The 125,107-nt window shown below is 45.0% G+C and overlaps 3 protein-coding genes, 1 long non-coding RNA gene, 2 other non-coding genes and 1 pseudogene across 6 annotated transcripts; 4 read left to right on the forward strand and 3 right to left on the reverse strand.

Annotated features, from left to right (window-relative positions):
* Positions 1–3,216: 3,216 nt before the first annotated feature.
* On the reverse strand, positions 3,217–3,323 carry LOC139181862 (U6 spliceosomal RNA). Its single transcript, XR_011565591.1, has one exon. It is a non-coding gene; the product is annotated as a U6 spliceosomal RNA (small nuclear RNA).
* A 6,553-nt stretch (positions 3,324–9,876) lies between these two features.
* LOC109554971 (single-stranded DNA-binding protein, mitochondrial pseudogene) lies at positions 9,877–10,410 on the reverse strand (annotated as a pseudogene).
* An 8,011-nt stretch (positions 10,411–18,421) lies between these two features.
* On the forward strand, positions 18,422–18,494 carry TRNAE-UUC (transfer RNA glutamic acid (anticodon UUC)). Its single transcript has one exon. It is a non-coding gene; the product is annotated as a tRNA-Glu (tRNA).
* Positions 18,495–26,760: 8,266 nt separating this feature from the next.
* On the forward strand, positions 26,761–34,034 carry WAS (WASP actin nucleation promoting factor). Its single transcript, XM_070783903.1, has 12 exons — positions 26,761–26,942; positions 27,296–27,436; positions 28,558–28,644; positions 28,747–28,849; positions 28,954–28,995; positions 29,089–29,142; positions 29,940–30,114; positions 31,106–31,148; positions 31,351–31,504; positions 31,713–32,128; positions 32,388–32,502; positions 33,726–34,034. The coding sequence occupies exons 1-12, from the start codon at positions 26,811–26,813 to the stop codon at positions 33,779–33,781; spliced, it is 1,518 nt and encodes a 505-aa protein (XP_070640004.1). The 5' UTR covers positions 26,761–26,810; the 3' UTR covers positions 33,782–34,034.
* Positions 34,035–38,423: 4,389 nt separating this feature from the next.
* Positions 38,424–51,500, forward strand: SUV39H1 (SUV39H1 histone lysine methyltransferase). Its single transcript, XM_070783904.1, has 6 exons — positions 38,424–38,627; positions 40,687–40,832; positions 42,186–42,848; positions 48,742–48,888; positions 48,975–49,104; positions 49,835–51,500. Exons 1-6 carry the CDS (start codon positions 38,609–38,611, stop codon positions 49,966–49,968), a joined length of 1,239 nt encoding a protein of 412 aa, XP_070640005.1. The 5' UTR covers positions 38,424–38,608; the 3' UTR covers positions 49,969–51,500.
* Positions 51,501–68,492: 16,992 nt separating this feature from the next.
* Positions 68,493–79,853, reverse strand: LOC139181111 (uncharacterized). Its single transcript, XR_011565219.1, has 3 exons — positions 79,623–79,853; positions 69,619–69,679; positions 68,493–68,803 (listed from the first exon to the last, which is right to left on the reverse strand). It is a non-coding gene; the product is annotated as an uncharacterized lncRNA (long non-coding RNA).
* A 21,000-nt stretch (positions 79,854–100,853) lies between these two features.
* On the forward strand, positions 100,854–101,713 carry LOC109555068 (E3 ubiquitin-protein ligase SIAH1-like). Its single transcript, XM_070784185.1, is given in 2 exon segments — positions 100,854–101,183; positions 101,186–101,713. Coding segments are annotated over 2 exon segments (858 nt in total).
* The last annotated feature ends 23,394 nt before the right edge of the window (positions 101,714–125,107 follow it).

Here is a 125,107-nt window from a genome sequence, read left to right on the forward strand (position 1 = left end):
CCAATGAATATTATAAAATAAAAATAAACTTTTCTCAAAAAAAAGACAAACCATAGACTGGAAGAAAATATTTTCAAATCACACGTCTAATAAAGGACTTATATCTGAAAAATACAAAGAACTCTTCAAACTTAGTAAGAAGACAGGCCAATTTAAAAATTGGCAAAGGATTTGAGTACACATTTCACCAAAGAAGGTATAGAAATGGCTAATACGCAAATGAAAATGTAGATACTTAGCATCATTAGTCATTAAGGAAATGAAATGCAAATTAAAACCACAATAAGATGTCACTACATTCCAAATGGCTATTGAATGGCTATTACCAAAAAGGCAGATCTAAGTGTTGACACAAATGTGGAGAAACTAGAACCGTCATGCATGGCTGATGGGAATTTTAAATAGTACAGTCATTTGTAAAGGAGTTTGACAGGTTTCTTGAAAATTTATCAATAAACTAATCATGTTGTTGTTGTGCTTAGTGACTCTGTCATGTCCGACTCTTTGCAATCCCATGGACTGTAGCCCACAAGGCTCCTCTGTCCATGGGGATTCTCCAGGCAACAGTACTGGAGTGGGTTGCCATGTCCTTCTCCAGGGGAACTTCCCAACTCAGGAATCGAACCAGGGTCTCTTGCATTCCAGGCAGATTCTTTACCAGCTGAGCTACTCTCATACAACCCAGCAATTTCGCTCCTAGGAATCTACTCAAGAGAATAAAAATATGTTCACACAAAGACTTGTATGTTAATATTTTTTAACTTTTTTTTTTTTTTTTTTACTATTTATTTATTTTGTTGCTTGGAGTCTTAGTTTTATTGCTGCTCAAGGACTCTCTAGTCATGGCAAACAGCCCTATGGCACTCAGAATCTTCTTGGACCAGGGTTCAAACTTGTGTCCCTGTATTGGCAGGCAGATTCTTTACCACTGGACCACCCAGGAAGTCCATTATTTATAGCAGCATTATTCATAAATACACTTTTGAACTGTGGTGTTGGAGAGGATTCTTGAGAGTCCCTAAAGGAAATCAGTCCTGAATATTCATTGGAAGGACTGATGCTGAAGCTGAAACTCCAATACTCTGGCCATCCGATGCAAAGAACTGACTCATTGGAAAAGACCCTGATGCTGGGAAAGATTGAGGGCAGGAGGAAAAAGGGACGACGGAGGATAAAATGGCTGGATGGCATCACTGACTCGATGAACATGAGTTTGAGCACGCTCTGGGAGTTGGTGATGGACAGGGAAGCCTGGCATGCTGCAGTCCATGGGGTCGCAGAATCAGACACAACTGAGTGACTGAACTGAACTGAACTGATTCATAATAATGAAAGTCTAGGAAGTATCCATATGTCCAATATTGGTGAATGGATAAACAAAACATGGTATATCCAAGCAATGGATTACTGTCAGCAATAAAAAGGAACAAAATACTGATACATACTACAACATTGATGAACCTCAAAAGTCTTATACAGAGTGAAGGGAGCCAGACAGAAAGGCCTACACATTGTAAGATTCCATTTATGTGAAATGTCCAGAAAAAGTATCCACAGGGACTTGCCTAGGGCTGGGCATCAGGAGTGGAAAGTGACTACAGGTGGGCTTGAGGGAAATTTTAGATTTGATGAAAAACTTCTGAAACTGGTTCGTGATGATAGTTGTATGATTCTGTCAATTTATTTAAAAATCATTGAATTGTATACTTACAATAGGTGAATTTTATGATATATAAATTATACCTTGATGAAGCTATAAAATACATGTACAGACTCAGGAGAGACAGACGGGCTTTATTATCTTGCCCTGGCAGCCATAGCAACACCAACCACAGTGTGTGCTTGGAAGATAAACCAGATGAGAAACCAGGGCTGAGGGCATAGTGCAGCCACCACAGTTCTCTTGACCAAAACTGGTGACTTCCTCAAGGACCTGCTATTAGCATTGTGAGATGCTCTTCTAGGGTTCTTCACAAAAAAATATTTCATTTTCTTGACTTGAAATCAGACTTTTCCAGGCCATGGTTTCTGCGCTCTCGTTTCCCTCCAAATCATCACCAATAACTAGTAAGGTGCTGCTGCTGCTGCTGCTAAGTCGCTTCAGTCGTATCCGACTCTGTGCAACCACATAGATGGCAGCCCACCAGGCTCCCCCATCCCTGAGATTCTCTAGGCAAGAACACTGGAGTGGGTTGCCATTTCCTTCTCCAATGCATGAAAGTGAAAAGTGAAAGTGAAGTCGTTCAGTCGTGTCTGACTCTTAGCAACCCCATGGACTGCAGCCCACCAGGCTCCTCCGTCCATGGCATTTTCCAGGCAAGAGTACTGGAATGGGGTGCCATCGCTTTCTCTGATAGGAGGTGCAGCCGCAGCAATTTCTTAAACAAGAAGGGCATCAAACCTGGACTGGCATCTCTTTTCATACATGATATTTTACATGTTTCAATGCCATTTTCCCAAATCTTCCCACCCTCTCCCTCTGGATGGTATGGGGAGGGAGGAGGGAGGAGGGTTCAAGATGGGGAACACATGTATACCTGTGGTGGATTCATTTTGATATTTGGCAAAACTAATACAATTATGTAAAGTTTAAAAATAAAATAAAATAAAAATAAATAAATAAATAAAAAATAAATAAACAAGAAGGGATCACAGGTGCTGTTGGGCCTTACTACTATCCAGAAGACCTTTTGTTTGCCTTTGGGAAGAAATTCCCATTTCCCTCAAAAGATCTTCCAAAGTTTTATGACTACCCCCCAGGCTTATTTCCTTTATCTTTCTAGCAGATGATCTGGTACTCCAAGATCTGGAAAAATGGAATTTTCTTTACTTTTCTTCTCTCCTTCCTGCTCAGTCTTTGACATCTTTACCCCCATTCTCGCTTCCTTCTCTGGATTTCTGGAACTCCGGAGGATGACATGGCTAGATTCTGAGATTAGGTCATTTCTCCTTTTGTTTCTAATGTGAAATTTTTTTCTTTTTTCACAAAAAGATGGCAAGAATAGTTCGAAGTTGAGGCTCTGTTAGATTGCTAAGGTTCTAAAACCTTAGCAATTTTTTTGGTAAAAAAATTTTTTGTGTGAATATATCTTGTAGGATTTTATTTAGGCCAAGTTCTTAGTACACAGCAACAATAAATTCCAAATACAATTTCAAAATTAAAGAACGAGTGTTCCCCCATCTCATCCAGAGGTGGTTTAATGGCACATACAAAAAAAAAATATGGACTGCTTCATGAATTTGCATGTAATTCTTGAGCAGGGGCCATGCTAATCTTCTCTGCATTATTCCAGTTTTAGTATATGTGCTGCCAAAGCGAGCACTAACTTGGTAAATTGAAAGTTGGCCAACCTCTTCCCCTGTCACATGTGTACATACATGGCCATACCTGTTTTGGGGGGAGGGGAGGAGGAGATTCATTAGTCCATCAAAAATTTGACTAGAGTCCATGTTATATATTTAAATTATACTTTAAAATGTACATAAAATTTATCATAAATAAATTATAACATTTATTTTAAAAAGTCACCAATAGTCTCCATATTGTGTCTAAAAAATGGCAAATTTTGCAGAAGGCTGGATTCTGCTAAAAGACCAATAGGAAAAATAGTAATAATAGCTGAAAGTTTGGTTTTGTGCCATTGCTTAAATGAAATGACAAGAGGCAATCTTGGAAGAGTGAAGTGAAGAAGAAATGGGAAAAGAAGAAGAAATTGGGCCAGGAGGTACCCAGCGCCCTACCAAAGTGTCCTGGGGGCAGCAGCAACCTCCCTCCCAGGACTGAGGGGACTTCTAAGAAAGTGGAATTTATGTGTTCAATTTGTTTTCAGGTACTAGCCCAGGGTTATCCTTCTCCTGTGTCCCCACATAGAAAAAGGAACAATAATTCTGGATACAGAGGAATCAGAGCCAGGGGCAGCTACCAAGACATTATTTAGGTAGCAGCTGCCAAGAAGTAAATAACATGTAATATAAAAGTAAAAAAAAAAAATGATGATGATGATGACAGAAAAAACACAATGTAGGAAAACCTGGACTCTTGCCTAAGGGGGCCTTGTTTAGTAAACTACATGGGATTTCACCTCAACTGCTTCCATTAAATTTTGTTTTCTGATGGCCTCGTTCCTTGCTTTCTACCCTTTCTTCATCTTGTTTTCAAAATATATGTGTCTCTGGTCATAATATGTTAAAGGGAAATAACCTTGTACCTGTATCGGTTCACCTTGGTTCTGTCCTGTATCTTGTACCCCTGGGCCCTTTTCTCAATGAGAAATTTCTGGAGAAGAGAGGCCAGGCCTGTTTCATTATCCTTCTGCATTGCCTGGAAAACTGGCATGTGCAAAAAGGTATTTAATAAATATTTTGAAAAGCAACTTCTAATCTCTTCAGAATCATTGAAGAACTGAGAGGTTGAATGAAGTGTCTGATGAAGGCCTGAAATGGATGCTATTTCTACTGTGAAGATATCAAACAAAGGTTCAATGGTGAGTAAAGGAATTAATCAAAAGGATAAATCTTCAGCAAGATCCCAATTCGGTTTCCCCTTGAATTCCAATCAAACACTGACTTTGGTTATTCATTTTCCCAGAAAGTGGCAGCAGGAATCTCTTCTTAAGCCCAGGCATTGCCAAGAGGCACCTATTAGGAGGTCACTCTGAAAAAGGTAATGATAGTCACCAATTACAGAGCTTCAGCCTTGGCTCAGAGGCGCTCATTTCTTCTCTCTTATCGTAGTATGAAGGGCATAGGGCCTTGGCAAGCAGGAGGAGCAGTGAGACTTATCTGCAGCTGTCACACAAACGAGAAAGCCAGTGTCTCACCAGCAGGCTAGGGTCAGGTCTGGGGTAGTCTTCATGTCTCCTCTTTGCCCATACAAAGAACCAAAAGAGAAAAAAAAGAAAAAATGTTGAATGACAAGAATTACTTGTGTCAAACAAATACCATCAAAGACAATTTAAGAATTGCTCATCTGTGTGGGAGATAAGGGCTTCCCAGGTGGTGCTGCTGCTGCGTCACTTCAGTCGTGTCTGACTCTGTACAACCCCATAGACGGCAGCCCACCAGGCTTCCCGTCCCTGATATTCTCCAGGCAAGAACACTGGAGTGGGTTGCCATTTCCTTCTCCAATGCAGGAAAGTGAAAAGTGAAAGTGAAGTTGCTCAGTCGTGTCCGACTCTAGCGACCCCATGGACTGCAGCCTACCAGGCTCCTCTGTCCATGGGATTTTCTAGGCAAAAGTACTGGAGTGGCATGCCATTGCCTGGTAAAGAACCCACCTGCTGATGCAGGAGACTGAAGAGAAGTGGGTTTGATCCTTGGGTCAGGGAAGATCTCCTAGAGGAGGGCATGGCAACCCACTCCAGTATTCTTGCCTGGAGAATCCCATGAACAGAGGAGCCGGGTGGGCTACAGTCCATGGGGTTGCACAGAGTTGGACATGACTGAGCACACACACACCGTACAATAGATAATACATCACTCACAGGTAAGAGTGTATTTAGCCTATTCATCCACATCTGACTGTAAAGGTACATCTGACTATAAAGGCTTGATTGCCCAGTTCAGAATTTTTTAAAATATTTGTAAAAATTTTTATGTATTTGTGGCTGTGCAGGGTCTTTGTTGCTGTGAGGGCTTTTCTCTCATTTTGGAGAGTGGGGGCTACTCTAGTTGTGGTGTGTGGGCTTCTCATCGTGGTGGCTTCTCTTGTTGTGGAGCATGGGCTCTAGCGTGCATGGGCTTCAGTAGTTGCGACATGGGCTCGGTAGTTGCAGCTCCCAGGATGTAGAGTGTGGGTTCAATAGTTGTGGTGCATGGGCTTAGTTGCTCCATAACATGTGGGATCTTCCCAGACCAGGATTGAACCTGTGTCTCCTACATTGGCAGGAAAACTTTTTACCACTGAGTCACCAGGAAAACCCCACCCCCTAAGTTCATACTTTATATTCATGTGATTGTTTTCATATTTGGACTGAGAAATGAACTTGGATGAACCAGACTTCTATTTGCCTCTTTGCCAATGACATCAGTTGATTTTCCTGCCTCAGCTGGCCTCTATCCACTCCACCTCTAGCTCAGAGGACACTGCGTTACCAATTATTGTTTTCTGGATTGTCTCTCTAACTAGCAGTAAAGCCACAAAGGCAGAACTCATTCATCTCTGGACATTTCCCCCTACCCTAGAGGGTTCAGCACTGGGCTTACTGTGGCTTATGGGAGATGATGGGGTTTTGTGGAAACATGGGGATTGGCCTGCTTGTGCATTTGTTTATTTACTCATCCCACAGCTATTTCTCTCTCTTTTTTTTTCACATTCCTGTTTTTAAATTTTATTATTTTTTAAGACCAAAAACATTTTGTGTTGGGGTATAGCTGATTAACAATGTTATGATAGTTTTAGGTGAACAGGGAAGGGACTCAGCCATACACACACATGTATCCATTCTCCCCCAAGCCCCCTCCCATCCAGGTTGGCACATAACATTGAGCAGAGTTCTCTGTGCTATACAATAGGTCCTTGTTGGTCATCCATTTTAAATATGGCAATATACACATGACCTTCCCAAAGTCCTTAACTATCCCTTCCCCCTGGCAACCATGAGTTTGTTTTCCAAGTCCCTACAGCTATTTCTTGAACATCTCCTACATGCTTAAAACTGTAAAATCAAGCCACAAATCTCTTGGCCACTTAGGGATTACAGAGGAGGGATGATGGGGTAAGTCTGGGGGCCACGGGAGCCCACAGGAGAAGCTCAGAAACTGAACTCAGGGTGTCAAGGAAGGAAAGAGATGTTTCAGCTAAAATCCAAAGGATCAATAGGAGGTTGATAGACAAATGAGGTGAGGGGATAGGGGAACTGGGGACAACATTTTATAAGACACTGCTCAGCCTTATTTGCACTAGCTGTGTGACCTTTAGCAAACCGGTCCCCTAAATTCTCTGAATTTCAGTTTCCTCATTAGTAATATGTGGACAAAAGTAGCTACCTTGTGGGTTGGTTGTGAGGGTAAAATGAGAGAATGTATATAATGTATGAGGCAGAACACTTTGAACAACATGTTCAAGAGACATCTCGGGGAGTAGAGATGTCTGAGTAATTCATCAGCTCAATCCCCTGTATTAAAGCGGGGACAGAGCTGTTATATGGGGGCAAAGACTCAGTCTGAGATCCAGTTCACTTTGGCTCTGCAAACTTGAGTCAACTAAGGGTGAACCAAGACGGCATTGAGTGTTCAGCTATTGGTGACGACTGACCAAACCAATAGATGGTAACTATAGTTGCAGGCCATCGGATGTCAAATAATTTTGTCTCAGAAATGACCAAAAGGGAAGCTCATCCTGAAATTTCGAATTCATGGCTACAGGGACGCACTCCAGAAACCTCTACCATGAGACTTGGGAAAGTGAGGCTGATGGTGCTCTGGTTGGTTTAGTTACACCTCCCCTCACCGGCTGAAGATTCATGTTCTAATAAAAGGGCAGATTTGGTGTTTAAGGTCCTAAATTTCCCTGTGTGCAAGTGACCAGATCAGATCTACTCAAGCTGGGAAATGCTCAATTCAGTGCCTAAAATAGAATCAAGTTATTGAGATTCAGAAATCCCTCATTTTTGCTGAGTTAGCCGAGTTTAGGAAACATGTTAACTGGATTTTAGAACTTGCCTTCTTCTTTTTTGCCACACCACGTGGCATGTGGGATTTTAGTTCCCCGACCAGGGACTGAACCTGAGCCCCCTGCATTGGAAGCATGCAGTCTTAACCACTAGACCATCAGGGATGTCCCATTAACTGTATTTGAAAAGACACAATGCTGTAATGATGTTTTTAGAATGAGATAGTAGTTGCTAGGGGCTGGAGGGAGGGAAAGGGCCACTGAGAAAAATGGGGAGATGTTGGTCAAACGGTACAAATGTCCAATTATGAGATGAATAAGTTCTAGAGATCTAATGTACAGTGGTGTGGTGGCTATAGTAACGCTGTATTGTAATACTTGAAATTTACTAAGAGAGTAGATCTTAAATATTCTCACCACACACAGATACACACACACAGGGTAACTTCTATTAGGTGATGAGTGCGTTACCTAACTTGATTGTGATATAAAATAGAGGCATAGATCAATGAAACAGAATAGCGAGCCTGGAAATAAACCCACACATATACACTCAATTAATTCATGACAAAGGAACTAAGAATATAAAATGGGGAAAGGACAGTCTCTTCAGTAAATGGTGTTGGGAAAACTGGATATCTACAAGTAAAAGATGAAACTAGACCAATATCTTACACTACACACAAAAATTAACTCAAATGGATTGAAGACATGTAAGGCCTGAAACCATAAAACTCCTAGAAGAAAACAAAGGTAGTAAATCCTTGACATCAGTCTTGGAAATGATTTTTTGGATCTGACTCCAAAAGCAAAAATAAACAAGTGGGACTACATCAAACTAAAAAGCTTCTGCACAATAAAGGAAACCATTGACAAAATGAAAAAGTCAGCCTATGGAATGGGAGAAAATATTTGCAAAGTACATATCTGATAAAGGGTTAATACCCAAATATATAAAGAATTTATACAACTCAATAGCAAAACACCAAACAATCCAATTTAAAAATGGGAAGAGGATCTGAATAGACGTTTTTCTAAAGAAGAGATACAGATGGCCAACAGGTTCATGAAAGGATGCTCAACGTCACTAATCATCAGGGAAATGCAAATCAAAGCCATAATGAGATACTACCTCACTCACATCTGTCAGAATGCTTATCATCAAAAAAAAAAAAAACAAGAAATAGGGACTTCCCTGGCAGTCCAGTAGTTAAGACTCTGCCCTTCCACTGCAGGGGGTGGAAGGGAACTAAGATCCCTTCCCTTCCCTGATCAGGGAACTAAGATCCCACCAAAAAAAAAAAAAAAAATTAAAGACAAGAAAGAAAAGTGTTGGTGAGGATGTAGAAAAAAGGGAACTGTCGTGCTCTGTTGGTGGGAATGTAAATTGGTGCAGCCACTATGGAAAATCATATAGAAGTTTCTCAAAAAAATAGAACCAGTAATTCCTAAATGAGAACACTGATTTGAAAAGATATATACGTGCCTCTATTAACTGCAGCATTATTTGCAATAGCCAAGACATGGAAACAGTCTAGGTGTCTATTGATGGATGAATGGATACAGAAGATGTGGTAAATATATATACACAATGGACTACTACTCAGCCATGAAGAATGAAATCTTGCTATTTGCAACAACATGGATGGACCGTAAGGGTATTATGCTAAGTTAAAAAAGTCAGACAGAGAAAGACAAATACTATATGACTTCCCATATATATGGAGTCTGAAAAACAAAATGAACAAACTAAACCAGACTAAACTCACAGATACAGAGAATAGATAAGTGGTTGCCAGAGGGACTGGAGGTTGGAGGGTGGACGAAGGAGGCCAAGAGGTATAAACTTCGGTTATAAAATAAATAAGTCATGGGGATATAACGTACAGCATGGTGACTTATCGATAATATTGTATTGCATGTTTGAGAGTTGCTAAAAGTAAATCTTAGAAGTTCTCATCCCAAGAAAAAGCATTTCATAATTTTATATGGTGACAGATGGTAACTAGATTTATTGTGGTGATTATTTTTCAATGTATACAAATATCCAATCATTATATTGTATGCCTGAAAATAATATGTTATATGTCAATTATATCTTAATAAAAATGTTTCTTGAATAAATGAATTCTGATTGGACAGATCTAATACAGTCTATAAATTTTACAGGTGTTCCTCTCCTGCCTAAGATGGAATCTCAAACTCTTGTGTGAAATCCTCATTGAATTCTTTCTTTCTTTTTTTTTTTTTTACAACTAAGAGTATTTTAATTCTTGTCATTAGAAACTATAAACACTAGCATGATTTGGAAATGAGACTGTACCAAACACCAGCCAGAGAAGAATCATCCAGTCTACGGCTTCTCTTTCATGGTCACTCAGAAATATAATATTGTCAGCTATAATTGTTGTTGCTTGTCATCTGACATTATTTTTATCCGTATATTCACCATAGTCTACTTTCCCTTCCACATAAATTCGAGACCCCTTTTTCACATACTGATACGCCACATCTCTGAGGCCTGGTTGGAACACTGAAATTCTATGCCATGTTGTCTTCTGACTGACATCACCCATTTGGTAGGTTTCGTTTTCCCCTGATCGCCACATCTCATTTGTTGCTAGGGAAAATATCGTGACTGGGTTTTTTCCTTCTACCTGTCTCATGACAGGGTCCTGACCTACTCGACCAAGTAACTGCACGCGATTCAGAGATCTTTCGAGAACCAAACTGCTAGCTACTTCAGACTCATGCCTTACAAACTGACGAAGTACCTGTACTACAGGTCTTCAAAACATGGCTTCTACTCTCTCTTCTTCCAATCTAATCTTTAGTCTTTTCCTGAGACTCTGGTCCGCACAGCCTCCTGAATTATTTTAAAAGAATAATTTGGTATCGAGGATGGGGTGTCCAATCACTTTGATCAGTCCACAAAATTAGGCTTGAGGCCCCTGACCAATCTATGGTTCTACATTCACACAAATATACACACATCTATCTGTGTGAGTGTGCCTGTAAAGTATATACACACACACGTTTGTCTGAGAAGAGCCATATAAAGATCTCATAGCATTAGCTGAGTTTCTGGAGGTTTCTTATCCTTGTGGTTCAGCTTTTCCTCTGTCAAGTGGAAATGTGTTTCAGTTTCCTATTTCAGTGAAGGTTTTACAAGGATTACTATGATATCACTTTCCCAAATGAAAAATGTCACTTGACCACAGGGAATAAATTTGAGGAATCTAAAGCCTGGAAGCTGAGAGTTTATATCTCAAGACAGTATTGTTAGCATGTAAGCCTTTATGTTGATCAAAAACACACCTATTCACTGCTTAATCAAAATATGACATGGAAAATGCTAGCCTGAAATTCAGTGCTCATTTGGGCAGAGAGATAAAAGACCTTTTAAATAACATTCATTAGAGAATGTTTTTGAAAGTTCAGCAGAAGTCATACAAAGGGATTTCCTCTCACACAATGCCCACAAATTACTGATGGAGATTAACAATATGGATTTGGTTTAAAATCAAGTGAAAAATCTGACTACTCTTGGCAGTGGAAAGAATTCTGTAATAGCTTGGGCAAATATCTTAAAATACCCAGGAAATTTTTTGTGCATTTTTCATCACAGCTGATTGTGGCTTTTTGTTTTGTTTTTGGCCATGCTGCACAGCTTGTGGTATCTCAGTTCCCTGACCAGGGGTTGAACCCAGGCCCTATCAGTGAAAGCCCAGAATCCTAACCACAGGCACCAGGGAACTCCCTATTTGTGTGTTTTAAAATAATAATGAGTGACTATAATAATAAACAGTAAGTTGTTTGAGAGTTGTAGGATTATAAAGCGATTTTCTGTTAAAAACTTAATAAATGCATGATTGATTTTCATCATGAACCAAAATATTAAAAGATTATATACTTCAGTAATATGTAAAATGACCTTGATAATCAAAAACATTAAGAGACAGGGGTAGTGATAGACTATTGACTTTGGATCTGGGGAAAGCTCCCAGTCATGAGCCTGGAGTGTCTTCTCTGCCTGTGTGTGGGAGCTCCCTGGCCTAGGGACAAGAACTGGTCCTTTGGCTGCCCAAACAGAATTTGCCCTTTAGGAATATCGTCGGGTTCACTCAGCCCTAGCCAGGGAGAGAAGAATGCTGTGTCAGCTTGGTTACTAATTCAAAGCAAAGGACTGTAAAACATAGCAGCTTTGAATTACAACGGTGTATTTGCTCACAATCCTGTAGGTAGGCGATTTGAGCTGGGAATGGCTGGTGGTTCCACTCTTGGACTTTCCTCTGCTCAACCATGTTGCCGCAGTGAACTGGAGGATAGGCTGGGCTGGAAGTTTCAGTGGCCTTGATCACATGTCTGGCGTTGGTGCCAGCTGTCAGCAGGGGTGCTTTGGGTCTCTGTCCACTCCCTCTTATTCTCCAGACCAGCTTCCTCACATGGAGGGCTCAGTGCAGCATTGCACTGGGGCCCAGACAGATGCTGCAAGGTCACTTGAGGCCTAGGCTCTAGATTTCATGTGATGGCAGTTCTGTTGCATGCTGTTGGCCAAAGCACAGGCTCAAGGGGTGAGGAAATAGACTCTGCCTCTGGGTGGGGAGGTGCAAAGTCCCATTGCCAGAGGACATAACAACAGACAAGGGAGGAATGTTGGCAGCCATCTGTATTTATCTGCTTGGGCTATCATAATGGAGTACCATGGACTAGTTGGCTTAAACAGCAGAAATGTATTTTCTCAGTTTTGGAGGTTTGAAGTCCAAGATTAAGATGTTGGCAGGTTTGGTTCCTGAGGCCTCTCTCCTTGAAAGGCTGCCTCCTTTAACGATGGCTGCCTCTTTACCGTTCCCTCACGTGGCCTATTCTCCGTGTACATGCATCTCTAGTGTCTCTCCCTCTTCTTATAAAAACACCAGTTCTATTGGATTAGGGTTCCATTCCCGGAGAATGCAATGGCACCCCACTCCAGTACTCTTGCCTGGAAAATCCCATGGATGGAGGAGCCTGGTAGGAGGCAGTCCATGGGGTCACTGAGGGTCGGACACTATTGAGCGACTTCACTTTCACTTTTCAATTTCATGCACTGGAGAAGGAAATGGCAACCCACTCCAGTGTTCTTGCCTGGAGAATCCCAGGGACGGGGGAGCCTGGTGGGCTGCCGTCTCTGGGGTCACACAGAGTTGGACACGACTGAAGCGACTTAGCAGCAGCAAGATTACATTTAACCTTCAGTTCAGTTCAGTCGCTCAGTCGTATCCGACTGTTTGCGACCCCATGAATCACAGCACGCCAGGCCTCCCTGTCCATCACAAACTCCCGGAGTTCACTCAAACTCACGTCCATCGAGTCCGTGATGCCATCCAGCAATCTCATCCTCTGCCGTCCCCTTCTCCTCCTGTCCCCAATCCCTCCCAGCATCAGAGTCTTTTCCAATGAGTCAACTCTTCGCAGGACGTGGCCAAAGTACTGGAGTTACAGCTTCAGCATCATTCCTTCCAAAGAAATCCCAGGGCTGATCTCCTTTAGAATGGACTGGTTGGATCTCCTTGCAGTCCAAGGGACTCTCAAGAGTCCCAACACCACAGTTCAAAAGCATCAATTCTTCGGCGCTCAGCCTTCTTCACAGTCCAACTCTCACATCCATACATGACCACAGGAAAAACCATAGCCTTGACTAGACGGACCTTTGTTGGCAAAGTAATGTCTCTGCTTTTCAACATGCTATCTATGTTGGTCATAACTTTCCTTCCAAGGAGTAAGCTTCTTTTAATTTCATGGCTGCAGTCACCATCTGCAGTGATTTTGGAGCCCTAAAAAATAAAGTCTGACACTGTTTCCCCATCTATTTCCCATGAAGCGATGGGACCAGATGCCATGATCTTAGTTTTCTGAATGTTGAGCTTTAAGCCAACTTTTTCACTCTCCTCTTTCACTTTCATCAAGAGGCTTTTTAGTTCCTCTTCACTTTCTGCCATAAGGGTGGTGTCATCTGCATATCTGAGGTTATTGATATTTCTCCCGGCAATCTTGATTCCAGCTTGTGCTTCTTCCAGTGTTTCTCATGATGTACTCTGCATATAAGTTAATAAGCAGAGTGACAATATACAGCCTTGACGTACTCCTGCTCCTATTTGGAACCAGTGTGTTGTTCCATATCCAGTTCTAACTGTTGCTTCCTGACCTGCATACACATTTCTCAAGAGGCAGGTCAGGTGGTCTGGTATTCCCATCTCTTAATTACCTTCTTAAAGGCCCCATTTCCAAATACAGTCACACTAGGGGAAATCAGTCCTGAATATTTATTGGAAGGACTGATGTTGAAGCTGAAGGTCCAATACTTTGGTCACCTGATGGGAAGAACTGACTCATTGGAAAAGACCCTGATGCTGGGAAAGATTGAAGGTGGGAGAAGAAGGGGATGATAGAGGGTGAGATGGTTGGATGGCGTCACCGACTTGATGGACATGAGTTTGAGCAAGCTCTGGGAGTTGGTGATGGATAGGGAAGCCTGGTGTTCTGCAGTCCACGGGGCTTGCAAAGATTGGACACGACTGAGCGGCTAAAGTGAACTGAGAGGTTAGGACTTCAATATATGAATTTTGAAGAGTCACAATTGGGTCCATAACATCATCTTTGCAAACAGTCTACCCAATGCATTGAGTTACAAACCAATTACAAGATATTTTACTCCAATTATCTGTTTTTTTTTTCCTTCAAATCATTTTAATATGGCAGTAATTCAAAGTAGGAAAAAAGATTCAAACATCTTCCTTTTAAAGGGGATGCTTCCTTGACTGCCTCACAACAAGCATGACCAGAGGCAAAGATGAGACCAGATTCAAGGAGCAAGGGTCATAGGAAGGCTTCAAGGCTCAAGATTGAAGAGCTTGGTTTCAGAAAGTCTCTTTAGGGCTAGCAGGCAGTAGAAGAGACATGAAATTTCAAGAGATCCTTAGAGGATAGGACGCAGTTGCTGGGTCCTGACACCTTGAATACTCAAACTACCGCACAATTGCACTCATCTCACATGCTAGTAAAGTGATGCTCAAAATTCTCCAAGCCAGGCTTCAGCAATACATGAACCATGAACTTCCTGATATTCAAGCTGGTTTTAGAAAAGGCAGAGGAACCAGAGATCAAATAGCAAACATCCGCTGGATCATGGAAAAAGCAAGAGAGTTCCAGAAAAACATCTATTTCTGCTTTATTGACTACGCCAAAGCCTTTGACTGTGTGGATCACAATAAACTGTGGAAAATTCTGAAAGAGATGGGAATACCAGACCACCTGATCTGCCTCTTGAGAAATCTGTATGCAGGTCAGGAAGCAACAGTTAGAACTGGACATGGAACAACACACTGGTTCCAAATAGGAAAAGGAGTTCGTCAAGGCTGTATATTGTCACCCTGTTTATTTAACTTATATGCAGAGTACATCATGAGAAATGCTGGACTGGAAGAAACACAAGCTGGAATCAAGATTGCTGGGAGAAATAGCAATAACCTCAGATATGCAGATGACACCACCCTTGTGGAAGAAAGTGAAGAGGAACTAAAAAGCCTCTTGATGAAGGTGAAAGAGGAGAGTGAAAAAGTTGGCTTAAAGCTCAACATTCAGAAAACTAAGATCATGGCATCTGGTCCCATCACTTCATGGGAAATAGATGGGGAAACAGTGGAAACAGTGTCAGACTTTATTTTTCTGGGCTCCAAAATCACTGCAGATAGTGATTGCAGCCATGAAATTAAAAGATGCTTACTCCTTGGAAGGAAAGTTATGACCAACCCAGATAGCATATTCAAAAGCAGAGACGTTACTTTGCTAACAAAGGTCCGTCTAGTCAAGGCTATGGTTTTTCCTGTGGTCGTGTATGGATGTGAGAGTTGGACTGTGAAGAAGGCTGAGCACCAAAGAATTGATGCTTTTGAACTGTGGTGTTGGAGAAGACTCTTGAGAGTCCCTTGGACTGCAAGTAGATCCAACCAGTCCATTCTGAAGGAGATCAGCCCTGGGATTTCTTCAGAGGGAATGATGCTGAAGCTGAAACTCCAGTACTTTGGCCACGTCCTGCGAAGAGTTGACTCATTGGAAAAGACTCTGATGCTGGGAGGGATTGGGGGCAGGAGGAGAAGGGGACGGCAGAGGATAAGATGGCTTGATGGCATCACTGACTCGATGGACTTGAGTCTGAGTGAACTCCGGGAGTTTGTGATGGACAGGGAGGCCTGGCATGCTGTGATTCATGGGGTCGCAAAGAGTTGGACACGACTGAGCAACTGAACTGAACTGACACCTTGAAGCATTTGTTGATCATGATTCTGTGTCAAGAGTATTTGTTGTCTGGGAAAAGCTGAGCTGAGGGGGCTGAGCAGATCTGTTGTCCCACAGGGTCAAGATTTATCAGTTTGTAGACCCAGTCTCCCTGCTCATTGAAGTAATATTGGAGACACATGACTACCCCAAAGCATGAGCTTCCAATTTCACCCATAGCTGCCTCTAACTCTCCATTTACTTGTTTTGTTTCCTGACATGGTTTATTCCTTTTGGGAGAATAAATTTTGGGATGAGGCTCAGATGTTGTCTGGCCACTAATTGCACTGTAGCCTAGCATCTCTTTTTACTCTTTGTGAAATCTAAACCGCTAGGACTTTCAGGGAGGCTTCCCTTGGGGACCTTCCTTGTGGGCTTCCCTGGGGACTTCCCTGGTGGCTTAGATGGTAGAGAGTCTGCCTGCATTGTGGAAGACCTAGGTTCGATTCCTGGGTGGGGAAGATCCCCTGGAAGAGGGCATGGCAACCCACTCCAGTGTTCTTGCCTGGAGAATCCCATAGACAAGAGGAGCCTGGTGGGCTACAGTCCATGGGACTGCAAAGAGTCGGACATGACTGAAGTGACTTAGCATGCACATGTGCTTAGGAATAAAACATGACTGAGTAGCATATTAAAAAGCAGAGACATTGCTTTTCCAACAAAGGTCCGTCTTGTCAAGCCTATGGTTTTTCCAGTAGTCATGTATAGATGTGAGATTTGGACTATAAAGAAAGCTGAGCACCGAAGAATTGATGCTTTTGAACTGTAGTGTTGGAGAAGACTCTTGAGAGTCCCTTGGACTGCAAGGAGATCCAACCAGTCCAACCTAAAGGAGATCAGTCCTGACTGTTCATTGGTAGGACTGATGCTGAAGCTGAAATTCCAATACTTTGCCCACCTGAAGCAAAGAGCTGACTCACTTGAAAAGACCCTGATGCTGGGAAAAATTGAAGGCAGGAGGAGAAGGGGACGACAGAGGATAAGATGGTTGGATGGCATCACCAACTCAATGAAGATGAGTTTGAGTAGACTCTGGGAGTTGGTGATGGACAGGGAGGCCTGGTGTGCTGTGGTCCATGGGGTAGTGAAGAGTCAGACACCACTGAGCGTCTGAACTGAAGTGAACTGAACGCCAAAGCTCACAGGACCTTCAGGGGTATCACAGATAGAACTTTATGGAGGGAGGAGAGATTCTGTTAAGTAACTGGTCTCACTCATTGCCAAATATCTGGCACTGCTATAATTATTTTATAATTAAAAATTTACACAAGGAGTTCATCTATCTTTGATAAGACTATTACTAGATATTAGGAAAAAACTTTGAAAAGATTAGTGTTTTTCTCTCTTTTTAATCCCTGCCCCCACAGTGTCCTGGGCCTGCAACTTGCCACCACATTCCACTTGCCCCCACACCCAGCTGCCTAACTATTTTTAAACATTGACAAAGTACCTTGCAATCATAAATCAAAGAAGATAAAAAAGCTTTATTTCTTTAAAAGATTTAGAGGGGACTTCCCTGGCAGTCCAGTGGTTAAGACGCCATGCTTCCACTGTAGGGTGTGTGGGTTCAATCCCTGGTGGCAGAATTAAGATCCCACATGCCATGCACGGCAGCCAAAAAACAACAACAAAAAAAGATTTTGCTTTGATTTCAAAAGTCCATTGTTGGTAACGAATAACTTTTTAAAGCCTCCTGTCCAACTTCTAACACACAAGTTATGCTAACACTATGCATATGTGCATCTTTATCGCCCAGTTTTCTGAACGCTCTATTGATCATAAGATTGTAAACACACACATTGGGTTCTCCCGTAGTTGCCGAACTTAGCCAATTAAATAAAAAAACAAAAGCTTTTCTCTTCAAGTTGCCTGTAGTCAAGGCATAAACGAGTTGATAATGATGGAATTGGAAAAATTAAAGGGCTATAGACATAGTGCATGCTATATTTTTGGAGTTTTTTTAATAAAAAAGCACTTTATTTTATTCAAATAAGCTCATCCTTTTATTCATAAGCTAAAGACTTCTGTCTTCTTTAATTATATCATTTTGGGGTACATTTCTGTAATAGAGACTATATAGTTTATTACATGTTGGGTTATACTATTACTGCAAGATCCCAAACAAAGACAATGCACCCATCACTAACCTGAGTGGAGATACTAAATTGAAGTACATATATTGCAAATCCAGCCACTATCAGAAAGAAGCATTCAGGGATGACCAAGTGCCCATACTTCAACCAAGCTTTTCATTTGTTCTACCCAGCACCCCAAACACCCATACACACACTTAAAATAACAATCTTTCTAGGATCAGAACGGATACAAAGACCAGCTTGTGTTTTCAGCAGTGGAGGCAGTGCTGGACATAGACTTAGAGTTTCCAAGCAAATTAAGGGAAATTTTTCCTATTTGGTGAAAGCAGACGACTCAGAGCTCAGCCTTGCTAAAATTGGGAGCACTATGTAAAATTAGCAACAGTCTTCTCCTGGGAATTCCTCTGTGGTCCAGTGGTTAGGACTCTGCACTTTCACTGCTGAGGGCCCAGGTTCAATCCCTGCCAGGGAATCCTGCTAGCCACTAAGTGCAGCAAAACAATAAATTAATTAATAAAAACATAAAAACAGTCCCATCTCTTTAAGCATGTGACTGACCAAGAGCAGTGAACTGGGGCCTCACTACTCCATCTATATCATCCATATCTATACCCTTATGAACCATGTACTTATTTATAGATATCCTATATATTTATAATGTGTGTAACTTAGCGACTAAACCACCAATCTATATTTATATTTTAATTTATATGTGTGCATGCATGCTCAGTCATGTCTGATTCTTTGAGACCCCGTGGACTGTAGCTCACTAGGCTCTGCTGTCCATGGTATTTTCCAGGCAAGATATTGGAGTGGGTTGCCATTTCTTCCTCCAAAGGAATCTTGCCCACTCATGGATTGAACCCATGTGTCCTGCGTCTCCTGCACTGGCAGGTGGATTCTTTACCACTGTGCCACCTGGGAAGCCCTTAACTTACGTATATAATGTAAAAATTGCAGATTTTAAAGTAGGTAACTGGCTATACTGCCTATGATGTATATTAAATAACACATCAATCATTGCAATCCTGTCCCGTCTGAGAAGGCCTAATGCTCCAAAACCATCACTTTGCACGTTGAATACTGGATAAAGTGTATTCTCTTACATACCTTATGTTAGGGCTTGTAACTGCTGTAAACTTGTTGCTGAAACTCGGCCTCTGTTCACCGGTGCCAAATAGGAACAGGGAGACAGAGTTTTGGGTGAAGTAGGCATTCTGAAGGAGATCAGCCCTGGGATTTCTTTGGAGGGAATGATGCTAAAGCTGAAACTCCAGTACTTTGGCCACCTCATGCGAAGAGTTGACTCATTGGAAAAGACTCTGATGCTGGGAGGGATTGGGGGCAGGAGGAGAAGGGGACGACAGAGGATGAGATGGCTGGATGGCATCACGGACTCGATGGACGTGAGTCTGGGTGAACTCCGGGAGTTTGTGATGGACAGGGAGGCCTGGCGTGCTGTGATTCATGGGGTCGCAAAGAGTCGGATACGACTGAGCGACTGAACTGAACTGAACTGAGGAAAGAATAGTTTTTTTTTATTGCTTTGCCAGGCAAAGGGGGCCACAGTGGGCTAATGCCCTGAAGACCCTGTGACCCAGCCTGGAGAGGGTAGTAAGGAGTTCTATAGTGTTCAAGGAGCAGGGCATGATCAGCTCGTGGACAGTTCTTGGATTAGTTGGCATCAAGGTAACATTTCAAGCATTATCAACCTTCTGGTTTCAGCCAGTCTAGGGCCTGTGTTCTTGCAGTTAGCAGTTTCCATCTGGTTGGAGGGCGGGGGGGCGGGGGGGGGGCGGTGTCTGCTTTCTGTAAAAACAACTTAGGAATGTGTATCAGGCCTTTATCTATATCCTTCAGGGAACTGGGAGTTCGGGTGATTCTGTTATGTGGCAGAATTACAGTCTACATTGTTACCAGTTCCTTAGCCCAACAGCTATCCTTTGTTTCTAAATCTTCACATTTCCCAATCATTGCCTCAAGTCAGCATTTTACTTCAAAAGACAAGGCCATAGAGGCTTGAACACAGTTTCAAACTTTGTACCAGTTTTGTCAGGAGTAAAGTTAGTGATTTTAGTACATCACATTCAAAAACTACAAGATATTGCTCTGTAATTCATAGTCTTGGGAGAGCCAGACACTGTGGCAGAACTTAATTTTATTAAAGTAACTTCTGAGAGTTTTTCTAAACCCATAGAACGGTTTCTATTTTGAGTACACTAGAGAATAAAGGGAGAAGGCAATGGTAACCCACTCTAGTACTCTTGCCTGGCAAATCCCATGGATGGAGGAGCCTGGTAGGCTGCAGTCCATGGGGTCGCTAAGAGTCGGACACGACTAAGCGACTTCACTTTCACTTTTCACTTTCATGCATTGGAGAAGGAAATGGCAAACCACTCCATTGTTCTTGCCTGGAGAATCCCAGGGACGGGGGAGCCTGGTGGGCTGCCGTCTAAGGGGTCGCAGAGTCGGACACGACTGAAGCGACTTAGCAGCAGCAGAGAATAAAGGGATGCAGAACCACTTGGTACACGCACTGAAAACCCTGAAAGTGACAGTCACTCAGTCGTGTCTGTGTGATCCCATTGACTATACAGTTCACGGCATTCTCCAGGCCAGAATACTGAAGTGAGTAGCCCTTCCCTTCTCCAAGGGATCTTCCCAACCCAGGGATCGAACCCAGCTCTCCCACATTGCAGGCGGATTCTTTACCAGTTGAGCCACCAGGGAAGCCGAGGAATACTGGAGTGGGTAGCCTATCCCTTCTCCAGCGGATCTTTCCTACTCAGGAATCGAACTGCGGTCTCCTGCATCACAGGCAGGTTCTTTACCAACTGAGCTACTTAGGGAAGCCCATGGAAAACCCTAGTGGGTGAGCTACAGAATTTACGATTGTATCACCCAGTGCAGCAGGCGTCCTGATGCGTGATCTTACTAACCCTCCAGCAGTAAACACCACCTTCTACCCTTCTACACTTGAGCAATCTGAACCTCTGGGGCGGTATTCGAACCCATCATCCGAAATCCTCAAAGCCGGCTTAAGCGGCTCGGCACACTGCTCTGGCATCCACTGCGCATGTCACGGAACGATGACCAATGGGAGCCCCGAGCGCGGGAGCGGAGGTGGGGCCATGTTATTCGCTGAACCCTTGCAGCTTCAAAGAATAGCAAGGACGAGAATCCGGTCATCGACCAATCAGAGCCCGTAGCGGTCCTGCTCTCCCCACCCGTAGGCCAATTGCCAGCTCCGGTGCATTGCGAGCGGCTACGAAATTAAATGGAGCGGGGCGGCGGGTGGGGGGGGTGGTGGTGGTGGTGACAGTAGTTAAGATGGCTGATATGAGAGAGGCTGAGGGTGGGAACCCAGAGAGAGGCTCGCCCAAAGTGGGTGAGAATCAGGAAATCTTGGGACTAGCAGGATTGCGACACTCCATTCTCCGTTAGGGAACGAGGCAGCCATCGTATCCCTCCCCCACAAGCAAAATGGTATGTTGCAAGACGGCCACCCTCTCCACAGTGGTACGATCCTGGACGGACTGCTCCATTTTGCGTTCCTCCCCTTTCCCGCAGTCGTCCATTCCAGACTGCCTCGCTAACCCCCCTGGGCTCACACTGTTAAGGTGTGGGCGGCCCTTGGGACCCACTGACCAGAAGGTGGACTCTCTTGAGAGTCTCACACAGACTCGGTTGTGGACCCTTCTGGTGTTACAGAGCGGGAAATAGACAGTTGGGGTCACAGATCAGGGTAGGGGTTAGGAAGGACCCATTTAGGGAAAGTTGGTGGTGATTCTGAGGCTGTGATCAGTGTAGGGACTAGGAGGGGACCTTTGGCTGCCTGGCTGGTCCGAGATGAGTAGCGCAAACCTAGAAGGGATGGAGAGAGCTGGCTGGCACCGTGTTTTCCCATGCAGGTGAGAGGAGTAGGGCAGGAAACGTGGTGGGTGGGACCTCCGAGGTTGATGGGGAAGAGCCCTAGAATAGTGTGACTGGGCCCACACAATGGATCTCCGACATGGGCTTTGCAGCACGGAAAAGTAGGGAAAGGGCAGAGAGAAGGTGGCCATGTTCTGGGTCTCTAAATATCCACCAATGGTGGTGGGACTTAAATGTCTAATGGAGGAGGGTGAGAAAAGGATTGGAGCAGGAATGGGGAGAATGCTAGGCTGAGGGAAGGATAGTGCCTTTATCCAAGTTATTCAGCCATTTCATGAAAACAAACAATGCATAATTATAACATGTTAAGCTCTGTCCTCGTCACTTGACATGAATTATCTCATTTAAATCTTCACAACAGTCTTAACTGCTATTGTTATCCACTTTATGGATGAGAGAACTAAGGCACTGAGAGGTTACCAGACTTTAAACAGTTGATAAAAAAAAAGATTAAAAAAATAAATAAATAAACAGCTGATAAGTGCCAGAGCCAGGTTATAAGGCTCGAGAATTTGGCTCTATCCACTGAGCAGTTCTTATCCCTACAGGCATCTCTGCTTTTCTGTGCACGCCCTTTCCTCAATCAACCCCAACCAGGACTAGAAATCAGCCCCTCTCCTAAAACATCCCTTTGGCTGTAGCATCAGTGAACAGTGTAGACATCTCTTTGGGAGGGCCTGGTTCTTGCACACTCGAAGCTGTTTTTCTTCTCTCCCCCCAGGCAGGGAGGTGAAGAGAGGAGGTGGGGGCAGTGAGTAGAGAGCAATAGGTCACAGCATAGGTAACTAGACCATAGAGTGATTATTCAACAGATACTGATTGAGCTTCTGCATGCAGGGTCTTGTGCTAGGTGGTAAGGATATAGCAATGAACAAGACAGACAAGAGTCTGGTTCCTGCCTGCCCTAGGAGTGTGTTTTGGGAATTGCTGGTAGGCAGACTTTGGTTATCACAATGATGCGGATGTTTTGGCATTAAACAGGCAGGGGCCTGAGATGCTGGGGGATAGCCCCACACCACCAAGACTTGTAACATCCATGAATGTCATTCTAAGGTGGTAAAAAGAGGCTTCCCAAAATGTTTCTTATGGAAAGGGTGCATTGTATCCAAGGGTTGGGAACTGCTGTTTCCTTAAGCTAGTCCCAGGAAACACCCCTCAGTCAAGGGTAGGGAGGACCACAAGGGGCAGGAAGGAAAGGGGAGAATAAGGACCAGGGTGTGGAAGAAAACCCTCATGTCTTTTCACTGACAGTGTCTTATTACCTACTCAGGACTTAGGCATGGCAATGGGGATCTTTAAGCAATATTGGATCCCCCCGCTCCCCCTGCCTTGAGACTTCCCTGGCGGTTCAGTGGTTAAGACTTCACTTTCCAGTGCAGGGGGTGCAAGTTCAATCCTTGGTTGGGGAGCTAAGATTCCACATGCCTCTTGGCCAAAAAAACCAAAACGTAAAAAACAGAGGCAATATTGTAACAAATTCAAAAAGACTTAAAATGGTCCACATTAAAAAAAAAACTTTAGAAAAAAGCAATATCCCCTCAAAATAAAGTAAAATATGCACAAGATATAAACAGGAAATATCTCTTCATATGGTGATCCCTGGGAGTTTGACAGAGTTTGGGGTTGATGGGAGAGCATCAGGTGGGTGCAAGTCATTGGGCTTATCATGGTTCTTGGGGGTTCCTGGGTATTCACTGGATTACTGAGAAGTAAGTTAGAACGTCTGCTTCCTGCTGCAGTAGACTGACTTGTGTGGTAAGTATTCAATCCACTTTCCTGCTGGGAACAACTGGAAAAGCTTGATTAGGGTTTTTGGGGTTTTTTAAATCTATTTGAAGTCCCAGGTGAGCAAATTACCTTTGAGGTCATCACCTCACCAAATACTGTCATCCAGTGCAGAGAAGCAAGTGTCGAAGGGAACACATAACAGTAAACTAAACCAGCTCCAAATTATTAATGCAGGTCAACAGAGCAATTCAATAATCTGAAAAAGATTTAAAATGATCATAAAATGATTAATGAATCACTGTATTCCAGGCTGAGGAAACTCATTGTATCAGGGACAAAAATAATAAAAATAAATCTACTTAGGTTTTTTATTTGGAGAAAAATACAAATTTTAAACTTGTCTGCTCCTTAGAAGTAAGAACATGAAATATACAACTTTTACATGTTAATTTACAAAATCACCAGCAAATGTAGCAGAGGTTTAAAACCCCCTGAAATAGACGTAAAGGGGATAGATCTAGGAGCAGAGAAAGAAGGAAAACAAAAGACCAAAGTAGCAGAAGAATTTCATCCTAGGCCCCATGTGGCATTTTAGAGTTTAGGAACCATTTCTCACAAAACTGGCCTCAGCTTCAACTCTCACAAGCTGTGTGACCTCGGGCAACTTAGCAAAGCTACTCTGGGCCACTGCTTCCCTATCAGTAAAATGTAAACAGTTGAAGCTCTCACCTCCTTGGGTCGTCTGTGCATGTGAAATAAGTACATAAGTGTGAGGCACTTAGAAAAATATCAGAAAACACTAAATCAAATTAGATATGAATCCCTCACTCATTCCTTCAAGAAACATTTATTGAGTGTCTAGTTTGTGCCTGGCACACAGTGAGAGCTCAACAAACAATGTCAACATGAATGAATGCAGTGACTTTCTAAGGAAAAAACAGGTGCTTGCCCTAGTGAACAGGCTGGAAGGGACTCCAGACCAGGAGGTATGAAACTGCCCAGTGACTTGGAAGCACCATATGCTGGTTGGTGAGCAGAGAAAGGAGGGAGGGAGGTTGGAATTGCCACACCAGAAGTGGCTTTGATGGTGCTTCCCTGGCGGCTCAGACAGTAAAGAATCCACCTGCAATGCAGGAGACCCAGGTTTGATCCCTGGATTGGGAATATCCCCTGGAGAAGAGAATGGCTACCCACTCCAGTATTCTTGCCTGGAGAATTCCATGGATAGAGGAGCCTGGCGGGCTACACAGTCCATGGATGGGGTCGCAGAGTTGGACACGACTGAGCAACTAACACAAGTGGGTTTGAGCCTTGGCTTAGGAGAGAAGCTTGGCACCTGCAGGCATGGGAGCCATACAGGTTTCCAGGTAGGACTGTGGGTCCCAAGTTGACATGTGCTGTTTTCCTCCAGGTACATGGGAATGCCAGACACAACCCAGATATGCTCAGCTCCCCTCAAGCTGCTGTATGTGTACCTGAAAACTTCACATCTCCAAATGGGAAATAGGTCCAGGGAGGGGTGGGGACTGAGCTGCCATTCTCTTGGGGAAACAGTCTGTCAAAGTTCGAGCTATGCAAGCCCTACAATGCCCCAATTCCCCTCCTGAGAGTATGCTTGCCTATTTGGAACAGGAGATGCATATAGGAGCAAATAAGGCAGCATCGCTGCCAACCATGAAAGCCAGAAACAGCTCAGATATCTGTTAACAGGAGAATATGAATAAACAAATTGTCTAGTAACACAATGCAGGCTTCCCTGGTGGCTCAGCGATAAAGAATCTGCCTGCAATGTCTCCCGCAATGCAGGAGACACAGGAGATGCTAGTTTGATCCCTGCGGGAGTTGGGAAGATCCCCTGGAGGAGGGCATGGCAACCCACTCCAGTATTCTTGCCTGGAGAATCCCATGGACAGAGGAGCCTGGCAGGCTACAGTCCAAGTGGTCACAAAGAGTCAGACACAACTGAAGCGACTTAGCACGCACACGCACACATAGTAACACAATAGAATGCTATATAGCAGTAACAACTACTGCTACAGGCAAATATGAATCTTAGTAACAGAGCAGGCTGTGGAGCATCTTGATGAACAGTGCACACTAACCAACCTGCCTGGCATGCTAGCTCAGAGCTACTGGGGAAATCATTTAACCACTCTGGGCCTCAGTTTCCCTCCATCAAATGGTAAAAATAGTGAGTGTCCCCCAGGCCAATAGGAGGATTTATATGAGTCAATATTTTCAAAGAGGTCAGAAGAGTGCCTGGCACACATGTTCAGGCTACATGAATGTTTGTTAGATAAAAATAGAATGTTGAGGGACTTCCCTGGTGGTCCAGTGGTTAAGAATCTGCCTTCCAATGCAGGAGATGCGAGTTTGATCCCTGGTTGAGGAACTCAGATCTGACATGCCAAGGGGCAACTAAGCACTCGCATCACAAGAGAATCCCAAACACCACAAGGAGAAACCCTTGCACTGCAACAAGAGAAACCCTTGTACTGCAAAGAGCCTAAATAAGTAAATAAAACATAGAATATTGAGCGGGGGAAAAGACAAGACTCCAAAGATTACACACTTTCAAAAGTTCAGAAGCAAGAGCAACTAAATGAGATGGTGTGGTAGGGATGGGGAAGTTGAGCCAGGTGTGAGCAAGTTGGGGTCTCAGGAGACAGGTGGGGTCCCAGGTGCTTGCTGTGTAATTAAAGGACAATCTTTACTGCAATAACCCTTCAGCACCAGAGCCTTGGACCTTGGGCCCAGAGTAACTGGATGCTTTGGGGAGGAAGAAGGCCACTCAGCCCATGACTGCCCACCGTGGCACTGCAGAAATGCTGTAGTGGCCTATCCCTCTCTGCCAGCCAACCAGAGGGAGGAGGGTCCAAACAAGTCAGAGGGAGATGGGCCCCAGAGAGTAAGAAAGGAGGACAAAAGCTGGTCCAAAAGATGGATCTAACCAGTCAAATGGAGGAGGGCCCCAGTCTAAGGGAGGAGGCCAGGCCTACCGAGGGGCCCCTAGAGGACTTGTTTCCCTTGTGGTTTTTTGCACTTCCTGTTCCCCCGCTCACTGCGGAAGTTCCTCTTCTTACCCTGCACTCAGAGCCCAGCCGGAGAGGACAAGGGCAGGAGGCACCATGAGTGGGGGCCCTTCGGGAGGCAGGCCTGGGGGCCGCGGAGGACAAGGGGTTCAGCAGAACATCCCGTCCACCCTCCTCCAGGACCATGAGAACCAACAACTCTTTGAGATGCTCGGACGGAAGTGCTGGGTGAGCTGGGAATCTTCTGGCCCTTCCTGTCTCCCTCTCCTCCTCTTCTCCTCCTCTTCGTCCTCTTCATCTTCCCCATCCTCTCCCTCTCCTCCTTTCCTCCCCTTCCTCTCTCCTCATCTTTCCCATCTTCCTCTCCTTCTCCTCCTCTTCCTCTCCATCATCTCCTTTCAGAATCCACTTAACCCCATTCACCAATCCCAGGAAGAACTCAATGTTCATTCACTTTCCCTCTGGTTGTGGCTCTTCCTTTGGAGCCATGATGGCCATGGGCAAGAAAGGACCAGGTCTGGTTCCCAGACCCTCTGGCTGCCCCTGACCGGATTCCAACGAGTCCTACTCTCCCCTCCCAGACGCTGGCCACTGCGGTTGTTCAGCTGTACCTGGCGCTGCCCCCTGGAGCCGAGCACTGGACCAAGGGACACTGTGGGGCTGTGTGCTTCGTGAAGGATAACCCCAAGAAGTCTTACTTCATCCGCCTTTATGGCCTTCAGGTGATCCCTGCCCCCCCCCCCCCACTGGACAGACAACCCAGTTTTCAACCCATAAACCTAGATCTGTGTCCATAACCCTGAGCCCTCAGACAGATCAGTGAAGCCCCTGAGCCCTAGAACCAAAGACTTTATCCAGATGCCAGCCTCTGGTTTGTCTTTCTAAGCCTGTGATGACTGACCCCAGAGTCTTTGTGTCAAGGTCTATAACCCCCAATATTAGTATACCCCCTAAATCTAATCTGTTCCACAAACTCCATACACACACACACACACACACACACACTATATTTTTACCTGAACCTCATATCTATTTGAAACTCCACATTTTAGGTCTCAGAAACCTCCCATCAGTACTCCTGAACTCCAGAATTTTGCCTAGCTTTTAAGTCATAAATATATTCCACAAATCCCAAACCTAAGTATGCCATTGAATCTTCAACCCCAAATCTGTCCTTTTAAGCCCACAGCATTGGATCCCAGAATTCCTATATGAAAACTCCTAATCACCTAAATATTGAGGTAGCTCTTAAGTCAAAAACCTATTCCACAAACCCTTAACCTAAATTTTCCAAGCATAAACCCCAAAGTCATCCCACTAAACCGATAAAGATAGATCCAGTAGAACCACATCAAGATCCCAGGGTCATCAAATATTGACCAAACTCCTAATTCATAACTCTGCTCTACAAACCTGAAATTGGCTCAACTGCCTCCAAAAAAACCTTCCCAAGTCTGTGTGTCTGAACCTCAAATCTCAATCCCAACTCCTAATACTGGAACCCTACCTGCTCTAATGAAGGCCCCCATATAAGGGGGGGATTTGGGACAGATTCTCTGAATGGACTCAGTTTCCTAGAACTAGAGTCCAAAATCCTCAAATTCAAGTCCCCTTATTCCACATCTGGACCCCAAATCCAAGTTTCTCACTGAAGGGTCTGACTCCCATTCTGTACCCCAGTCCTCCACTTCTGACTTCTAGATTCCCAACTCTCCAGTTCTGAGCTGGAAATCTCCAAATCAAATTTTGGGGCCCCAGATTTGTATACCATGCTCCCTATCTGGAAAACAGAGGCCCTCCACCCAGGGCATGCCTCGGTGTCAGTGTGCTCCCCCCTCTCCAGGCTGGCCGGCTGCTGTGGGAACAGGAGCTGTACTCACAGCTGGTCTACTCTGCTCCCACCCCCTTTTTCCACACCTTTGCTGGAGATGTAAGTGACCACCTAAACCCTGGGCCTCAGTTGGGGTGCAAGGAGGAGTGGGGAAAGGTGTGGGGAGGTCTGGAAGGCAGCTGACCCCCCAGGCATGTGCAGGACTGCCAAGCGGGGCTGAACTTTGCAAACGAGGGCGAGGCCGAGGCCTTCCGGAACCTGGTGCAGGAGAAGATACAAAAACGGAATCAGAGGCAAAGCGGGGGTAAGGAGGCCTTGGGGAAGGGAAAGAGGTTGAGCAGAAGTGAGGGCAAGAGTGGGGAGCTGGAAAAGCCCCTCTCCTGATTCTGATTTCCTGTCTCTCCACAGACAGGCGCCAGCTCCCGCCTCCACCAGTGCCAGTCAGTGAAGGTGAGTCCTCTAGTGCAAGGAGGAGTAATAAGGGGCTAGCGCAGAAAACTGAGGCAGGGTTGTGATAGTTCTCTATTCATTCTATCTTCCCAGAGAGAAGAGGAGGACTCCCACCCCTGCCCCCTCACCCAGGTGGAGACCAAGGGGGTGAGTGCTGAATATTCCCTGTGTCTCTGGGTGGGCAGGTGTCACCAGCCCCAGAGACACTGGACTGGCTGCTGGGCCTGTGGGGAAAATGGGTGACTGGGCCATTGACCCATTTACCTACCAACCAGAGCATAAGAGTTAGAGACAGGAAGGTGGTTGGGAGAATCAGTGTGTTAGATGGTCATGGAAGGAGTGGGAGAGTGAATAGATACACAGGTGGGGCGTGGGTAGATAAATGAGTAGATGGGTGGGTGCAGTGATAAATAGGTGAATGAATAGGTGGATAGATGTGTGGGTGGATGGATTGGTGGTGGACAGATGGTTAAATGGGGGCATGAATTGATGGAAGGATGTAGATGTACAGGTGGGTGTATAGATGTAGGTGAATGGGTATGTGGGTGAATGGATGAATAGATGGATGGATGATTGAGTAAATTAATGAATGAGTGATGGAATGAATTCAACAGTGAATAAATGAATAAGTGACTAAATTTCAATCAATGGAGAAAGCAATGATTGAATGAGTGAATGAATAATTTAACAAATTAGTCAATGAGCCAGTGAATAGATAAGTCAATACTTAAGTGTGAGTAAATTAATTAATGAATCAGTGAATGTATGGATGGTGTGCAGGACCTACCCACCCACTTCTCCATAAAACCTACTTGGACCCCTCACCCACTCCTTCCATGACCATCTAACACACTGATTCCCCCAACCGTCTTCCTGTCTCTAACTCTTATGCTCTGGTTGGTAGGTAAATAGGTCAATGGCCCAGTCACCCATTTTCCCCACAGGCCCAGCAGCCAGCCCAGTGTCTCTGGGGCTGGTGACAGTGGACATCCAGAACCCAGACATCACGAATTCACGATACCGTTCGCTCCCAGCACCTGGGCCTAGCCCAAGTGATAAGAAACGCTCAGGGAAGAAAAAGATCAGCAAGTCTGATATTGGTGCACCCAGTGGATTCAAGTGAGAACCTCTCTCCAGTGGGCCCATGGATCCTGGGGGTGGGGGAGCAGAGATCAGGTGGATAGGAGGAGAGCTGAGTGAATGGAAGGATGGAAAAATGGATGGGTAGGTGAGAGATTAGGCAGATGAGTGGATGGGTGGGGGGGCGGGCGGGGGGAGTGCAAAGCCAGGACTAGGGAGAGATACCAAAGGCATCAAGATTGCAAATTTTACACAGGCAGTCACTCTCCACCACATCACCCAACTATAATCCAGGACTCCAAGAGTGAGTGCCTCTTTAAATTTTGCTCCCTAGGCATTCCACTCAACCTAGTCCCTCCCTGGTTAGGCTGGTGGGTGAATGGATGGATGGGTAGATATATAGATGGATGAATGAATGGTTGGGTTGGAGAACGAACGGATGGGTAAATGGGAAGTGGGTAGGTAGATGGGTGGGTGAGTGGATGAGTATGTGGACAGAATGATATACAGGCCAATGGGTTCATATACAAGGTGGATGGGGATGGACAGGTTGCCACATATGTGGATGAAGGACAATTCAGTGGCTACATAGAAGTGTGTGATTGAATGGGTAGTCAAGTGAGTGAATGAATGGAAAGATGGGCATATGGGTAGATGGATGGGTGGATGGATAAGTATGGGTTAAGACAGACTGGTGGACAGATGGGTAAATAAATGTGTGTGGACAGATAAATGGGGAGACAAATTTATATAGATCAGTGGTCTGACAGGTGAATGTGAACAGCTAGGTGGACAAATAGATGGGTGGATGGGTGGTGGAAAGAGGGATGGGCAGACAGATAGGCACCACAAACTGTGAACCCTCTTTAGTTCCATAACTACTATTCTCACTCATTTATTCACTTAAGACTCATTCATTAATTCTGGCTCCTGAGAGTCCCTCTGGGCAGGGGAGGGCAAGAGAGCTTCACTAGGAAGGGAGGGAAGGAACAGCCATGGCGATTCACTGGGGTCTCCTCACCTCCCTCAGACATGTCAGCCACGTGGGGTGGGACCCCCAGAATGGATTTGACGTGAGTAACTCCAGAGTCCCCTGGACTCCACTCAACTCCTGCCTACCCTTCCATAGTCCAGAGCTCCAGATCTACCCCCAGACCCCATCCTTCCCACCCTCCTCTCAGATCCCTCTCTGGGGTGGACCCCATGATAATCTGTGCCCCTCCCCTCCCCACCTTATTCCCCGACCCTTGCCGGGGCCTTTTTCCTCCTGGGAAGGTGAACAACCTGGACCCAGATCTGCGGAGCCTGTTCTCAAGGGCAGGAATCAGTGATGCCCAGCTCACCGATGCTGAGACCTCCAAATTTATCTATGACTTCATTGAGAACCAGGGTGGGATGGAAGCTGTACGGAAGGAGATGAGGCGCCAGGGTGAGCCCCCCGCTTTCTGGATCACCTCTTCTTCTCCAACCCTGGTAGCTGATTTCTAAGAGATACCTTGCAGGCTCTCAGTCCTCATAGAAACCCCTATACTGCTTGAATCAGGAGTTGGTCGGTTGGGGTACCCATTTTACAAGTGAGTAAAACTGAGGCTCTGAAGAAAACTATAATAATAGCTATGTGTTGTCTTTCCCCTCAGAGCCACTTCCACCGCCCCCACCGCCATCCCGAGGAGGGAACCAGCCCCCCCGGCCCCCAACTGTGGGGAGTAACAAGGGTCGCTCTGGCCCTCTGCCCCCTGTACCTTCGGGAGGTGCTCCTCCCCCACCAACTCCCCGGGGACCCCCACCCCCGGGCCGAGGGGGCCCTCCGCCACCACCCCCTCCAGCCACTGGACGCTCTGTGCCACCGCCCCCTCCACCCCCTGGAGCTGGGGGTGGACCACCCATGCCTCCGCCACCACCGCCGCCGCCGCCGCCGCCACCACCCAGCTCTGGGGATGGACCAATCCCTCCCCCAACCCCTCCTTCTCTGGGGCTTGTGGGGGGCCCCGCCCCTGGTGGGGGTCGGGGGGCACTTCTGGATCAAATCCGGCAGGGAATTCAGCTGAACAAGGTGAGGACCAGTGTGATGGAGGATTGAGGAACTGGGACTCTGGGGTGTGCTGTGCAAGTGAGGATGGTAGGGGGCTGGGGCTGAGAGTGATGGGGGTCCCACGATTTGGGGGTTCACTGATAGAGTTGGGAGGCTGGTGGGGAGAGGTGAGTTTCAAGGCAACTATAGTATGTGGAAGGAGAAAGAATGATGAAGGGGTGGGGAGAAGTGCTCCTCTCACAGGCCCTGAGCCCTCTGTGCTGGATCCTGCTTGCTGCAGACCCCTGGGGCCCCAGAGAGCTCAGCGCTGCAGCCACCACCTCAGAGCTCAGAGGGGCTGGTGGGTGCCCTGATGCACGTGATGCAGAAGAGAAGCAAAGCCATCCATTCCTCTGGTGAGAGTGCACCCTCCCCGTGAGCCTGCCATTCAGAGCCCATCCTGCCAGGACCTGTGGCTCTGGTTCCCAGCTAGTGTTGACCTAAAAACACCCCCAACAGCCTCCAGCAATTAGGCCCATCTGTTGATGTGAGAATGAACATGAATCTGTAGCAGTCTCTTTTTTGACAGTGTTAACTGTCATTATGTAACAGTAATATGATTAACTCTCTTTGACAGTGATATTAACATTAATCCCATATGTTCAATAGTATTAACATTAGCCCACTATGTGATGATAATATTACAAAGAACCCTTTCTTTGACACTAATATTAACTCTAATGTCATGTGTCAAAAGATTAACTCATTAAGTGACAATATTATAACTAATTCAATCTTTTACAATAGTGTTAAAGTTAGTCCCTTAATGTATCAACAACATTGTCATTAGGGCTTCCCAGGTGGCTCAGTGATAAAGAATCTGCCTGCCAATGCAGAAGATGCAGGGCACGTGGGTTCGATCCCTGGATCAGGAGGAGCCCCTGGAGGAGGAAATGGCAACCCACTCCAGTATTCTTGCCTGGGAAATCCTACGGACAGAGGAGCCTGGTGTGCTACAGTCCAAAGGGTCGCAAAGAGTTGGACACGACTGAGCAGAGCAGAGAAAGAGAGAGTATTAGCCTCAACCTACTGTGTGACAATAATATAATTAAAGTTCAGCTTTGACAATAATACTGACATCAACCCAGGAGTCTGTTCACAGATCAACAGGAATCCATTATATGACAGAATTATAACAAACCTCATCTTTTGACCATGACATCACTAACCCCATTCTGTGTCAACAATGTTAACATTAACACACTATGAAAAAACAACATTGTAACTTCCTCCACCTTTGCTAATATCTAAATCAGCTCCACTGAGTGACAAGCCTGTTAACAGTAACCCTTTGTGTGACAATAATATCCCAACTAACCACACATTTTTTATAATAATATTAACCTCGCCTGCAACTAGAACCTAGACCCCAGCTATAGTCCCTATCTTGCCCCTAACTCTCCTTCCTCTTAAGAGGTCTCTTTATCCAACACACAAACCTCAGATATAACTTCCAAGTGGGAGATCTCAGCCCCCAGGGTTTAGTAATCCCAACCTCCCAGACCCTAGTAACTCCTCTCTCCAGGGCCTTTGAACCCTCCTACCCATCCTGAGTTCCACTCTTTCTCTCTCCCTCCAGACGAAGGGGAGGACCAGGCCGGGGATGATGATGATGATGATGAATGGGACGACTGAATCACCACCACCTCTGCTGTTCTGTGCTGGGCTCCCCTGGCAGCCCTCCTCGCCACCCTCCACTTAACTTCCAGGCCCCCAAGCCCCTTTTCTTTCCCACCCACCCCTCCAATACTGTTATCTCTGACTGGCCTCCTCCCACACACACTCACCCTAGCAATAGCCAGGGACCTTTTTATATAAAATGTCTCAGTTCTCCTCATTCAAGGATTTTTAAACAAAAATAAAATAACTGTCTTTTTGTTTCTTTAAATCTCAGTTTCTTTACCTACCAAATGTGAGAATTTGGGGTCATTTTTCCCCCAAAGTCCCTTTTATTCCCATTTCATTTGTTTAGCCGTACATATGTATATTTACTCATTCATTTGTTCCCTTAGTCATTTAGTCTGTATTTCTTTGTTTCCTTCTGCCCTTCCTTCTTTCCACAGATATTTATTACCAGGCACTACTTTGGGGGCTAGGGATAAAGCAATGGGAAACAAACAACAAAAAGTCTTGGTCTTGTGAGGTCAACATTCTAGGGCAGGAGATAGACAAGAAACAAGGAATTAAATAAAAACAGAGTTACAGATCGTGGTAAGAGCTATGTTGTGCTGAGGGGAAGTGATGATAAGATGGAGAGTTCAGGGAAAGCTACTTGGAGGAGGTGACAGTTATGCTGGACCTAAAGAGAAAGGAATCAACCATGTGAATATTTAGAGGGAAGGGCCTTCCAGGCAGAGGGAACAGCCAATGCAAAGGCCCTGAGGTGGGCAAAAGCTTGGTGTGAGGCTGAATGTGGTGAATGAGTGAGAGAGTTATTTGTACACTTATTAAAAAAAAAGTGCAATCAACACAGTATTAGATCAAGAGAGCACTCAATGATCAGACTTCCCACTCTCCATGCACACAACACCCACACTAGGATCCTGCTGGGCAGGATCCCCCTCTCAATGCTAAAATTTGAGTCTGCCCAGTTCCCAGTGCAATCTAAGTCCTGGCCAATGGCAATGAAAGAGGCAAAGATTTAATAATCACATAGATCTGCTCTAGATCCCAGGCAAGATGCCTCACCTCTGAGCCTCAGTTTCCTCATCTATACAATGGGGGTTGTATAGATATGTAACCTATTTCCAACTGGGATCCTACTGGGTCACCCTCCTCCTCTAGAACTTGCTCTCCAGAGGGGGAAAAAGGCACAACTCAAAACTGTCCCTGGTGTTCAAACCTGTTTTCAAGGGGGTAATTAGAAACTCTTGTACATCAAAGCCTAGAATAGAGGGGCCTACCCCTTCCCATTTCTGAAACCTGGTGGATACAAGATCTCAGGTTTCCTACCTTCAGAGGAGGAAGAGAGCAGGGAGGAAAATAAAGGTGAGGGGGAATTCAAAGGGGGCAGACTTCTTCCATCTGCAAGATCAGTGCAAGAATTTCTGAACCATCCAAGGGCAGCTTAAGGGGTTAGAAGAGGGTGGAGGTGTAAGGAGTAGGAGCTGGCTTTGCCCCTTAAGAATTTCCCTGCAGCCATGGAAGCTGGAGGAGGAGGGAGTCCTGGGTTCCCTTTAATTCTTTCATTATTCTTCATCCTTTACTCCACTTCCCGCCCCACCCTGGTCGGGTTCCCATGGCAAGCACTGAGTCTAGGAAGGGCCTGTCATATCACTTCTACCCCCGCCAAACCCAGAATTCTATAACCCTTTGGGCAGGTTTGTCCTGGAAAAGACCTTACATCACACAACCTCTGAATCCCCAGGAGCATTGGCTAGAGCAAGCACAAATCTGGGGTAAAAGAGTTGACTATGGGGAAGTTGCTTGAGCTCCCTGGGCCTCAGTTTCTTCAGTCTTTAAAATGAAGATACAAATGCTTACCTCACGGGGTTGTGATAAGAATGAAAGTAGATAGTATGTGCAAAGTTCCTGGCTCCTTGTAGGCATTTATAAACATGAGATGCTGTTTCTGCTGTTGTTACTATTGTTATTATTGGGTATCGCTGATCCTGAGTCATCACTGATTATAAAATGCACCATTATTCTATATCACTTAAAAAGACCAAAAGAAAGTACTTCCAGTTAACTTATGACCCATCAGTGCTTTTAAGACAGTCTGATTTTGGATATGTTAAACAATTAAGTGCTTCTAGGGCCCTGGCTGACAATGTTGTTTCTTAACCTGGATTCCAATTCCACATGTATGTTCATTTGTGAAACTCATTACACGGGGTCACCACCCATGGTCTCCTTGTTTTTCTGTATGTGTGGCACACTCCATTGTGAGGTTTATATTAAAAGCCAGTCAAACTTGTGCAGTTTGGAAAGGATAAAATCTTGTATTGGCCCTGCACTGGGAGATGTAGTCTACAGTAGAGTATGCACTAAATTAATGCTGAGTGAACAGATGAACGGCTGGGTGTAGGACACAGTAATAATAGGGTCGTTTCTTACTTTGAGGTCTCCTAAAAAGGTGCTAGCCCAGAAAGATTCATTTTCCAGATGAGCAAGAGATACCTACCCCAAGGTCACTCAACCAAGGTTTTACAGATGAAGAAACTGCCTAAGGTCCCACACTTTAGTGAAGGGTTGAGCTTGGATTGTGCCCAGGTATTTGGGCTCTAAAATCCAAGCCTTTACCCACTATACTATCCTATTTGGGGAAGACTGAGGGATGGTCCCCAACACCTGTAAACCACTACATCTTCCCCAGATTCAGGCAGAAAGAGGTCATGCCAAAAAAAAAAAAAAGAAAAGAAAAAGAAAGAGCTCATGCCTTAAACTACTTTTGTGGGTTGGACAGGCCTCCTGGCTCCTAGGAGTGGGAAGGTCCTGCCTGCCTGGGGAGACTGAGGTCATGTGAGGACCAGCATTTGACTGTTCTAGAAGTAATAACGGAGAGAAGAATTCACGGTGAGACTTCCACTGTTAACTGTTCCACCCATGGCAAGCAGGGGCTAATGGAACTTCATCCTGACCAGTCATTTCTCCAGCTGGCTCACAGTTAGACTGGCAGGCACAGAATAACTATTTGGTTGACTACATAAAGCATGGAGCGACAGGGAGAGGGGCAATTTGAGGAACTGACAGTGTGGTTTATTGACACTGTGAGCTACTTAAAATCTAACTGAATTACAGCCTGCTTGGGACGGGCTGGGGCTGATGACCTGATGGTGCAAAAGAGAGGCAGCCTCCTGAAGGACTTACAGGTTGACTGACTGATGACCTGTGCTGTTGCTGCCTGCCTGGGTAGCCAGATGTTGTGAAGGGCTGACTATTGCTAGGAATCACACCTGGCCAGAGAGCGCGTTTGGATGTTACACTGTCTGGGGATGTGTAAAGGAGATCTGCTCAGTTGCTCAGTCGTGTCCTACTCTTTGTGACCCCATGAACTGCAGCCCACCAGACTCCTCTGTCCATGGAATTTTTCAGGCAAGAATACTAGAGTTGGTTGTCATTTCCTACTCCAGAGGATCTCCCCAACCCAGGGATCAAACCTGTATCTCCTGCCTTGGCAGGCAAATTCTTTACTACTGAGCCACCTGGGAAGCTCCTAAAGGAGGTCTACCCTGAGGGAATTTCAGGTTGACTGATGGACAGATCCGTGGCTGCCTGATAGGCAACTATATCTAGTGACTGACTGTCTACTGTGAACAAATCACAGCACGCTTGACAGACCGTGTGCTCAGTCAGATGTTGAGAATGGCTACCTGGTTGACTGATAGGAGAGGCAGACTGAGTCACAGGCCAGCTGGCCAACTGAAAAATCAGTGTAGGTGCCTGAAACCACGGCTGTCCACAGACAGAATCACATCCACCCTAAAGGGCCCTGGGGGTCAGAGAATGCTGACTGACCTACCAATGAAGGGTATGCCTTGCCTGAGAAATGACAGATTGCTGGCCACTGACAGGTGGCCTGAAGGCTTTAGCTGCTGTGAGTACGTTCTCTGGTGTAATAAACTGCCTGATCATGGCATGAATGAGGAGGAACCTGAGAGAATTATGGAGTGACCAGCTGACAGTGGAGAGTGTAGCCCACACGACAGGGCTACATTCGATGTTGACAATGACAGCCTGTCCTGACATAATCACAGCCAGCCAGAGGGCCCAAGCTGGCTTCCTGGGCGATGGTCAGATGATTTCCCCCAGGGGATTCGGAGCTGCTCCCAGGGCCAGGGTAGATGGAGAGCCTGGCTACTGGACAGACTGATGGTGTGATGAAGGGAATGGCAGGCTGGCTGACAGCAGCATAGCTGTTGTCAACGCCATTTGTCTGCCTCGGGGGCCTCGCAGCTGGCCCGAAATCAAGAATGGATGCTGCTACTGACAGACTGACAGCATGAATGGCGGGCGGGGGTCGGATGAGACAGTGGTAGTGGTAATGGATTTCAGTCGGGCGACTGCCCGAGCAGCTGTATGCGGCGGCAGTCCACCTGGGGAGTCACGGACTGCTTGGGGTTAAAATATGGTGACGGACTGACTGACGGCGGTAATTGGGGGTCTGACAGGACGGAGAATCCCCTCTTGAGGCTAGCTGACAACGTGATTGGCTGACAGCGTGACAGACAGACCGGCGTACGGGCAGGGCGACCGGCGTACGGGCACGGCCTCCGGCAACCTCAGCCGCCCTTGCTGCCGCTGCCGCCCCTCAGACGCATTCTCGCAAAGCACTGGCGAGCACCCGCCTTCGGGACCGAGCCGAGTGGCTGGGAGGGGTCCCGTCACGGCTCGCCGGTTGGTCCGCGCAGGCGCTGCTCGCTGCGCGGCGCGGCCAATAGGCTGCGCGTTCTCGGCCACGCCCGCGCGAGCTCTCTTCTCGCGAGGCCGGTTAGGCCCGAATGTCGTTAGCCGTGGGGAAAGATGGCGGAAAATTTAAAAGGTGAAGCAGTGGCGGCAGCGACGCGGGCCCGCTGGCAGGCTGGGTGGGCTGGAGGGGTGGCGTCGCGGACTCGGGGCCCCCGGCGTCCGAGGCCACCGGGCCGGGAGCCGGAAGGTCGGCGCCAAAAGGCTGGGGCTCGAGGCGCGCGGGCCTGGCGCGCGGGGCTGGGCGGGGCTGAGGGGAGGGGGCGCGTGCCTTGGAACACGGCGGGCGCGGGGCTAAGTGGGGACGCGAGAGGGGGGCGCGCGCCGCAGATTGCGGCCTGACGGTGCGCGCACGCGCGGGGGCTTGTTGGGGGAGGCCGCGCCCGCGCGCGGGAAAATTGGCCGCCGGTGACCGTTACCCTCTTGGTGTCCACGCGAGACGCCGGAAGGGGAGGGGAGGGAAGGGGACGGACCTCCTTTTCAGAGTTGGGGGACAGGGGATTCTTCAGGGGGAGGGTATCTGCTCGCAGCGTGACGGGGGAAGGATTTGAGGCAGAGAGAACTCTCCCAGGAAGAGGGGAAGAGGACTTCCCTAATGGGAGAGCTGGGCTCCCTCACGCGCAGGCAAAGACGGGTGACTCAGTGTGTTGGGGAAGGTGGGCCCCTCTGGATGAGGGAAGCTGCGGGGAGGATGGGTTCCACAGGTGTGAGGGGGAGCTCTGAGGGTAGGAGAGTCCACCTGTGGTCAGTGCAGAGACAGCAACATATGTGAGTTGGGATCACATTAGTTGGGGCTTCAAATGCAACTTTGCAAGGGAAGAGGCATCATAGGGAAAGGAAGGCGTGGGCACAGGCCGAGTCTCCACTAGGCCTGTCTTAAGAGGAGGGGTGGAAATGCACACGTAATAATTTTGCAGAGCTCTTGTACATTTGTAGGTTGACATCTAGAGTATTTAACCATGAGTTTCGGTTTTTGTAATGGAAGGTAGAAAATATTAAACATTTTTAAAAGATGAAACAGGATGAGGACTGACTGATTACATTTGGAACAAGGGTTTTGTGAAATGATTTGATAAAATGGCTTCTAAAGCACAGCAATTAAGAATATGCCTTGAACCAAAAGAAGCCTTTTAAATTAAAAAATCTGTCCTGAAAAATTTTGGTACCCCCCCCCAACCTATTTGTTCTGTCCTTGAATTCAGAGCACACTCCTTTGGGCGAGCTTTACCCCTCAGAGAAATATGAATGAGATAGAAAATCAAAATGCAGCCTGAAAAAATATATCTTACGGATTTAAGGCACCCACATGAATCATTTGGGGAAGCTTCCTGTAATCTAATATCACTTCACAGTCTCTTATTCTTAATTCCAAAATCCAAAAAGCCCTGAAACCTTAAATTTGGTGTCATTCAGTGGCAAAATTAGGCTATCACTGCCACTATCTTGCATCTTTCTCTTATTCAGTGTGAAAATTCACACTTTTTCTGCAGAACTGTTAATGTGTTTCATTATGGGTTGATGCCCTTGACCACACTAGGGCTGTATTAGGGAATGTAGGGGATATACCTAGAACTTCACTTGTAAAATACCCCAAAAGGAATTTGGATTCTAAAACATCTGGCACCAGGAGTTACAGATGAGATTATGGACCAGTCTTTCCAGTTAATGCCTTTGTCTGGTGCCCTGGAGGCTTTAATCCCATCCCTACCCACCCACCTTGGGACAGTGCACCCTACTGAGATGGTGATTGTGCTCTTTCTTTTGCAAAGTGGGGAGAAGGACAATTAGGTCCTGAACTCCTAGGAGGTTTGCAGGCAGTTTAAAGAATGGTATAGATGGAGCTTAAAGCTCCGGAGTCCGGGTGGGGAATAGATTTCCTTTACGACCATCCGTGCATCAGAAACCACTTGGAAGTCTGCTGCTCCAGGGTAAGCCTTGGACAGTGGGCACTGGGGTAGATGGGAGTGGCACATCTTTGTTGTAGAAGGGTCTTAGCATTGGGAAGGCCTGTGGATTAAATTTCACTGACTCTGAGGTAGTCCTTTGGAAGTCCCAGGGATGATTTGGGGTCCTCTTTGACCCCTGGCCTCATCAGGATGCCCAGCAATAGTTCTTTCTGGCCCTCTTTGTTCTAGGCTGCAGTGTGTGTTGCAAATCTTCTTGGAATCAGCTACAGGACCTGTGCCGCCTGGCCAAGCTCTCCTGCCCTGCCCTTGGCATCTCCAAGAGGAACCTCTATGACTTTGAAGTCGAGTACCTGTGCGATTACAAAAAGATCCGCGTGAGTCTGGGGTGACTGTGGCCAGGGCAGAGGTGACTCAAGGAAGCTGGCTTCCTGCCCCCCTCCTCCCCCATTACACACATCTGTTTCCAAAAGCAGTTTTCTCCTCTGATCTTAAAAATGTAGGATTAGTAGGCCCTCTTATCATCTCCATTTTACAGATGGGAAAACGAAGTGGCTTTCTGAGAGGGGCAGGAGCCAGAATGAATCCCTAAATAAATCTCTCCTCCCACCTCCCTCTGAATACAAACCAATTGCAAAAATTGGGATGCTGAGCCCAGGAGTGGAGATAATGATAGCTAATGGTTTTGATGATGATGGACAGGGAACCCTGGCATGCTGCAGTCCATGGGGTCGCAAAGAGTCCAACACGACTGAGCGACTGAACTGAACTGAACTGAATGGTTTTGAGCACTTTGTGTGCCAGGCACTTTCTTTTAGAAACTAATTTAATCCCACCAGCAACATTGTAAAATGGCAACTGTTTTAACTGGAGAACAGCCTGGAGCCAGAATGCTTCAGTTCACATCCAGGCTGTGTAACCCTGGAAAACTTAACCCAATTCTCTGTACTTCATTTTCCTCATCTATAAAATGGGGATAATTAGCAGTATCTACCTTATATAGAGTTGTAAGGGTTAAATTAGCTAATAATACAAATAAATTGCTTAGAACAGTACCTTCTACATAATGAATGCTAGAAAAACATCTGCTCTTTTTTTCTTATTTACAGGATGAGGAAACTGAGGCCCAGTGAAGTTAAATAACTGCCTAAATTTGCACTACTAGGGAGCGGCAGATTCAGGATGTGTACCCAACGTGTTTAGTTGTAGAATCTGTGTAGTTAAACTCTATCCTATAGTGCCTCTCGGCAAGAAAAGATCCTTCTGGCTGCTGTGTGGAGAACAGACCTAGGGGTGAGGGTGGAAGCAGAGGGACAAGTGAGGAGGCTGCTGCTGCACTCCAGGCGAGCAATGAGGGTGGTGACAGAGATTTGAAGTGTAGGGTTCTGGATGTAGCTTGAAGGATTTCCTGAGGGTGGATGTGGGGAGTGTGAGAAAAAGGAGTCAAAGATGACTCTGAGAGGTGAGGCTGAACAGCTAGCAGGAGGGAATAGGTTTGGGAGATAAAATTAAAAGTTGGATTTAGACAGATAGTAAGGGGGAGAGAGGGATTTGAACCTAGTGAGCCTCACTCTGAAAGCCCATGTTTTTTAATCACTGCAAAGAGTCATTCTAGGAAAGGAGCGGTTTGGGTGTTGCCCACAGCCGTTGGGATGGAAGTGCCACGAGAGCTGGCCCAAGGGTCTTGTCTGTCACTTACAGTGCCCCCACCCCTTCCCCACCCCCCCCAGGAACAGGAGTATTACCTGGTAAAATGGCGTGGGTACCCAGACTCCGAGAGCACTTGGGAACCACGGCAGAATCTCAAGTGTGTGCGCATTCTCAAGCAGTTCCACAAGGACTTGGAAAGGGAGCTGCTCCGGCGGCACCACCGGTCAAAGCCACCCCGGCACCTGGACCCAAGCCTGGCCAACTACCTGGTGCAGAAGGCCAAGCAGAGGCGGGCACTCCGGCGCTGGGAGCAGGAGCTCAATGCCAAGCGCAGCCACCTGGGACGCATCACCGTGGAGAACGAAGTGGACCTGGATGGCCCCCCACGGGCCTTCGTGTACATCAACGAGTACCGTGTTGGTGAGGGCATCACCCTCAACCAGGTGGCTGTGGGCTGCGAGTGCCAGGACTGTCTGTGGGCACCGGCCGGAGGCTGCTGCCCTGGGGCGTCACTGCACAAGTTTGCCTACAATGACCAGGGCCAGGTGCGCCTGCGAGCCGGGCTGCCCATCTATGAGTGCAACTCCCGCTGCCGCTGTGGCTATGACTGCCCCAACCGCGTGGTACAGAAGGGCATCCGCTACGACCTCTGCATCTTCCGCACGGATGATGGACGCGGCTGGGGTGTCCGCACGCTGGAGAAGATCCGCAAGAACAGTTTCGTCATGGAGTACGTGGGCGAGGTAGGGAGACAGGGCTTGGTGGGTGTGTATGGCTCTCCCCACTGTGTGTTCCCACCCTGAGCGCCTGCCTCTCCCCGCTGTATGCCCAAAGCTCCCCTGCTTTCCGTGGGGGAAAGGTGTTGAGGGGGTAACCTGAGTGTGAGAGGGACATCCTGGCAGGGGCACATATTCCACGCTGGTAGTTAAAGGCATGTTGAAATACCTTCAAGCCGGGTTTACTTCATAAGGGTACCTAGCAAAGAGGTAAGTGGGAACTGAAATCCAGGCAGCATTCCTTTTAACAGGCCACGTGGTCTGCACAGGATTGCATCATCTGAAAAGGCACTTCCTCTTCTCATTTCTTGAGGGTCCAGCTTATCACCAGGCAGTGTCTGCCCAGGAGCACTTTTTTTTTTTTTTTTTTTTTTACTAATCTGCACAAAAAGAACACAGTCTGCCTTGGGCGGGAAGCAGGGGCGGGGTTGGCTACCTCCTCCTCTAGCCACTGCAGGACACTGGGGCAAAGCTGATGCTGTGTTAGGCAGGCTGTCTGCATGCCAGACAACATCTTAGGGGCTTCACATGTTCTAAATCCATTTGCTCCTGTAACTGTCTACATGGGCATGTGGGTGGTATCCTTCCACCCAAATGGCATGGCTGCCTAGGTTCTTTCCCTCTTGTGCCTTTACCGTGGCTTTGAGCTGCCTCTGATCCTCAGTGTTGCCTGGTGGGTGGGCTGAGCGGGGCAGAAGGGGAGGTATCTAATGGGCCGGGCCAGGATATGGTGCATATCATGTCTGCCCACACCTATTGGCTGGAACCAAGTCATGGGCCTTACTTCAGTTCAAAGGCAGCTGCAAAGCATGATTCAGCCATATGCCCAAGTGGAAAACAAAAGGGGGTTGGGTGAATAACTAGCAGGTGTCTGCAACAGCAAGTTCCGAAGTGGGTCACGGTGGGCATTTGGGGTGAGACAGTTGTTACATAGGACTATCTCATGCGTTGGGGAACATTTAACATCCCTGGACCGTAACCATTTAAATCCAAGAGTGTACCTTGTCACAGGGACAGCCCCAAACACCTCTGTATTTCTGTGGGTCTCTTGGGGTGTGATACAGCTGGGAGGTGACAGCATTGGCTATAGTGATAACAGTGATGAAGAGGAGAGGCTCCTGTTCTGAGGAATTTATGTGTGCGTGCTTAATTGCTTCAGTTATGTCTGACTCTTTGCGACCCTACGGACTGTAGCCTGCCAGGCTCCTCTGTCCACGGGATTCTCCAGGCAAGAATACTTGAGTGGGTTTCCATGCCCTCCTCCAGGGAATCTTCCTGACCCAGGGATCAAAGCCATGTCTCTTAACATCTCCTGCATTGGCAGGTGGTTTTTTTTTTTTTGTTTTTTTTTTTTAAACCACTAGCACCACCTGGAAAGCCCTGGAGAACTATAGAGAGGGTCATAGCCCCAGGGGGTGGGGGGAACAGAAACTGTCTAGAGACTGAGCAGTCCACACTTCAGAGGACCCTGACAGTCTGAACGAAGAGATAGCCACACCCCAGACAATCCTGGGGGTCGGGTGGAGTAAATGTCCATGTGTCGGAGGACTTGACAGTCTAGAGGAAGGAGGAGGCGGCCACAGCTCAGAGGGTTCCTGATAGTCTGTAGGAAGAGGTGGCTATGTCCCAGCACGACCCAAGGAAGAGGGCAAGCTCTCCAGAGGACCCTGGCAGTCCGAGTTAAGAAGTGTCCACGCTCACGCTGCCCTGACAGGAAAGTGAAGTGTCCTTACCCCAGCGGCATAGTGACAGTCAAGAAGCTCAGGTGTACCAAAGAGGCTCTGACAGCCTGGAGGGAGTGTCCACACCCTCAGAGCCCTGACACTCCAATGGAGATATTTAGGTCTTAGAGGGAGAGCAACAGTGTGGAAGAGATGTCACAGCCCAGAGGGGTCGTAGCCATGCAGGGGAGGTGGCATTCACACCCACAGGAGTCAGCGGTCCTGAGGAAGTCCAGAGCAGGGGTGTACCTAGCTTCACCGCACTGGCTGTCTCTGGAGGAGTTGTCAGCAGCACAGGAAGATGCTGACAGGTGAGGAGGAGGAAGAGTCTTCAGCTCATTGGCAACCCCAAGGTCCCACGAGCCCGACTCCTTTCACACCATTCTTCCTTACCGTCCTTACTCCTCCATGCTATAAACATGGCAGTTACTGGGGACCCTCTCATTCCCTATCCTCACTCTTCCCACATTCTCTTCAAGGTATTTCTTGGCTTCCCTCCTGCCACATTCAGTGACTTCCAGGCCCACCTCTGACATCCTTAGACCTATGGGGCCTCCTGATGGCAGCACAGGCCCCCAAACACTGCCAGGTCCAAAACCACCCCCCTGCATCCCACTCTGACAAGGCAGCATGGCAGAGGGCTCAGGAGGATGGAGTCTGGGTGCCTGAGGCTGAATCCCAGCTCCACCACTCATCAGCAGTCACTTAACCTGTTTGTGTCTTAGTCTCCTAATCTGTGTAACAGGAATGATAATAGCACCCACCTCATAGACTTGTTCCAAGAACTAAAGTGAGTTATGATGTGTGAAGCATTTGGTGTTCAGTACACAGTAAGTCTTCAGACAACGTTAGCCATTAGAGTCCAAAATTCAGAACATCCAAAATGCCCAGAAACCAAAAATTTCTGTAGCCTACCTGGCTACAAAAGCCAACTAGACCAGATATATGCCTATTTGCAGTCTGTTTACCCCACTTGGTGTGCATATTCATCATTTTGCAGAAATCTTACTAGATTATGTGGTGCTGGCCTACTGGGTGTTACATAATCGGGGGCATACCCCTGACCCCCTCCACTCTGGAACCCAGTTCACTCTCCACCTCTGCTCTGTCAGTCCCTACACCATTGTGCTTCCACGTTCATCAGAACATCACCACCCTAACCCACCAGAGAACATAGCCTAGGTTATCCATTCTGAAACATGCACTTTCTTCATGTTTTTTTCAACTCTGAAATGAAAGTGAACCTCACTTTAATTAGTTTAATTAAATGATGGCATATCATCATTTAATTAGCAGAAGTTTTTTTTTTTCTTGGGAAAGGGCACACAAAAGATGGGAGCCTGTTAGATTTTGACAAGCTACAGTACTCAGCCACTCCTAACACGAAAACAAACAGAAACCCCTTTCACATATCTGAACTTGTTGGATTCTTACAACAGCCCCTGTCAAGTTGGGATTATTGTCATCTCCATTCTACAGATGAGAAAACTGAGGCACAGAGAGGTAACGTGCTCAGAGTCACCATGCTAGTAAAGTGGGCCCAAATGTCTAAAACTGGTGTCCTGCCAGACCTGGTGGAGTGTTGTGGTTTGGGTTTGTTTGTTTGTTTCATTTGGCTGAGAAAACAGGCACAGGGAGAGAACATTCAGGATCCCATATCCAGGAGGGGGCAGAGCAGCAACTGGCTTCTGAGTCTTCTGGTTCCCATTCCCATCAAAACCCTTTCCCAGCTGCCAGCTTCTAGCCCATCTGTATTCCCTAGTCACCCTGGTAGGGAGCAGGGACATGGACTGTTTTGCTCCCAGGTTTTTTTTGGGGTGGACCAACCCTTACAGAGTGGGGCTGAAAAGAAGCCAGAAGGAACCCTTTGTGCCCTGCAGGGTCTACAGTGTGACTCACTCATGGGGAGCCTGAGGGAGCAGGTAGGGGAAGAACGGACAGGAAAATAGAAACTGGGGAGGGACCCAAAGGGAAAAACCAGCCCAGGCACCACCTGGTCTGCTCATGAGCCCAGGAGAGGCTGCCCTTTGATCCCAGGCTTCTAGAGGCAGCAGTGGGTGGGGAGCGGGAGCTTCAGGAAGGCTGCACAGATAAGTGACATCTGTGGGAGCTGACATCAGAAGGAAGAGCGTGTTCTCTGGGAGGTGGAGGGAAGCTGACCTTGATGTACTCCTACTCAGAATACTTCTGTGACTCCTGTTTTGTCCCACAGGAGAGAGTCCCCACTCTTCAATCTGGTCAAAGCCCTTTTGTGATCTGCAGTTCCCTTTAGATGGTATCTCTCTTCCACTGCCCCTCAAGCTCTAAGCACTAACGACTGTGATCCATGAAGGTCAGACCGGCCTGGTCCCTGTGTTCTCCCAGCAGTGACCCCCAAGGGCCAGTACCAGCCTGGTCCTGTGTCTCCCCCACTCAGCTGTGACTCCTGAGTACTGGGGCCAGGCACAGGGTAGGCCCCATGGAAATCCACTGAATGAATGAGCGAACAAACAGAAATTGCGATGGGGAAGCCAGGTTCCTCAAGGAATGGAGCTGGAGTAAGGGGCAGTAAGCAGCGTGACCCAGGGGATAAGCCTGCATCGGCTGTTAATCAGCCTTCAGCATGGAGCAGAGGCTGGAGGTGGTGATGGAGGAGGCAAGAGAAAACAGAGGCTGGTCACAGGCTGGCATGAGAATGAGCAAGAAAGGAGGCTGGGGTGGGTCTCAGGCTTATGTCCAGTGTGGCAGGAGGGTAGTGTTGGGCAGTGGTCTCTGACAGAGGGAGAGGGAAGAAGATGGGATATGGCAAGAAGAGAGTATCTGAGCTGCCTTTAGGGCCACCGCTGGATGGAGGTCAGGGCTCTGAGCTAGAGAGCAGAATACACATGACAGGTGTCTACTGTGTGTCAGCAGCGTACTGCGCTGGCACTTGTGGCTGATAGGCAGCAAGAACCCAGGAGTGGAGAATGAGGCCGGCCCTGGTCTAGGGGCACCCAGGCTGAGGAAGGGGAAGTCTTGGCTACTGGTGGGACCTCACCCAGAGGCAGCATGGTCGGGGATTACCAGAAGGCTGTGGTTGACCAGGAAGAGGTGACATGAGGGATAGAGAGGAGGGGTGGTGTGTGGCGGGGGTTGGGGTGAGGAGTCCATCGCCAGCACTTGGGAGGCAAGGACAGGCTGGGCTAGGATAGTGGTCCGGTTACTAGGACAGGCGGGGACCCAGCTGGGGAGGAGGATACGCCTCCTGCTGTCTTAAATACCAGCTGTTGGCAGTGCACAGTGTTAGGCCTGAGTGAGGTGGTCTCATCTGTGCTCTGGTCTCCTTACTTTCCTCTTCCTTCTCTGTCTGAGTTTTTGGCCTCCACCTCTTTTTTGTGCTATCAGACTCTGGGGTCTTGGCCTTTTCTCTGGACCTGGGACCTTTGCATTAAGATTCTGTGTGTCTAACTCTGCCTCTGGTATCTGAGTCTCTTTCTCATTCATTCAGTCTCCCTTTCCCCAGGCCTCTCGTGCTCACTATGTGCTTTTTGCTGTCTGCACTGCCCTGCATAGGCTTCCCAGGTGGAACAGTGGTAAAGAATTCACCTGCCAGTGCAGGAATCATAAGGGACGTGGGTTTGATCCCTGGGTCAGGAAGACCCCCTGGAGAAGGGAATGGCAACCCACTCCAGTATTCTTGCTTGGAGAATCCCATGGAGAGAGGAGTCTGGCGGGCTATAGTTCTTGGGGTTGCAAAGAGTTGGACACGACTGAGAACACAGTGCACACACCGACCTGCACTGGCTTGATTCTCTTGTGCTGGTCCTTCAGTGCCTCAGGCTCTCTTGCCCTGGATCAGCCTCTCACTCCCACTCTCCCCACCCTTCTCTATTCAGCCCTGGGTCTTTTTCTTCCTCACCTTTGATGTGGGTCTCTCACTAAGGAGGTTTCTCTCTCACTTCTGGACCTTGTGACCGGCCTCCACCTACCATTGAGAGACTCACCATACCATCCAGAGGCCTGAGAAGGGCTGCCAGCCCTTGTGTGTCACTACTGAGCCAGCCACAGGGGTGCCTCCTTGCTCCCTTGTTCTTCAGGGGGCCAGGATGGGGGTCAGGAGCTCTGCTGGCTTTCCTGAACCTTCTGGGCCAATCTCCTCTCCCCTGTGGCCTTCTCCCCAGATCATTACCTCAGAGGAGGCAGAGCGGCGGGGCCAGATCTATGACCGCCAGGGTGCCACCTACCTCTTCGACCTGGACTACGTGGAGGATGTGTACACTGTGGACGCCGCCTATTACGGCAACATCTCTCACTTTGTCAACCACAGTGTGGGTACCCGCAGGTGGGCAGGGGGTTGGGAGGAGCAGGCTGGGGCCCCTCCTCACCCTCCTGCCGTTTTTTGTTTTTTGCCCAGTGTGACCCCAACCTCCAGGTGTACAACGTCTTCATAGACAACCTTGATGAGCGGCTGCCCCGCATTGCTTTCTTTGCCACCAGAACCATCCGGGCAGGCGAGGAGCTCACCTTTGATTACAACATGCAAGGTGGGGGTGGCAGGGGACTGGGGGCAGGGACACACAATGACATGGGACATGAGGACCCCTCCCCAAGGAGCTTTAAGATGCTCTTCCTCACTCCCAGTCTCCTATCTGGACTCCTGGATTCATGCCTACCCTTTGCAGATCCCTTCATTCCTAACCACTGGACCCCAAGCCCGAGACCCTCATACCAGCTTCTCCTGAGGCTCCTGGGGGAGGATGTTTGGCTCAAGAGTTGAGACACTCCTCCTGATTGCAATCTTGTCTGAATTTCCCCAGTCCCCCAACCTTCACTATCCTAACCCCCTTTGACCTCCTCATTCCAAGCCTCTGGACACCCTTGTGGCCTCCAGCCAGTCCCTTTCTTGACAAACTAGCCACCTCTGAGACACTCAAGGGGAATCTTTGGCAGGAGAGTTCAGATGCCCCTCTGGATGCCCAGGTGACCCTCCATTCCTGACCCCTGTCTGACACAACCCTCTCGGTTACCCCGACAGTTCCCTGCCTCCTCCGAGAACCCTCACTCCTGGCCATCTTCCTAACACCTGAACACCCCTCTAGTGGAAGCCCTGGCCCCTGCCCAAAACCACCAACCCTATGCCCCACTACCTGACTCAGATCTCAGACCTGCTCCCCGCCCCTCAGACTCCTGGGTCCTGTGGTAAAAAGGGCAGTGGGACCCCTCCATCTTGGCCTTCTGTCTAACAAGTACCCCCCTCCGGCTGTGACTCCACAGTGGACCCGGTGGACATGGAGAGCACACGCATGGACTCCAACTTTGGCCTGGCTGGGCTCCCCGGCTCTCCCAAGAAGCGGGTCCGCATTGAATGCAAGTGTGGGACTGAATCCTGCCGCAAATACCTCTTCTAGCCCCGTGAAGTCTGAGGCCAGACTGACCAAGGGAGGCTAAAAAGCTGCCCACCCCACCTACCCACTGCTGCCCTCCTGTTGAAGAACAACTGCCAGGGCCTCCTGCCTGCCTCCGCCTGCCCCCTGCTCAGGGCTGCATGGCCATGGGGAAGATGGACTCCAGGAGTCCCCTCTCCCTGTCCCAGCCCCATCCATGGGTTGCACTTACAAACCCCTGCCCACCTTCAGAAGTGATTTTTCAACACCAGGACTTTCTGCAGTTGGGATTCATGGCCTAGCAAGGCGGTCTGAGGGCTGAGCCTCAGCCCATACCCAAAGTAGAAACGTTTGTTTTTGCACCTGCTTCTGGCCAGAGCTTGAAGGGTCTGCTGCAGGCCCTCTCCCTGCTGCCCCAAGGGTGTGAGGAAGCATTCCCAGGACAGGCTGACCCCAGAGCCCAGGATTCCCAGTCCATTCACCTCCCCTGCCACAGAAATGTGCTAGTGAAGTGGGGGGGGGGGGTCTTCAAGGGCTGCAGGCTGTGGCTGGGTCCTGCTCATGCTTGCATGCTGGCTGGTGTTGGCCTGACAGCTGTAGGGTCTCCTTTTCAAAGCTGTGCCTCTGAGAAGCAGACACCCACATGCCACTAGAGGAGAGTGGATGCCCACAGCCTGTTGGCCAGTGAGAGGCAGCCCAGACTTTGCCTGTCCTTAAGGTGGGCAACCCACTCCAGTATTCTTGCCTGAAAAATCCCATGGACGGAGGAACCTGGTAGGCTACAGTCCATGGGGTCACAAAGAGTTGGACATGACTAAGCGACTTCACTTCACTAAGGTGGGCTGGGACTCAGCTCTGCCTTTGCAACAGCTAGAAGGTGCCCAGGGCTCTTGAGCTCAAAGGATGCTGGGAGCCCTTAACCTGCAGCGTGAGGACTGCTGATAGCACCCAGAGCTGGGCCCAAGACCTAGCTAGGCTGTAGACAGCACTTAGACAAAATGTGCATGGATGGGATGCTGAGGAGGTGCCAGGCACTGGGCTGAGCACCTGGTCCACGTGGATCGTCTCAGGGAAGCCTTGAAAACTATGGAGGTGGATCCCAGGAAAGGGCCCGTGTGGCAGAAGGCAAAGCACAGACCAAGAATGGGGTGGGGCTGGCTTACCCACCAGGGTGTGGCGAGGTGAGGGGAAGCCCCTGTCGCCTCCTAGCCCTCCAGCCCTTTGCACTCACCTTGGGTCCTCTGGTCTCAGTTCCCTGCCCACAAATGTATAAAAGGTGAAGGCGCTGATGGCTGCCTCATCCCTTGCTTCCCCTGTGAGGTCTTCTCTAGGAAGCCTTCCATCCCTGACTACCTGTGCGCAGTGTCCCCACGTGAGACTGTGTGCCCTGCCAGCAGATGCCAGATCTGTGTGTCTGTTTTTGTGTGTCTGTGCTCCCCACCCCCAGACTGACCTTCAGGCTTGTACTGAATCTGATTCTCCTCTTGTATATCCCCTTGGCCCTCCCAGTCTGGGAATGGGCGTCAATAAAACAGGTTATTGACTGAAAAAACCAAGGTGTGGGGATTGAAGACCTTGTGTAGGTGGGGGTTGGGGAGATGAGAGGCTGGGAGCAGGGGTGCCCAGGAATGCAGTCCTCCAACCTCAGCCATTTAACATTTCCTGCAGTGTACCACTTGCACCACCGTCTGCATACATGCTGACCTAAGATAAGCTTGCTTTATACTTAAATGTTATCATACACTGGACAAGCAAGCTAAATCCATTGCTGTTGAAATGGACAAACCATTATCACTGGCCATACATATGACACAATTCTAGCTGGATCCTCCATGCTTTTCAAACTTTTGAGCCCAAAGCCTGCTTACTACATTCAAAGAGAAAAGTCTGTATGTGCTGAGGGAAGCTTTTCTGCAAATATTTATTGAGCACCTATATGTGCCAGGGTATAAAACATAAGAAAGAAAGGGTGTTTCAAGTATACATACTTGTCTTCATCATCCTTCAACCTGAATGTGAACCCATGCCCTTTGGTTCTGCTCAGAGACCACACATGCTGTGACATAGGTACCCAAATATTTCAGAGACCTTGCACACAGGCGACAGGATCCTGAACAGCTCAGAGATCTAAGTACAGGCCTCTGAACAGCTCATAGACATTACACCCTGGACATTGACCCTGGACCTCAGGGACCTCACACCTTGGGACACATCTCCCTACAGCTCTGCACTGGACACAAACCCCATATAACCCATGCTGCACTGAAACTAGAGGACACAGACTCCAAAGAACCCCGAGGCTGCAAATGCTGCCCCCTACACTGCATCCAATTTTGGGGATAGAGATTCACAAACATCTCAAAGACCTCACAACCTGCGATACTGTTCCCCAATCTATTCAGAGCCTTCACCCCTGATCATCTATTCCCAAACCGCCCAGAGACCTCACAGCCCCAGACAGACCCCTGCACCCCAAACAGCAGAGCTGTGAAACCCTGGACATGGACCACCCAAACACCCAAGAGAACACAGATCCCTAACTGGTTCTAAAACCTCATGCTTTAGACATGGACCCCCAAGTTACTGAGACACCCTGGAACACAGCACTAAACATTCCAGAGGCCTTATTCCCTAGAATATAGTGCCACAAACAACTCAGACTCATGTCTTGGACACAGACTCCAAAGAACTCGGAGATTCCATGGCCCAGAAACAGACCCTGTTCAGAGAATTCTGACCCTGGGAAACGTCTATACACAGCTCAGAGACTCCACAACTTCTGACACAGACCTCTAAACAGTTCAGAGTCAGGACATTCTAGGAAATACTGAAGCATTTAAGAGACCTCATGCTTTGCAACCCACATACCCAAAGAGCTCAGAGACCTGAAAGTCTGACTTCAGGTCCCCACAAAACTCACAGACTTCACAACCAAGGATAAAGACCCAGCACCTTCTCAGAGAACTTCCAAACTGGGATAAAGATGGGCAAACAGTTCAGAGACCTCATATCCCAAACATGATGGTAGGGCACACCAAAACCACATCTGCTGAGACACGGGCACTAAACTAGCTCAGCAACCTCGCACTCAACAGATTCCTGTTCAGACATGTCACAAATTGGACAGAGATTCCCCACAAACAGCTCAGAGCCTTCAACGCTGAGACACGTCTGCAAACAGCTCAAAGGCCTCATGTTCTAGTTCACAGAAGAGCTCAGAGACCTGAAAATCTGGACATGGATCCTCTATAGCTTCTAGGCTTCATGTCCTGTGATACAGACCCCAAAAAACTCCGAGGTCACATGTTCTGGACACAGACCCCAAACAGCTTAGAAACCTCACACCCTAGGCTAATATCCCCAACAAAAAACACAGATTGCCAAATGATTGAGAAATAGCACACCCTGGACTCAGACCTCAAAAGCACTCAGGGAACTTGCACTTTGTGCTTGTATCCAGGAAGACTTCAGACATCTGACCCTCGTGGACACAGATCACCAAACAGCCCAGAAACCTCACGTTCTGGGCAAAGTCGGCCACACATGGCAGAGAAACCTCAGAACTGGGACATGGACCCACAACAGCTTGCAGACCTTGCATCAGAGAACTTCTATCCTGGGAGACAAACACAAAAACGGCTCAGACACAGCACATCCTGGCTCCCTGTGCCCACAAACAAGCAACTCACACTGGGACAAAAACTCTCAGACTTCATTAACCTCACGCCCTGGAAAGCAGACCTGCTAACAGGCCAGAGACCTCACATATCAGATACACAATGCCAAAATGCTCAAAATTAATGAACATCACGCCCTATGACACAGACCCCTACACCACTCAGAAACATAACAACCAGGACATGGACCCCAAAACACCCAAGAGACACCATAAACTGTTGAAAGAACCCCAAACCTCTCAGAGATCTCAAACCCTGGAAACCTAGTAAGTCAGGGATCCCATTCCCTGGGATGGAGGCTCCTCCAACAGGAGTTACCTCACTCTCGGAAACACACCCCAACAGTTAGGGACCTCAACAGCAAGGGGATACAGAGCTCAGAAATCTCACACTCTGGGACACAGAGGGTGAAGCACCTCCGAGGCCTGAGGCATTAGAAAGACTCCAAACTCTAGAAACGTATCCAGAAACTGCCCCTCAAAATCACACCCAAAGACAAAACCCCCGACATCAGTAAGAACTCATTCCCTGGGACATGGGCTGAAAACAGTTCAGGGGGTGACACCCAAAACAGCTCAGCCACCTCACCCCTAAACAGAGACTTCTCAATGGTTCAGAAATGTCATACTCTGCACAGAAACTACCACAGAGTTGAGAGATTTCACGCACCTAGTAAAGACCTCCAAATAGCTCAGAAAACTCACTAAACAGCACCCCCCATTCCCCCATTAAAAGTTCAGAAAACTTGACCCGGGAACAAATCCCTAATGAATCAGATAGCTCACACCCTGGGATTGAGGCCTCCCCAAAAGAAGAGGCCTGAAAATATGTTCCAAACAAGTCAAGAACCTCTCAAACCAAAAGAGCTCAGGAACCACAGACTCTAGGACAGTCACCCAAAAAACACAGTGAACTCACCCCTGGAATGTAGACCATAAAGAGCTCAGAACCCCCAAGTCCAGAATTCAGAAATCCTTCTGAGACTTAAGATATAGACCCTAAAATATAATTCAAAGAAAATATGCTGGATGTAGAACATTGAATAACCTTAAATCGCAGGACGCACACACCCAAACAAATCAGGAAACTCACACCCTGGGACAGACATACAAAAACAGCTCAGAGAATTCAAATTCTAGGAAGTACAAGCCCCGAAAGACCAGACCTCACATCCTGTAACATACTCACAAAAAGATCAAAAACCACACAGCCTGAGATACCCACAAGTATTTCAGAGAAACAGCATTCAGGGACATATACCACAAACATCATAGACCACAATCCCTGCAACATTTGCACATAAACATACAGGCATGCCACATGTTGCCATTTGGTGTTTAGTCGCTAAGTTATGTCTGACTCTTTTGCAACCCCATGGACTATAGCCCGCCAGGCTCCTCTGTCCATGGGATTTTCCAGGCAAGAATACTGGAGTGGGTGCCATTTCCTTCTCCAGGGGATTTTCCCGACCCAGGGATCAAACCCACATCTCCTGCATTGGCAGGCAGATTCTTCTACTGCTGGGCCACCAAGGAAGCCCTGGGATACATACTCACAAACAGATCAGAGCACTCATATCCTGGGAAATAAACCAAAGAATGGATGAGAGATTCACACCCACAAAAAGACCAGAGACTCAAATCCTGAAACATAAACCCAAAACACCTTGGGACCTCACATGCTAGGACAAGAAAGACAGGTTAAAACCTTGTGATCTGGGACACAGAGCCCCAGAAAGATGAGACACCACACACTGTTGATGGATATACTAGAATATATCCTCACATCTTGAGACACACCACCACTAGAGTTGTTGAAGTACATCCACAAATAAATGTGATACCTGGGGACATGGGTCCTCACATAGATCAAAGACTTCACACCCTTGGACATATACTCACAGACAAGTAAGAGACCTTGAAAGCTGGAAATACACACAGAACTAGATGAAAGAGCTCTCATCCTGGGACATAAACCCCCAAAGAGGTCAGATAACTCATGTCTTTGGACATACGCCCATAATCACAACAGAGACCTCAGACCCTAAGACACAGAGCGTCACACAGAGCATATACCATGGAATGTACACAGCAAAGGGATCAGATACTTCCCACCCTGGGACATACATTGAAAAAGGCCAGAGAGAGACACATATTCTAGGAAATATACTTTAAATCTTGGGAAACAGATCCACAAAGAGACTAGAAACCTCAAACATTGGGACATGCACCCCAAAACAGATCAGAGACCACACAGCCTGGGACACATATCCACAAACAGCTTGGGATTTCACATCCTGGAACAAACATCAAGAAACAAATTAAGAGACCTCAAATGCTTGACAATACACATGAAGATATAAGGGCTATCACATCCTGGGACATAGAGTAACAAAATGTTCACAGACCTCACATGCTAGGAAATACAGAAACAGATCAGAAACCTTACATCCTAGAACATGCACTCAAACAGATCACAGACATGAAGTCCTGCAAAACACACCCACAAACCATTCACAAACCTTGTATCCTGGAACATACAACAAGTCAGAGACCTCACATCTGATGCCTGCAACCAAAGAGGATACAGATAACAGATCCTGAGATGGACATCCAAAACCTATCAGTGACCTGAAATTCTGGGAAGACAGCAACAAACAGATCAGAGATCTCCATTCAGCAAAACAGACACACCAAGTGGACAGAGACACACATTCCAGAATACTCATCCACAAAGAGCTCCCCAAAAAGTCATGTATTGGGAAATATACCCACAAACACCTCAGAGACTTCACATCCTTGGACATTCACCAACAGATCAGACACATCAAAACCTACAAATCACATACAGAAACATACTGGTTCTTATATATGGGGGAATACATCCACAAATAGATTGGAGGGCTCAAGTCCTGGGGTGTACATTGACAAAAATATCAGAGACCTTACAGCCTGGAGCATACAAAACAAAGAAAGACATCAAATCCTGCAACACCCATCCACCATCAAGTTAGATACTCCATGTACTGAAGAATACATCCAGCAAATACACAAGATTGTAGACGTCACATTTTGTAGCATAACCCACAAAGAAGACAGAGGATCCAAGCATTTGTAGGTTCAAATCTCTCTCACCTCAGCTTCTGCCATCACATCACTTTTTGTGACTTTCCTCTGTCATCACATAGCCCTCCATGTCTCAATAAACAGTTACTTCAAGCTCTCTGATACTGAAGGTTCTGCCTCCCTCATATAAAGATCATATGGTGACTATACTGGATCCTCCAAGGTAATCCAGGATAACTGCACCAATCTCAGGATGCTTACTAATACATATTTGCCAAGTCCCTTCTTCCAGGTAAGATAACACATTAAAAAGTTCTAGGAATGGGGTGAGGACATTGATCTATTATTCAACCAAAGAGAATATACATGCACAAACAAAAAGAGGCCTCACATCCCAGTACATACACCCAGGAAATGCTCAAAGAATTCACATCTGGAGTTACACACCTCAGAGACGTTCTACCCTGGGAACATACTTGTGAAAGATAAGAGAGCTAGATATTCTGGAACATTCACCAATTAATGCTTAGAGTCCTCACACTCTGAGAATCAGACCCACAAAGACATAAGAGAATGCACTCTCTGGGACATACACCCCCAAAGAAAAGAGGGACCTGGCATCCTGGGATAAACTCCCACAAAGAGGGACCCACATTCTAGGACGCCCAAATAGACCCTCTCTGACTCTGGGATATGTACACCCACAAAGGGCAGAAAAAAGCCCACATTCTCTGACATATACACACAAACAGGTCAGGGATCTCATAAACTGGGACATATAACCTCAAATGAAACAGACTGCATATACCCTTTTACAAACCCACCCAAAGAGATGACACACTCGCATGTGGCATAAATGCACAAAAGATCAAAGACTCAGTCTGAGAAATACAACCCAAATCACACCAGAGACCTTCAATCTTGCAACATGAACTGACAAACAGGTTACAAACCTCACGTGCTGATAAATGCACCCAGATAAATACAAACACTGGAAATCTTTGGGCACACAGACTCAAGGAGATCAGAGAATTCAGATCCTGGGATACACACCTACAGAGATCCTCCCCGAAACAAGTGCATGGAAATACACCCATAAGCACCTCAGAGGGCTGTTAATGTGGGACATGCACCCACAAATAGATCAGAGGCCTCACATCCCAAAACACACAACCAGAATGAACTCAGAAATCTCACATCCTGGATATATCTCTGTCTTATCTGGGCTTCCCTAGTGGCTTACATGGTAAAAAATCTGCCCGCAATGCAGGAGACCCAGGTTCGATCCTTGGGTCGGGAAGATCCCCTGGAGAAGGGAATGGCAACTCCAGTATTCTTGCCTAGAGAATCCATGGACAGAGGAGCCTGGCGGGCTACAGTCCAAAGGGTTGCAAAGAGTCGGACATGACTGAGTGACTAACACTTTCACTTTTCACTTTAATCTATCTATGGTGATATGAATATTGATATAGATAGGTTTTAATAGATAAGACTTTCACTTCATGGCATATATGCCATCAAACAAGTAAAAAAATGCTTAAATTATCCCCATAAGACATCAGATACCTGGAATAAATACCCACAAACAGCTCAGAGATCTCACACTCTGGGATGTATTATACATTCACAAAACACCGGAGACCTCATATCCTAGGACATGCACTGAGAAACAGATCAGAGAACTCAACTCCTGTGAAAACACCATCAGGCACATCAGAGACCTCACATTCTTATTCATTCCCCCATAAAAAGACCAGACACTTTACACTATCAGACAAGTACACACAAACAGATGAGAGAATTCCCATGATGGCATATACACCTGGATTCACTCCCTGTTTCATTCGCCAGTGAACACACCAGGGGCCTCTCAACACAAAACTGAGACAAAAAGCAGATCAGGAATCCTCACATCCTGGAACATAATCCGAGAAACAGATCTGGGGTTTCAATCAAAGGGAAATCTACCCACAACGAGCTCAGCATCCTTACACCGTGAGCATGCATACCTCAACAGTTCAGAGAACTCACATCCTGGGACCTGTACACAAAGTCAGATCAGAGGCCTCCTCTCTTACTCCAAAACAGCTGGGCCCACAAATTCTGGGACATGCAACATCAAAGACAACAGAGACCTCACACCCTGGTTCAAATACTCGAACACAAACCAGAGACCTTCCATCAGCAGACACACACTCACAGATCATGGCATTCACGTTCTTGGGTGTGTACTAACAACCAGAGACCTCACAACCTGGGACGTTGTATTCTCTTTTCCCTCTCTTCCCCCCTCCCTCTCATCCTTCCTACCTTCCTTCCTTCTTTCTTTCCTTCCAGAAAAGAAGGCTACATTTACTCCATTTCTTTTTTTAATTTTTTTGGGTCACATTGTGCAGCCTGTGGGGATCTTAGTTCCCCGACCAGGGACTGAATCCAGGACCTCAGCCGTGAAAGCATGGAGTCCTAACCACTGGATCACCAGGGAATTAATTCCCTATTCCATTTCTTGAAGATGCAGGCCTTTCGTCTTCTCAGAACTTGCTGCTGTAACAAATCACCACAATCCTACTGTCATAAAACAAGTTTGTTATCTTACATTTCTGCAGATCAAAAGACTGGCAAGGAGCCTTACAAGGTCAAAGTTAAGGTGGCAGCAGAGCTGGTCTCCTGGAGTTCCGAAGGGAGAAACTAGTCCCTACAGGCCACCTGTATTCCCAAGCTCCGGGCCCCTTCCTCCCATCTTCAGTCAACAGTGTTTCATCTCCAAATCTCTCTCTCTTTTTATTATCTATCTATATCTCTATGTCTCTTTGATTGCTGTTTATGTCATCGTGTTGCCTTTTCTGACTCCACTTCTGTCACTACATTGTGTTCTCTGACTCTTACCTTCATGTGTCCCTCCTATAAGGACACTTGTGATTACACTGGGCCCACCTGGGTAATCGGGGATAACTTCCTCATCTCAGGATGCCTAACATAATCATACCTGCAACACCCCCTTTTCCATATAAAGTAACATACGTATAGGTTCCAGGGATTAGAAAGTGGACCTCTTAGAGGGCTGTTATTCAGTCACCAAAAACAAACATGCACCAATAGTTCATGGACCTCACGCTCTGAGTCACACACTTCCAAACAGATGAGACACCTCCCACCCTTTAATATTCACCCAGGAACAGAGAGACACTCATTTTGGAACACATACCCACCAAAATGCTCAGTGTCCTCAATCACTTGGAATTAAGCTTACCATCTGGGACACACACACACAAATTGTCAAGAGAAACACATCCTTAGACATAAACCACAAACAAGACATGTAGCAGCGAGCTAAATGGATCTCACACCCTTGATAAACCTGCACAAAGAGCTCAGGCACTCACATACTGTGATAAACACAAACAGATCAGAGACCTTACGGGAGAAATACCACCAAAAAGAGATCAGAGCCCTCAAATCCTATAGCATTAAACTACCTTACATACAGGAAATACAACTAGAATGAGTACAGAGACATGGCGCCTTGACATGCACATCCACAAACAGATCAGAGAACTCATAACCTGAGACAGACACCCACAGACAAATCAGAGATCTCAAATCCTGCAATATATACCCACCATCAAGTCAGAGACCTCATTTGCTTGTTTGCTCTGTTGCTCAGTCGTGTCCGACTCTTTGCTACCCTATGGACTGTAGCCTGCCAGGCTCCTCTGTCCATGGAATTCTCCAAGCAAGAATATCGGAGTGGGTTGCCATTTCCTTCTCCAGGGGATCTTCCTGACCCAGGGATTGAACCTGTGTCTCCTGCATTGGAAGGTGGGTTCTTTTACCACTGAGCCACCAGGGAAGCCCAGAGATCTTGTATGCTAGGAAAAAAGAGCCAGAAACCAGTCATAGGCCTGAGAGCTTACAACATATAACACTTAAAAGGTCAGAGAGCTTATATTCTGGGACATTCCTCCCAAACAGGTCAGAGGTTTCAAAACAAAGGAAATAACCCACTGAGAGCTCAGCAACCTCACAGCCTGGATACACATACCTTTAGATCAGATAAGTACATAGACATAGACATGTGTGTATGTGTTAAGTCGCTTCAATCATGTTCAACTCTGCATCATGTCTGACTCTTTGCAACCCTATGGACTGTAGCCCGCCAGACTCCTCTGTCCATGGGATTCTCCAGGCCACAATACTGGAGTGGGTTGCCACACCCTCCTCCAGGGGATCTTCCTGACTCAGACTCAGGGATAGAACCCACGTGTGTTACACCTTCTGCATTGGATGGGTTCTTTACCACTAGTGCCACCTGGGAAGTACATACCTTCAGATCAGGTCAGTATATAGATATAGACACCAGTCAGTCAGTCAATTCAGTCACTCAGTCGTGTCCGACCCTTTGTGACCCCATGAACTGCAGCACGCCAGGCCTCCCTGTCCATCAGCAACTCCCAGAGTCCACCCAAACCCATGTCCATTGAGTCGGTGATGCCATCCAACCATCTTATCCTCTGTTGTCCCCTCCTCCTCCTGCCCTCAATCTTTCCCAGCATCAGGGTCTTTTCAAATGAGTCAGCTCTTCACATCATAGACACAGACATATATCTATCCATCTATCTATCTAGGCAAACAAACCAGAAATCTCATAAGCTTGGAAGTATCCTCCCCAAACCTCAGAAATCTGACAACCTGGCACATGCACACACCAATGGCACAGAGAACTCATATCCTTGGAATGAATATCCATAAAGAGTTCAGAGATTGCATACTTCCTAGAGCATGCTGAAAGCAAATGGATCAGAGAACTAAGATCCTGGAAGAACACCTTGGCATAGGTCGGAGACTTCACACTCTGGTTCACTGGCCAGTGAACACATCAGACATTTCATAGCATCAGATGCTACCTACCAACAGATCAGGGCATTCACATCCTGGGACACAGACCAACAAAGAGATTACAGACATCAGCACCTGGACATGTAGCCATAAACAGATCAGGGACCTCAAACACAGTTTGGAGGCCTCACATGTGACATACATTATCAAATAGATCCGGGACCTGAAATCCTAGGATGTACATCCACACACAGATGAGAGCCTCACAACCCTCCCATGAAGTCACAAAAAGACCACAGACTTCAAACTCTACAACACACACCCACAAATAGATCAGAAACCTCAAGCCCTGGTTCATATATAACAAACAGATCAGAAAGTTCAAATCCTGGGATATGTTTGACAAACAATGTTGAGATCATAGGTACCTGAGACCCACAAATGGAGACCTTAAATCCTGCAATGCACAACCACAATCAGAGACCTTACAGGTTAAGAAAACACCAGCAGAGACCTGACATCTTTCAACATAGATCCATTAACAGATGAGAGAGCTCATGTACTAAGACATACTAGCAAACAGATCCGAGTCCTCAAGTCAAGGACATACACCCACAAAGAGCTCTGGACTCCCTCACACCCTGGACATACAAACCTAAACAAATCAGAGATCTAACATTCTGGTAAACATGTGATCAAACAAATCAAAAACCTCGTATCACCAGAATTACCCCCCAAGCATATCAGAGACCCAACAAACTGAAAGGCAACCCACAAACATTGCAGAGACCTTAGATATTGGAATGTCCTCTCTAAATCAGGTCAGACACCTCACATACAAGGACATGTACCAAAAAAAAATGTGTGGAGACCTCACATCCTGAGACATATCTCTACAAACAGCTGTAAGACCACAAGTTCTGGGACACACCCCCTCAAACATTCAAAGACCTCTCAACATGGTTCATACACCTATCCACAGATCAGAGACCTCCCACCATCAGACACACATTCACAAACAGATCATGGAGTTCACACCCTGGGATGTGCCCTGACAATCAGATATAGACAGCGTAACCTGAGACATTGTTTTCATTTCCTATCGCTGCTATAACAAGTCACAATCTTAGTGTCATAAAACAGCACGCATTTATTATAGAAGCCAAAAATGGGTTTCAAAGGGCTAAACCCAAGTTGTTGGCAGAGCTGTGTCACTCCTGGAGGCCCTCGGGGAGAATCAAATGTTTCCTTGCCTTTTCCAGTTTCTAAAGATGCCTGCATTCCTTAGCTCTTAACTCCTTCCTCCATCTTCAAAGCCAGCAGCGTTTCATCTTCAAATCTTTCTCTCTGATCTTCACTGCTGTCATTACATCTGACATCTTCCCTGACCGACTGTTCTGCCTCTCTCCTATAAGGACCCTTGTGATTACCTTGTGCACACCTGGAAAATTCAGAACAACCTCCTTCATCTCAAGATGATTACTTCACATCTACAAAGGACTTTTTGACTTGTTCCAGAGATTAGGGCATGGACATCTTTCAGGGACCTTTATTCCAACAACCCCACATATACCTCCACACACAATTAAAAACACCCCATCCTGAGACACATACCAATAAGTAGCTCAAAGACTTCACATTCCGTGCCATATAATTCCAAAGAGGTCAGAGATCTCCAACCCTTGGCCATACATCCAAAAAAGGAGTGAGGCCCATGTGCTGTGCACATCATCTACCCACAAACAAGGCAGGGACCTCACAAACTGAAATATATAACCACAAATAGAAGACATCTCACATCCCTGACAAACACACACAAGGAACCAGAAACAAATTCTGTGATAGTAAGGTGAAAACAGAACAGAGACCTCATATGACAAATGTACCCACACAGAGGAGAGACTCTCTGCAACCCAAGACATACACTCACAAACACAGTAGAGCTCTCAAGTCCTGCAGCACACACCCACAATCAAGGAAGAGACCTCACATTCTAGGAAAACCAGCTTGAGGCTGATTATATACCTGACATCTTCACAAAACACCCACAAAGAGTTCTAAGGATTCATATCTTGGGACCCAGACCCACAAAAAGCCATACAAGCCATACAAAATGCAACCATAATGAGCTTCAAATCTCACACCTGGATGTGTGTGCTTGTGTGCTTAGTCGCTCAGTCATGTCCAACTCTTTGCAACCCTTTGGACTTTAGCCTGCCAGGATCCTCTGTCCACAGGATTTTTCAGGAAAGAATACTGAAATGGGTTAACATTTCCTTCTTCAGGGATCTTTCTGACCTAGGGATCAAACTAGCTTCTCCTGTGTGTCCAGCACTGCAGACAGATTCTTTACCTGCTGAGCCATCAGGGAAGCCCCACACCTGGATATACACACTGAAATAGATCAGAGATACATACATATATGTATACATCTACATGTGTATATACATGTGTATATGTAAGTACATGTGTATATGTAAGTATATATACGTACGTCATCAAATTAATCAGAAATCTCCTATTTCAGAAACACCTATGAAACATCCAAGACCTAGCAACCTAAACATAATTCACAGACACCTCAGAGACCTCACATATGTACACATAAAATGAGTACAGAGACCTCATGTCCTGGGGCACACGCTCGCAAACAGATCAGAGCCCACATGTTCTGAGACATACACCCACAAAAACCTCAGAGTCTACAATTTTAGGGGGACACACTCTCAAACAGGTCAGAGACCACTCACCTGGGCTCACACACTCACACACACAGATCCAAGACCCTTGCCATCAGACATACACTCACAAACACTGTGGAGCTCACATCCTCAGATGGCCAGATAGAGGTGTCGTGATCCAGGACACTGTATCCTTTTCTTACTGCTGTTTTAACAAAGCACCACAATCTTAGTGTCATGAAAAAACACACATTTATTTATTATACTACATTTGTGTAGGTCAGAAACCCAAAAGTGGGTCTTCCAGTCAGTTCTAAAATCAGATGTAAACAGAGCTGTCTTCCTTCTGGGGACTCTAAAGTGAATCCATTTCCTTGCCTTTTCCAGTTTCCAGAGCCACCTGGATTCTTGGTCCTGGGCCCCTTCCTACACCTGCAAAGCCATAAGCACTTCATCTTCAAATCTCTCTGATCTCTGCTTGGGTCATCACATCTCCTTCTCTGTCTCTGCTTCTCTCAGTATCTCCTCCTTGATTAGGGCTCCCTGGCACATGCCCTTTGCTGGAGCCTATTAGTTGCCTGGACGCATGTACAAACAATTAGAGATGTCACAGCCTAAGACAGACTCCCATCAACAATGCAAAGACTTCACAAGCTGGGACATATACCCACAAACATCTTCACATCAGATCACCGTGTCTGATCTGGCTTTTGTCATTTCCATTCCTGACAATAACCATTCTGTCCCTCTCTTGAGAGTCCCTTGGACAACAAGGAGATCAAACCAGTCAATCCTAAGGGAAATCAACCCTGAATACTCACTGGAAGGACTGATGCTGAAGCTGAAGCTCCAAAACTTTGGCCACCTGACACAAACAGCCAACTCATTGGAATATAAGACCCTGATGCAGGAAAAGATTGAAGGCAAAAAGAGAAGAGGGTGATAGAGAATGAGATGCTTGGATGGCATCACTGATTCAACGGATATGAACTTTGGTGAATTCCAGGAGATGGAAAGGGACAGGGAGGCCTGGTGTGCTGCAGTCCATGGGGTTGCAAAGAGTCGGACACAACTTAGCCACTGAACAACAACAACCCCCTCATTTCAGGATGTTGCGATTACATTGGACCCACCTAGACAATCTAAGAAAATCTCCCCATCTCAAGATGGTTAATTTAACAAGGTCCTACTGTATAGCATGGGGAACTATATTCAATATCTTGGCATATATCATAATGGAAAAGAATATAAAAAGAATGTATATATGTGTGTAACAGAGCCACTGTGCTGTACAGCAGGAATTAACACAACATTGTAAATCAACTATACTTCAATTAAAAATACATTTTAAAAAGCAAATGCTTAACTTAATCGTATCTGCCAAGTACCTTTTAACATGTGAGGTCACATTTTCATAGTTTTCAAGGTTGAGGACATTGGACAAGGATAGCATATTGAAAAGCAGAGACATTACTTTGCCAACAAAGGTCTGTCTAGTCAAGGCTATGGTTTTTCCAGTGGTCATGTATGGATGTGAGAGTTGGACTGTGAAGAAAGCTGAGCGCCGAAGAATTGATGCTTTTGAACTGTGGTGTTGGAGAAGACTCTTGAGAGTCCCTTGGACTGCAAGGAGATCCAACCAGTCCATTCTGAAGGAGATCAGCCCTGGGATTTCTTTGGAAGGAATGATGCTAAAGCTGAAACTCCAGTACTTTGGCCACCTCATGCAAAGAGTTGACTCATTGGAAAAGACTCTGACGCTGGGAAGGATTGGGGGCAGGAGGAGAAGGGGACGACAGAGGATGAGATGGCTGGAAGGCATCACTGACTCAATGGACGTGAATCTGAGTGAACTCCAGGAGTTGGTGATGGACAGGGAGGCCTGGTGTGCTGTGATTCATGGGGTCACAAAGAGTCAGACACGACTGAGCGACTTAACTGAACTGAGAAGGCTTTAAGTCAGCAGAGCAGAGACAGACATTCAAAATTAGAGACGTCATATCACAAAACACACACCTACAAAAAGCTCAGAGACCTAAAATCCTGGGGCATACACCAGAAATAGTTCACATCCCTCATCCAGAGTCACACATCTAGAGAGGGATCAGAGACCTCCGACCCTCAGACAGACATCTAAAGAGAGCAGAGAGATGTACATCGTGGGACATACACCCACAAACAGGTGTATGGAATAGGTCTGGAACCTCACAAATTGGGGACACATATTCCCACTCAAACAGACCTCATACCCTTGCCTAATAAGCAGGAGACTAGGAAAAAAACTTCAGTTACCATGATACACATACAAATGGATCAAAGACCTCGTCTGAGAAATACTATCAGAAATGGTTTGGAGACCTCAAACCCAACAATAAGAACCCACAATATGTCAGAGAGCTCATTTCCTGGAACATACTCCCAGAGTGATTAAAGATACTTTACATCTTGGCACATACATCCACAAAGAGATGAGAGAGCTCAAATCCTGGGACACATACCTGCAAACAGATCAGAGACCTCAACTCTGAGATACACACTCAAAAGGAACTCAGAAACCTCATACCTTGCATATACACACTTTAACACATAATACACCTCTCATCCCATCATATGTTTTAGCATCAGTTCAGTTCAGTCACTCAGTCATGTCTGACTTTGCAACCCCATGGACTGTAGCATGCCATGCCTCCCTGTCCATCACCAACTCCCAGAGTTTACTCAAACTCATCTCCATTGAGTCGGTAATGCCATCCAACCACCTCATCCTCTGTCACCCCCTTCTCCTCTTGCCTTCAATCTTTCCCAGCATCAGGGTCTTTTCAAATGAGTCAGCTCTTCACATCAGGTGGCCAAAGTATTGGAGTTTCAGCTTCAACATCAGTCCTCCAATGAACACTCAGGACTGATTTCCTTTAGGATGGACTGGTTGGATCTCCTTGCAGTCTAAGGGACTCTCAAGAGTCTTCTCCAACACCACAGTTCAAAAGCATCAAATCAGAAATCTCATATGCTTGCAAATAACACCAAAAGTATCAATATCTAACACCCTGGGATATACACCCTCCAACAGCTCAGGGAACTCACACCTGGGATGTACATCCACAAAGGGCTCTGAGACCACACGTCCTAAGATCTGTGTCCAGAAACAGATCAAAGAACTCACGTCCTGGGAAAACACCCTCAAACACATCAGAGTCCTTTCAACCCAGTTCACTTACCAGAAAACAGATCTGAATCTTTATACCATTAGACATGTACTGCTCCCCCCACCCAACACACACAGAGATCAGAGAGTTCACACCCTGGGGTACACCTCAACAAACAGATTAGAGACCTCACAACCTGGACACGTAACCACAAAGAGACCACAGACCTCAAACCCTGCAATCTATACTTTCAAAGAGACCAGAGACCTCATACTCTGAGAAATATACCAACAAACAGATCAGAGGACTCACATCATGGGACATACTCCAGAACACTTCAGAGACCATATACAACCACAACTAGATCAGAGATCTCAAATCCTGCAACAGATATTCACAAGAACATCAGAGATAAGACATACTATGAAAAAGATCCAGAAACAGATGACAGAACGAATATCTTGTGACATATACCCACAAAGAGATCAGAGAGCTCAAAGCCAAGCATAGGTACTCACAAGAGATCAGAGGATTCAGGCCAAGGGACATAAACTCACAGTGAGCTCTTTGAAACCTCGCACTCTAGATATTCATAACAAAATAGGTTCGAGACTTCATATTATGGTAGATATATCACTGAGAAAAGCAGAAAGTTCATTAACATCAGAAATACCTCTGAAACACACCAGAGACCTAATAACCTGGAATGCAAACCCCAGATACCTTATTAAAGAGCTCATATACTATGGGCATTCCCTGACGGTCCAATGGTTATAGGTTTTGTGCTTTCACTGCTGTAAGCCCAGGTTCAATCCCTGGTCAGGGAACTAAGATCCCACAAGTGGCACGACCCCCACCCCCCAAAAAATAGACCTCAAATACTGGACACACATCCTGAATCAGCTCAAAGACCTCATATCCTAGGACACAAACATACAAACAGATTGGAGACCTCACATTCTGAGACATACAGGAACAAGCAGCTCAGAGACCAAAAATCGGGGGGCACACCCTCACACCGTCTGACACACATTCACCAACAGATAATGGAGTTCTCATCCTGGGATGGGCACTGACAATCAGATACAGACATCACAACCCAGGACACTCTTCATTTCCTATAACAAATCACTAAAATCTTGGTATTGTAAAACAACACTAATTTATTATCTTACACTTCTATAGGTCAGAGACCTAAAATTGAGTCTTACAGAGATAAAGTCAAGTTGTCAGCAGAGCTACTTCCCTCCAGGAAGCTCCAGGAAAATGCACTTCCTTTCATTTTCCAGTTTTAGAGGCTGTCTGCAGTCTTTGGTTCATGGTCCCTTCCTCCATCTTCAAAGCCAGCAGCGTTTCATCTTCAAATGTCTCTCTGATCTCTCTTCTCTCTGTTTCAGCTGTCAAATCTCCTTCTCCAACTCTGCTTCCATCATTACATCACCTTCTTAGACAGCCTGCATTGTCACAGTGTCATTTCTGACTCTCACCATCGTGCCTCCCACACGTAAGGACCTTAGTGACTACACTGGGCCCACATGGATAATCCAGGATAAACTCCCAGCCTCCTGGTGATTAACTTAATCAAATCTGCAAAGTCCCTTCTGCCAGAAAGTTAACATAGTCACAGGCTTCCCAGGTGGCTCAGATGGTAAAGAATCTGCCTGCAGTGCAGGAGACCCAGGTTCGATCCCTGGGTCAGGAAGATCCCCTGGAGAAGGAAATGGCAACCCACTCCAGTATTCTTGCCTAAAGAATCCCATGGACAGAGGAGCCTGGGGTTGCAGAGTCAGACATGACTCAATGACTAACACTTTCACTAGGGACTGAGACGGGGATATTATTGAAGGCCAGTATTCAGCTGAACAGAGATGTACATGCATAGATCAGTCGAGACATGATGTCCTGGGAGACACATACCCACAAACTAATCAGGGAACTCATATGTGATTCATATACCCACAAACGGATCAGGGACCTAAAAACCTGGAAAATATAGCCATAAAGAAATCATAGACCTAAAATCCTGCAACATAAGCCTACAAAGAGTTCAGAGACCTCACATGTAGGGTAGTACACCCAGAAACAGATTAGCATTCTCACACTAGCACATATACTGAAAAACATGTGAGAGCTCTCAAAGCCTGGCACATACACTCAAAATGAGTTCAGATACATCACCTGCTGGAATTCACTTCTAAACAGATCTGAAACCTCACAATATACACCCACAAACCCGTCATGACCCTCCCTCCCTGGGACATATACATACAAAGAGCTCAGACACCTCACTCTGGGATATTCACCACCAAGCAGATCAGAGTCTTCAAGTCCTGGAATATAAAACAAACAGATTAGAGCACTTGCATCCTTGACAAAATTCAAGAGCAGACATCACACATTGAAACATAGGAATGAACAGAGAATAGACCTCATACCATGAAACACACCCACAGAGAGGTCACAAGCCTTCCATTCTCTAGTCATACACACCCTAAGAGATCTAAAACTTCATATGTACCCACAAACAAAATAGAAATCTCAAATCCTGGGCTTCCCTGGTGGTTCAGTGGTGAAGAATCCATTTGCCAATGCAGGAGACATGAGTTCGATCCCTGATCTGGGAAGATCCCACATGCCATGGAACAAATAAGCCCATGAGCCACAACTATGAAGCCTGTGTTCTAGAGCCTGGGAGCCGCAACTACTGAAGCCTGAGTGCCCTAGAGCCTGTGCTCCATAACAAGGAAAGCCACCACAATGAAAAATTTGTGCACTGCAACTAGAGAGTAGCCCCCCTCCCTGCTTGCCACAATTAGAGAAAAGCCTGCATGCAGCAACGAAGACCCAGCACAGCCAAAAAGAAAGAAAGAAATTTTAAATCTTGGGAAATAATCCTCCTAGAAGATCAGAGAACTGACAGCCTGGGATGTACACCTATTAAAAGGTAGAGAAAGTCACAAATGATCAGAGAATCATTCAATCAAATCCTGGGAATTATACCCACAATGAGATCAGAGACCTTACATCCTGGAATATGTACCCTAAAACAGATTAGAAATCTCACCCCTGGACAAACATACCCCAACAGATCAGAAACCTCACATCCTGGGACAAATGCCTGCAAACAGCTGTGGTCCTTACATCCTGGGACGTAAATGCACAATCAGATCATGCATTACACCCTTGACAAACACAGATCAGACAACCCCTTCTGTGATGTTCACCCACAGAGAGACTAGGAACCTCACAACCTGAGACATACAAACATAATATACCAAAGAACTCAAATCCTGCAGTATCCACCACAAACAGATCAGAGACCCCATATACTGGGAAAAACATCCAGAAGCAAAGCAGAGTCCTCTCAAATTGGAATACATCACTCAAAATAGAGGAGAGAGCGCATATCCTGGGACTATACCAACAAATAAATTTGAGGCCTCATATCACAGGCCATATACTGTTGCTCAGATGAGAGAACTTACCTCTCTCTCTGGAGAAAGGAATAGAGGAGAACATCAAGGGACGTCAACAACATCAAGGGACATACTACCACAAATAGATCAAAGACTATATTTTTCTCACATACACCCATGTGAGAGACCTCACATATTGGAACATACAATGACAAACAGTCACAGATCTCACACCCTTAAACATACAATGACAAAAAGGATCATAACCCTAAAAAAGTCTTAAACCATTAAATAATCCCCCAAACCGATAAGAGACCTCACACCTTGGGACCTACACCCCAAAAGACCTCATGGGCCTCACACACTGAGACCTAACCCACGGACAGAAAGAAACCTTACAACTAGGTTTATTCAACTCACAAACATATCAGAGGACTTACATTCTTGGCATACACTCATGAAAGATACCTCACATACTGGTAATTATAGTGACATGAAGATCTCAGATCCTGGGAGCTACGTGCACAAACAAATGAGTGACCTCATGCGCTGGGACAGACACCCACAAACATATCACAGATCTCCCATTCTGATGAATATACCCATAAACAGATCAAGACCTCACAACTGAGACCTACACACACAATGAAACAGCAGACATCACATCCTGGGATATTGCAGAAACAACCCAGATACCTAAAATTCCAAGACAGAAAGCCACAAACACAACACAGACGTCACACCTTGGAATAATAACCATAAGAGATGAAAGACTTCAAACTCTTGATATAGTCATGAAAAGATCAGAGACCTTACGTACAGAGACTTCTGTGGACAAACAGATCAGGGACTTCTAACTCTGTGACATACACCCAGAAACAGATCAGAGACCTCATAACCCAGGAAATATACACACAAACAAGCCTCGACATACACCAAGGAAAACAGACTCACATACTGGTATATAGCAACAAAGAGATCAGAGACCTTACATTCTTGGAAATATACCACCCAACATATCAGAGACCTCACACTTGGGATATACACCAACAAAGAGCTCAGACACTTTATACCATAGGATACACATGTCCAAAGAGATCAGGGACCCACATCATAAGTCATGCAGTCACAAACATACTTGAAAACTCACATTATGCAACCCCCCCAAAATAAAACCCCACAGATCAGAGACCTCATTCCCCAGGGTATACAAACAGAAAAATATCAGGGAGTTTGACATACACCCATATCCTTGACATATACCCGTCAAGAGAGACCTCATACACTGAGACATATACAAGGACAGAGAAGTGAGACCTCATTTTGGGACATACACCCAGAAATAGATGACAGATTTCATACTGTGGGACATACACCCACAAAGACTTCAAGGAACTTACATCTTGGGAACCACACCCACAAACATTTTAGAGACCTCACACCCACACTCACAAACTAAGCAGAGACCTCACACTCTGGGACATTCACCCTCAGATAGAATAGTTCTAACATCATGCAACACACACCCAACAAACAGATCAGAGTACTTATACTCTCAGAAAACCACAACAAAAAATCTGGGAAGTGTAATAACCAGGGCAATATATCCACAAAGAGCTCAGAGACCTCATATCTTAGGACACATACCACAAACAGATCAGAGAGCTCATACATAGGCACAAACACCTACAAAGAGATCAGAGCTCTAATATCCAAGGGTGCGTGCTCAGTCACTTCAGTCATGTCTGACTCTTTGTGACCCTATACACTGTAGCCTGCTAGGCTCCTGTCCATGGGATTCTCCAGGCAAAAATCCTGGAGCGGGTTATCATTTCCTCCTCCAGGGGATCTTCCTGACCCTGGGATCGAACCTGAATCTCTTCTTGTGTCTCCTGCATTGGTGAGCAGATTATTTACTACTTGAGCCAACAAGGGTATAAGCCCCCAAAATAGATAAGGACTTCATACTCTTGACATACACCCAAGAAGAAAGACCTCAAATTCTGTAGCATACAATGACAAACAGATCAGAGAACTCATACACTGAGATATATACCCACAAGCAGATCAAAACTTTATATCATTGGATGTATACCCACAACAGAGCAGAAACCTCACACTCTGGACATTCACACCCAAACAGATCAGACAACTCACATCCTGGAATATACACCCACAACCAAGTCAGAAGTCTCTCATCCTGGGAAACAACACCCAAACATATCAGAGAGCCCTCATGATCTCAGACACACACTCAAAGAGCTCAGATACCTCAAACCCTGGTATATACACCTATGAACAGAGACCTTGTATACTGCAACATTCAGCCACAGTCATGTCAGGGATCCCACACATTTGGGACATACATCCAACAACAGCAAAGGAACATTACAACACCCTTAAACAGTTTAGGGGGCTGAAACCCTAGGATACAGATTCCCCCTGCCCTCAAAATCAGTCATATTAATATCTGAACACAGACTCTCAAACACCACAGGAACTTCATATCCAGGAACTCGGTGGCCCAAACTATTCTGTCACCCAGTACTCTGGATGCAGACTCTAGTCACCTCAGTGATATATCTTTCTGGACCCTAAAAATCCCTATAGTTCAAAGAACAAACAAAACCTGTACGCATCCTCCAAAGAGTTCATGGCTGTGAAATCTGAGACACAAATTCCTAAAGGCCTCAATGTCCTCACACCCAGAACACAGACTGCCAGAGGGCTCAGAAAGTTCAAATCCTGGACCCCAATACAAGGTATTTTAGAGACATTATACCCTGGGGTCACAAATCCCAAATAGTTATGATCACATTCTGGACATGAACAGAAAAACATCCCAGAACTCCCATAATTCTAGACCTAGATCCTCAATTAGTTCAGACATCTAAAACAGAGAGAGAGAGAACCCAGAGATCAGAGATCTGAAGATGTGAAGCACAGAATGCTTAAAACATGCAGATATGCATACAGATTACAAGAAACTCAGGACTCTGGAACCCTGGACCAAGACTCTCAAAGAGCTCAGAAACACCACAAATCTCCCCTAAATTTAGCGGCTTAAAACAATGGTAAATGTTAATTATATCACACAGTTTTGAGGAGTCAGGAACTCAGGAGAAGCTTGGCTGCACAGTTCTGGCTTTGGATCTCTTGGGCTGCAGTCATCTGAAGGCTGGAGTGAAGCCAGAAGCTCCACTTGCAGGTTGGATCACTTACCCGGCTAATGAATTAGTGCTGGCTTTTGGCTGAGATACTTCAGTTATGTGGTACAGGTGTCTCCCCAAGGGGCTGCTTGAGTATCCTCACAATATGGTGGATGGCTTCCACTAAAGCAAGAGATCCCAGAAAGCAAGGCAGAAGCCAAAATGCCTTTTAAACTTCCCTAGAGGGCAGAAGAAGAAGGGGGCAACAGAGGATGAGATGGCTGGATGTAAGTCTGAGCAACAGACATGAGCTTGAGCAAACTCCAGGAGATAGTGAAGGACAGGGAAGCCTGGTGTGCTGCAGTCCATGGGGTTGCAGAGTCGGACACAACTTAGTGACTGAACAACAACTAAGTAAGCATTGCTTTGGTGCATTCCACAAATTAGGGAGTTTTAGTTTCATTTTTATTTAGTTCAAACTATTTTTAAAAATTTGTCTTAAGGCTTCTTTGACTCATTGAGCCTGTGTGCATGTGTGGTAAGTCACTTCAGTTGTATTCAACTCTTTGCAACTCTGTGGACTGTAGCCCACCAGGTTCCTCTGTCCATGGGATTCTCCAGCCAAGAACACTGGAGTGAGTTGCCATACCCTTCTCCAGGGGATCTTCCCCACCCAGGGATCAAGCCCGCATCTCTTACATTTCCTGCATTGGCAGGCGGGTTCTTTACCACTAGCGCCACCTGGGAAGCCCCTTAAGCCTCTGCACCCTCTCCCAAAGCCTTTCTCCAGAGCTCAGAACATACCTCTTGCATAAATGCACAAACCTGTCTGTCTTATAACCAGATTTACAGTTTTCACAAGAGGAACAATGTTTTTTCCTCATTGTGTACCCCTGCCTCATGGTATACAGTCTATTATGTCTGTGCTCAACAGAACAAGTGAAGTACAATTGTGAATTTTGTAGAGATGGAGACACAATTCTGGCGAGTATTTACTCTTTCTTGAATCCAACACACATTTATAGTAAACAATATGTTCATGTTACTCCTACATTCCAACTGAGATAATCTCAGACCCACACTGGCCCCTGACCAGAGATGGCATTTACCTGGATTGCATTCCTCCCCCTACCCCTGAATTCTGCTTTCAGAAGTCAAGGGAGTGTAGGTGTGTGGACTGTATATTGTCCTATTGACTCAGAGCTAAGTCTTCTAAAACTTTAGTAAATCAAGGTTTAGAAAGATGATTCAAAAAGTTAGACTCTCCTACCATCCAGCCAGGACTTAGGGGTTCCAGACTCTGAAACAGGGTCTGAAAGTGAAGTGAAAGTGTTAGTTGCTCCGTCATGTCCGAATCTGCAACCCCATGGACTGTAGCCCGCCAGGCTCTTCTATCCATGGGATTCTCCTGGCAAGAATACTGGAGTGGGTAGGCAATTCCTTTGCCAGGGGATCTCCCCAACCTAGGGATCAAACATGGGTCTCCAGCATTGCAGGCAGATTCTTTACTGTCTGAGCCACCACATGTGACAACATCTAGGGACAGCTGGGAGGGCGGAGGTGCTACTGGCATCTAGAGGGTGGAGATCAAGGATGCTGCTTGTCATTGCCCTTTAGTCAAAGACCCCTCACCCCCAGGAACATACCTGTAGTTAAACAAGTTGGGTTTATTACTCACTGCAGTGAGGAAGAACGTGGGGAACCGTGGGACATCTAGGTAAGAGGGTGTTAGAGAGAACAAATCATAGAATCTGGGCTTCAGTTGAGTGGTTTTGGGAAGGGTCTAAGGAACTGCAGGCTCACTCTAGATTGGATGCTGTCACAAAGTGAGAGCAGATTTATTATTTGGTATCTCAGTAAGCCTTTAAATCTATGGGGAAGGCAGCCTAGAGTAAGGATAATGCTGATATTGATATAAAAGTAGCAGTCACTCATTTTAACCAAGTTGTTATTGTTGTCCAGTCCCTAGTCATGTCCAACTTTGTGAATTTATGGACTGCAGCATGCCAGACTCCTCTGTCCTCTACTATTTCCTGGAGTTTGCTCAAATTCATGTCCACTGAGCCAGTGGTAGTATCAAACCATCTCATCCTCTGTCACCCCCTTCTCCTTTTGCCTTCAATCTTTCCCAGCATCAGGGCCTTTTCCAATGAGTCAGCTCTTCCATATAGTCCGTATAAAGCTATGGTTTTTCCAGTAGTTGTACAGATGTGAGAGTTGGATCATAAAGAAGGCTGAACACCAAAGAATTGATACTTTCAAACTGTGATGCTAGAGAAGACTCTTGAGTCCCTTGGACTACAAAGAGATCAAACCAGTCAATCCTAAAGGAAATCAACCCTGAATATTCACTGGAAGGACTGATGCTGAAGCTGATGCTCCAGTACTTTGACCACCTGATGTGAAGGGCTGACTGATTTTAACCAAGAGAGAGGGATGTTTGCTATCGTGTGGATGGCACAGTGACCTTGTTTTTGCCTATGCTTAGACAACATTATAACATGGCTTGGCTTTGTCTCATTTTGGCATGGTCTCAGAATAACCTTGTCTGAGGTTAGTATTCTATGAGATTTTTTTATGTCTAATAAGAGAATAACAGCCTACCTGTGGGTGTCAGAACAACTTCTGGATGTTGGGGACTGCTCCTTCTCTCTCCTTCTCCCTCCTTTCTTTTCTGTCTCATGCTAAACATCTGTTATGAGTTGAGTTGTATCCCTCAAAATTCACATGTTGAAGTCCTAATCCCTAGGACCTCAGAATGTGACCTTATTTGGAAACAGGGTCATTACAAATATAAGACAAGGTCATACTGCAGTAGGGTGATCCCCTAATGCAATATGACTGGTGTCTTTACAAAAAGAGAAATTTGGGCACAGACACACACAGGGAGAATGTCATGTGGAGATGAAGGCAGAGATTGGGGTGATGCAGCAAAAGCAAAGGAATGTCAGACTGCCAGCAAACCACCAGAAGCTAGGAAAGAGGCATGGAACAAATTCTCCTTCTCATCCCCAAGAAAGAACCAACTGGACTCACACCTTGATCTCAGACTTCCAGCCTTCAGAACTGTGAGAAAATAAATGTCAATTGTTTGAGATAGTGAGTTTTTTATACTATTTTTAAATTTTTATTGTTGCTTTACAATGTTGTGTTAGTTTCTGCTGTACAATGAAGTGAATCAGCTATATGTGTGTATATATATATATATATATATACACACACATGTATCCCCTTCCTCTTGGACCTCCCTCCCACCCCACCCACATCCCACCCATCTAAGTCCTCAAAGACTGAGCTGAACTCCCTGCATTATACAGCAGGCTCCCACTAGCTAACTATTTTACACATAGTAATGCATATATGTCAATTCTACTCTCCTAATTCATCCTACTCCCCCTCACTCCCATGTCCACACATCGGTTCTCTACATCTGTGTCTCTGTTCCTGCCCTTGATGTGGTGCTATTTTTTACAGCAGCTCTAGCAAATGAATACAACATCTTACAACACCTTCCATAAAGGATTTTCCAGCCCGCGGAGGCGGGGGCAGGAGCCGGAGCCAGAGCGGGCGGAGGCGGGGGCAGGAGACGCTGGAGGCTCGAGCTAACCGGACGGGTCGCTCCGGCTCTCCCGGGTGAAAAAAATTAAAAAAAAAAAAAAAAAAGGATTTTCCAATCCAAAATGTCAATAGTGTGTGGTGATCATTTTGTAATGTATAGAAATATCAAATCACTGCTATGCACTTGGAATTAACATCATGTCATAGATCAATTATATTTCAATTTAAAATGTATTATTTATCCAATTATTATTTTTTCTGTGTATTCCTCTTTATTTTTTATTATTTTTAAGCTTAATGGTTGGTTTAATTCTGTTATGAATAACAGAAATCTACTCGCATTGGCTTAAAACACAGTTTTTTCCTTTCACAGATTGTATTTATTTTTTAATTTAACTTTTATTTTATATTGGAATATAGTTGATTTACAATGTTGTGTTAGTTTCAAGTGTACAAGAAAGTGATTCAGTTATACATATACATATATTCATTCTTTTTTCAGATTCTTTTCTTATATAGGTTATTAAAGAATATTGAGTAAAGTTCCCTATGTTATACATATCCACTTACTCTTGATTTGGGGGAAATTCATGTAGAATATCATAATCTTAAGATTCATGGTCTGAGTTTTCATTTACATAATAAATTTCAGTAATATAAAAAAAAAAAAAAAACTGTCAACAGTGCTGAGGTTGAAGAATCCTGCCCTAGACATGGAACCCAAAAGTACTTACTAACCTCAGAATCTCTGATAAAGACCAATAAAAAGTAGCAGAGTACACACAGCTTTGTACATAGACCCTCAAAGTGCTCAAAGACCTCACACCCTGAATACAGAAGCCTAAACAGCTCAGAGAAGATGTGCCTTCAAGAGACCCCTAATAAGTCAAAAACATTATTCTCTGGGGCAGAGACCACCAAGAAGATGAAAAACCTAGCATCTAGAAACAGAAACCAAATGCTCAGAGACATCAAGTATGGGACAGGAAACCTAAGAGAGCTCTGGGTCCAAAATGCTCAGATAACTCAGATATTTCACACTTTGAACACACACCAAATAGGCGAACAGCTCAAGAACAATAGTATCATTCATTTCCTGCTTCTAAAACTGTATTATCTTTATGTAAGTGCTTTACATTAGGGGAAGCTGGGCAAAGGGTATACAAGAACTCTGCACTATTTGTGCAATTTTTCTCTAAGTCTAAAATGATTTTTAAAATAAGCTTTTTAAAGGAAAAAAGATCAAAGGACATAGAACGGAATTTATAAACCTTAAATACATGGTTCCACAAGCTCAGAAAACAACATTATGTCCCTCTAGTAGTCAAAGAAATGCCAAAAAAAAAAAGGAATTCGACTTTAAGGTAAAAAACCCCACTTACCCAAGGACAAAGACCCTCAAACAGCTTAGAGACTTTATACCCTGGGACAGAGATCCACAAACGTCTGTAAAACCACAACCCCTGTGACAAGAGCCTCAAAACAGCTGAGAGACTTCACTGTAGGGCCATAGACATCATACCTTGAACTGAGATTCCAAACAATGAGATTTCACATTCTGAACACAGTCCTCCAAAATGCACACAGCATGTAATAATTATAAGTCGACTGACTTAAAAACCATTTTCCTCCTACTCACTTACACTCAGCCAAACACCTTCCCTGCCTGATGCTTAAAATCCCATCATCAAAGTTTACTCCTTTGAGTTCTTTCTCCCCTTCAAAATTCTCCTTTAATTGTCACACATCCTTCTGTCCTAAAGCGTGAAATCATGCATCTCTCTCTAGTCATTTATGACCCAGCCCCTCACCCTACTCCTACACACACACACACACACACACACACACACACACACTGCCACACGCCCCGAGTCAGGCCTGGTCCAGAAGGGGTAGGAAACGTCCAAGTCATCCTCTCCCGGGGGAGGAGGGGATGGCTTGGAGGAGGATCATGAGATCGCCTTGAACCTTCTCTGCCGGACTCAGACCTACAAAGGCAGCCTAATACAGTGATGTCAGGAACCCTGGAAAAGAATTTTTCTCAGTTGCTGTTGTGAATGGTGAGTGGATCCTGAAATCAATATAATGGGATGCAATATGCATTGTTCTAAAAAGAGAAACAACAGGTAGAAGAGAATATAAAAGATTACCCAACACATTCTGTGCCAGCCAATAATACCAGCTTCTTTTACAGGTGCGCAAACTGAAGTTCCTAGATGGGATTCGAACCTACAGTGTCCAGTAGCCAAAGCCCTGCCTCAGCAACTCCGAACGCCGACCCGGGAGCCATAGCGCCTGCGCCAATCCAGCAGCCAATGGCATCCCGGAGCCGGTGGACCCCGCGCTCGTAGCCTTTAAGTGATTCCAGAAAACCTCAGTACCCTGGAAGAGCTTCTGTAGGCAACCTAGCGGCGGCCAATCAAAGCTCAGGGCAAGATTTGATCCCGCCCTCCTCATCTAGGATCCAATCACCACTCCACGACCTTCCACCCCACTCCACCCACCCCGCTGTTGCTTAGAAGCGGTAGCCAACTCAAGCGGGACCAAACATAAGATCGTGGCTGTGGCTGAGGGTGGAGTTTACCCTACCCCGGCCCCCAGGGCCGAGGTCGGTCAGGGCATCGCTATTCTCAGCCTGGGGAAGGGGCCAATACACGCGCGGGATATTTCGTGTTCACAGACATGAAGTGGTTTCTTCCAAAGTACACGACCCACCCACCTCCGTGGTACCTCCCACAGTGGACTGTTCCATCTCTGCGTCGCGCGATGGAGTGTCCCAGAGGTGCAGAGTCTCGTCAGTAACTTCATTCCCAAACCTCACGATTTTTGTGTGTGTGACCTAAAAAGAGCTCTTTTATGTCAATACTCTAAGGATCATTCACACTTCGATTCACGCTGACATAACTACAGACTCTCTCTCTCTTTCATATCTTCCTCCCCTTGCCCATGTTCCATCCCCCATCTCCCTCTCAAATGTCCCTCAATAGAGCATCCTAGCCTAATGATCTTGTTGAGAGCCATGCTGAGGGATCCAACCCCCTGCTGCAGATCCCTGGCCCATAAAAAGGCATTCGTTCCCCTGATGCCACTGGTAGAAGTGTGAATTTATGTGCCAGCATCTATAAAAATTAAAAAGACACCTCTTCCTACTAGAACGTCAGTACTACCAGGGTGTATATGGATTTCCAGTTCCCCTGTGTCCCCACAGCACCTAAAACTGTGCCCTGTACAAAGTAGGTGCTCAAAGGGGGGAGGGGAGTGGGGGGTTGTTGAATAAATTGAGTCCTTTGACCTAGCAGTTCCACTTCTAAATATGTGTTCTAAGGAAATACACATGCACTGGTTTGTGTGCACAAGAATATGAGATACACAAACTGGGGCGCAGGGTAATTGATGTCATACTGTTGCAGAAACCAGTAATCTAGAAACCACGCACCACACTCGGAGAATTGGGGAACTCAGGTTTATTACGCCTGAGTAATAAACTGAGTGGGCCCAAACTCTGAGCCCCGAACAAAGGGGTTACAGAATTTTTATATATGGACAGGCATGATTAAGTGGGTTTACAGGTTTGCAGGCACTGGGTGATTGCAAAGAGCAGTACAAGGGTGAGTGAGATAAGCTCCAGTTCCTAGTATTGTAAGTCCCCACTTTCTGAGACTATGTGACCTACGTGATCCAGACTTTGCAAGGAGCAAGCTGAGTTACAGAGGCAGAAGGAGCAGGAGGTTATGTAAAATTTTAACTTTTCCTCTTTAATACCACAGGGTATCAGCTGTGAGACAAAATAAGACCTCAACACTGGAAACATACCCCACATGGCTCAGGAATGTCACATCATTGGACATAGCACAAAAGAACTTGGAGAACTCACATGATGAGACATAGATAACCAGTTCATAGATCTCATCCTTTGGTCACAGACTCCTACAAACATCTTAGAGATTTTACTCCCTGGGACACCAAAATGCCTCAGGGACCCATCACACTGGGACACAAACCCCAAATAGCTCACATACCTCATACCACAAACACAGACCCCCCAACAGCTCAGAGATCTTGTCAACTGAGATTTACATTAAAAATCTAGGCAAAGACCTCTGGCTCTTGACATAGACCACAAAACAATTCAGAGGCCTGGACACAAACAGAATGAGGGTGCTGGAGGGACCATTTACAAGACATACTGTTAATGGAAAAGCAAGTAGGAATGCAAGTGAAAAAAAAAATGCTCAGAGACATGAGATGAGCACTGGCCCTGCAAAGTGTTCTAAGATCTTATAGCCATACAACTCAGAGAAACAACTCAGACACAAATCTTGTGCCCCAAATCATAATCACTTCAGTGATCACACTCCCTAGGATATTGACCCCAAGGAGCTCAAAAAGGTGACATCTTGCACATAAGTTCCCAAACAACTCAGGAGACTCTCACACCCTGGGACAAGACAGGGTGTCTTGTCCCAAAAAATAGAATAGTGGGGACTTACCCAGTGGTCCAGTGGTTAAGTCTCCACACTTCCACTGCAGAGGGCACAGGTTCAATACCTAGTGGGGGAACTAAGATCCTTATGCCATGCAGCATGACCAAATAAATAAATATAGTACAGTAACCTGTGACTCCAGAAACAGGTTTCTAAACAGCTAATGAGACTTGATACTCAGGAACACAGACATCCAAATATTCATACCCCCTACACCCTGGAAGAGAGGTTTCAAAACACTACAGAGATGTAACCCTCTGTTACAAAGGCCCCCAAATATCTCAGATACCCCAAAACACAAGACACAAAGTTCAAAACAACACAGAGGCCTCATACCTTGGACGCATACCTGAAAACAGTTCAGAGACCTTACAACACAAGTTAAATGAAAACAGAAGATTTCATAGAAATAAACCACAAATAGCCTATGAGACTTCATACTCAAGAACTCAGACACTCAAAACACACAAATGCCTTGGAAAAGGGACATTGGTACAACTCAGTGACCTCACTGTTCGGACGTAGGCCCTAATATAGACACATCACTCTCTGAAACTGAGATCACCAAAACAATCAGAAACCTCATGCCTGGAAACAAAACTCAGCTTACTCAAAAATCTGACATCCTATAACTCAGGATGCACATGACCTCAAACAACTTGCGCATTAAAACCAAGAATCCCAAACCGCTCACAGATCTCCAGACGTGGGTACCCAGCACCTGACAAACTTTATACACTAGACGCAGACTTCTAAAACATTTCCAAGGCTGCACATTCTGGGATAGAGACCTGCCAAGAGAATAGCGATGTCCTACTTTGTGACACATTCCCATAAATAATTTTGGAAACAGACCCCAAATAGGGCAGGGACATCATAATCAAGAAAGTAATCCCTACCCTCCTACACACTTGGTGGGAATGTAAATTGGTGCAGCCACGACAGAAAAATGATATGGCGATTCCTTCAAAAACTAAAAATAGTTATCAGATGATCCAGCAATCCCACTCCTGGCATATATCTGGGGAAAACTCTAATTAAAAGAAATACATGCAGCCCTAATCTCTGTTTATAGCAGTACTATTTACAATAGCCAAGATATGGAAGACATGGAGGCAACCTAAATCTCCATTGACAGATGAATGGAGATATATATATATATATATATATATATATATATATATATATATATATATAAAATGGATTATTATTCAGCTGTTAAAAAGAATGAAATAATGCCATTTTCAGCAACATAGATGGACCTAGAGATTATCATACTAAGTGAAGTAAGTCAGAAAAAAAGACAAATACCACATGATATCACTTATATGTGGAATCTAAAATATGACACAAATGAACCTGTCTATGAAACAGAAACAGACTCACAGACCTAGAGATCAGACTTGTGGTTACCAAGGAGGAGGCGGGGAGGGGAGGGATGAATTGGGAGTTTAGGGTTAGCAGATGCAAACTATTATATAGACAGTGGATAAACAACAAGGTCTTACTGTACAGCACAGGGAACTACATTCAATATCCTATGATAAACCATAATGGAAAAGAGAATGAAAAAGTATATATATATATACACACACACACACACACACACATATATATATATATTACTATATATAGTAATATATAGTGATTCACTTTGCTGTACAGCAAAAATTAACAAAACATTGTAAATCAACTATACTTTAATATAGTGAATTATTTTTTTAAAAAGAGGACTTCTCTGGCAATCCAGTGGTTAAGACTCCATGCTTCCAATGCAGGGCCAAGAGTTCCATCCCTGGTCAGGGAACTAAGATCCCATATGCTGTGCAGAGTGGCCAAAAAAAAATTAATTAAATTGAAAAAAGAAAGAAAGTAATCTCTAACAGGATAAAGACACCACATCCTGGGACTGACATATATGAAAGGAAAAGAGATTTCACATTCCAAACGGCTCAAGGATATCACCATATGGAGCACAGAATCCAAAGAGCTTGGATACCTCCCACCCTGAAACACAAAGGCTGGAACAGCTCTGGGAACTGAGACCCTGGACACAGACCCTAAACAGCTCAGAGACCTCACACGTCAGGACACAGACCCCAAAACACCTTAAAGGTGTAACACCATGGCATGACACACTCACAAAAGTACCTCAGAGACCCAGACCCTGCAAACAGAACCCAGAAATAAATTAAAAGCCTTATTCTTGAGAACCTATGGAATAGCACAAGGAACTCTACTCAGTGCTCTGTGGTGACCCAAATGGGAAGGAAATACAAAAAAGCGGGGATATATGTATATATATAGCTGATTCACTTTCTTGTACAGCAGAAACTAACACAACATTGTAAAACAACTATTTGTTGTTTTGTTGATGTTACTGTTTTAGTCCCTAAGTGATGTCCAACACGTTTTTGACTCCATGGGCTGTAGCCTGCCAGGATCTCCTGCCCATGGGATTTCCCAGAAAAGAATACTGGAGTGGGTGGCTATTTCCTTCTCCAGGGCATCATCCTGACCCAAGGATTGAACCCTCATTCCTGCACTGGCAGATGGATTCTTTACCACTGAGCCACCAAGGAAACCCATGAGCTAAAGATAAGGCTCCTATACTTCAATAATTTTTTTTTAACAAAAAAAACCTCATTCCTGTACCTGAGACCCACATAAGCATCAAAGACCTCACACATGAAAACATCTGCCAAATAGCCCAAAGATTTCAAGTGGTAAGATTTAGACCCATAAGAGTTATGAGTTCCCACATCTTTGACAGAGACTTCCACAAAGTTAAGAAACTTTAAACTCTGGACCCACATCCCTCTGCAAAGCACAAATCCTCACACAAATGCAGAAAATACACTCCAACAGCTCAGAAAACTTACACTGCAAGAAAAAGAACTATGAACACCTCAACAATCTCATTCTGTGGTAACACACTATTCAAGCATGAAGATTCTGAGGCCTTGGACAGTGATTCCCAAGAAACTCAGAGATTTCATAGGCTAGGACAATGATTCAGAAACACTGCAGAGACCTCACACCCTGAGACACAGTGTCCCAAAGATCTCAGCAATCTTACACTGTGGGCACAGCAGTAAACAATTCTGAGGCCTCAAGCTTTGGACTGGGTCCACTCTCTCCACCCCTTACTCCTAACCAACCTCACAGACCTCACAAGTTCAGAGAAAATCCAAAGCAGAGACCTCACATCCTGTCACAAAGAATCCTAATACGTCAGAGACCTTCAGACCTGAACACATACCCCAGACAGCTCTGGCAATTTACACCCTAGGAACGCACAATCCCCTAAGGGCTCAAACTATTCACTCAGGGGCATCAGTGACAAGTACCTCAGCGATCTCATCTCCTTGAGATTCAGCTCTCCAAAACAGTTCAGAGGACATGACACAAAACCCCAAACAGTTCAGAGGTCCCACACTCTGGAACCCCAATCCATGGACAAACAGTGATAACACACAGTTACACAGATGATTAACAGACTCCACCCCTTAGAAATGGAACAGAGGTCAGAGACATCATACCCTTATCAGTGATTGGCCATCGGAAGAGACTCTTCACGCACCTGGAAACATATCCAGTTCAGTTCAGTTGCTCAGTCGTGTCTAACTCTGCGACCCCATGAATTGCAGCACGCCAGGCCTCCCTGTCCATCACCAACTCCCAGAGTTCACTGAGACTCACGTCCATTGAGTCAGTGATGCCATCTAGCCATCTCATCCTCTGTCGTCCCCTTCTCCTCCTGCCCCCAATCCCTCCCAGCATCAGAGTCTTTTCCAATGAGTCAACTCTTCACATGAGGTGGCCAAAGTACTGGAGTTTCAGCTTTAGCATCATTCCTTCCAAAGAAATCCCAGGGCTGATCGCCTTCAGAATGGACTGGTTGGATCTCCTTGTAATCCAAGGGACTCTCAAGAGTCTTCTTCAACACCACAGTTCAAAAGAGTCAGTTCTTCAGTGCTCAGCTTTCTTCACAGTCCAACTCTCACATCCATGCCTGACCACTGGAAAAACCATAGCCTTGACTAGATGGACCTTTGTTGGCAAAGTAATGTCTCTGCTTTTCAATCTGCTATCTAGGTTGGTCATAACTTTTCTTCCAAGGAGTAAGCATCTTTTAATTTCATGGCTGCAGTCACCATCTGAAGTCATTTTGGAGCCCCAAAAAATAAAGTCTGACACTGTTTCCACTGTTTCCCCATCTATTTCCCATGAAGTGATGGGACCGGATGCCATGATCTTCGTTTTCTGAATGTTGAGCTTTAAGCCAACTTTTTCACTCTCCACTTTCACTTTCATCAGGAGGCTTTTTAGTTCCTCTTCACTTTCTTCCATAAGGGTGGTGTCATCTGCATATCTGAGGTTATTGATATTTCTCCCAGAAATCTTGATTTCAGCTTGTGCTTCTTCCAGCCCAGCGTTTCTCATGATATACTCTGCATATAAGTTAAGTAAGCAGGGTGACAATATACAGCCTTGACGAACTCCTTTTCCTATTTGGAACCAGTCTGTTGTTCCATGTCCAGTGCTAACTGTTGCTTCCTGACCTGCATATGGGTTTCTCAAGAGGCAGGTCAGGCGGTCTAGTGTTCCCATCTCTTTCAGAATTTTCCACAGTTTATTGTGATCCACACAGTCAAAGGCTTTGGGCATAGTCAATAAAGAAGAAATAGATGTTTTTCTGGAACTCTCTTAACATTTTCCATGATCCAGCGGATGTTGGCAATTTGATCTCTGGTTCCTCTGCCTTTTCTAAAACCAGCTTGAACATCTGGAAGTTCACGGTTCACATATTGCTGAAGCCTGGCTTGAGAATTTTGAGCATTACTTTACTAGTGTGTGAAATGAGTGCAATTGTGCGGTAATTTGAGCATGCTTTGGCATTGCTTTTCTTTGGGATTGGAATGAAAACTGACCTTTTCCAGTCCTGTGGCCACTGCTGAGTTTACCAAATTTGCTGGCATATTGAGTCCAGCACTTTCACAGCATCATCTTTCAGGATTTGAAATAGCTCCACTGGAATTCCATCACCTCCACTAGCTTTGTTCATAGTGATGATTTCTAAGGCCCACTTAACTTCACATGGAAACATATCCAAATGGCTAATAATTCCCATCATGAGACACAGAACCTCCCCCCGAAAAAACACACAGATTTCATACTCTGAACATACATCCCCAAGTCGCAGAAAGTTCACATCCTGGGACCCAGACCCTAAAGAGCTCAGAGAACTGGAACCCTTGGACAGAGGCCAGGAAACAAATGGAGACATCAGGCCATGAACACAAATGCCCATGAGTTCACAGACCTCCTGTGTTGGGACCAGGATCCAAAATATCCCAGAGATTTCACACTATGGGTTATAGGTCCCCCAGAAAGTCCTTTCAGCTTAATCATAGTCACCAGAGAGTGTGAATTCACCTAGAGAGTTCAGACATCTCACACCTTGGACACAGAACACCAAAAACAAAACAAAACAAAAACTGTTTAAAAACCTCCTACCTTGATAACAGATCTCGAACAGATTCACAAACTTCATGGAAACCAAATGGCAAAGACAACTCCAACTTGAGACATAAACCTGATCCTTTTTCTAACAGACCACTTATTAGTCATAGGTATCACACCCTTACACAGAAACCACCAAAAGTGTGAGAATACCCTAAGTGACACAGGAGTTTTATGGCATGGAATACACACCCAAAAGAACTCAGATGCTTCATACCCTTCAGACAGCTCATATCCTCAAACAGCTAAAAGACCTCATTTCTGAGAGGGTGTGGAGAAAAGGGAACCCTCTTACACTGTTGGTGGGAATGCAAACTAGTACAGCCACTATGGAGAACAGTGTGGAGATTCCTTAAAAAACTGGAAATTGAACTGCCTTATGATCCAGCAATCCCACTGCTGGGCATACACACTGAGGAAACCAGAAGAGAAAGAGACACGTGTACCCCAATGTTCATCGCAGCACTGTTTATAATAGCCAGGACATGGAAGCAACCTAGATGTCCATCAGCAGATGAATGGATAAGAAAGCTGTGGTACATATATACAATGGAGTATTACTCAGCCATTAAAAAGAATACATTTGAATCAGTTCTAATGAGGTGGATGAAACTGGAGCCTATTATACAGAGTGAAGTAAGCCAGAAAGAAAAACAGCAATACAGTATACTAACGCATATATATGGAATTTAGAAAGATGCTAACAATAACCCTGTGTACGAGACAGCAAAAGAGACACTGATGTATAGAATAGTCTTATGGACTCTGTTGCAGAGGGAGAGGGTGGGAAGATTTGGGAGAATGGCATTGAAACATGTATAATATCATGTATGAAACGAGTTGCCAGTCCAGGTTCGATGCACGATACTGGATGCTTGGGACTAGTGCACTGGGACGACCCAGAGGGAGGGTATGGGGAGGGAGGAGGGAGGAGGGTTCAGGATGGGGAACACATGTATACCTGTGGTGGATTCATTTTGATATTTGGCAAAACTAATACAATTTGTAAAGTTTAAAAATAAAATAAAATTTAAAAAAAAAGAAAAAAAAAAAAGACCTCATTTCCTGGACCCTGACTAAAAAATAATTCATAACCATTGTACCACTACCAAACATCCCAAAGAAACTCAAAAGCCTCAAGCTTTGGGGTACAGATATAGAACCACCTCCAATACATCACACTGTGGAACACACCCAATGTGAAAGTGAAAGTTTTAGTCACTCAGTTGTGTCTGAATCTTTGTGACCTCATGGACTGTAGCCCACCAGGCTCCCCTGTCCATGTGGATTCTCCAGGCGGGAATACCAGAATGGGTGGCCATTCCCTTCTCCAGGGCATCTTCTCAACCCAGGGATCATTCCTGGGTCTCTTGTATTACAGGCAGATTCTTTACTGTCTGAGCCACTAGGAACACACCCAGGGACACTATAATTCAAACAGCTCAGAGACCTCATTTCTTGGAACAGAGCCCTCACCCCCCACCCACATCCCCACCCCAATGCCTTAGAGACCTCACACCATGGGACAGAATACCTCACACATTTCAAAGACTTCAATTCTTAAGAAAAATACATATATTTTTCAGATCTCTCACAGCCTGGACACACATTCCAAAAGAGCTCAGATACAACATACCATAAAGCACAGAGGATCAACCTTGGAATTGAGATTTTCCAAAAAGAACAGATATATTGTGCTTAAAAATGTACCTCAAATGGTTCAGGAACCTTGTACCATGCAAGACAGATGCCAAAAGAGTTCTGAGAATTTACATTCTGAGATGTGGACACCAAAACAACTGAGAGATCTCACACTCAAATACAGGAACTATGAATACCTTAGAGCGCTCATTCCTTGGGATTCAGGTCCATAAATGGCTTAGAGACTTCAGTTACTGGAAATAGTACTTTAATAAATCAATAACATCACACACTGGAACTGATACCACTACCCCTGCAAGGAACAGAGACTTAACACTTGGAAATATACCCACAAACAACTTAGGGAACTCAGGTCATTGGACATAGAAACCAATGGTTCCAAGACATGTCACCCACTGGACAGAGACACTCACACATAATCCAGAGTTTTCAAATTCTTTGCTATAGGTGCCCAAATAGTTAAAATAAATTCTAATTCAAATAAAGTCCCCAAAGATCTGAGAGACCGCATATCCTTTAGAATGAACTTCCAACAGTATAAGGATCTTGCACCCAGAACCACAGTACCAAACTATAATCTGAAAACTGTGGGGGGAGTAGTGGGGGGAATCTCTGGGGATTTTTTTTCTTTTTTTTCTCTTGGTTTGCCCCAAATGGTGGCCGCACTCCGGAACCATATGGCAGCAGTATAGGCAGCTAAATACCCAAGAGAAATGACACCATTCTGGCCAGAGGACCAAGGAAACAAGCTCCTGAAGGCTGCAGAATGGGGAGGGAAATCCCACAGAAGAGAGAGCTAGAGAAAGGAATCCCCTAATTCCATGTATAAACTGACACAAGTCTCAGGCTTGCTCCTGAGCTATACGTGCATAAGGACAGCAAAGCTTTGAATACTACAGTCCACAAAAGGCGAGATAAAACTTGTGGTTTGAACCTAAACAAGTGGATTGTCTGGTAAAACAAATCATTATTTTCAGGAACTTAAAAAGACCTAGAGTCTAAACAACACAAGCTTTAAAATATCCAATATATAACCTAAACTTCCTATACATACAAAGAGCCATGAAAATGCAGTCAATTCTCAGAGACTGGACAACAGATCAGATCAAATCAGTTGCTCAGTCGTATCCGACTCTTTGCGACCCCATGAATCGCAGCACGCCAGGCCTCCCTGTCCATCACCAGCTCCCGGAGTTCACTGAGACTCACGTCCATCGAGTCAGTGATGCCATCCAGCCATCTCATCCTCTGTTGTCCCCTTCTCCTCCTGCCCCCAATCCCTCCCAGATAACAACATGTAAAAATTTAGATGTTAGAATTCTCAAAACTTTTTTAAAAGACACCTGAAATGAACGGTATGCTAGAAGGTTTTGGGAGAGAAATAAGTTTTAAAGGGGCTTCCCAAGTGGCACTTGTGGTAAGGTACTCCCCAACCAATGAAGGAGATATAAGAGATGGGTGTTTGATCCCTGGATCGGGAAGATCCCTTGGAGAAGGAAATGGCAACCTACTCCAGTGTTCTTGCCTGGAGAATCCCATGGACAGAGGAGCCTGGCAGGCTATAGTTCACAGGGTCACGAAGAGTCACATATGACTGAAGCTACTTACCATGCATGCATGCACCTGTTTTAAAGACTGTAATGTTTTTTTTAATACTCTACAGAGTATGTAAAAACTATAGAGAAACTATAACAAAGAACCATGTAGAAATTTTAGAACCCCAAAATACAACATTAGAAATTTTAAAATTATCTAGATAGTCTCAATAGAAGAATAGGTATGACAGAGGAGTCAGTGAACTTACAGATAGGTGAATAGAAATAATCCAATTTGAAGAACAGAAAGGAAATATTGAAAAATGTAGTGAGAACTTCAGGAACCTATAGGAAATTATCAAAAGGTCTAATATGCATGTCACTGGAGTCTCAGAAACCAAGGATGATACTGGTAAGGAAAAAATATTGAAGAAATAATAGGAAAATCATCTCCGACTTGGGTGAAAGACATAAATTAACAGACTCGAGAAATGCAATGATCTTCAAGCAGCATAAACTCAAAGAAAATAATATCAAGAAATATCATAGTCAAATTGCCAAAAACAAAAGATGAAGTATCTTGAAAGCAATTAGAGAAAAACACACATTACTCATAGGAGGAAAAGGATACAATTCCACATATTTCTCATCAAAAATATGATGGCCAAAAGACAGTGGAACATCTTGATTTTAACAGTCACCCAGAGTTCCAATCAGCAAAAATTACATTCAGAACTGAGAACAAAATACATTTTCAGATGACAAAATTATGAGAATTTGTCAACAGCAGACCTGCTCTACAAGAAATGATACAGAAAAATGATACCAGAGGGAAACTTGGAACTTCAGGAATGAAGGAAAAGCAACAGAAATGGTAAATATCTGGGTAAACATAGAACACCATTTTTCTCCTCGTATATGCTTTAAAATATGAATGACTTTTCTAAACAAAAATGTTATCATTGTCTCTTGATGTTTCAGAGTATACAAATGTAGTACAATTGACAATGTAACAGAAGAACATAGGGTAAAGGAGCTGCTGCTGCTGCTGCTGCTAAGTCACTTCAGTCATGTCTGACTCTGGGCGACCCCATAGACAGCAGCCCACCAGGCTCCCCCATCCCTGGGATTCTCCAGGCAAGAACACTGGAGTGGGTTGCCATTTCCTTCTCCAATGTGTGAAAGTGAAGTTGCTCAGTCGTGTCTGACTCTTAGCGACCCTATGGACTGCAGCCTACCAGGCTCCTCCATCCATGGGATTTTCCAGGCAAGAGTACTGGAGTGGGGTGCCATTGACTTCTCCAGTAAAGGAGCTACCTGGTTGCAAAACTTCCACATTTTACCTGAAGTGCTAAAATATCAACTCTAAAAAGACTGTGAAAGGTTAGGTACATTCATTGTAATCCCTGGAACAACCACTAAAAATTATTACAAACAGAGCTAAAATCCTCTTTGTTCTTCAGTCACTCAGTTGTGTCAAACTCGTTGCGACTCCATGTACTGCAGCATACCAGGCTTCCCTGTCCTTCACTGTCTCCTGGACTTTGCTCAACCTCATGTCCATTGAGTCAAGGATACCATCCAACCATCTCATCCTCTGTCATCCCCTTCTCCTCCTGCCCTCAATCTTTCCAAGCATCAGGGTCTTTTCCAATGAGTTGGCTCTTCCCATCAGGTGGCCAAATACTGGAGCTTCAGCTTCAGCATCAGTCCTTATGATGGATATCCAGGATTGATTTCCTTTCAGATTGACTGGTTTGATCTCCTTGCAGTCCAATGGACGCTCAAGAGTCTTCTGCAGCACCACAGTTCGAAAGCATCAATTCTTCAGTGCTCAGCCTTCTTTATGGTCCAATGCTCACATGGACATACACGACTACTGGGAAAACCATCTCTTTGAGTATATGGACCTTTGTCAGTCAAGTGATGTCTCTTCTTTTTAATATGCTGTCTAGCTTTCTCATAGCTTTCCTTCCGAGGAGCGAGCATGTTTTAATTTCAGGGCTGCAGTCAACGTCCACAGTGATTTGGGAGCCCAAGATAATAAAGTCTGTCACTGTTTCCATTTTTTGCTCATCTATTTGCAAGGAAGTGATCGGACCTGATGCCATGATCTTAGTTTTTTTTCAGTGTGGAGTTTTAAGCCAGCTTTTTCAATGTCCTCTTTCACTTTCATCAAGAGGCTCTTTAGTTTCTTTACGCTTTCTGCCATTAAGGTGGTATCATCTGCATATGTGAGGTTATTGATATTTCTCCCAGCAATCTTGATTCCAGCTTGTGAGTCATCCAGCCCAGCATTTTGCATGATTCACTCTGCATATAAGTTAAATAAGCGAGGTGACAATATACAGCCTTGATGTACTCCTTTCACACTTTTGAACCAGTCCGTTGTTGCACATCCGGCTCTAACCATTGCTTCTTCTTCTGCATACAGGTGTCTCAGGAAACAGGTAAGGTGGTCTGGTATTCCCATCTCTTTCAGAATTTTCCACAGTTTGTTGTGATCCACATAGTCAAAGGCTTTAGGGTAGTCAATGAAGCAGAAGCAGATGATTTTGGGGGAATTCCCATGGTTTTTCTAGGATCTAGTACATGTTGGCAATTTGATCTCTGGTTCCTCTGCCTTTTATAAATCCAGCTTATACATCTGGTACTTCTTGGTTCAGGTACTGTCAGGTACTGCTGAAGCCTAGCGTGAAGGATTTTTGAGCATAATCTTATTAGCATATGAAATGAGTGCAATTGTACGGTAATTTGAACATTCTTTGGCATTATTTTTCTTTGGGATTGGAATGAAAACTGACCTTTTCCAGTCCTGTGGCCACTGCTGAGTTTTCCAAATTTGTGGGCATATTGAGTGCAGCACTTTAACAGCATCACCTTTTAGGATTTGAAATAGCTCGCCTGGAATTCCATCACCTACACTAGCTTTGTTCAAATAAGGTGAACTTCACATTTACCTGTGAGGGCAAGCTGTGCTTTATAAGGCATAGATTTCCAGAATGAAGCCAGTTTTGAGAAGGTTCGGAGGAGTTGGGCATCTAGGGATGGCAGACATGAGAAGCAAGAATGTGGAAGCATCAGTGGACTTGTAGCCTGTAGCAATGGCTGGAGTAAGGCTGCTCTCAACTGTCCACTTTAGAACAGGCTCTGGGAGTGAGCACTTGCTGATTGGCTGTTCCATAGAAGCGTGGGGTTGTCTCTGATTGGCTGATATTCAGGAGGATTTTTCCACGGGCTGACTCTAGGACTGGCCATTAGTCACTAAGGGATAATTGGGTGTATTACTCCAGTTTGTTTATCCTTTCTCCAATGTGCCTGAAGAAGCAGAATTTCTGGATCACAGAAAACGTGTATATTTCAACTTTCTTAAATGATTCTGAGAGGGTAACAGGCAGGAAGGCTAGAGGCCCCCAAATGGAGGCAACAAACTACAAGTGATAGATTTTTTTCCCTTCTCTATACAAAATTAAAAGGAGGTTTCTTTTAAAATTCTGTGTTGCCATGATGACACCTGGTTCCACCTGAACTTTTCTCAAACCTTGAGCTAACCAATGCGTTTCTTATGGAAATGTTTTTCTTAAGCTATGTTAATGAGCTATGTATTTACCCTAGACTCTGTCTTTCTTCAAATTGGTTCTGCCTAAGACTCAGAACCCATAATGGCTGAAGAAACCAGTATGTTTGACTCATACAGTTGTTCTCCTACTCTATGTTAATGAGTCTATGTATTTGCTTGAAAATCCACCTTTCTTCAAGATTCATGTCAATCATTTTATGGCCTGGGATGACTCACCTTGTGCTAATGTTATCTCAAAATGCATGTTGTGGGTGAGGGGCCTGGTGTCACTCTCTGAGTTTTGAGACATTTCCTTTCTCTAATTAGAAGCTTGCTAGTAGGTATATGGCTTCCCTGGTGGCTCAGACGGTAAAGCGTCTGCCTGCAATGTGGGAGACCCAGGTTCGATCCCTGAGTTGGGAAGAACCCTGGAGAAGGAAATGGCAACCCACTCCAGTATCCTTGCCTGGAGAATCCCATGGACGGAGGAGCCTGGTAGGCTACAGTCCACGGGGGTTGCAAAGAGTTGGACACGACTGAGCTACTTCACTTTCAGTAGGTATATAACTTCCTTCTAAAGATTAGCAGAGGGGCACTCATTCTGCCAACTTCTGATGTCTATGTCAGAAACTTTCTCTATCTCTTTTATATTTTAATAAAACTTTATTGTGCAAAAGCTCTGAGATCAAGCCTTGTCACTGGCCATGGATTGAATTCCTCTTCTCCAGAGGCTAGCATTCCCGGCATCTTTTCATGGTTCAGCAGCAACGTTTCAATTCCAAATGGTTTTCTGAAGTGCTTCAATCATTTTACATTCCCACCAGCAGTGCACAAAGAATTACCTTGAATTTTTTTCTTTTCTCTCTTTTTTAACAATCTGATATTATGTTATGCTCCTTATTGTGGTTTTAATTTGCATTTCCCCTGTGATTTATGAGGTTGAATGCCTTTCACATTTATTGGACATTTGTAATGTCTTCTGTAATTTGCCTGTTCAGATGGTTTGCCCATTTTTTGAAGCTTGGGCCTGTCGTTGATGTGCCAAGTCTCATAAATTTAGTCCCTGGGGTGAGGCTATTCCTGACTGGCTGATTTTCCAAGCACCTGCACACAGCTGAAGTTATATCTAAATGGTGATTACCTGGTCACAACTTGAGACTTTGCCCACAAAACAGCCTTTTCCTTTCTTCAGTGTGTATTTTTCATTCTCAGTCACCCTTTTTGGTCTTTCCTCCCTCAAACCTGCAGGAGCAACTGTAAGAGGTTTTCCAGATCTTTATTTGGGGAGGTATGATTTTCAGTAGTGTTGCCATTTTATCAATTTAAGAAGCAAATACTGGAATTTTCCTGGTGGTCCAGTGGTTAAGACTCCATGCTTCCAGTGTAGGGAACACAAGTTTGATCCCTGGTAGGGAAACAGATCCCACATGCTGAGGGACACAAGGAAAAAGACAAAGAACCAATTTCTGTGGCAGAAAAATGGCTCCAACTGTGCAGTTTTTGCGGGCTTTCCAGGTGGCGCTAGTGGTAAAGAATCTGCCTGCTAATGCAGGAGACACAAGAGATGCGAGTCTGATCCATGGGCGGGAAGATCCCTTGGAGTTGGAAATGGCAATCCACTCCAGTATTCTTGCTGAGAGACATGTACGTCCAGTGTTGGTAAGTCAATAAGGGGAAAAAAAGCTAAATACAAGATTTGGGGAATCCTGACAAAGCCAATGCAGGGACATAGCACAAAATAAATACAGGACAGGCCCTGTATATATAAGATGCCTGGCAACCCTGCTCCCTACGGTTGGACCAGACCCCCCACCACACACACACACACACACCTACACACACACAATGGGGTTCATCAGATTTACACTGCACGGTGGTATAAAGACCAACAAAATTGTTAGGGAAAGCACATGGACTGAAACTGCCCACCCTGGCCAGGCACCATAGTAACCATTTGCATGAGTTGTTTTATGATTGGAGGTCCTGGTAAGGAACACAGAACTAATAAGCCACCACCAACTGGAAGAGTTCGGGAAAGGTCAAAAAGGAGACACCACATGTTCGACCACTTCCCAGAATCTTTCTAACTGGCATCTATCTTGGCCAAACAAGGCGTGCACCATCAGGAAGGACTCTGAGTCAGAACGATTGGCTAAAGACAACCCAAATACAAATCCCATCACCATAAAAATCGAGACTGCCTGCCACGTCGCCGAGCAGTTCTCCTGGGTTCCCCTACTCTACTGCTCTCTGCTCGTTAGAAGGTCCCCCGTTCTTCTTGCCCAACATGGAGCAATAGCTCTCAGGCAGGTCCTGGAGGCTTTCTCTGCCTGGCTTGCTAGGTAACGCCTCAGGGACCTGCATGCCCACTGACCTCACCATTGCATAGTCAGCTATAAAGTTCAAGAATGATTGATGAATATTTTCTCAGCTTAAAGTCCTAATAGTAATATTGGCAGCTGGATCCTCATTTTAAATTTGAGCTGCTGCTGCTAAGTCGCTTCAGTCGTATCCGACTCTGTGCGACCCCTTAGACGGCAACCCACCAGGCTCCCCCATCCCTGGGATTCTCCAGGCAAGAATACTGGAGTGGGTTGCCATTTCCTTCTCCAATGCATGAAAGTGAAAAGTCAAAGTGAAGTCGCTCTATATTCTAATTAATAAGAATGTGCTTTAAAAATCCATGAAAATTTCATACCTTGAATTAATGAGGGAGAGCCAGGAAGGGTTCAGTTTGATTTTGTGTCCATCAAATTACCATTAGAAAATTATTAAAAAAGATTTTCAATGTTTTTTTAACTTATAAAAGGCTGTCTCCTCTGCTCTATATTCTTTAACAGCCTAAATGGTAAAAGAATTTGAAAAAGAATCAATATATGTAAATATATAACTGAATTTCTTTCCTGTACACCTGAAACTAACACAGCATTGTAAATCAACTATAGCCCAATATAATATAACATTTTTTGGATATCTCTGGTGGTCCAGTGGTTGAGAGTCCACCTGCCATTGCAGGAGACACAGATTCCAACCCTGGTCTGGGAAGATTCCACATGCTCTTGGGCAACTAAGCCCATGTGCTACAACCACTGAAGCCCACAGGCTCTAAACCTGTGCTCTGCAACAAGAGAAGCCACTGGAATGAGGAGCCTGCACACCGCAACTAGAGAGTAGTCCTCACTCACCACAACTAGAGAAAGTCTCCTCACAGCAGCAAAGACCCAGTGCAGTCAAAAATAAATAAATAATTTTAAAAAATAAAATTTAAAAAGGCTCTCTGAACAACAGGATGAGGACATCTTAGAGATCAGGGCCAAAATCAAATGTGATACTTCCAGAAGAAAACTGTTGATGTGATGGACTCTGTTCTAGACAGGATGATGTATTTTTTGGCCCCTTATCTCAGCATTTCTATGCCACGTGCAGGGCTGGTGCCTGGAGATCCACATGATAACATGGGACTTCAGTCAACTCCTATGTGCCCCATGGGCCTGTGTTTTCTGTCAAATGAGGAGTCATAAGCACCATTCTGATCTGTCACAGGTTGACAGGTTTTCTGAAGGTTATAACACTGTGAAAATAAAGTATCTTTGAGAAATTACATCAGCCCTCTCAGAACATACTTTGAAATTACTATCACACAGAAGTTGTTTCTTTGGAGCAAAGGTAATGTCAGTGTATTAGTCTTCTCAGATTGCCATAAAAGAATATCACAGATGAGTGGCTGACACATTAGAAATGTATTTTCTCACAGTTCCAGAAGCTAAAAGCCCCAAATCTAAGTGCTGGCTTGGTTAGTTTCTCCTGAGGCCTCTCTCCTTGGCTTGCAAATGGCCACCTACTCATTGTGTCTTCACCTGGTCTTTCTGTGTTATTGCTGTCCTAATCTTGCCCTTCTTAAAAGGATGTCAATCAGAGTGGATTGGAGCCCACTTGACCTCATTTTAACTTAATCACCCCTTTAAAGGCCATATCTCCAGTTATGGTCACCTTCTGAGCTACTGGGGACTAGGGCTTCAACATCTGAATTTGGGAAGAAAATAGCTCAGCCCAGAACAGCCAGGCACAAATTTTATCTATTCGTCTACAATGTGGGGAGAGGAGGAAGGAGTAGGCTAGATCTGGGCTGTGCTGCTTGGCTGAGGAGCCCTCATCTGGGATGCACAGATTGCTCAATGGTGGGTACAGCTTCGGCAATGAACATAAATAATCATGACCTTATCATTTTGGTTAAAAATAATGACAGTAATGCCTGCTCATTAAAAAGAATGCCCCCCAAAAGTGCCAGGAAACACAAAGATGAAACATTTTTTTAAAAAATCACTCTAGGGGGCTCAAGATGGAGGGGACATATGTATAGCTAATGCTGATTCATGTTGATGTATGGCAAAAACCGTCATACTATTGTAATTATCCTCTAATTAAAACAAACAAAAACCTTCTAGAAATAAAAAAAAATTATTCTAAGTCTCACCACCAAGAAATAACCATTTTCTCTCACCATGTTTTTCTACACATGTAGAGTTAGAAGGCAAGATTAGTGGGTGCAGAGACAGAGAGAAAGAAAAGCAATTACACAAATGGGCATATACTACATATCTTAGTTGAAGTCAAAGGTGTTGAGTTTATCTTCAATGACATTAAGAGGAAAAAAATAAAAGGATGCTGTATGAGTCTCCTATCGCTGCTGTAACAAATCAGCACAAACCTAGTGGCTCAAGGCAACGCTAATTAACACCTTACAGCTCTGGAGGTCAGAAATCTGACACGGGTCTCACCAGCCTCCAGTCAAGGTGTTAGCAGGCCTGCGTTCCTTTCTAGATGCTCTAAGGGAAATTGTGTATTCTTGCCTTTTCCAGTTTTCAGAGGCCCCTGCCTTCCTCAGTTCCTGACCTACTTCCTCCATCTTGAAAGCTAATAACTTCAGCTGAGTTCTCCCATCTTATCGATTCTGACTCCCTCTTCACTTTGAAGGACCCCTGTGATTACACTGGGTCCACCAGACAATCCATGATACTCTCCCTATTTTAACGTCACTTGATTTACAACCTTAATTCCATCTGAAATCTTGATTTTTCTTTTGCCACGTAATGTAACATATGCACGTGCATGCATGCTCAGTCCCTTCAGTTGTGTCTGACTCTGTGCGACCCTATGGAATGTTGCCGGTCCAGCTCCTCTATCTACGGGATTCTCCAGGCAAGAATACTGGAGTGGGTTGCCATGCCTCCTCCAGGAGATCTTCCCAACCAGGGATCGAACCCACATCTCTTACATCTCCTGCACTGGCAGGTGGGATCTGTGGCACTAGTGCCACCTGAGAATTCCTAATATATCCACAGGTTCTGGGAATTAGGACCAGGACATCTTTGGGGGGTAAGGGCATCCTTCTGCTTGCTGCAAATGCAAAATGTAAAAAAACAAAAACAAAAACTGCTGAACTTCAGCTAAATTTTTCATCACAACACCTCCACTTTAAATTTTTTCTTAATTCTCTAAGTAAAAAATGAAAAAAGAAAAACTGTTATCAGATAAAATGCTTTTGTTTACAAGTAACAGAAACCAACTTGAACCAGCTTGACCAATAAGAGACTAAATCAGCTTACAAAAGAGGAAGTGAGCTCTGGCGCCCTGAATACAGACCTAGTGGCCCCACAGTCTTCTTACCTCTCTCCCCTGAAATATCCCAAGGCTCATAATACCTCTTGGTATTCATAATTACTAACATTTGCAAATACTTATTACCTGGAGTACAAGAAAGAGGAGAGGGCTTCAGAGAGGATAAGTAAACCACACAAGGCCATCCTGCCAGGGGTCCCAGGTCACCCAACTCTAGAAGCCAGTATCTTAACCACTGTCAGTCCTCACTGACCTGTGCTGGTGGGGACACTGTGGTGCAGAGACCTGCCTTCCTGAGTGCGTGAGTAGAGGCTGGCGGCCCAAGTTTCCAGGTCTGGTGAGAGGCACAGGCCAGCCCTCAGCCTGTCAATTACACATGACTATGGAGCTGCACCAGGATATTGCCAGGTTGCCTATTTCCTTCTCTTCCCTCTGCCTGGCTGGGCTAATCTGGGCCTTGGCAATGTGCCTATTGCTCGACAGGCTGGTCTGCTACCTTAAATAGCTTGGTTTCCCCAGGTTAAAATTGTTTGTTCTTAGGATTTCCCTGGTGGTTCAGTGGCTAAGACTCTCTGCTCCTAAAGCAGAGGTCCTGGGTTCAATCACTACTCAGGGAACTAGATTTCACAGGATGCAACTAAACAGATCCCACATACCACAATGAAGATCAGAGATCGCCTGTCATGCAATTTGGACCCGGGGCAGCCAAATAAATAAACATTCTTAAAAAAAATATCATTTGTTCTTGCCACCTCTGGGCCACCAGTGCACAGTGCACGGGTAGAGCCTCCTCAAGGGGGCCTCTCTTTAGTGTGCGGTATTTAGCAGGAGCGCTGGGAGGGGTTTGATGACGTGCAAAACTGCGGCCCAACAAAGGCTTCCGACAGTGTCACTTCAGTGGTGGCCTGAGGAAGAGGTAGTGGCAGCGATTGGCGTTGGCAAAGAAACGCGTTTGAGCCAGGACCAGAGTCTGCAGCGTGCTCTCCGCCCACAGAAATGAGCCGTGAGGCTGCACCAGCGTTACCTACTGGAACCTCAACACGTATGCCATTCTCCCAGAGTGTGCCTGCCCTGACTGGCACCGCTGTGGCCAACAATGACCTGGCAAGTCTTTTTGAGTGTCCGGTCTGCTTTGACTATGTGTTACCACCCATTCTTCCCTGTCAGAATGGCCATCTCATTTGTCTCAACTGTCGCTCAAAGCTCACACGTTGTCTGACTTGCCAGGGCCCATTGGGGTCCACTCGCAACTTGGCTATGGAGAAAGTGGCCAATTCAGTACTTTTCCCGTGTACATATTCCTCTTCTGGATATGAACTAACTCTGTGAACTAACTCTACACAGAAAAGGCAGACCAGGAAGAGCTCTGTGAGTTTAGGCCTTGTTCCTGTCCATTCCCTGGTGTTGCCTGTAAATGGCAAGGCTCTTTGGATGCTGTTGTGCCACATCTGATGCATCACCATGAGTCCATGACAACCCTACAGGGAAAGAAAATAGTTTTCCTTGCTATAGACATTAATCTTCCTGGTGCTGTTGACTGGGTGATAGTGCAGTCCTGTTTTGACTTTGACTTCATGCTAGTCTTGGAGAAACAGGAAAACCAAGATGGTCATCAGCAATTCTTTGCAATTGTACAGCTGATAGGAACACGCGAGCAAGCTAAAAATTTTGCTTATCGACTTGAGCTAAATGCTCATAGGTGGCGATTGGCTTGGGAAGCCACTCCTCAATCTATTCATGAGGGAACTGCAACAGCCATTATGAACAGTGACTGCCTAGTCTTTGACACCAGCATTGTGCAGCGTTTTGCAGAAAATGGCAATTTATGCATCATTGTAACTATTTCCATGTGTTGAAATGGCAAACAAACATTTTTTGGCCAGTATTTAAAACCACTGCATTCAGTTTCCCAGAGAATAAGGCACTTGTCTGCCTACCAACCAGAAACCTTTGTTAGGTGGAAGCTAGACACATGATGGTAAATCAAAGGAAAGGCTGTTAAATACAGGGAAAATTTGCATGTAATAACATTAATATATTTAAAAATAAGTCAACAGTAAACCACTGAAAAATATAGATATATTTACATGCAACATGGGCATCTTTTGTATTAAAAAAGGAAGCATTGTAAAGCAGTGCTGAATCTGTGTTTGCTGTAGATTGAGTGTACTGTTGAAAAATGCTGGGTTCTTCTTTTTGTTTTTCGTTTGCCTCTGTGTGTGTGTGTTTAGACTTTTTCCCTTTAACTGACAAGATGTGTTGAGCGCCCTTGGACCTCTGATATTCCCCTACGTGAGGCAATACATAGTGCTGCTGCTGTCTGTGTAGATTTTTTTGTGTCTGTATTTGCTAATTTTATTAATTCTAGTTTTCATTAAATAAATTTGACTTTCTTTTCTATAAATAAAAAAACATTAACTGTTCTCATCTCCAAGTGCTTTTACACATGTCACTGGCACATTCTGTCTCCCCTTCTTCTGCTTGGTTAACTTAATATCCTTTAGATTTCAACCAAGATGTCACTTACTCAAGGGCCCCTTCCTGTCATCCTCAACTGTGGAAGGCTAATTAACACATGTGTGCCTGCTAAGTTGCTTCAGTTGTGTTTGACTCTTTGCGACTCTATGGACTGTGCCCACCAGGCTCCTCTGTCCACGGGATCTTCCAGGTAAAAAAGTACTGGAGTGGGTTACCATGTCCTTCTTCAGGGGATCTTCCTGACCCAGGGATCCAACCTACATCTCTTAGGTCTCCTGCATTGGCAAACAAGTTCTTTACCACTACTGCCATCTGGAAAGTCCAGGCTAACTAACAGCCCTACAAAATTATCCACCTCCTAATCCTTGAAACCTGTGACTGTTCATTTATATGTCAAAAAAGACTGTGTAGCTGTGATTAAGTGAAGGGTCTGTAGACAGGGAGATTATCTTGATTATCTGATGGGCTCTAAATGTAACTACATTTAGATCTGCTGGATCATCAAAAAAGCAAGAGAGTTCCAGAAAAACATCTATTTCTGCTTTATTTACTATGCCAAAGCCTTTGACTGTATGGATCACAAGAAACTGTGGAAAATTCTGAAAGAGACGGGAATACCAGACCACCTGACCTGCCTCTTGAGAAACCTGTATGCAGGTCAGGAAGCAACAGTTAGAACTGGACATAGAACAACAGACTGGTTCCAAATAGGAAAAGGAGTACATCAAGGTTGTATATTGTCACCTTGCTTATTTAACTTATATGCAGAGTACATCATGAGAAATGCTGGGCTGGAAGAAGCACAAGCTGGAATCAAGATTGCCGGGAGAAATATCAATAACCTCAGATATGCAGATGACACCACCCTTATGGCAGAAAGTGAAGAGGAACCAAAAAGCCTCCTGATGAAAGTGAAAGAGGAGAGTGAAAAAGTTGGCTTAAAGCTCAACAGTCAGAAAACGAAGATCATGGCATCTGGTCCCATCACTTCATGGGAAGTAGATGGGGAAACAGTGAAAACAGTGTCAGACTTTATTTTTGGGGGCTCCAAAATCACTGCAGATGGTGATTGCAGCCATGAAATTAAAAGACGCTTAGTCCTTGGAAGGAAAGTTATGACCAACCTGGATAGCATATTCAAAAGCAGAGACATTACTTTGCCAACAAAGGTCCATCTAGTCAAGGCTATGGTTTTTCCAGTGGCCATGTATGGATGTGAGAGTTGGACTGTGAAGAAAGCTGAGTGCTGAAGAATTGATGCTTTTGAACTGTGGTGTTGGAGAAGCCTCTTGAGAGTCCCTTGGACTGCAAGGAGATCCAACCAGTCCATCCTAAAGGAGATCAGTCCTGGGTGTTCATTGGAAGGACTGATTCTGAAGCTGAAACTCTAATACTTTGACCACCTCATGCAAAGAGTTGACTCATTGGAAAAGACCCTGATGTTGGGAGGGATTGGGGGCAGGAGGAGAAGGGGACGACAGAGGATGAGATGGCTGGATGGCATCACCGACTCGATGGACATGAGTTTGGGTGAACTCCGGGAGTTAGTGATGGACAGGGAGGCCTGGCATGCTGTGATTCATGGGGTCACAAAGAGTCGGACACAACTGAGCAACTGAACTGAACTGAAATGTAACCACAAGTGTCCTTATAAGAGGGAGCCTGAGGGAGATTTGTGATAGATAGTAGAGGAGATGCACACACAGAGGAGGTGGCATTATGACCATGGAGGAAGAGACTGGAGTGATGTGGCCAAAGCCAAAAACTGCTAGCAGCCACCAGAAGCTGGAAGACTCAGCTTCTGAGTCTTCATTAGAAAGCCTTTTTCCAGGATTGGATATAGATGTGAAGGCTGGAGGTACAGTAGCCATCTTGGGACCACAAGACATAAACATGAAAACATAAAAGTCAGTGTGCTTAAAGATGATCAAGATGAACGATGGAGAGAATATTCGAAGCTGTTTACAGTATCATTGAGCCTGTGACTGCCAACCTCAAATGTTCTGGTAATGGGAGAAAATAAAGCCTTCCCACTTGAAGGCTGTCTAATAGAACTTTCTGTTACTTGCAGGGAGAAGAATGCTTTACTGAAAAAAAGAAAACCCTTTCAGATAATCTCTTAACTATCCCTTTGAAATGGCCAGGCTAGGTTCTAGCACGTCCATTTTATAAACAAGGAAACAGAACTGCAGAGCCTATGTGGTTTAAATGTCTGGACCTGGTGGAAAGAGCATTTTTCTTTTCTTTTTTTGGTGTTGCTGCAAGGCTTCAGGGATCTTCGTTCCCTGATCAGGGATTGAACCACAGCCCTTGCCAGTGAAAAAGCAGAGTCCCAACCACGGAACTGCCTAGGAATTCTGGCAGGCATTTCCTTTGGTGTAGAAATAATACTGTCTAAACAAGAACTATCGCAGCATATTGTGTGGGCCTGTATCATAAGAACATCAAATGGCCCTGAAGGTGGCCCAGTTGGGGAACCCCTGCCCACTGACCCACTAGCCCCAGGGGCTTTGTCCTAGGAGAAGCACTGGATCCAGTGGTGGGGGTGGGAAGGAGCATGATGGGTCTCATTTACAACAGAAAGTGCCTTCATTCTAAGGAGAAGAAGAAATCCACTGCTGGAGGCACTTAGTGAAATCAAAGCTATCTTTAATGTATGTACAGAAAGTTGTGGCTGAATTCTCCCAACTCTAGATGGACCCTGAAACCCATTTTTAAAGCCAAACAGGCTATAGAACACCAGCACGTCATTCATCTCTAGTCTCTGAAGAACAGCATTCTGTGTCCAGGGTCACTCTGCCCCCAACAGTGTTGCCCAGAGCAGTGTCCAGCTTGGAGATGCAAATGCTCTCCCATCCCCACCCCCTGGCCAGAGCTGTGTCTGCTATTAAGGAAGGAAAAGCAAATCCTAGAAGCTAGGAGGCCCTCCCAGAAGAAGGCTGCCCTGTCCTTGAGCTCCTCAGCTTGCAGAGCCCATTTCCACAGAGGATTCAATCCACACAGCACTGTGTGTGTGTTCAGGAATGCCTTCTCCTGCAGTAACAAACCAACACCCCAATGTCAGTGGTGCAACACAATAATAAACATCACAGACCAATACCTGTGTTCCTGGTTGACAGGTGGATTTCCAAGTAGTGGCAGAGGACCCCAGGCTCCTTGTACACTGTGGCTTCACTCTGCTGAGGCTCTGTAAAAGCACATGAAAGTTATAGTTGCTCAGTTGTGTCTGATTCTTTGTGACCCCATGGATTGTACAGTCCATGGAATTCTCCAGGTCAGAATACTGGAGTTGGTAGCCGCTCCCTTCTCCAGGGGATCATCCCAACCCATGGATCGAACCCAGATCTCCCGTATTGCGAGTGGATTCTTTACCAGCTGAGCCAGCAGGGAAGCCCATAAGCTCATGATAAACAACTATAATCCAATAACTTTTTTTTACAAAAAAAAGATAGCCGTGTCTTAGCTGTGACTTAGCTGCTGCTGCTGCTGCTAAGTCACTTCAGTCATGTCCGACTCTGTGCGACCCCATAGATGGCAGCCCACCAGGCTCCCCAGTCCCTGGGATTCTCCAGCCAAAACACTGGAGTGGGTTGCCATTTCCTTCTCCAATGCGTGAAAAGTGAAAGTGAAGTCGCTCAGTCTTGTCCAACCCTCAGAGAGCCCATGGACCACAGCCTTCCAGGCTCCTCCATCCATGGGATTTTCCAGGCAAGAATATTGGAGTGGGGTGCCATTGCCTTCTCTGTCCTATAGCTGAGACCCACACAAACATCAAAGACCTCACACATGAAAACATCTGCCAAATAGCTCAAAGATTTCATGTGGTAAGATTTAGACCCATAAGAGTTATGAGTTCCCATATCTTTGACAGAGACTTCCGCAAAGTTAAGAAACCTTAAACTCTGGACCCACATCCCCCCGCAAAGCACAAATCCTCACTCGCATGCAGAAAATACACTCCAACAACTCAGAAAACTTACACTGCAATAAAAAGAACTATGAACACCTCAACAATCTCATTCTGTGGTACCGCACTATTCAAGCATGAAGACCTCACACACTTGGACACAGAACATGATTCTGAGGCCTTGGACAGTGATTCCCAAGAAACTCAGAGATTTCATAGGCTGGGACAATGATTCAGAAACACTGCAGAGACCTCACACCCTGAGACACAGATTCCCAAGGAGCTCATTTGTCTTACACTGTGGGCAAAGCAGAAAACAATTCTGAGGCCTTAAGCTTTGGACCGGGTCCACTCACTCCACCCCCTACTCCTGCCAACCTCACAGACCTCACAAATTCAGAGAAAATCCAAAGCAGAGATCTTACATCCTGTCACACAGAATCCTAATACATTAGAGACTGTCACCTGAACACATACCTCAGATAGCTCTGACTATTCCCATCCTAGGAACACATCACCCCCTAAGGGCTCAAACAATTCACTCAGGGGCATGGGTGGCAACTACTTCAGTGATCTCATCTCCTTGAGATTCATCTCACCAAAACAGTTCAGAAGACATGACACAAATCCCCAAACATTGCAGAGTTCTCACACTGTGGAACCCCAATTCATGGACAGATGATTCCATACAGTTACACAGATGGCTAAACAGATCCCACTACTTAGAAACAGAACAGAGGTCAGAGACATCATACCCTTAATAGTGATCGTCCATAGAAACAGATTCTTCACACCTGGGAACATATCCCAAATGGCTCAGAAGTCCCATCATGTGACACAGAACCTCCCACCCAAAAAAACACACAGACTTCATACTCTGAACATAGATCCCCAAATTGCATAAAGTTCACATCCAGGGACCCAGATCCCAAAGAGCTCAGAGAACTCACACCCTTGGACAGAGACCAGAAAAAAGTTTGGAGACCTCTGGCCATGAACACAAATACCCATGAGTTCACAGACCTCCTATGTTGGGACCAGGATCCAAAATAGCCCAGAGATTTCACACTATGGGGTACATGTCTCCAGAGAGTCCTTGCAGCCTAGACATAGTCACCAGAGAGTCTGAATTCACCTAGAGAGTTCAGACATCTCACACCTTGGACACAGAACACCAAAAAGAAATGTTCAGAAACCTAAATTGCTAACAGATATCGAACAGACTCACAAACTTCACAAACTTCATGGAAACCAATTGGCAAACACAATTCCAACTTGAGACATAAAACTGATCAATTTCTAACAGACCACTTATTAGTCACAGGCATCACACCCTTACACAGAAACCACCAAATGTGTGACATTACCCTAAGTGACAGGGGTTTTATGGCATGGAACACACACCCAAAAGAACTCAGATGCCTCATACCCTTCAGACAGCTCATATTCTCAAACAACTAAAAGAACTCATTTCTTGGACCCTGACTAAAAAACAATTCATAATCCTTGTACCAATATCAAACATCTCAAAGAAACTCAGAGACCTCAAGCGTTGTGGCACAGATATAGAACCACCTCCAAGACATCACACTGTGAAACACACCCAATGTGAAAGTGAAAGTTTTAGTCACTCAGTCGTGTCTGACTCTTTGTGACCTCATGGACTGTCACCGACCAGGCTCCTCTGTCCATGTGGGTTCTCCAGGCAAGAACACTGGAGTGGGTGGCCATTTCCTTCTCCAGGTGATCTTCTTGACCCAGGGATCAAACCTGTATTGCTGGCAGATTCTTTACCGTCTGAGCCACTAGGAACACGCCCAGGGATGCAATAATTCAAACAGCTCAAAAAAAAAAAAAAAAAAACAGCTCAGAGACATCATATCTTGGGACAGAGCCCACATCCCCACCTCTGGCCCCACCCCAATGGTTCAGAGACCTAACACCATGGAAAAAAATTCTTCACATATTTCAAAGACTTCAAATTCTTGAGAAAAATACATATATTTTCAGATCTCTCACAGCCTGGACACACATTCCAAAAGAGCTCAGATACAACATACCATAAGGCACAGAGGATTAACCTTGGAATTGAGATTTTCCAGAAAGAACAGAAATATGGTACTTTAAAGCATGTATCAAATGATTCAGGAATCTTGTACCATTCAAGACAGATGCCAAAGGAGTTCTAAGAATTTACATTTTGAGATCTGGACACCAAAACAACTGAGAGACCTCACACTCAAGTACAGGAACTACAAACACCTTAGAGCTCTCATTCCTTGGGATTCAGGTCTATAAATGGCTTAGAGACTTCAGTCAGTGGAAACAGTACTTTAATAAATCGATAACATCACACTGGAACTGATAAGACCACCACCACCCCAAAGAACAGAGACTTCACAAATATACCCCCAAACAACTTAGGGAACTCAGGTCATTGGACACAGAAATCAAAGGTTCCAAGACACCTCACCCACTGAACAGACACACAAACACACATAATTCAGAGTTTTCAAATTCTTTGCTCTAGGTGCTCAAATAGTTAAAGTAACTCCTAATTCAAATAAAGTCCCCAGAGATCTGAGAGATGACATATTCTTTAGAATGAACTTCCAACAGTATAAGGATCTTGCACCCAGAACCACAGTACCCAACTATAATCCGAAGAGTGTGGGGGAGTAGTCGGGGGGATCTCTGAGGATCTTTTTTCTTTCTCTTGGTTTGCCCCAAATGGTGGCCCCAGTCCAGAACCATATGACAGCAGTGTAGGCAGCTAAATACCCAAGAGAAATGACACCATTCTGGCCAGAGGACCAAGGAAACAAGCTCCTGAAGGCTGCAGAATGGGGAGGGAAATCCCACAGAAGAGAGAGCTAGAGAAAGGAATCCCCTAATTCCATGTATAAACTGACACAAGTCTCAGGCTTGCTCCTGAGCTATACGTGCATAAGGACAGCAAAGCTTTGAATATTATGGTCCACAAAAGGGGAGATAAAACTTGTGGTTTGAACCCAAACAAGTGGATTGTTTGGTAAAACAAATCATTATTTTCAGGAACTTAAGAAGACCTAGAGTCTAAATAACACAATCTTTAAAATATCCCAGATATAACCTAAACTTCCTATACATACAAAGAACCAAGAAAATGCAGCCAATTCTCAGAGACTAGATAGCAGATACCAACATGCAGAGACTCAGATGTTAGAATTCTCAAAATCTTTTTAAAAGACTGTAAGAAAAGCTATGCCAACTATGTCTCATGAAGCAAAGGTAAATACATCTGAAATGAACAGTATGCTAGAAGTTTTTAGTACAGAAATGTTTTAAAGGGGCTTCCCAAGTGGTGCTAGTGGTAAAGAACTCCCCTGCCAATGCAGGAGACATAAGAGACACGGGTTCAATTCCTGGGTTGGAAGATCCCTTGGAGTAGGAAATGGCAACCCAGTCCAGTGTTCTTGCTTGGAGAGTCCCATGGACAGAAGAGCCTGGCAGGTTACAATCCATAGGGTCACAAAGAGTCAGATACAACTGAAGCGACTTAGCACGCATGCACGCACATGTTTTAAAGACTATAAAGTTTCTTTAGTACTTTACAGAGTATGTAAAACTGTAGAGAAACTATAACAAAGAACCATGTGGAAATTTTAGAACCAAAATACAACATTAGAAATTTTAAAAGTATCTGGATAGTCTCAATAGAAGAATGGGTATGACAGAGGAGTCAGTGAACTTGAACAATGGTGACACCCTTATGGCAGAAAGTGAAGAGGAACCAAAAAGCCTCCTGATGAAAGTGAAAGTGGAGAGTGAAAAAGTTGGCTTAAAGCTCAACATTCAGAAAACGAAGATCATGGCGTCTGGTCTCATCACTTCATGGGAAATAGATAGGGAAACAGTGGAAACAGTGTCAGACTTTATTTTGGGGGGCTCCAAAATCACTGCAGATGGTGATTGCAGCCATGAAATTAAAAGATGCTTACTCCTTGGAAGGAAAGTTATGACCAACCTAGATAGCATATTCAAAAGCAGAGACATTACTTTGCCAACAAAGGTCCACCTAGTCAAGGCTATGGTTTTTCCAGTGGTCATGTATGGATGTGAGAGTTGGACTGCGAAGAAAGCTGAGTGCCGAAGAACTGATGCTTTTGAACTGTGGTGTTGGAGAAGACTCTTGAGAGTCCCTTGGACTGCAAGGAGATCCAATCAGTCCATCCTAAAGGAGATCAGTCCTGGGTGTTCTTTGGAAGGAATGATGCTAAAGGTGAAACTCCAGTGCTTTGGCCACCTCATGCGAAGAGTTGACTCACTGGAAAAGACTCTGATGCTGGGAGGGATTGGGGGCAGGAGGAGAAGGGGACGACAGAGATTGTCATGGTTGGATAGCATCACTGACTCGATGGACATGAGTTTGAGTGAACTCTGGGAGTTGGTGATGGACAGGGAGGCCTGGCGTGCTGCAATTCATGGGGTCACAAAGAGTTGGACATGACTGAGTGACTGAACTGAACTGAACTGAATAGAAATTATCCAATTTGAAGAACAAAAAGAAAAATATTGAAAAATGTGGCCAGAACTTCAGGAACCTACAGGATCATATCAAAAGGTCTAATATTCATGTCATTGGAGTCTAAGAAACACAGGATGCTACTGGTAAGTACAAAATACTGAAGAAATAATAGGACAATTGTCCCCAACTTGGGTGAAAGAAATAAACGAACAGACGTGAGAAATGCAGTGATCTCCACGATGCATACACACAAAGAAAATCATGTCAAAAATATCATAATCAAATTGCCAAAAACAAAAGATGAAGTATCTTGAAAGCAATTAGAGAAAAACAACACATTACTCAGAGGAGGAAAGGGACACAAATTTAACATATTTCTCATCAGAAGTACAGTGGCCAAAAGACACTGGAACAATGTCTTGAAAGTAACAGTCAACTCAGACTTCCAATCAGCAAAAATGACATTCAGAACTGAGAACAAAATACATTCTCAGATGACAGAAAATTAAGAGAACTTGTAAACAGCAGACCTGCTCTACAAGAAATGATCAAGAAAAATGACACCAGAGGGAAACTTGGAAGTTCAGGAATGAAGGAAGAGCAAAAGAAATGGTAAATATCTGGGTAAACATAGAACACAGTTTTTTCCCTCATAAATGCTTTAAAATATGAATGATTTTTCTAAGCAAAATGTTATCATCTGTTGATGTTTCAGAATATACAGATGTAACACATATGACAATGTAACAGAACAGCATAGGGTAAAGGCAGATCATGGTTGCAAAACTCCTACATTTTACCTGAAGTGCTAAAATATCAACTCCAAAAAGACTGAAAAGTTAGGTATATTCATTGTAATCCCTAGAAAGTGAAGTCGCTCAGTCATGTCTGACTCTTACCGAGCCCATGGACTGCAGCCCACCAGGCTCCTCCGTCCATGGGATTTTCCAGGCAAGAGTACTGGACTGAGGTGCCATTGCCTTCTCCAGAGCAACCACTAAAAATTATTACAAACAGATAGAGCCAAAATCCACTTTGTTCTTCAGTCACTCAGGGTGTCCGACTCTTTTGAGACCCCATGGACTGCAACATACCAGGCTTCCCTGTCCTTCACTGTCTCCCGGACTTTGCTCAACTTCATGTCCATTGAGTCAAGGATGCCAACCAACCATCTCAACCTCTGTCATCCCCTTCTCTTCCTGCCCTCAATCTTTCCTAGCATCAGAGTCTTTTCCAATGAGTTAGTTGGCTTTTCCCATCAGGTGCCCAAAGTATTGGAGCTTCAGCTTCAGCATCAGTCCTTATGATGGATATCCAGGATTGATTTCCTTTCAGATTGACTGGTTTGATCTCCTTGCAGTCCAAGGGACTCTCAAGAGTCTTCTCCAGCACCACAGTTTGAAAGCATCAATTCTTCGGTGCTCAGCCTTCTTTATGGTTGAATGCTCACGTCTGTACATGACTACTGGGAAAACCATCTCTTTGAATATACGGACCTTTGTCAGCCAAGTGATGTCTCAGCTTACTAATATGCTGTCTAGCTTTGTCACAGCTTTCCCTCGAGGACCAAGCATCTTTTAATTTCATGGCTGCAGTGACTGTCCATAGTGATTTGGGAGCCCAAGAAAATAAATTCTGTCACTGTTTCCATTTTTTGCCCATCTATTTGCAATGAAGTGATGGGACCAGATGCCATGATCTTAGTCTTTTTGAATGTGGAGTTTTAAGCCAGCTCTTTCACTGTCCTCTTTCAATTTCATCAGAGGCTCTTTAATTTCTCTTTGATTTCTGCCATTAAGGGGTGTCATCTGCATATCCAAGGTTATTGATATTTCTCCCAGCAATCTTGATTCCAACTTGTGAGTCATCCAGCCCAGCATTTCATATGATTCATTCTGCATAAAGTTAAATAAGCAGGGTGACAATATGCAGACTTGACATAATCCTTTCCTGATTTTGAACCATCCATTCTTGCACATCTGGTTCTAACTGTTGCTTCGTGTTCTGCATACAGGTTTCTCAGGAGACAGGAAAGGTGGTCTGGTATTCCCATCTCTTTCAGAATTTTCCAGTTTGTTGTGATCCACACAGTCAAAGGCTTTAGGGTAGTCAATGAAGTAGAAATAGATGATTTTGGGGGAATTCCCATGCTTTTTCTAGGGTCCAGTACATGTTGGCAATTTGATCTCTGCTTCTTCTCCCTTTTCTAAATCCAGCTTATACATCTGGTACTTTTTGGGTCATGTACTACTGAAGCCTAGCTTGAAGGACTTTGAGCATAATCTTGTTAGCATATGAAATGAGTGCAATTGTACAGTAATTTGAACATCCTTTGGCATTGTCATTTTGGATCAGAATGAAAACTGACCTTTTCCAGTCCTGTGGCCACTGCTGAGTTTTCCAAATTTGCAGGCATATTGAGTGCAGCATTTTAACAGCATCATCTTTTAGGATTTGAAATAGCTCAGCTGGAATTCCATCACCTACACTAGCTTTGTTCAAATAAGGTGAACTTCACATTTACCTGTGAGGGCAAGCTGTGCTTTATAAGGCACAGATTTCCAGAATGAAGCCAGAGTTTTGAGAAGGTTCAGAGGAGCTGGGTGTCTAGGGATGGCAGACATGAGAAGCAGGAATGTGAAGGCATCAGTGGACTTGTAGCCTGTTCCTGCAATGGCTGGAGTAAGGTTGCTCTCAACTGTCCACTTTAGAACAGGCTCTGGGAGTGAGCACTTGCTGATTGGCTGTTGGGTAGAAGCGTGGGGTTGTCTCTGATTGGCTAGTATTCAGAAGGATTTTTGACTGCCTGACTCAGGACTGGGCATTTGTCACCCAGGGATAATTTATTTGGTGTATTATTCCACAGTTTATTTATCCTTTCTCCAATGTGCCTGTAGAAGCGGAATTTCTGGATCACAGAAAACACATATATTTAAACTTTCTTAAACAATTCTGAGAGGGTAACAGGCAGGAAGGGTAGAGGCCCCCAAATGGAGGAAACAAACTATAAGTGTCAGTTTTTTTTCCCTTCTCTATACAAAATTAAAAAGTTTCTTTTAAAATTCTGTGTTGCCATAACAACAGCTTGTTCCAACAGCTGAACTTAACTTTTCTCAAATGTTGAGTTTACCAATGCATTTTTCCTATGGGAATGTTTTTCTTAAGCTATGTTAATGAACTATGTATTTACCCTAGACTCTGTCTTTCTTCAAGTTGGTTCAGAACCCATAATGGCTCAACAAACCAGTATGTTTTACTCATACAATTGTTCTACTAATCTGTGTTAATGAGACTATGTATTTGCTTGGAAACCTGCCTTTATTCAAGATTCATGTCAATCATTTTATGGCCTGGGATGACTCACCTTGTGCCAATGTTATCTCAAAATGCATGTTGTGGGTGAGGGGCCTGGTGCCACTGTCTGTGTTTTGAGGCATTTCCTTTCTCTAATTAGCAGTCTGCTAGTAGGTATATAACTTCCTTCTAAAGTCTAGCAGGGGGCACTCTTCCTGCCCCCTTCTGATGTGTATGTCAGAAGCTTTGTCTATCTCTTTTATACTTTAATAAAATTGATACTGAAGCTGAAACTCCAATACTTTGGCCACCCGATGTGAAGAACTGACTCATTAGAAAAGACCCTGAAGCTGGGCAAGATTGAAGGCAGGAGGACAAGGGGATGACAGAGTATGAGATGGTTGGATGGCATCATTGACTCGACGGACATGAGTTTGAGCAAGCTCCGGGAGTTGGTGATGGACAGGGAAGCCTGGCATGCTGCAGTCCATGGGGTCACAAAGTGTCAGACACAACTATGCAACTGAACTGAACTGAAAATTTTATTACACAAAAGTTCTGTGCAATAAAGCCTCATCACTGGCCCCAGATTGAATTCTCTCCTCCAGAGGCCAAGAATCCCAGCATCTTTCACAGCTCAGCAGAAACCTTTCAATTCCAAATGGTTTTCCAAAGTGCTTCAATCATTTTACATTCCCACCAGCAGTGCACAAAGAATTACCTTGAATTCTTTTTCTTTTTTTTTTTTTTTACTATCTGATATTATGTGACCTTCCTTATTGTGGTTTTAATTTGCATTTTTCTGCAATTTATGAGGTTGAACTTTTTTCACATTTATTGGACATTTGTAATGTCTTCTGTAATTTGCCTGTTCAGTTGGTTTGCCCACTCTTTGAAGCTTGGGCCTGTAGTTGATGTGCCAAGTCTCATAAATACAGTCCGTGGGGTGAGGCTATTCCTGACTGGCTGATTTTTCAAGCACCTGCACACAGCTGAGGAGAAGGCAATAGCAACCCACTCCAGTACTCTTGCCTGGAAAATCCCATGGGTGGAGGAACCTCGTAGGCTCCATGAGGTCCACGAGGTCGCAAAGAGTCACACACAACTGAGCGACTTCACTTTTACTTTTCACCTTTATGTATTGGAGAAGGAAGTGGCAACCCACTCCAGTGTTCTTGCCTGGAGAATCCCAGGGACAGGGGAGCCTGGTAGGCTGCCGTCTATGGGGTCGTGCAGAGTCAGACACGACTGAAGTGACTTAGCAGCAGCACACAGCTGAAGTTATATCTAAATGGTGATTACCTGGTCACAACTTGAGACTTTGCCCACAAAACAGCCTTTTCCTTTCTTCAGTGTGTATTTTTCATTCTCAGTCACCCTTTTTGGTCTTTCCTCCCTCAAACCTGCAGGAGCAACTGTAAGAGGTTTTCCAGATCTTTATTTGGGGAGGTATGATTTTCAGTAGTGTTGCCATTTTATCAATTTAAGAAGCAAATACTGGAATTTCCCTGGTGGTCCAGTGGTTAAGACTCCATGCTTCCAATGCAGGGAGCACAAGTTTGATCCCTGGTAGGGAAACTGAGATCCCACATGCTGAGGGACACAAGGAAAAAGACAAAGAACCAATTACTGTGGCAGAAAAATGGCTCCAAATGTGCAGTTTTTGCCAGCTTCCCAGGTGGCACTAGTGGTAAAGAATCTGCCTGCCAGTACAGGAGATGCAAGAGATTGGAGTCTGATCCACGGATGGGAAGATCCCCTGGAGTTGGAAATGGCAACCCACTCTAGTACTCTTGCCAAGAGACACGCAGGTCCAGTTTTTGTAATTCAATATTGAAATAAAAACTATATACAGGATTTGAGGTATCCTGACAAAGGCAATGTAGGGACATAGGACAAAATAAATACAGGACAGGCCCTGTATATACAGGATGCCTGATAAGCCTGCCCCATACCTGGGCACCAGACACCACACATACTTATACACACATACACACAATGGGTTTCATCAGATTTATACTGTGCAGTATAAACACACGTGAAACTGCCTGTTAAGTGAAGAAATAGAGCTAGAAGATGTCAGTAAATTCTTCTGTAAAGGACCATATAATAAATATTTGAGGCTTTGCAAGACACCATATGGTCTCTGTCACACCAATCAACTGTGTCATTATCATGAAAGTAGCCATAGACAATAGGTCAATGAAGGATGGTGGCTATGTTGCAATAAAACTTTATTCACACAAACTGAAATTTGAAATTCCTGTATTTTTCATGTATCACAAAATTTGTTAAATTCATTTTTTATAATTTTAAAAGGTAAAAACTTTAGCTCATGGCTGTACACATACAGGCAGCAGAAAAGACTCTGCCCACAGGTTATAGTCACTGACCACTGAAATAGAGCATGGCCAGGACCACAGAGACCCTTGGTGGGACACTTCCCAAGTGTATGGTCCTCTCTACAGATAGAACCACTCCCCTGACTTCTGTGGTCATGATTGCCTTGCATTTCTTTTTCCTTACCATTCACATGTGTGAACATAAAGACAGAGTTTAGCTCTGCATGTTTTGAATAGGATATAAATGAACTAATACATTAGGTATTTTTAGTGTCTTGCTTCTTTTTCTCAACTGTATGTCTATGAGATGCATATGTGTTGTTGCGTGTAGCTGTAATATTTCTCCTCATCACACTTTAGCATTCCATTGGGTACACACTCCACTCAGTATGCAGCAAAGAGTGTCATCTCTGGGTCATAGAGGATGTATCCCTTTAATCTTTCCTAAAGAATTCCAAATGGCTTCCAAAGTGATTGCCTCATTTGGCCCTCCCACCAACAGTGTAGAAAGAATTACATTAAACTATTTTTTCTTTTTTGCCAGTCTGATGTGAAGTGAAGTTCTTCTTCTGGTTTTAATTTTCTTTTCCCTAATGAATAATGAGGTTGAACACCTTTCACATTGTCGAAGAAACCAGTACTCAAGAAACCAAGCACCACACTCAAAGAGTTGGAGAACTCAGGTTTATTATGCCGGCAGGCCCAGAGGAGTTAACTCTCCAAGCTCTGAGCACTGAACAAAGGGATTACATAGTTTTTATAGACAGACTATAGTGGGCAACACTAGGTGTTAATAGGCTGGTTTGAACTAAGGGGTTCCACATGTGCAGGGACAGCAGTCAAGATGGGGAGGGGGATGCCTGACTTTTACACGGACGGGCATGATTAAGCAAGTTTGCAGGGGCTGGGCAATTGCAAAGAGCAGGACAAGGGTGACTGAGATAAGATCCAGTTCCTAGTATTCTAAGTCCCTACTTTCTGAGACTATGTGACCTACATGATCCAGACTTTGCAAGGAGCAAGCTGAGTTAGAGACAAGAAGGAGCAGGAGGTTATGTAAAATTTTAACTTTTCCTCTTCAACATGGTTATTGAACATTTGGGCAGCTTTTCTGTAGTGGGCCAGTTCAAATCTTTTGCCCACTAGTCTACTGGATGCAAAGGATTTTGAAAATTTTAACTAGTGACCAACTAGTAAAAGATGCTCTACTAGACTGCAGTATCTGGTTTTTGTTGAGATATCAGAAGATCTGGCCACCTGTACAGCAGCCATATATGAGAGCTGGGTAGTGGCTGCCCCTCAAGATGGGACATGGGGTCCCCAGTGCCCCCGGAGACCACTGCCTATCTGGCTTCATTCATGAAAATGCTGAACCCTGCAGGCAATGGAGTTTGGGACATGCTGGGGCAACCACTTCTACTCCATCTTCCAACCAGGTTCTCTGCAAACATGAGGGGTCATGGAGAAATGTAGGCAAGTGTCTGCCAAATGCCAGCTCGAAGGCTGAAACTAGCTCCCCCATTCTTCTCGCCCAATATGGAGCAATGGCTCTCAGGCAGGTCCTGGAGCCTTTCTCCACCTGGCTTGCAAGGTGATGCCTGAGGGCCCTGCATGCCCACTGACCTCACCATTGCACAGTCAGCTGTAAGCCCAAGTATGATTGGTGAATATTTTCTCAACTTAAAAAAAGACCTAATAGCAATATTGGCAGCTGGATCCTCATCTTAAAATTGAGCTATATTCTAATTAATATGAATGTGTTTTAAAAATCCATGAAAATTTCATAACCTTGAGTTAATGAGGGAGAGCCAGGAAGGGTTCAGTTTGATTTTGTGTCCATCAAATTACCATTAGCAAATTTTTAAAAAAGGTTTTCAATGCTTTTTTTACTTATAAAAGGTTGTCTCATTCTGCTCAATAACCTTTAATAAGCTAAATGGGAAAAGAATTGGAAGAAGAATCAATATATATAAATATATAACTGAATTTCTTTGCTGTACACCTGAAACTAACACAGCACTGTAAATCAACTATAGCTCAATATAAAATTACATTTTTTTGGATTTCCCTATAGAAAAGAAATGCAAAAAAGCAAAATGGCTGTCTTGGGAGGCCTTACAAATAGCTGTGAAAAGAAGAGAAGCGAAAAGCAAAGGAGAAAAGGAAAGATAAACATCTGAATGCAGAGTTCCAAAGAATAGCAAGGAGAGATAAGAAAGCCTTCCTCAGCGATCAGTGCAAAGAAATAGAGGAAAACAACAGAATAGGAAAGACTAGGGATCTCTTCAAGAAAATCAGAGATACCAAAGGAACATTTCATGCAAAGATGAGCTCGATAAAGGACAGAAATGGTATGGACCTAACAGAAGCAGAAGATATTAAGAAGAGATGGCAAGAATACACAGAAGAACTGTACCAAAAAGATCTTTACAACCCAGATAATCACGATGGTGTGATCACTGACCTAGAGCCAGACATCCTGGAATGTGAAGTCAAGTGGGCTTTAGAAAGCATCACTACAAACAAAGCTAGTGGATGTGATGGAATTCCAGTTGAACTATTCCAAATCCTGAAAGATGATGCTGTGAAAATGCTGCACTCAATATGCCAGCAAATTTGGAAAACTCAGCAGTGGTCACAGGACTGGAAAAGGTCGGTTTTCATTCCAATCCCAAAGAAAGGCAATGCCAAAGAATGCTCAAACTACCGCACAATTGCACACATCTCACATGCTAGTAAAGTAATGCTCAAAATTCTCCAAGCCAGGCTTCAGCAATATGTGAACTGTGAACTTCCTGATGTTCAAGCTGGTTTTAGAAAAGGCAGAGGAACCAGAGATCAAATTGCAAACATCCGCTGGATCATAGAAAAAGCAAGAGAGTTCCAGAAAAACATCTATTTCTGCTTTATTGACTATGCCAAAGCCTTTGACTGCGTGGATCACAATAAACTGTGGACAATTCTGAAAGAGATGGGAATACCAGACCACCTGATCTGCCTCTTGAGAAATTTGTATGCAGGTCAGGAAGCAACAGTGAGAACTGGACATGGAACAACAGACTGGTTCCAAATAGGAAAAGGAGTTCGTCAAGACTGTATATTGTCACCCTGTTTATTTAACTTATATGCAGAGTACATCATGAGAAACGCTGGACTGGAAGAAACACAAGCTGGAATCAAGATTGCCGGGAGAAATATCAATAACCTCAGATATGCAGATGACACCACCCTTATGGCAGAAAGTGAAGAGGAACTCAAAAGCCTCTTGATGAAAGTGAAAGAGGAGAGTGAAAAAGTTGGCTTAAAGCTCAACATTCAGAAAACGAAGATCATGGCATCCGGTCCCACCACTTCATGGGAAATAGATGGGGAAACAGTGGAAACAGTGTCAGACTTTATTTTTCTGGGCTCCAAAATCACTACAGATGGTGACTGCAACCATGAAATTAAAAGACGCTTACTCCTTGGAAGGAAAGTTATGACCAACCTAGATAGCATATTCAAATGTAGAGACATTACTTTGCCAACAAAGGTTCGTCTAGTCAAGGCTATGGTTTTTCCAGTGGTCATGTATGGATGTGAGAGTTGGAATGTGAAGAAGGCTGAGCGCCAAAGAATTGATGCTTTTGAACTGTGGTGTTGGAGAAGACTCTTGAGAGTCCCTTGGACTGCAAGGAGATCCAACCAGTCCATTCTGAAGGAGATCAGCCCTGGGATTTCTTTGGAAGGAATGATGCTAAAGCTGAAGCTCCAGTACTTTGGCCACCTCATGAGAAGAGTTGACTCACTGGAAAAGACTCTGATGCTGGGAGGGATTGGGGGCAGGAGGAGAAGGGGATGACAGAGGATGAGATGGCTGGATGGCATCGCTGACTCGATGGACGTGAGTCTCAGTGAACTCTGGGAGTTGGTGATGGACAGGGAGGCCTGGTGTGCTGCGATTCATGGGGTCGCAAAGAGTCAGACACGACTGAGTGACTGATCTGTTCTGATCTGATCTGAGTGGTTGAGAGTCCACCTGGCATTGCAGAAGACACGGATTCCATCCTTGGTCTGGGAAGATTCCCCATGCTCTTGGGCAACTAAGCCCATGTGCCACAACCACTGAAGCCTACAGGCTCTAGAACCTGTGCTCTTCAACAAGAGAAGCCACTGGAATCAGGAGCCCACCCGCTGCAACTAGAGAGTAGTCTTCTATCACCACAACTAGAGAAAGCCTACTCACAGCAACAAACACCCAGCAGAAACAAAAATAAATAAGTAATTTTTAAAATAAAATAAATTTTAAAAAGGCTCTCTGAACAATAGGATGAGGACATCTTAGAGTTCAGGGCCAAAATCAAATGTGATACTTCCCGAAGAAAACTGTTGATGTGATGGACTCTGTTCTAGATAGGATGATGTATTTCTTGGCCCCTGATCTTGGCATTCCTATGCCATGTTCAGGGCTGGTGTCTGGAGATCCGTATGCAAACATGTGACTTTGGTCAAGTCTCATGTCCCCAAATGGGGCCTCTGTTTTCTGTCAAATGAGGAGTCATAAGCACCATTCTGATCTGCCACAGGTTGACAGGTTTGCTGAGAGATTATAAATAGCAAAAATGAAGTATCTTTGAGGAATTAAATCAGCCCTCTCAGAACATTTTATTTTGTGAGGCTCCAAAATCACTGCAGATGGTGACTTCAGACATGAAATTAAAAGATGTTGCTCCTGGGAAGAAAAGTTATGACCAACCAAGGCAGCATATTAAAAAGCAGAGCCATTACTTTGCCAAAAAAGATCCATCTAGTCAAAGCTATGGTTTTTCCAGTAGTCATGGATGGATGTGAGAGGACTATAATGAAAGCTGAGAGCCGAAGAATTGATGCTTTCAAACTGTGGTGTTGGAGAAGGCTCTTGAGAGTCCCTTGGACAGCAAGGAGATCCAACCTGTCCATCCTAAAGGGATCAGTCCTGAATATTCATTGGAAGGGCTGATCTGAAGCTGAAGCTCCAATACTTTGGCCACCTGATGCAAAGAACTGACTCATTAGAAAAGACCCTGATGCTGGGAAAGATTGAAGGCGGGGGGAGAAGGGGACGACAGAGGATGAAATGGTTGGATGGCATCACCAACTCAATGGACATGAGTTTGAGTAAACCCCAGGAGTTGGTGATGGACAGTGAGGCGGAGCGTGCTGCAGTCCATGGGGTCGCAAAGAGTCAGACACGACTGAGAGACTGAACTGAACTGATTCAGAACATATTTTGAAATTATTATCACACAGAAGTTGTTTCTTTGGAGCAAAGTAGTAGGTAATGTCAGTGTATTAGTCTTCTTCAGTTCAGTTCAGTTCAGTCGCTCAGTCGTGTCCAACTCTTTGCAACTCCATGAATCGCAGCATGCCAGGCTTCCCTGTCCATCACCAACTCCTAGAGTTTACCCAAACTCATGTCCATCGAGTCAGTGATGCCATCCAGCCATCTCATCCTCTGTCATCCCCTTCTCCTCCTGCCTCCAATCCCTCCGAGCATCAGGGTCTTTTCCAATGAGTTAACTCTTTGCATGAGGTGACCAAAGTATTGGAGTTTCAGCTTCAGCATCAGTCCTTCCAATGAACACCCAGGACTGATCTCCTTTAAGATGGACTGGTTGGATCTCCTTGCAGTCCAAGAGACTCTCAAGAGTCTTCTCCAACACCACAGTTCAAAAGCATCAATTCTTTGGCTCTCAGCTTTCTTCACAGTCCAACTCTCACATCCATACATGACCACTGGAAAAACCATAGCCTTGACTAGATGGACCTTTGTTGGCAAAGTAACGTCTCTGCTTTTTAATATGTTATCTAGGTTGGTTATAACTTTTCTTCCAAGGAGTAAGTGTCTTTTAATTTCATGGCTGCAATCACCATCTGCAGTGATTTTGGAGCCCCCCAAAATAAAGTCTAACACTGTTTCCACTGTTTCCCCATCTATTTCCCATGAAGTGATGGCTTCTTAGACTGCCATAACAGAATATCACTGATGAGTGGCTGACACATCAGAAATGTATTTTCTCACAGTTCCAGAAGCTAAAAGCCCCAAATCTAAGTGCTGGCTTGGTTAGTTTCTCCTGAGGCCTCTCTCCTTGGCTTGCAAATGGCCACCTACTCATTGTGTCTTCACCTGGTCTTTCTGTGTTATTGCTGTCCTAATCTTGCCCTTCTTAAAAGGATATCAATCAGAGTGGATTAGAGCCCACTTGACCTCATTTTAACTTAATCACCCCTTTAAAGGCCATATCTCCAGTTATGGTCACCTTCTGAGCTACTGGGAACTAGGGCTTCAACATCTGAATTTGGGAAGAAAATAGCTCAGCCCAGAACAGCCAGGCACAAATTTTATCTATTCGTCTACAATGTGGGGAGAGGAGGAAGGAGTAGGCTAGATCTGGGCTGTGCTGCTTGGCTGAGGAGCCCTCATCTGGGATGCACAGATTGCTCAATGGTGGTTACGACTTCGGCAATGAACATAAATAATCATGACCTTATCATTTTGGTTAAAAATAATAATAATAATGCCTGCTCATTAAAAAAAAAAGCCCCTCAAAAGTGCCAAGAAGCACAAAGATGAAACATTTTTTTAAAAAATCACTCTAGGGGGCTCAAGATGGAGGGGACACATGTATAGCTAATGCTGATTCATGTTGATGTATGGCAAAAACCATCATAATATTGTAAAGCAATTATCCTCTAATTAAAACAAACAAAAACCTTCTAGAAATAAAAAAAATTATTCTAAGTCTCACCACCAAGAAATAACCATTTTCTCTCACCATGTTTTTCTACACATGTAGAGTTAGAAGGCAAGATTAGTGGGTGCAGAGACAGAGAGAAAGAAAAGCAATTACACAAATGGGCATATACTACATATCTTAGTTGAAGTCAAAGGTGTTGAGTTTATCTTCAATGACATTAGGAGGAAAAAAATAAAAGGATGCTGTATGAGTCTCCTATCGCTGCTGTAACAAATCAGCACAAACCTAGCGGCTCAAGGCAACGCTGATTAACACCTTACAGCTCTGGAGGTCAGAAACCTGACACGGGTCTCACCAGCCTCCAGTCAAGGTGTTAGCAGGCCTGCGTTCCTTTCTAGATGCTCTAAGGGAAATTGCGTATTCTTAGCTTTTCCAGCTTTCAGAGGCCCCTGCCTTCCTCAGTTCCTGACCTACTTCCTCCATCTTGAAAGCTAATAACTTCAGCTGAGTTCTCCCATCTTATCGATTCTGACTCCCTCTTCACTTTGAATGACCCCTATGATTACACTGGGTCCACCAGACAATCCATGATACTCTATTTTAACGTCACTTGATTTACAACCTTAATTCCATCTGAAACCTTGATTTTTCTTTTGCCACATAATGTAACATATTCACGTGCGTGCATGCTCAGTCCCTTCAGTTGTGTCTGACTCTGTGCGACCCTATGGAATGTAGCCCGCCCAGCTCCTCTGTGTATGGGATTCTCCAGGCAAGAATACTGGAGTGGGTTGCCATGCCTCCTCCAGGAGATCTTCCCGACCAGGGATCGAACCCACATCTCTTACATCTCCTGCACTGGCAGGTGGGATCTGTGGCACTAGTGCCACCTAGGAATCCCTAATATATTCACAGGTTCTGGGAATTAGGACCAGGACATCTTTGGGGGGTAAGGGCATCCTTCTGCTTGCTGCAAATGCAAAATGTAAAAAAACAAAAACAAAAACTGCTGAACTTCAGCTAAATTTTTCATCACAACACCCTCCACTTTAAAATTTTTCTTAATTCTCTAAGTTAAAAAAAAAGAAAAACCTTTATCAGATAAAATGCTTTTGTTTACAAGTAACAGAAACCAACTTGAACCAGCTTGACCAATAAGAGACTAAATCAGCTTACAAAAGAGGAAGTGAGCTCTGGCGCCCTGAATACAGACCTAGTGGCCCCGCATTCTTCTTACCTCTCTCCCCTGAAATATCCCAAGGCTCATAATACCTCTTGGTATTCATAATTACTAACATTTGCAAACACTTATTACCTGGAGTACAAGAAAGAAGAGAGGGCTTCAGAGAGGATAAGTAAACCACACAAGGCCATCCTGCCAGGGGTCCCAGGTCACCCAACTCTAGAAGCCAGTATCTTAACCACTGTCAGTCCTCACTGACCTGTGCTGGTGGGGACACTGTGGTCCAGAGACCTGCCTTCCTGAGTGCATGAGTAGAGGCTGGCGGCCCAAGTTTCCAGGTCTGGTGAGAGGCACAGGCCAGCCCTCAGCCTGTCCATTACACACGACTATGGAGCTGCTATGGTTTTTCCTGTGGTCATGTATGGATGTGAGAGTTGGACTGTGAAGAAGGCTCAGTGCCAAAGAATTGATGCTTTTGAACTGTGGTGTTGGAGAAGACTCTTGAGAGTCCCTTGGACTGCAAGGAGATCCAACCAGTCCATTCTGAAGGAGATCAGCCCTGGGATTTCTTTGGAAGGAATGATGCTAAAGCTGAAACTCCAGTACTTTGGCCACCTCATGAGAAGAGTTGACTTATTGGAAAAGACCCTGATGCTGGGAGGGATTGGGGGCAGGAGGAGAAGGGGACGACAGAGGATGAGATGGCTGGATGGCATCACTGACTCGATGGACGTGAGTCTGGGTGGACTCTGGGAGTTGGTGATGGACAGGGAGGCCTGGCATGCTGCAATTCATGGGGTCGCAAAGAGTCAGACATGACTGA

The sequence above is a fragment of the Bos indicus genome, chromosome X, assembly GCF_029378745.1.
Source record: "Bos indicus isolate NIAB-ARS_2022 breed Sahiwal x Tharparkar chromosome X, NIAB-ARS_B.indTharparkar_mat_pri_1.0, whole genome shotgun sequence".
Taxonomy (NCBI): Eukaryota; Metazoa; Chordata; class Mammalia; order Artiodactyla; family Bovidae; genus Bos; species Bos indicus.

Bases quoted from the DNA above. Each gene is read 5' to 3' on its own strand.
- WAS (XM_070783903.1), top strand. From the start codon at position 26,811: ATGAGTGGGGGCCCTTCGGGAGGCAGGCCTGGGGGCCGCGGAGGACAA. The intron at 29,143-29,939 runs GTGAGTGCTGAA...TTTTCCCCACAG, and splicing joins CCCAGGTGGAGACCAAGGGG to GCCCAGCAGCCAGCCCAGTG. The intron at 30,115-31,105 runs GTGAGAACCTCT...CACCTCCCTCAG, and splicing joins GGTGCACCCAGTGGATTCAA to ACATGTCAGCCACGTGGGGT.
- SUV39H1 (XM_070783904.1), top strand. The intron at 40,833-42,185 runs GTGAGTCTGGGG...CACCCCCCCCAG, and splicing joins GCGATTACAAAAAGATCCGC to GAACAGGAGTATTACCTGGT. The intron at 42,849-48,741 runs GTAGGGAGACAG...CCTTCTCCCCAG, and splicing joins TCATGGAGTACGTGGGCGAG to ATCATTACCTCAGAGGAGGC.